At 46.7% G+C, this 141,327-nt stretch overlaps 10 protein-coding genes and 3 pseudogenes across 10 annotated transcripts; 9 read left to right on the top strand and 4 right to left on the bottom strand.

Annotated features, from left to right (window-relative positions):
• Window positions 1-3,131: 3,131 nt before the first annotated feature.
• Window positions 3,132-5,985, top strand: LOC136518162 (uncharacterized). The gene is made up of 2 exons (XM_066511828.1): window positions 3,132-3,837; window positions 5,058-5,985. The coding sequence occupies exons 1-2, from the start codon at window positions 3,368-3,370 to the stop codon at window positions 5,134-5,136; spliced, it is 549 nt and encodes a 182-aa protein (XP_066367925.1). The 5' UTR covers window positions 3,132-3,367; the 3' UTR covers window positions 5,137-5,985.
• Window positions 5,986-8,056: 2,071 nt separating this feature from the next.
• Window positions 8,057-10,480, top strand: LOC136515933 (cyclin-B1-5-like; annotated as a pseudogene).
• Window positions 10,481-11,525: 1,045 nt separating this feature from the next.
• On the bottom strand, window positions 11,526-13,039 carry LOC136519088 (UDP-glycosyltransferase 87A2-like). Its single transcript, XM_066512746.1, has 2 exons — window positions 12,490-13,039; window positions 11,526-12,409 (listed from the first exon to the last, which is right to left on the bottom strand). The coding sequence occupies exons 1-2, from the start codon at window positions 12,983-12,985 to the stop codon at window positions 11,526-11,528; spliced, it is 1,380 nt and encodes a 459-aa protein (XP_066368843.1). The 5' UTR covers window positions 12,986-13,039.
• A 14,311-nt stretch (window positions 13,040-27,350) lies between these two features.
• Window positions 27,351-29,489, top strand: LOC136518055 (WAT1-related protein At5g07050-like). The gene is made up of 5 exons (XM_066511709.1): window positions 27,351-27,635; window positions 27,775-27,837; window positions 27,971-28,087; window positions 28,193-28,628; window positions 28,722-29,489. Exons 1-5 carry the CDS (start codon window positions 27,442-27,444, stop codon window positions 29,118-29,120), a joined length of 1,209 nt encoding a protein of 402 aa, XP_066367806.1. The 5' UTR covers window positions 27,351-27,441; the 3' UTR covers window positions 29,121-29,489.
• A 7,326-nt stretch (window positions 29,490-36,815) lies between these two features.
• On the top strand, window positions 36,816-40,843 carry LOC136517800 (cyclin-B1-5-like). Its single transcript, XM_066511446.1, has 9 exons — window positions 36,816-38,033; window positions 38,466-38,577; window positions 38,669-38,753; window positions 38,859-39,113; window positions 39,221-39,346; window positions 39,436-39,684; window positions 39,757-39,918; window positions 40,022-40,200; window positions 40,304-40,843. Exons 1-9 carry the CDS (start codon window positions 37,976-37,978, stop codon window positions 40,440-40,442), a joined length of 1,365 nt encoding a protein of 454 aa, XP_066367543.1. The 5' UTR covers window positions 36,816-37,975; the 3' UTR covers window positions 40,443-40,843.
• Window positions 40,844-41,889: 1,046 nt separating this feature from the next.
• LOC136519085 (UDP-glycosyltransferase 87A2-like) lies at window positions 41,890-43,403 on the bottom strand. Its single transcript, XM_066512743.1, has 2 exons — window positions 42,854-43,403; window positions 41,890-42,773 (listed from the first exon to the last, which is right to left on the bottom strand). Exons 1-2 carry the CDS (start codon window positions 43,347-43,349, stop codon window positions 41,890-41,892), a joined length of 1,380 nt encoding a protein of 459 aa, XP_066368840.1. The 5' UTR covers window positions 43,350-43,403.
• Window positions 43,404-57,716: 14,313 nt separating this feature from the next.
• Window positions 57,717-59,855, top strand: LOC136518096 (WAT1-related protein At5g07050-like). Its single transcript, XM_066511754.1, has 5 exons — window positions 57,717-58,001; window positions 58,141-58,203; window positions 58,337-58,453; window positions 58,559-58,994; window positions 59,088-59,855. Exons 1-5 carry the CDS (start codon window positions 57,808-57,810, stop codon window positions 59,484-59,486), a joined length of 1,209 nt encoding a protein of 402 aa, XP_066367851.1. The 5' UTR covers window positions 57,717-57,807; the 3' UTR covers window positions 59,487-59,855.
• Window positions 59,856-85,972: 26,117 nt separating this feature from the next.
• Window positions 85,973-90,691, top strand: LOC136516417 (cytochrome P450 98A1). The gene is made up of 3 exons (XM_066509804.1): window positions 85,973-86,531; window positions 88,838-89,232; window positions 89,815-90,691. Exons 1-3 carry the CDS (start codon window positions 86,036-86,038, stop codon window positions 90,460-90,462), a joined length of 1,539 nt encoding a protein of 512 aa, XP_066365901.1. The 5' UTR covers window positions 85,973-86,035; the 3' UTR covers window positions 90,463-90,691.
• An 8,959-nt stretch (window positions 90,692-99,650) lies between these two features.
• Window positions 99,651-104,991, top strand: LOC136515064 (uncharacterized; annotated as a pseudogene).
• Window positions 104,992-105,127: 136 nt separating this feature from the next.
• On the bottom strand, window positions 105,128-105,965 carry LOC136515063 (cysteine proteinase inhibitor-like). The gene is made up of 3 exons (XM_066508748.1): window positions 105,819-105,965; window positions 105,519-105,717; window positions 105,128-105,375 (listed from the first exon to the last, which is right to left on the bottom strand). The coding sequence occupies exons 1-2, from the start codon at window positions 105,948-105,950 to the stop codon at window positions 105,520-105,522; spliced, it is 330 nt and encodes a 109-aa protein (XP_066364845.1). The 5' UTR covers window positions 105,951-105,965; the 3' UTR covers window positions 105,128-105,375; window position 105,519.
• A 1,787-nt stretch (window positions 105,966-107,752) lies between these two features.
• On the bottom strand, window positions 107,753-109,063 carry LOC136515934 (cysteine proteinase inhibitor 7-like; annotated as a pseudogene).
• A 10,950-nt stretch (window positions 109,064-120,013) lies between these two features.
• Window positions 120,014-122,090, top strand: LOC136517386 (probable sugar phosphate/phosphate translocator At2g25520). Its single transcript, XM_066510938.1, has 2 exons — window positions 120,014-121,380; window positions 121,763-122,090. The coding sequence occupies exon 1, from the start codon at window positions 120,274-120,276 to the stop codon at window positions 121,345-121,347; it is 1,074 nt and encodes a 357-aa protein (XP_066367035.1). The 5' UTR covers window positions 120,014-120,273; the 3' UTR covers window positions 121,348-121,380; window positions 121,763-122,090.
• Window positions 122,091-128,386: 6,296 nt separating this feature from the next.
• Window positions 128,387-131,606, top strand: LOC136515935 (uncharacterized). The gene is made up of 7 exons (XM_066509384.1): window positions 128,387-128,902; window positions 128,989-129,590; window positions 129,670-129,721; window positions 129,779-130,114; window positions 130,208-130,552; window positions 130,634-131,051; window positions 131,275-131,606. The coding sequence occupies exons 1-7, from the start codon at window positions 128,387-128,389 to the stop codon at window positions 131,604-131,606; spliced, it is 2,601 nt and encodes an 866-aa protein (XP_066365481.1).
• The last annotated feature ends 9,721 nt before the right edge of the window (window positions 131,607-141,327 follow it).

Here is a 141,327-nt window from a genome sequence, read left to right on the forward strand (position 1 = left end):
CTAATTTTGATGAAAAAGAACCTGCTTCATTATTATTATTATTATTATTATTATTATTATTATTATTATTATTATTATTATTATTATTATTATTATTATTATTATTATATTATTATTATTATTATTATTATTATTATTATTATTATTATTATATTATTATTATTATTATTATTATTATCATGAGCATCATCATCATCATCATCATTATTATTATTATTAGTGTTTTGCCAAACATCCTGCTTCGCTTAGTTGCCAGCAAAGTATACATCCATGGGCGGATCTATATAGAGAATTGTGGGTGCGCCTGCATCCATAGAAAAAACGAAAAAACAGTGATAATGTTCAATTTTTCACTATATTCGTGATAAAAAAAGTTTACTCGTCCACAAGGCAGGCGCACCCCCTCAAATTAGCTCTAGCTCCGCCCTTGTGTACATCACCGCCACGTTGGACAATATAGGCTGCAGGGACTTGATCCGTGAGGTCGTGATCTAGTCCAACTAATGGCCTTAATTAGCCTTTGACATATACTCCATTCGTTCTAAATTATAAGTTGTTTTAACTTTTTTGGTACATCTATTTTACTATTCATCTAGATAAATGATATGTCTAGATACATAGCAAAATAGATGAACCAAAAAAGTCGAAGCGAATTATAATTTTGAACGGAGGAAGTAGCGTCTACGTATATAATGTGTTTCGTAGTAAGAAAAATGTGTTTGATTCAAGTGTTCACAAAAGAATAAGGACGTTGCTAATACATAATGATGATGAGTTGCCTAAAAATCATGCAAGTTAACACCGACGATGATACTGCCTGAACTCTATTCGATGGTTCACGTCACTCTCCTAACTCCCAAGGCCCTCCAATTACTAGGCCCTGTTTTTTTTCTTTGAACACCGCCAAGAGCACTGGTATATCATATAAGACTCGTATTAGACACCATATATATTGACTGCACGCTGAAGTACATATAAGATTGCCCAAGAAGTCTCGGAACATGTCTACCGGGCACACACACGCACACACACTACTCATCACACACCCGCCTAGTTCCCTCAGCGAAAAAAATCCCTGGTGAGGCACGCGAGGTTCGTCCGAGCCAGGGATCCAACCCACAAGCGGCCGCTGCAACAACTAGGAAGCAGACCAACCAAGCTATTGCTTGTCCTCCAAATCTACATGTTAACCCTAAGTTTTATGTGCAACCGAGATATAGGATGTGTAAATAAATAAAGACCTTTTATGTTTCTTGATTTGAAGTTTCAGAAGTCTCATGACCTCTGCATATGAAAAACTAGGTTGAAATAATGGGACAAGATGTGTTCTACCTTAGCCAAGATTTCCACAATTAATTCTCGACTCGCTCCCTGGCTCCCAAAGAACGACCGATGTTTGCGTTTTTCTGGAGTCTAGCTAAGTGGTGTTGGGTGGCTTCTTGGAGCCTGGCTTCGACCTCTAAACAGGCAACCAAATAGCCCGAAGGCGGCTCCCTGAAACCTGGCTAGAGGTTAGCCACCCAACCAAATAGACCCTATCTGATTATGTTCTTTCCTTCAATGTACTCCCATCTAGAAAGGATTTACTTTTTTTGTTTGTCGAGAAGTAAAATATTTTTAAATTGTTATGATACTGAAAAGGTATCGTTAAATTAAACATGAAATATATTTTTATAGCATTTTCATCTAGAGTCGTAAATATTAAGAACATTTTGTTTTAAAATTAGTGAAAAGAAAGAAAGTTTGATCAATCATTGTAATTCAGAATTGCATTCTTTAGAATGAGGTAATAATTACGTCTAGAACCGTCTATGTAATAGGAGTACCTTTTTTTGAGGGAACGTCTATGTAATACCTGCATGTGAGTTTGGTATTTTTTTTATTAAAAAAAAGCAACGTCATTCCTGCAATCCTGCCGAACGACGAAGCTGAAAGCCTATTTTAATGCCGTAGTCCCCGTCAACATTTGCAATCTATTGTTAGGCCACACCCGAGTAAAGCAATGCTAAAGAGCCCATCTAGAAATTTTTTTTCAGTGGGTAGGACTTGTGAAAGTTTATCATTTTCTCATATGAATAGACTACTGGAGTGCGATAATTTCTCTCTTCATATATTAAAATTTATTATATCCGTGGGAGGATTGGATGCTGACATGGCCAACTTGCCTGGGCCAGGCAGCGTCCTCGGGCGTTGGATTTTCTGAGCCGGGGTGGATCGGTGCCTGCCTGGGCGTCAGCTCCCAGGCCAGTACACGAACCAAACAGCCCTGCAGCGGGGTGGCATCCGTCCTGTACGGTGTCACTAACAACTGTCCTCTAAAAACTAACAGTGATCACCAAGCTTTCTCAGCCTCTTATTTTTCTCCAACAAAAACAACAACGAGAACAAGTGAGGCTAAAAACAGCGGAGCGAAGCGTGCTTAACTAACTACCTAGTAGTTCATGATAGTCGTAGTCCGTATATGATTTGGGGCCTTGTGCTGTGGTGCGAACGCACCTCTGGAACGCCGGCCCTGGACCACACCCACGTAAAATCAACGATTAAAGAGCTCATCTAGATTTTTTCAGTGGCAATACTATTAAACGGAATGTGAATGTGAATGTGAATGTGAACAGTAAGGGCAGGGCCAACGGGGGCCAGCAGCAGTAAAAAATCAAGCCAAAACTTCAATTTTTATTCTTGTCCATAATTCCCAGAACACCACGTTCTTGTTTGTCCTATGGTCCAACAAAACGTGTGATGGGGCTTTCATTTTTCTGCCTCCAATGCGTGTCTCGGAGATGGCTTGAGCTTTACGTGGGATCAAGCATACGCTGCTCCCCTGACACCCTGCGGAGCCACTGTTTGAGCTGAATCAGCTGCTTGCTGCGAACGTGGAAGCCGAGGCTAACAGCCACGTGTAGCGTTGGGTGGCCTAAGCCACAGAATGACAGATACTGTACTACAAAAGATGCATCAGTAACCGTAAGCACAAAGTGATGGTACAGCGCATCGATCAGATTATCAGCACACAGCAAACCTTCCCAAAAGCAAAAAGAAGCTTCTGAAACTGAAAAGGGAGACCGGGCAAGGGCTGCGGCTGCGTATCATCACAGACACAGCCCAGTTGCCACTCCGACGTCCGTGTCTTTTCTTTGCTTAACCCGGCGCATCAAAGGAGGCGAACCCGCCCGCCCACACGTCTTCTTCCTCTATCTACAAAAGCGACGGCGGCACACCATCAGCCTCCGGTCGAGGACGGGACCTATCCCAAAACCTCACGAGCAAGCGCGCGCGGCCACGAATAGTCGAATACCATACGCGCTGCTCGCTCCCTGCCGTCGCCGCGCAACCGAGGTGGAGAAAGAGGGAGACAGAGAAGCGATCCATGAAGGAGGCACTCGCGCTCGCGGGCGGCGGAAGGCGGCTGTCCGCGCGGGAGGAGGAGATGCTGGCCCTCCTCGCGGGCTTCCCCGACGGAGGCGGCAGCGGCTCCGACCGCGAGCTCTCCTTCTCCGACCTCGTGGAGGCCGGCGCCAGGCCGCCGAGCGCGGACGCGGACCTCGGCGCCCCGTCGGCGCCGCGGGACGATCGCCCGACCGCGGCCGCGGCGGCAGCTGCGGCGTCGAAGCAGCAGCGGCAGCAGGCGGCGCGGCTGAGGGCGCGGCGGAGCGGCGGCAGTCGGGGGAGCTGCGGCGGAGGCGGCGACGGCGTGCTGCTCAACTTCTACGTGCCGGGGCTTCTCACCAGGAGCATGACCACGCCAAGGCCCAGCCGCGGGCCGCCGTCGCCCGGGACCGTTCAGGGCGCGCCGGCGAAGCCTGTTCGTACCACCGCCGCCGCCGGAAAAGCCAGCAGGTCAGTGCCGAATCGACGATCACGCGCGGTTACAGTTGTTTTTGTTGCCATGAAAGCCTTAAATTTCCATGGTTAATTAATCACTGTTGCATTTCGTGCTTCTCTGTATTAGCACAGCTAATCATGCATACATGTGAATTCAATTAAAAAATATCAACATCTGTAATTGTTAATGCTGAAAAATATTTTTCCGGTTATATTGTAAGAGAAAAATATTATTCTGACTAAAAAAAAAAGCTCAATAGGCCGGCTTCTTAGTCAGCCGAACGGCTCATAAGAAGGCTGTTTGTGACTGCAACTGACACTGGCAGTTGACTAGTTGCAGGCTTAGATGACAAAGGGTTACTGAGATCTTGTTTAGTTCCACCTCAACTTTTAAAAAGTTGCTACAGTACCTATCACATCGAATGTTTGCGGCTTGTGCATGGAGCATTAAATGTAGACGAAAAGAAAAACTAATTACACAGTTTGGTGGGAAATTGCGAGACGAACGTTTTGAGCCTAATTAGTCCATGTTTGAACACTATTTGTCAAATAAAAACGAATGTGCTACAGTAGCCCTAAAATCCAAATTCCTACAACTAAACAAGGCCTGATATGCTATGATGAAAAAAAATTGCTGGTACTGATATGATGGATCGTTTGAAACGCATGGATCCGATAGCTATTTTGAAAATTTTCCACACAGGACAGTACAATTATTACGTTATAGGAATCAGGCCCTAATCCAGCAGTACTACTGCAACTGCATGAGATCATTAGATGTCCTCGTTAGTCACTGCACCCCTTTGCGACGCTTTTCGTTTGGTCATCACGAGTGCTTGGTCTGTATCCGAAACACTCTTTTTTCAACCACACGCCGCTGAAAGTTATAATCGATGGATGCATTTTTTTTCCTGGGACCGGTATCTTTTGGACCAAACGGTTTTTCCATCCTTTTGACCTGTCTTAAGCTTTGTGGAGTCAACAATGGAACAACTTATGACCATGAAAGCAGAAAAAACAAAACAAGGATCATATAATCTGACCGAAGTACACAGGATCAGTCTGCCTTTACCCTTCAGAAGCTTCTTCCTTGACAGAGTACACCTTTTCAGAAACAGTTTGCTAAAAACAGTTTTTCACACTTTCAGATTACTGCTCCTGCTCTACTGTTTCAGTCTTCAGATTCGTTTGTGATATCTGTACGAAGCTAACAAAACCGACATCCAATCTTTCAGGACACAGACGGCGCTGGGCATCGGTTGCTGGCCGGCGCTGTGGGGACGCGGCCGCCGGACGGCCAAGGCCTGCAGCTGAAGGCTGAAGCTGAGAGACGATCATCGTCAGACGAGACACCAGCGCCACCAACCGGAGTACGGAGTAGCTAGCTTCTTTCATGACTCATGAGCGTTCGTTCTTGATCTGCAACTAACCTCAGACCCTGCTCCTTGCACCTCTGTAAACAAAGCCGTCGCTTTCTGGTGTGACACAGCGAGCGATCTCTCTCGCAGCTCTTGACGTCTGAACCGTCGTAGCCTCGCCTTGAGCCCGGCGGGCCTCACGTTTCAGCTGCCGCCTCATTGCACGAGTTCAGAGAAAGCAAACTGAACAGAACCCCAGAACCTGAATCTGAACGAGTGGCCAGTGGCCAGTGGGTAGGACTAGCGAACGGGTGCCGTGCCGTGCACCTGCTGCTGCTGGCAAATCAAAGGCATCGGAAAAAACAAGTCTTTGCTCTTGTGACTCGTGCCTGTCAGTCGCCTTCCTGTTACTGTAACTGTACTGTGTGTTTTCCGAACTGCGGAGTGTGTTGGAGACGCCTCATCGCCTGACGCATGACGCATCTGCTCGGGGTCGGAGCTGACTAGCTGAGCGTGGCCGATCGAGCATCATGATCGCGACCATCGCTGTACCGTGGCGTAGTACGCTGCTGGCTTCTAGCCCGGTAGCCCCAGAGATGTGGCCGGTTTCCGGGGAGAGGCGAGTCCGTTTCTGGCGACCTGAAATCGGCAGTCTCATCAGAGAGATTGCCGTGTCCCGTACTCCTACTCCCGTGGGTTCTTGAGTCTTGACTCTCCGAGTGTCAAGACTATGCTCGTCTTTTCCTCTTCCCCTTCAATTATTCCCAAACTTTAGAGATTCACAAGCATATACATGTTCTTTTCTCAGAGGAAGGGGGCAAATGTCCAATTTCGCCAGTACGAGGCTCCTCCACTGATAGCCAGTAACACACTCCGCAAGGCTCGTCACTCCATAGAGTGATCTTGATCGATTGCTAACATTTGGTAGATTTGTTTGTTCAAATAGGAGCGAAGCCAGCATAATGGCCCGTTCGGCTTACCCCATATTCGACTTGTTTTTCAGCCGGAACAGTGTTTTTCTTTCACAACAATTCAGTCAGAACAGTATTTTTCAGCCAGTTTCAGCCCAGATTCAGCAAGCCGGAACAGTGTCGCTAGGGTCATCAACCTTATCGACTAGACTCTGCACCGTAGTGCTACAACTAGTAACAATGATTTTACAGCCAGTAACGTAACACTAGAGTCTGCACCGACCCCAACAAAAGGGCCTGGCTCCGCCCCTGTGTTCAGGTAGTTAGGCTGAACATAAGAAGTTTCGTGTTGATGGCCTATTCAATACGAAGAAAATAGAAGTCTTAGTGTCAGACTCACAACATATTAATCACTTAGCATTTTAATCAATGTATAGTATGCAAACCATCTCTTTTTTTATATAAATAGCAGTCTTATATTTAATTCGCGCATCCTTTTTTTCTCTCTCTATGTTTCTCCCCTTTTAGAATTCTTTTTTTTGAACCTTCCTTAGAATTAAACGTTGTTCTCACACGAAGATACGAACACGGAATGGGAGGGCCTATCACTTTAGCTTAAAGTTTCTATGTAATACTAGGTGACTTACACACTGTGTTTCGTTCAATTAAGGGAATCATGATCACTAGATATTGTATGCTCGTAAGACTCTGGAGGCATGATAAAAGTGTTTAGTTAATGGTTGATGTAAGACTTTCTACATGAAATAGGAACACAAAAAAAACCTTGGTATAAGGCAGGTTCCGTGGCGAATGGCGACCTTAAAAGACGAGCAACGCCAAGTACCGCGATACGCTATATTACCCAATTACCACCATTTTCCTACTGCAAAAGGCCGTTTTTTCCATCCTTTTTTTTTTTAAAAAAAGGCCCCGTGGTGGTGGGTTGTCCATCCTGTCATTTCCCATTTTTTCACGGTACGGGCGAGTGATTTTTTTATAGGATATACAGGACTGAATTACCTTTCGTTTCAAAAAAGGAGTGAATTTTTTTTTTTTTTTTAAAAAGAGGAGAAAGTGAAGTACGTATCACGGTTTGAAAAAATTGAAAATGGTCAGAAACACGAGTCGCCGGTGGTTTTTGGTAGGCCGCATCGGCGAATTCTTAACGGCAACCCAAAGCTTAGAACCTCAACGGCTAGTTCCCCAGAAACCCTCCAGGCCCGTTCGATCCCGCCCGTCTAGACGCTGCGGCCTTCCTCACCGCTCGCCGTCTCGCGACTCCCGACCTTTGGAGCCGCCCTTGATCCGAATAAAGCCCCGCAGCCCCACCGCCGTCTTCTTCCTTCCTCAGCCAACCCCCAAAGGCACAGGCCTCCCCCCTCCCTCCCTTTCCGATCCACAGAACCCGTAGACGAGAGCAATAAGGAGGAGGAGGAGGCGTTCGAGCTTCTCCTTGCCTCGCGTCTTTCAAGCGGTCGCCATTTTCTTGGCGTCGGCGTTCTTGGGAGGCGACTCAGCAATGGCGACGAGAAACCACCGCGCTGTCGCCGCTGCCGCTCCACAGCCGGCAAACCGAGGTGAGCGGTCCGGAAATATTGGGCCTTTCGCTGCACTTAGTTCCAGTTCTTGATCTGTTGTTCGCCTGCTGTTTGGATCCTCCACCAAGAACGGATTTTCTTTTCATATATGTGCTGCCAGGGGGCGTCTGATTCCCATTCACGTGTCAGATTTGATTTCAATGTATCCCGGCTTCTTGATCTTTTCTAGCTTCGTTATTAGATTCGTGCATCAAAATTTGATCGCGATGTAGTCCTGCTTGTTTGATTCGATTTTTTCAATCGATCTGCTCCTGAATTTCTCACGTGAAGCCAAAGTTTCAGTTTCAACAGTCCAATCTTTGTTACTATTTCTTTACGATTTCGGGGGAGTTTTGCTTCGATTTCACACGAATTTCACTCCGTGCCAATGCTGATGGAATTGCCGTTCCTCTTCGGCGATGATGGTCAGGGTGCCGCGAGGATCGCGGGGAAACAGAAAGACGCGGCCGCCGCCGGCAGACCTAACCCGACACGCCCAGCGCTCGGTGACATTGGCAACGTCGCCCCCGATGTCCTCGACGGGTAAGACACTAGAGAACGTCGCGGCCTTCTGTATCCGTTCTCTTTCTTTCATATTGTTGTCCTCTGAAACTTGCTTGCCTCGCCGTTACAGGGGGATCAAGCTGCCGGAGGGGATCCATCGCCCCATCACCAGGAGCTTCGGCGCCCAGCTCTTGAAGGCCGCTTTGGCGAACAAGGTAAGCGGATGAGCCACCAGTACTGCATTTGATTTGATTCGGCAGATTCTTGCATCCGAAGCATCTGATTTGGTCTGATTCCAATTGGTGGTTGTGGTTTCTGCAGAACGCCGTAGCTCCTGCTCAGCCTGTAGCAGCGCGCGTCGTTACGAAACCAGCTAGGAAAGTGCCCGCGAAGAACACCCCTCGTCCTGAGCAAGCTCCCAAGGAGAACCGGAAGCCATCGGAGGGTGGCGCCAAAGACCCCGAGGGGAACAGGAAGCTATCGGAGGCTGCCGCCGGCAGCAGCCGCTTTGTGCAGAAGGATGGGAGGAAGAAGCACGTGTACACGCTTTCAACCGTCCTTTCTGCGCGTTCTAAGGTTCAGCACTTGTTCTGCTCTTGCATCCAACAATAATTCTGCTCTTGCATCGATGCTGATCGGTTCAGCATTGCATAAACCTGTTGCTTTGTTCTCGTCGATGTCAGGCTGCCTGTGGCCTTACCGAGAAGCCAAAGCCGCTCATTGAGGATATTGACAAGTTCAATGGCGACAACCAGCTTGCTTTGGTGGACTACGTTGAGGACATCTACACATTCTACAAGACCGCTCAGGTAACTGCGGGTTCATCTTTAGCAAGTCTGTTCTCAAGCAAGCTTGTTGAATCTGTCTTCACCATACACACCATGTTTCGTGTTTTGCAGCATGAGAGCCGTCCCACTTGACTACATGGGCAATCAGCCGGAGCTCAGCTCCAAAATGCGCGCCACCCTCACGGACTGGCTCATCGAGTCTCACCAAAGATTCCACCTCATGCCAGAAACGCTCTACCTCACAATATACATTGTAGACCGGTACCTGTCGCTGCAGCCCGTGCCGAGGAGGGAGCTCCAGCTCGTTGGCATGGCAGCGATGCTGATCGCCTGCAAATACGAGGAGATCTGGGCACCGGAGGTAAGGCCAAAGCTCCATTCGTATCTTGCCGTTTATTCTGGATGCTCGAAACCTGAAAATTTTCTGTCGCAGGTAAATGACTTCATCGAAATAGCAGATTGCGCATTCAGCCGGCCCCAGATTCTTGTCGCGGAGAAGTCTATTCTGAACAGCATGCAGTGGAACCTTACTGTCCCCACTCCGTACCACTTCCTGCTGCGATTCGCCAAGGCTGCCGGTAGTGCTGATGAACAGGTAAAGAAAGAGCTGCTCCGGTTGCCCTCTGTTGCATCACATCATGTGTGTTCTGTTCCTGTTTTGTGCGGAACTGCTGACACTTCTGCTCGTACGGGTGCAGCTTCAGCATATGATTTATTTCTTCGGAGAGCTCGCGCTGATGGACTACGGTATGGTGACGACATATCCTTCGACGGTTGCTGCTTGCGCTGTGTATGCTGCTCGCCTCACGTTGAGGAAGAGTCCTCTCTGGACAGAAACCTTGAAGCATCACACTGGCCTCCACGAGCGGCAGCTTATGTAAGTGCTCTCCTCCTCCCCTGCTGCACTCCATGAATCCTTAAGATTTTGAAACTTGATTGTTTGTGGTGCTCATAAAGTTCTTTTGTACATTGATCATCAGGGAAGGCGCAAGGATGTTGCTCAGGTCCCATGCTGCTGCTCCTGATGCGAACCTGAAGACCGTCTACGAGAAGTACGGCGCGGAGCGGTTTGGGCGTGTTGCTCTGCACCCACCGGCTGCTCTTTGCGACCTTGTCTAGAATTTTTACTAGGTCACAGACAATGGAAGGGGGATTTGCTTGAGTTTGCTTTGGATGATAAAAGTTTGAGAGTTATTTTTTTCATCTCATACTCTATTCTCAGGAGTATATTATAGGGCCTGTTTGGTCATTACTATTCATAATTATATGAATAATCACATTGAAAATTTCTGATTGATTTCACAGAATGCTTTGTTAGTTTGTGATTCTGAACTCTGGTTGATCTGAACAAGCTGCTGTCAACTGGATGAAGCAGCATGTTTATTGTTGCCGCCTAACTGAAAATTCTGCCAGGATCACACTAACTCTGGGTATTTTATCTCAAGATTTTTCACAGTTTTGTAAATGACTCCTGAAACACTTCGTGATTGAGCACACTTGTTTGAAAGAGCAAGGAAGCAGCAGCGATTATTCAAAGATCCCAGTGAGTCAGCGATTTTTGATTAAATTCACAAAATGCTTTGTTAATTTGTGATTAACTGACATTTCACGAAGTGAATTTAAAAATGCTACTTCTGAGGTCTTCAAATCTTCTGAACAAGGGTAGATCTGAACAATTAAAAGAGCTGCTGTCAACTGCATGAAGGAGCATGTTTATTGTTGCACCTAACTGAAGATTCTGCTAACAATCAGAGATCACACTGACTCCCTCCTGGAATTTTGTCTCCTTCAAAAAAATTTCACAGTTATGTAAGACAGTCAGAATTACAGATTGAAATGATTCCTGAAACATTTCCACACTTGTTTGAAAGAGCGATGAAGCAGCAAATGTTCAATGATCCCAGCGACTCACTGAGAAACCAATTATACACTTCACAAAATGCTTGGTTAATTTGTGAAGGACTGAAAATTTCTTTCTTCCAATGGTTTTACGAAGTGAATTTTAAAAATTCTACTTGTCAACTGGATGAAGCAGCATGTTTATTGTTGCCTAACTGAAGATTCTTCTAACATTCAGAGATCACATTTTGTCTTCTTAAAGTTTTTTCACAGTTTTGTCTGTCAGAATTACAGATTTAAATGACTCCTCGTGATTGAGTGAAGCACACTAGTTGGAAAGAGCAATGAAGCAGCAATTATTCAAAGATCCTAGTGACTCACTGAGAACCAATTATACAACACTTTAACTTTGGAAATTTCTGATTGATTTCATAAAATGCTTTATTAATTCGTGATTGACTGAACATTTCTTTCTTTCGAATGATTTCACGAAATGAATTTTAAAAATGCTACTTGTGAGGTTTTCAAATCTTTGAACTTTGATCTGAACAATTAAAAGAGCTGCTGTCAACTGGATGCAGCAGCATGTTTATTGTTGCCGAACAGAAGATTCTGCTAACATTGATCGATCACACAGACTCCCCTCCGAGAATCGATCACAATACACAGCAGTCAGCACCTGCAGCTTTCTACGGCTGAAGTGACTCCGTTTGACACTCGGAGATCTCAATGTGAAACGAAGTTGACAAAAGACGTGACATCTTTCCACGAGGTTCCACCCTCTTCAGACGCAGCCCGAGCCGCGTCCTTCAACAGCGCCGCTCGCTTCCTCATGTCCTCGACCTCGGCCGTGTCAGGACGCATCAGCCTCTCCACGGCCGCGGCGATCTCCTCTCTACCGACGACGCCGTCGGCGCGGGCCATGTCCCTGAGGCCGACCCCAGTCTTCCACACCTCGGCGACGAGCCGGCTGTTGGTCGGCTGGTCGAACGCGATGGGCAGGGTGAGCATGGGCACGCCGGCGTACACCGCCTCGAGCGTCGAGTTCATGCCGCAGTGGGTGAAGAACCCCCCGACCGAAGGGTGACACAGCACCCTCAGCTGGTCCGTCCACGGCACGATGCGGCCAGCGTCGGTATCGCGGATCAGGCCTCGCGCGCGGGAGCACGCGTCGGCGTCGCGGAGCACCCACAGGAACCTGGCCTTGCTCTCGGCCAGGCCAGCGGCGATCTCGTCGAACTGGGTGGCGGACACCGAGAGGAAGCTGCCGAGCGAGATGTACAGCACCGAGCCCGCCGGCTGTGCGTCCAGCCACGCCATGTAGCCGTCAGCGTCTGGATTTGTCTTGTGCTCTTGCAGTGCCATGAAGGGGATGCAGGGGCCGACCGTGTACACTGGGCATGGAAGGTTTTGCCTCAGCGCGTCCATGGCGTCGCTCTCGAGCTCTTGGAAGCTGGTGAAGATGACACATTGCGCTTTCTTTACAGAGGAGTGGGCTTCAAGGATTTTGTCCAGCAGTATCGCATTGGTGTGTGTGGGTGCAAGATCAGCGAACCTGATTGATTTCGTGCCGGGAATGTAGTTTTCAATCAAACAAGGATCAGCAACATCTGCATAATAGCACGAGATCAATTTGCAGAAATGTTGACGTGCCAAAGAAGAGCAATGTTAGTACGACAGCTGCTAGTACCCGGAGACGCGCCGCCGCCGGCCGCCGCAGGTGGCAGCAGGTGGAAGTTGTACTGCACGGCGAACATGGTGGCGCTAATCGGGCACATGATGCACACAGGCACGCCCCTCCGCGCGCCGACGCCCACGGTCCACGGCACGAACACGTCGGCCACGATGGCCGCTGGCGCTGGCGGCGCGAGCCTGTCCAGAAGCCGCTCGAACGGCGCCGCCATCTTGGTGTACACGGCCTCCAGGAAGCCGACCATGTCGTTGGCGCGGCCGTGCTCCGAGGGTATCACGTTTGGGATGGCCTCGAAGCGGAGGCGCGGGCCCAGGTCCGGCAGCGCCGCCGGGGCGCCGAGGAGGCCGAGCCACTCCTCGGTGACGACGACAGTGATGGTGACGCCGTCTCGAGCTGCCAGGAGGCGGCACAGGTTGAGCATCGCGTTGACGTGGCCACGGCCCGGGTACGGCACGGCCACGAGGTGGCACGGCGGCGCCGCCATGGAGCCCATTGTTCCAGCTGGGTACGCTTGCAAGTTGCAACACGTGCACCGCGCACGCACTCACGCGAGAAACCTTGGTCTTGTGAACTGTGACGACTGACGAGATCCGCCATTGGGGACGCAGTATTATAGCTGAGTCATGCTGTGGGGTTGGTGGTGCCTCGATATCCTCCGGGCTCTGGCGAATGGCGACGATGGACTGCACGCCATTTCTGACACCTTCTATTAGTTTTCAGAGACCTATGAAACCCAAAGGAGAGCGTTTTGGAGTAGCAAGGACCAAGGCTTTGCAATTGTGTCCAAGATTGGCGCAAGAAGAGAGATGGCCTGCCTGAAGAAGGCCATGGGCCAGCTCAATTTGGGCTCGTTGAGGCCTGATATCCTTGGAAAATAAGTCCATCTGACCTCTCTCTCAACTACTTTATGAGTTCGATTTGTCTCACTCAAATAAAAAACCAATTTTTTATGTGTTCGATTTGTCTCGCTCAAATAAAAACCAAAATTTTAGACTCTCTCAACTTTTATATCCGTCCAACTTAGCTCCCTAAGCGATTTAAAAACGGTTTTGGCTAAAGTGACGCCATGCCAGCTGTCCTACATGGAGCCACGTTAACAACGAGAGATAAATCAGACTTTTGTAGTTCATGATATCAATTAGACTATAAAAAATATCCAAAAAAAATTCTAGAATAAAAATATGCATTTAAAAATACTAAAATCTGATTTAATGTTAGAAAGTTCATAGAAAACGTGTTGTAACAAAAAAAAATATGAAACAAGTTTCATATATTTCCTAAAATCATGCTCCACCTTTTTTGTTTCTTGCTTAGAATTATTTTAACCTTGTATAGTCTCATAAGTTTTGAAATTTACCCAAATATGAAACAGAGGATGTAGACCATAGTGTGAACCACCACGCAACCCAACGTCCAAATTGCAAAATTCCTCGGTAGAAATGTCTTTCTTAACCAATGAGACATGCATGAGAAATTCCAAATAAAAAATATAATTTAAGCTCTGATTACACATTAAGAACATCTATCACGTGGTTTAATTTTGTATTAGCGTTGTCTTCTTCAGGGGATATCATGGGATGATGCATGCAAACTCATTGGACCATCAGTGGCAGCGGCCTATGACTTTCTCAGAACTGATGTTAATAGACGAGACAACTTCCTCATTTATCACTGTCATCGAAGGTGTGCGTACGCACCAGGAGCACATGATCGAGCAGCAAGGCAATTTAGATATGCTCGGGATACTACTCTTCATGTGTTTCCTAAAATCGTGGTCTAGATTGTGGTGTTTAGTTCAAAAATACATAGAGCATGATTTTATAGAAAATATGGAACCGGTTTCACCTTTTTTAGTTACATATTTTATAATCAAGTTAGATTTCAGTATTTAAAAATGCATATTTATTCCCAAAAAATATTTTGATAACTTTTTTGAAAAAAAATATATATTTCTATAATTTTTTATAGTCTAATCAACCTCCATGAACTGTCATGGAAGTCCAATTTACCGACTTATGTAGCGTCACATGATGGGTAACGTGATACCACGTTAGCCAAAGTCATATTCAAAATCGTTTAGGAAGGTAAATCAGATGGTTTTAAAAGTTAGAGGACTCTAAAACAATTTGATTTTCTAATTGAGGGAGGAAAATCGATCTCGCACAATAGTTGAAGGAGGTTAGATAATTTTTTTCCATTCTTGAACTGACGAGGCATTAAAAAAACACTAGCTACTCATCAGGGCTATTTCTTTTTTTTTTAAAAGGATGGCTATTTCTTTATTGGGCTGGGCCTAGGGCTATTCCTGATCCAAAATGGAGCGGTGTTGTGAGTTGTGACGGCGATGGCAAACAAAAAAAACATCGGCACGTCAATGGTCAAGTGGGAAAAAAACTAGCTATCTAGCTGACATGTGAACCCGCTTTGCAAACCATTGTGTAGTGGATCACTGTGGAAGTGGTGGTGGTTGCCTGGTTGGTGGCGGCTTATAAGTGGTAAATATCTCGTGTGGTTAAATATGTGGGTCACTTTAGGCCTCTTCGAAACGCAGGATTTTCATTAAAATTAAGAAAATAAATTATAAGAATCAGTTTAGTTTTTTAGAAAAAAACATAAGATTTAAAAAACTTTCCATGTTTTAAAAGGAGCCTGAATCTCTATCAAGGTGGTATGGCATTCGGGATGCCATTATCTTCTATGAATAGCAAATAGTAACTATTCCTTGAAATTCTTTCACTGGTGGTACAGAAATTGGCATAGGAAGCTGTGTCACCTTTGAGTTAGTTCTTCCAAAATGCTTTCAGCATAGGTAATTCAGTTTTGTTTGCGTTTGACAGTTTTGAAAAAAATGGCAATAGCCTTGCATCGGAGGGCGCAAAACAATCAGGAATAACCAGCCCTGAATTCAGCAGCTGAAGCAAGAACATAAGTTCGTGTAAGTAAGAAAGCATATATAGTTTGTTTTTGTTGTACCGATGACGCATCTCCAGCACGATTTATCACGCAAATGCACCGCAATGCACCGCTGGCACTTGTAAAAAGCAGCGTGCGTACGTACGTAACAGAAAAGTTGCCGTCTTGCCGAACTAGCTCGCCGTCGCCGTGTTGCGCATCATATCATTCTCCGCCACCTAAAATCCGAATCAGAGAGCCAGTCACCGGGCACTCCCCGTAGTGCGTGCCTATCTGCTGCAGCAACCGAACGCAGTGCAGCCGAGTTTTTTAATCAGTCACCCGCCGGCCGCGCTCGCGCTGGCGTCGTCACCGGCGAATCACCAGTGAAATCGAGCCCCCATTTGCTGGATCCCCGACTCGCGTGACGCACGCGAAATGCTCTCCGTCCTCCGACCCTCTTTTCTCGTGTAGCCTTTGCAATGGTTTACCTTCATAGGCATATAGAGCATAGCACGACTTGACTTGGAGAAGTTGTTGATACGTACTCCATATTGGAGGAGATCGGCAGAAAAAAGTTGAATGATCTGGGAACGGTCTATTGTGTTCATGGATGATGATCGAGCCAACTAGCCAAGATCATGTTTAGTTGTACCCCAAAATGCTAAATTTTTCAAGATTTTTCGTCACATCAAATCTTTAGACGCATGTATGAAGCATTAAATATAAATAAAAAATAAAACTAATTATACAGTTTAGACAAAATCCACGAGACGAATCTTTTAAACCTAATTAGACTATGATTGAACACTAATTACCAAATAACAACGAAAACGCTACAGTAACGTTTTGCCAAAAATTTTGGCATCCAAACCGGCCCCAAGTGTGTTTCACTTGGGAGCAAGCAAGATGCTGGCGTACGTGAGTGCGTGACTGGCGCAGATAGCAGAGCGGCCCTGGAAAATGTTTGCGATTCTGAACCGAAAGTCTTGTCTCTACACTTCAATTACACGGCCTTTGCAATAGTTTATCACCTTTCATACGGAGAGTTCAAGAAGAATAGTGCACAGTGTTATTCTTAATTTAGGTTCCTTTGCTGTTTCCCTTTTGTTGTGCTTTGCTGCGTTACTCTGAGCCATACGGATAATCTGCGCCCCTTTTGGCGAAACATATATAATAGCACAATTTCGCAAATTATGCCAAGCAGAAGTTGTTTTTGCCTTGATGTTATTTTTTTTTTGGTTATATCAGGACCTAAAGACACGTATAAATGTGGGATTTTGTTTCCATAGAGATCATCCCAACTCATCCTCTACTTAAAAGAAGTATAGGATTCCGAGTTGCTGGTGTATAAGGATCAAAATGGTCCAACCACGAGGGGATAAATTGGACTATAAAAAACTAAATCAACTTTAACCTAACACAACTCTATTTCATCACCTTTTATATAACTAGCCCTAGAAGATTTTTTTTTAATTTTAACCCTTTTTTGAATATAATTTTAAATCTAACACTGACGATTTTTTTAAACTAACACTTTTGGCCGCGCCTATTGCCCTGGCGCGGCCAAATGCCTGTGCCACGTCATACATGCTGGCGCGGCAGAGGGCTGATGTGGCGGCGACCAGAAGCGCTGACCTCTGACGGGGCAGGGCTCTGCCGCACCACCGATCTTGGCGCGGCACTGCCGCGCCCTGATCCATGGCGCGGCAGAGCCGAATATAGCTCCCGCCGCGGCCTTCCTCCTCCCATGCCCGAGCAGCCGCAGCAGTGCAGCGCCTAGCCTCCGCAAAGCAGGCCACGCCCGCCTCCGCCCGCGCCAGGCCGCCGCCGAGCACGCCGGCCGCCGCGCCCCGCCTCCGCCTGCGCCAGGCCGGCAGCCGCGCCCGCGTGCTCCCGCGCCAGCCAGCGAGCCAGCCGCGTCCGCCCTCTCCAGGCAGCCCATCGCTGAGCACGGCACGGACGCCGCGCCCGCACGTCGGCGCGCCACCCCCTCGGGCCACAGCACGGCACGGCCGCTGCAGCGAGGTACTCCCCTAATATAGTCATTATAGTTAATAAAGTTAGTTAAATTATTAAAGTATAGTTAGTATAGCGAGTATAGTTATTAAACTATAGATATTACGTACGATGATTTCGACGACTTGATGAAGTTTCTGGAAATGGTCTTGCAGATGGATTGTTGTGTTAGAGTTTTATATGGAGGAAGTGTTAGGAGAGAAGATGGTATGTTTGAGGATATGAAAGAAGAATTGGAATGGTTTGATGAACCTCCTAGCTTCAATGACCTTTGTGTCCGTTTGAATATAAAGTTTGACGGTGATTTCACACTAAATGAGAGGTTTGATACTGGGAAGACTATGGCACACTATGTCCTTATGTCATTGCGCGACCCTGCTCACTGGTCCCGCTACAATAGGGTTCTCCAAGGTTCCAATGTGCCCATGGCTGAGGTGGTGGTGGACAATGGGTACAGGATGCAGGGTGTTCATGACGGTCCGTCCATTGTTGGTTTTGGAGGCAATGACCAAGAATTAGGGGTCGAAGGAGAAGCAACTCAGGATAACATGGATTTGGACGGTCAGTTGACGCAGGAGCATTTTCATTCAACTGCAGTTGGTTGTATAAGCAATGACTTCGATGTGAATGAGTTTGAACGGGAAGAGGAGGAGCAGGAGGAGGAGGACAGGATCGGTGATGTAGTCAGCAGTGATTCAAACGATTATGATGAGGACCAAGGAGGTACAGATGCTATGCCAACATCACCTGATGCCATGACAGTACCTGTTCATACTACGCCATTATCAGTACCAACTGAGGTTTTGCGTGGTGCCTAGGCTCAGGGTAGACTAGTCACAGATTTGGCTGCAGATGATACCCCATATGATTCATGGGCCAGAATTAGCGAAGCGCAGCAGTATGTTCTACCACCACCTTACACAGCGATTGAGCTTGAGCAACTAAGGTCGAAGAACGTACCTTTCAGGGGCGTTCCGAACTATAGGGATGTTAGCATGACGGACATGGCAGTTTGTGACACCGGTCTCCAGATGTATAGGAATTCATTGTACAACCATGAGAAAGAAATCCTTAGGAAGGGGATGATATTCAACACAATATCAGAGATGAAACTCTTCCTTCAGGACTATGCTGTGTACCACCATAGGCCGTACACCATGACTCATTCGGACCAGGAGTTGAAGTACCACATGATATGCAAAAACGGTTGTCTGTGGAGGTTAAATGCACAAAGGAGATAGAGTGATGGCAAGTGGAGGATAACTAAAGTTGTTGAACCCCACACTTGCCTAGACAATAGGGGGAAGGAAAATCATCAGCAGCTCACTGCATGTTACCTTACCCGTCGTATATTGGGGCTCGTTGATGACAATAACGACATCTCGGTGTCTTCTTTACAACAATCCATATTCGGATTTGTTCAATATGATGTGACGTACGAAAATGCTTGGTGTGCTAAGCAAATTGCTCTGCCCATTAGATGGGGTACTTGAGAGGAAGCGTACAACAGGGTGCCCCGCATCTTATGTGCAATGCATTACTACAACCCTGGTTTGAAATGGTTTGTGGACACCGGAGGGATGTTTTTTCAGGACCTATTGAGGCATGTCCTGTATCGTGTGTTCTGGTCGTTCGCGCAAACAGAATATACATTCCAGTTTTGTCGGCCAGTCGTACTTATTAATGGCACTTTTCTGACAGGAAAGTATAGGGGCACCTTGATGATGGCTGCTGCTGTTGATCCTGAGGATCAGATAGTACCCGTCGCATTTGCTTTGGCAGAGGGAGAGAACAATGAATCATGGCCATGGTTCATGCGGCTTCTTCGTGTGCAAGTGCTTGGCCCAACTCACACTATATGTTTGATCTCTGACCGTCACGTAGGGCTTCTTAATGCTGCAGCTGAGCATATAGATGGGTTCCTGCCTCCAGTACATAGATGGTGCATGAGACACTTTGCCGCTAATTTCTGGCAGCGTCAACGAAAGCAGGAGGTATGTGACAAGGTAAAGGCTCTATGTTGTGTACGTACAGAGCATCAGTTCAAGGAGACAAAGAGAGAACTAGACAAGATGGTAAATGCAGCGGGAAAGGCCTGGTTAGAGGTGCAGATGGAATAGAAGGCTCAGTGGGCATTAGCATATGACGAGGGGGGTTTCAGGTATGGTATCATGACCGCTAACTCCTCGGAGTCCTTCAACCGTGTATTCACCGGAGTACGATCGTTGCCTGTGTCTGGAATTGTTGAGTTCTCCTTTCATAAGTGCAACGAATATTTTGTGAAGAGGTGGGGACTTGCACAGAGGAATATAGCTGAGCAGGGGTGTTTTGGAAAGGCCAGAGCTGAACATTTGAAGGAGGCCGAGGAATTAGCCAAGCAGCACACCGCTGAGCCGTATGGACCCCACCGTCATATCTTTAGTGTACGGGGCAAGGGTGGCACAAGCTTGGGTGGCGAACATTATGGTGGACGAAACTACCGAGTTGATCTTGAACAGGTAGAGTGCAGTTGCAACATCTCTCAGATCATGCATGCCCCTTTCTCTCATATGATCACGGCCTACAGGGTTCGTGGGTACAACTATGAGGATCTGCCATATATATCACCCTTGTATCTCCGTTCGAACACCATTAGTATTTGGGAGATGAGCTTCAAGCCATACCTTGACCCGACACAGTGGCCACCTTATAATAGTTATGACTACGTGCCGCATCCGGATCTAATGAAGGTAGGGAAGGGTAGGAGGAAGAAGAGGTGACTCAAGGGGGACATGAACGCTATGAGAGGGTACGGCAAAGATATGTACGGCGGGGGAGACTTCAACGAGACTCATGGTAGGAATCTTTGCTCTGTCTGTAAATAATCTGGTCACAAGGCTAGCCGGCATAGAGTACAAGGGCAGCAGGTGATTTTATATTGTGTTTGTATTGCATAACAAGTACTTCAAATTTGGAAATGGCTACGTAATATTAATCTGAATATTGTTAATTTGAATACTCTAACCCTTTGTTTATCAAATTGTAACAGGATGGCCTGTCCCACGCCACACCAGCTGTACCACCTTCTTGAGGTGGAGTACGACGACCACCTTCTTCCATCGGACGACGAGGTTTCCAAGAGGCGTTCGAGGGATTCTTACATTTCTGGGACTTAGTTCATTACATCGAACTTTTGTCGAATGAATATTGTCGCCAAAAACTTGCAGACTCATAAACCATTGAACATGTTGTGTGCGAACTTGTTGTCCATTTATTTGCTTCATGTTCGTTTCAACTTGCGCACGGTCGCGGCCGAACCAGTGGGCTATGGCGCTCTGTTTGAGATAATTTCGATCGATTACGTTCGTTTTACAAACCGAGTACATAATACATGGGTACAATAAATCTGAGTACATGATACATGGGTACAATAAATCCAAGTACATGATACATGACGGCGTAATAAAAAACCCTCAGTCAGAAATATACTGAGTAAGCAACTCGTCGTCCGAGTACCAATCCTCAACCACAACTCTGTTGTTGTGGCTAGGCTCACCTGCATCGCCCTGATCTGCCTTTCGCCTGTAGTAAGCGGCCTCTGCTTCATCTACGACCTCTGCGGCCTGAGTGAAGAACACGTCGTTATCCTCCTCCGCCTGCAAGCCCGCCTCTGCTAGAGCGATGAGCTCGCTCAGTCTGCCAGTGTCGTCATCAGCCTCGTCTGCCTGCAAGCTTGCCTCTGCTAGAGTGATGAGCTCGCTCAGTCTACCAGTGTCATCTTCAGCCTCCTCTGCCTACAAGCCTGCCTCTGCTAGAGCGATGAGCTCGCTGAGTCTGCCAGTGTCGTCCTCATCCTTGTCCCCCTCATTAGACAACATAATCGGTGATTGAACGGTGCGACCAGTTCACTTTCTATGCTCATCTAACTTCTTTTTCTTGTACCTTGCACGAGCCACCTCTACAGCATGTTCCTTGCTGCATCCAATCTCTTCATGTATAAAATGCAATCTGTTAGCAACATGACTGTATTACATTTAAAATCAGACAACGAAAAAAAAGATTCCAAGCACTCACTGGCACATAATGCAGCAACATGCTCGTTCAAGACCTGCATCTGTACTCTTGTCTCCTCCCTCTCCACCTTCCTTGTCCTCTCCTCCTCTAACGTCATCTGTCTCTCCAATCCCCATTTGTTAAGCCCAACATCGATCAGGTTACAAATACCGCGTTGTTTAGCAAACTCACGCATCTTGTCTTTGTGATGTTTAACGAAAAGGTTGACGTAGTCAGGTCCATATCCCCTCTTTCATGCAATTACTTGCTTCCCCTTCAGTTCATCCAAGAACTTAGCTTGACCATCATAACATTCCCACCTGCATTTTCTAGTGCTCTGTTCAAACGAAAAATTATATCATATATATCTTAGCAAAAGAAACAAATTACGATTTCATGGTAACTACAAAATTAAAACAACCTCATCGTAGTCAACCATATGGTCGCAATAATGACCTATTCCAAGCTCCGAAGGAACTAAACCGTAGTTGGATTTAACACCGCATTCGCACTTGACTGGCGGTGCTTTGTAAATTAACCTTTCTTTCTTCTTTTGCTTTGCTTTTGGAGGTTCTTCGGGCCATTTGTTCTTAGGACCATACAACCACTCCTTGAAATGACACTTCGCCATTTGATACACCTAAATAAGGTGACATTAGTACATGACACATATAGCTCAACATTTCAACAAATACAATTTGCACCTACTTCATGCTTGTTTGGACGCACAAACTCCAACGTATTGTTAGGGTTTATCATGGCTCAGTCTCCGCAATGGCACAGAGGAGGTTCCTCGAGTCGTCTGACTGCGGCTAAGTGCTTCTCCTTACCCGTCATTGGAGGGGGGTTAGGGGGAGGTGGAACCCACGCTGGAAGTGCTCTCGTGGATTTCGCCCTCTCCACCAATCGTCGAAAAGGAGGTACCTAGGGTCAAACTTGTCTGCACCGTCGATCCACTGAAAGAAAAGGCATCTCTCATGGGCCTACATAACAAAATTCAAACAAAATATTAGTAACCTAGTAATACAAATGAAGAAAAAAACATATGAAAATAATTACTTACATTAAAATGACTGCATGTGTAGAAGCAACGAGCCGCTGTGTCCGGATGTCTCGATTAAAACACGTCGACCGGACGCCCACAGTCACAATTAGGGACAGAAAGTTTAGGAGGAACGGGGGCATCTTTTCTAGAAGCGTTAGGGTACAATTCTCTAGGACGACCCCATTTTCGCCATAACTGCTCCCGAAACATGTCTTCCATCTAATACAATGGTTTAAATTAAATATCAATAAAAACTACGAAGATTATGTAAAATATAATCATTTGCAATGCAACTAACATAATATAACCGACAATTATAGCAACAAAAAAATACATGATAAATATACTTCTAACTAAATAATTAACCTTAACATTGACAAAATCAAACTAATATCTTCCTTCATACATAATCTTTCTCCTAACCTTAACTCCCATTCATAATATCCTATCCACCATGGTGCCACAAACGAAAATAAAATGTGCATCATTACCTTAAACAAGGACGAGGAGGAAGGGAGGCGATCGAGGAATGGAAGGGAGGGGAGGGAGGCGGCAATGGAGGGCCAGGCAGAGGGCGGGCTACTGGCGTTCGTGGCGCGGCGGCCTGGCGCGGGCGGAGGCGGGCGTGGTGGTGGCCAGGCGCTGCGCTGCTGAAAGCTCTAGTTTGGTTTTAGTTAATTGATGAAACCCTAAGTGTTAACCTAGTTTATCAAGATGATTATGAGATAGGTAGCACTACTCCAAGTGATGAAGCAATAGCGAAGATCATGACAATGGTGTTGGCACATCTACAAAGGAGGTGGTGTTTGCAGGGTTGAGATGGGTTTGGGTCCCTCTCTTTCGGGAAAATGGAATGCCTATTTTCTATTGCGCCGGATGCAAATTCTTGTGGTTGGCACATTGGAGCAAGGGTGAAGAAGTTAGAAGTGAAAACGAGTTGATCGTGAAGATGCTGGCGTCGGTCAACTGACCGGACGCTGGGTCTGAAAGCACCGGACCCTGGCAGCGTGCGTCCGGTCAAACTGACGGGTCTGCACAGTACTGAGGGTATTGCACCGGACACTGGTCTGTGTCCTGTCAAGGTGGACCGGACGCATCCGGTCGAAGAAATACGCCTCGAGGAGCTTACTGGAAACGACCGGACGCTGAGGCTTCTACGTCTGGTCAGTTTTGCCGGAGCGTCCGGTCAGCTTCGTAGCCGTTGAAATCTGACGAACAGCGTTTGAAGCCGATGACACGTGGCGCACATCGCACGACTGGACGTTGAGGTCCAGCGTCCGGTCAATATTTCGTGTTCAGTGCAGTGAAGGGGTACAATGGCTCTATTTCGTGGGGGCTTCTATTTAAGCCCCATGGCCGGCTCAAGCTCACTGTCTTGCATATTTTCATTGACATAGCAACCTTGTGAGCTTAGCCAAAGCACTCCCACTCATCTCTATCATTGATTCATCATCTTTGTGAGATTGAGAGAGAATCCAAGTGCATTGCTTGAGTGATTGCATCTAGAGGCACTTGGTAGTCGCGTTGCGCTGTGGATTTTGCTTGTTACTCTTGGTGGTTGCCACCACCTAGATGGCTCGGTGCAGCGGTGGAGGATCGGCACGAGTTGGTGGTTGTTCGTGGCCGCCTTCGGTGATTGTGAGGGGAGTTGTACCTTCCCCGACGGAGTGCCGAAAGGTAACTCTAGTAAATTACTCGTGTCATTGAGTTACCTCACTTGTGGGTCGGTTCTTGCGGTGTCCTATCGTGTGGACGAGGTTTGTGAAACACCTCTTAGCCGCTGAACCACCAAGTGTTGGTCGACACAACGGGGACTAGCGTGTTAGCAAGCACGTGAACCTCGGGAGAAAAATCGGTTGTCTCTTGTCATTTGCATTCTCCCGGTGATTGGCTTAATCTTCATCTTGGGATTGGTTCACCCCCTACACGTCGGTATAATCACCCTACTCACTTATTTACATTCTTGCAAACTAGTTGATACAAGCTCTTTAGTATAATTAGAATTGAGAGCTTGCTTTATTATTTACATTCATCTAGTTGAGCTCTTTAGAGTAGCAAGATTGAGAGCTCTTAGTGAGTAATTACATAGCAAGTTTGTGTGCCTAAGTAATCATTACAACTAGAATTGTTGGATAGGTGGCTTGCAACCCTTGTAGAGCTAGAGCAAGTTTGCATTACGCTATTTGTCATACTAATCAAATTGCTCTAGTTGATTTGTAGATTTTTTTAAATAGGCTATTCACCCCCCTCTAGCCATATTAGGACCTTTCAGCTGCGCTGCTGCGGCTGCTTGGGCACGGGAGGAGGAAGGCCGTGGCGGGAGCTATATTCGGCTCTGCCACGCCATGGATCAGGGCGCGGCAGAGCCCTGCCCCATCAGAGGTCAGCGCTCTTGGTCGCCGCCACGTCAGCCCTCTGTCGCGCCATCATGCATGGCGCGGCACAGGCATTTGGCCGCGCCAAGGCAATAGGCGCGGCCAAAAGTGTTAGTTTTAAAAAAAAATCGTCAGTGTTATATTTAAAATTATATTAAAAAAGGTTAAAATTAAAAAAAAAATCCCCTAGAACTAAACATATAACACTAAAGAGAGTCCTTAAGACCGCCACACTAGTCATAACAAGATCACACTAGCTAGCAACATGTCTTTAGGTGGGGAATTGAAAACCTGGCTACTAAAGATCACACTAAGACAAAACAAATCATAGTTGTCACCAAATACTTCAAGCACACAATAAGATCAATAAAATGTAAATGCGAGAAGTACAATGGACAAGAGACAACAAGATTTTTTCCCCCCATGGTTTCAGATAGTTGCCACAACCCTTTAGCCCATGTTGGAGCACCCCTAAGGATTAAGCTCGGTTCAATCATCAATGCTCAAGTTGTACTAGGACTCTAGGAGTACCTGGTCTTCACTCCAGATTGGCGGGTTTCAAACCAATCGCATAAATAGAAAACAGATGAAGCTTGCAAAAAAAAAACTTGATTTTAAAAAAATACTATTTGAACTCTAATCCAATTCAACTTCTTTGAGTTCCTTAACAAATTTTCATCCTTTCAAGGCCACCCATAAGCTACCTAGGTAGATCTTCACATGTGTGCATCTCTTTAACACTCTAGCCTCAAAACTAGGTCAATATACTCATCTCTACCTCTCTTAATAGTACGACAAAAAAAACAAAGATCTATTCTACTTCTAAGTGCATATCAACACCAAGTCGCAATTAGAATCTATAGATTCTGTAGCCTCCATGAATATCTTTTGCATCCATGCATGGAATCCAAAATCTAATACCAAGAGTATCGTGTGGCCATGACTGCGACTAACAACATGAGTAATTCCTACAAAATATGCGTTGATCACAAAGCATTGTGTTCATTAATCATTGAAAGCAAAAGTGGGGCTTCAAAGCATTGAGCTAGACTCTGTTGATGGAAGCAATGACAAGGACCTAGTCAATGATGTTTCATTTGATATCACGGATGGAGATGAGAAGGTGCCAGAGTTGGAGCTCGGTGAGTCCCTTGTACAGGAAACCTCTAGTCCTAGCGAGGCCAAGACCCAACAAGGGGAGGGGCTTAGGGGGTGAATTGGGTATGTAAAATCTTTTCTTGATCTACACTAGAAAACAATAAACTAATCTAACGTGATGTCCACCTTATATTTTTCTAGTGTGCTCTACCTATCCAAACCCGCAAAGAGTTTGCAACCTAGACCTAATCATAAGAAGTAGCCTATACTAATTTAGAAAAAGTAAGTGCCACACAAACAAGCACAAATGCATAAGCTTAAATGCAGTAAGTAGAAATCAATTCAAGAGATGAAAATTCATGGAGATGAGGATGTATCCCATGATAAAAGGTTGCCAAAACAAAACCCTTTTTCCACATTGTAGCTCCACGAAGATAAGCTTATGGTCACCGAGCTCCCCCCGCTAACGGTGTTGAGCTTGCAACAAAGATTTCAGAAAAATTGTCATTTTTCATTTGAATTTGTATTAGATGAGTTTGAAACTAAGCTCATTTATGGATGCACTATGCGTCTGCATCATTTTAATCTTTTTTGTGACCAAAATACGCATCCTGAACAAGTTTTTATGTTTGCATCAAAAGATGAGTTCACACTACTTATTTTCCCCATCAAATACCACTCTATAAACAATGATCCGCGCATAGTCATCGTACCGTCAATTTTTTTTTTAAATGATCGAACTTTCCAATGGACTCATCATTCTATAAGTAAACGATTGAATGGGATTCGCTTGCGCGACTAAATCAAGTGCGAGTCCCCTTCTCTTTCTCACTAAATTAACTAATTCATTTCCTTTTGACTTTCTAGATATTTTTTATTTGATTTGGCATTATTCAACAAGAAAAAAAATCAAAAATTCTTTTTTTTTGGTTAAAATTGTCATCAGAAAAACACACTACACTGCAGATACCCACCGAAGATGGCCAGGCGATTCTGCGTCAGTTTTGCTCCAGGGAGTCGGTAGGTGGCAGGTTTGCCACTGCCATCATCACGTTCTGATTCCATTCCATCGCTCTGATGCTCCACGCAGAAACCCATTAGCAGCTTTATAGCATGGGCACATAACTGAACCCATGCCTTCGGCTAAAAACCCGGCCCTGCCGGAATTCTACTCACCCGGGCACGCCTACGTTTTCGGAATATACGGCTACAAGAATCCAGCAAAGCACTGCCCGGGCGGGCCCCACCTTACTCACATGTCACTCAGAGACGACACCATGTCACCATTCACCCGAAAACACCCTTCCTCGTTCCTCCGATCGACCCAGCAGTCACCCTATAAATCCAGCCATCACCTCTGCCCCGTCTCAGCTCCAAGAAGTCACCTGATCTCTGAGCTCTATACCATACCATCACCTGCCATTGCCATCCTCCTGTGAGGGAGCCCGGACTCTGTTGAGAAGCGAGAAGACTACTTTTAGGATCGCCATGGCGGGGTGCGGCGGGTTCGTGGAGAAGGCGAAGCCCTACATCGCCATGATCTCGCTGCAGTTCGGCTACGCCGGGATGAACGTGCTCACCAAGTTGTCACTGAACCAGGGCATGAGCCACTACGTGCTCGTCGTCTACCGCCACGCCTTCGCCACGCTCTCCATCGCCCCCTTCGCCCTCGTCCTCGAGAGGTACCCGCCTACCTACCGGGCCCTTCACTTCAGTTTCAGTCCGGCTATTAGCGTCTGATCGTAGCTGATCAGCATTTCCGATTATCTGGCGAGTTAGCACACTGATCACGATGCGACTATGGAAAATTAATGGCTGCAGGAAGGTGAGGCCCAAGATGACGTGGCCAATCTTCTGGCAAATCTTCATCCTTGCCATGCTCGGGTTAGTACTATGCTCTGCTGCTCGTTGATGCATGCATCTCGTGGGCTGACAAGAATAACCTGAGAGATAGTGATGGCATATATGTGTATATTCGAGTGAGAATGACAGTTTTCACTTGTTGTCGTTTCTGCAGGCCGGTGATCGACCAGAACTTCTACTACGCTGGGCTCAAGTTCACCGGCCCCACGTTCGCCTGCGCGATGAGCAACATCCTGCCGGCCATGACCTTCGTCCTGGCCGTGATCTTCAGGTGCACTTGCACTTTCCAGACGAACTAAACAACGTTAACTGCTGCAACCAACAAACCATCTGATACTGAACGGTGTTTGATCGTACGTGACGACGGCGCGTGCAGGATGGAGAAGCTGCAGATGAAGAAGGTGAGGTGCCAGGCCAAGGTCCTCGGGACGGTGGTGACCGTGGCCGGCGCGATGCTGATGACGCTGTACAAGGGCCCGCTGATGCAGCTGGCGTGGACCAGCAGGCACGCGTCGTCGCCCGCCGTCCACGGAGGCGGCGCCGAGGCCCCCGCCGCTGCCGCCGCGGCGGAGATCAGCGCCAGGGACTGGTTCCTCGGCTCGGTGTTCGTCATCGTCGCCACCCTCGCCTGGGCCTCCCTCTTCGTCCTGCAGACGCACACCATCAAGCAGTACTCGGCGCAGCTGTCGCTCACCACGCTCGTCTGCTTCATCGGCACGCTGCAGGCCATCGTTGTCACCTTCGTCATGGAGCGCCGCACCTCCGTCTGGACCATCGGATTCGACATGAACCTGCTCGCCGCCGCCTACGCCGTAAGGACGACGATCCAACGAGCTGATTAGCCATGATGCTGCTGACGACCTCTCCTTGCTGACGACGAGCTGTTGTATGTTCCGTTCCTGCAGGGCATCGTGAATTCGAGCATCGCGTACTACGTGCAGGGCCTGGTGATCCAGAAGACCGGGCCGGTGTTCGCGTCGGCGTTCAGCCCGCTCATGATGATCATCGTCGCCGTCATGGGTTCCTTCATCCTCTCCGAGAAGATCTACCTCGGGGGCGTCCTCGGCGCCGTGGTCATCGTGGCCGGGCTTTACTCCGTCCTCTGGGGCAAGCACAAGGAGACGCAGGAGAAGGAGGCCGACGCCAAGACGGCGCTGCCGATGGCAGTACAGGCATCCTCCATGCAAGACGGAGCAGCGATCGTCGTTGGAGATGACGCGGCGGGGTGCAACATCGGGAACAATGGCGTGAGGTCATCCTCCGGTGTACGTGGAGCTGCTGCTGCTGCTGCTAGTGCGGTTTGATCGGCCTCATCAGACTCCCAATAATTTGCCTCCGGTGGATGGCGGTGTCGTCGTCATCTGATCGAGCGCTGAACTCTCAAGTCTCAACTGTTCGTCTAGCTACGACGAGCAGACTATACTTACTAGGGAAAATGGTAGCAGCTAGCTGTTTGGAAATTGGAATGGAGATTTTGGCACGAACTTTGGGAAGAAAGAATTCTGCAGTTCAATCGCTACAAAACAGCTTCAGCCGGCGGACTAGACTGCATGCGTTCCAAACACGCCGGTTTCATCACCCAAGGCGCACGCAAAACCGAACCCAACAACTGAAACTGAAACTGAAAGCGTGGCAGTTTTGCTTTTGTTATCATCTTTGATTTCTGGGCCTCGTTTAGATGCTGAAAAAATTTTAACCCTATGAATAGTACCACTTTCGTCTTATTTGATAAATATTGTCCAATCGTGGACCAACTAGGCTCAAAAGATTCATCTCGTGATTTCCAACTAAACTGTGTAATTAGTTATTTTTTTACCTACATTTAATACTCCATGCAAACGACTAAAAATTGATGTGATGGAGAGAGAGTGAAAAAACTTGGAATTTTGGTGGCATCTAAACAAGGCGCTGAATTGTACTGGCTAGTATTTCTACCTATCTTAGCATCCCAAGTTGTAATCGCTTATTCGCTTGTATGATAAATGAGCGCGGTTGTGTGTATCACACTATCAAGTTGTAAAATACTCGAATAACTTTTCCCCAGGTGTTTCACTGGTCCAAACTTTTGTCGCTTCTGAAAAGCTTGCATACATCAGTTGGTGCCTTGGTGGAATCCTTGTTGCAACCAATTGGATACATGGGGAATGGCATGGTGTGGCGAGCTCGAGTGCTGCGCTTTACAAGTACAAAAAAAAAAAAACATCCTAGGTATATACTCTCTCCGTCTAAATTATAAGTCATTTTGACTTTTCTAGGTATATTATTTTTGTCATGTATCTATACAAAATATATATATATATATATATATATATATATATATATATATATACACACACACTTAGAAAAGTCAAAATAACTTATAATTTGGAACGGACGTAGTACAAAGTTTCTCTCGTGAGAACCAAACTATTACTTCCTCTCAACTAGCATTATTACCGTGTATATAGTTCAGATGCATGAACGGCGTAACCCTGAATTTTTTTAACCGCTTGGTGGACATAGATACATACTCCACTAAGTATTAGAAATGTCATTTTGTTGCCTTCTGTATATACCAGCATTTAGACGGATAATTTTGCAGATTGCAAAGCTTAAGCAATAAATAGGAAATGATTAGAGTCATGTCACAAATGAGTTTTGCACATTCCTGAAACCCAATATGCTCAGAACATCAACAAAAATCTTTATAAGAATACAGACTTATGTATAGCACATTCCTGAAACCCAATATGTCAATAGATATAGGATGAAATAAACGACATAACATTTATTTGTTTGGAACTAGACTGATAAACATGAACAATGTTTCTTTAAAAAAATAGTTCGTTGTAGCATTAAGTGATCGATCAACCAGTTTAAGTTCATCACCAATCCCAAAGACGGGTGAGTTTGGACAAATAAATTTGTAAGAGAGCATAGAAGCTTATTATTTTTTCTTATCTTAGCAACTAAAAATGGTAAAAAGAAAAATCAACATATAGTCTTCGCCTCTGCTATGCCAGTTTTCATTACCTTTAGAATACGAACTTTTCATGGAATTATCCGTTGGCTACTTCTCTAACAACACGCATCTATCAGATCTTTATTGGTTACATGATGTATCATCAGAAATCCACTTAGCTTTCTGGTGGGGATATCCTGATCCATATGAGAATTTTAGACGACTAAGGCCTCGTTCGGTTATCTTAGAATGCGCCTAGCACTCCCACAATCTTGAATTACCTTGAGTGCTAAAGATTTTCATGAGGGCCAAAACAAGACTGCAAAGTAAAGTGTAGTTTCCTTGGCTGCAGACATAGATCTCCAAGAAAATGCATATTCTTGAGTGTTAAACCAAACCACAAAAGTAGTTCCATGTTTCCTTGAGTGTTATTACAAACGTAATTGCTCATTTCGTTGGGTGTTACTCGAAACCGCCAAGGTAATTCGTATTTCCTTTAGTGCTATTTGAAACCGTCTAGGTAATTCATATTTTCTTGAGTGTAATTTGAAACCCCCAAGAAAATTCTCGGAGCTTTAAAATTCAAAACTTTTGAATTTTCGAAATGACCTCGGATGGAGATATGACCTAAACCAAAGTTATAGTGTTTAAAGAGATCTAAAACTTTTTAGTTCGAATTTTTTACATTTGAAATCATTTAGAATCTCAAATATCCATTACAGGATTCAACAAAATGAGTACAATAAGAAAAAATAATTCAGTTAGTCATAAGTTGCTTTTGAGGTGTAGTGGTAAGTGTTTTTCAGGCACGGCTTTCATTGATTTATGTTTTTTGCTATTGCTCTTTATTTCCTTGGAGATTGCTGGCTCTCAAGGAAACTTTTTTTTTCTCGATCGGGTATTATACCCGTTTTCATTAAGAGGAAAGTTTTAGCCTTTACACAAGCGACCAAAAACGGTGGAGAGACACCATCGTTAAGGCCCCTAGAAGTCCTGTCTACTGGATTAAACGGTTTGTATTACAATGGAACTGTATTTTGCGACCAAACAGCACTGAAGGGCAGCAGCGTTTTGAACCCGCCTGGATCCAGTTGTCCGCTTGGGCAACGACCACTCTGAAGACGTCATGTACGCTTCTCATCGTTGCCCTCAAGGAAACTAATTTCTTTTAATTTCTTTGACGGTTAGGAATATTTTGTTGAAGGTTGCTGGCCCTCTGGAAAACTAATTTACTTGACGATCATAACATTTTCTTGTCCCTTTGGCAAATTAAGTATGGTCCTAGTTTTCTTGGTGGCTAGCCTAAAAAAAAATCATCCTTGAGTGCCAAAACCGTCAAAGAAACTAATTTCCCTTGTCTTTTATCCTTGACAGAGGTTGTTTGATGGTTTGTGGCCAAGTATCATTTTTTGGCGGTTTAAGCCCTGTCCTTGGTGGTTTTGGGCACTCAAGGTAATTTAGGATTGTGGTAGGAATAATTCTAGCTAGTAATCTTTCCAGGAGATGGTTCCTGCATAACCGAACGAGGCCTAATAATACGTTGCACTGCAATTTCTAGGAAAAACCAGTCATTACTCATGTTCGCGTTTAAACTTTCAAGTGGAGTAACAAAATACGCAACTACTCCATGATGCATGAGAAGGAGGAGATCATCAGCAAGTTGATCACCAGGACGATCTTGTGGAGGAGAGAATGAGAGATCAGAAGCGCTAGGCCTATCTAGCTGATAAATTATCACGGCCTGCTGCGGCTGATAAATGAACAAAACCCAATCAGGAATGGAGTCGCATGGAAAAGATATCCACTTGTCCACTCATCATTGCCATTGCTGGATGCTGAATCAAGAGGAAACCTGCGGCTGCTAGATTCGTGCGGCGTGCGCGAGCATTTCTCCGCATAAACCGTCCAAGTGCAGATCCCACATCCGTCGTCTGCCGATCTTCTTTTCGTTCGTTCGCAGGGCTCAACTTCCTTTACACGTCGAATCCACTCTCACACGATCGACACTTGCAGCAACTTTGCAACAGTGCTTTACATTGGCACCCTAACCACCAGTACGTCTCTCCAGTTACTATCTGCAACAACAACCAGCAGCAGATGGAGGGGTCCCTGATCGTGATCGAATCGATCGATCGAGCTCAAACCTGATGGGAGGTCTACGTGTGAAGAACAAGAACGTCTTTAGTCGCTTTCGTATCTGCCAGCGGCCAGCCAGGCCAAGGCACAGCATGCACACAAATAATGAACTCCATTACCGAGCAATTGTGTCCTGAAAAAGAAGAGTTTTCGGCCAGGGCACCATTGCTCGACGTCAACGCCAGTCGCCGACGTACGGCGGCAAGTTGCTGCTTATTCAGGTCTCCCTACTCATACAGCACTGATGGCCTGGTAAGGCTGTCTCCAACAGGAGGTTCATTGGAGAATCCAAACCTAAAATTGGTCTCCAACATAATACTTAGAGCCTCCAACAGAATACATATATGGAAGACCCATTTTGGGTACCAGGAGAGGCATAACCGAAGTCTGAGTATCCTCTCTCCTGAAGACCTATTTGTAGAAAGGGTTGTTTTTTTGAGTCTTGTTGTTAGAGAAGACCAAAAATATGTATTGAACCCTTTGTCTGTAGCGCTGTCCAAAGACCGAATATATTGTATTTTTGGGTCGCAGCTGTTAGAGACAGTTTAAGGTGGTCAGTTCGTCACTACCTCTACCTGCACGCCTTTTTGCCTAAAGTAAGATGAGTTCGTGGGATGGGAATGAGATGCCGGCACAACAAGGCGCCAGATTGATTCGCCCCTGAATGCTTTGGCATATGAGTGAGTGACAGAGATGCAGTTTGGCAATGGCATTGACGTCTTGGAATCGCGATGAAGCAATGGGAAAAAGGCTAAGATAGGGCATGGTAGGGAGCTAGGCTGGCCAATTGTGGTGAGGGATCGTGGAGATGACCGAGATGGAGCTTGGTGATTCTAGTAGTGTCATGCATGCAACCTTCGAAAAGGGTTGGTGTCTCGGTGATGTCATACTGGGGCTTGGGTTGGGCAAAGATGAAGATGAAGTGTTGATTTGGGAACTAAGCTGTTGCTCTTACAGTCACTGTTGGCTTCCTGCATGGTTGCCTCCACACACGTCTAACTCCCAGGTTCTTAATTATCGGTCCGCCATGTGTGCGGCTACTCAGTTCCATCTGTTGATCAATGATTCGACTCAAAGAGTACGAGTCTGCGTCGTTCAGGAAACTTGAGAGAATTTTGTTTTTTGCACATCACCGAAACTCAAAAAATCGGGTTTGGTTCAGCCTGTGAAAGAGATGGTCAGGGAAGTAGCTTTTTATCAGAACCACACCTAGCTAGTTTTGCGCGCTAGTGTATTATTCTATTTTTGTGCAATTTCTATTGTACTTTTCTCACCCTTGACTCCCTATCTCCTTGTCTAAACTCTATACACGTTATATCTTCCTTTATTAGTTGGTTAATAATGTAACGACCTTGATCTATATATAGGCAAGCTTGCTTCATATTGTACAGTCATTTATGTGTCCTTTATTTATGACTCTATCAGCATCCTTTTCATTGTCATATGAGCACCACATATTATGTCTTCTTAGTTGCGTAGTAGTTGATGTTATCAGGTCTTTTCTTTGGTACCTTTTTCTATATGTTTATTTTTTAACCTCTCGACTTGAACTATATTTTTTCTATGATATTTAATACAGAAAGATAATTTGAATTACAATTTTGAATCTCCTTTTAATCCAAGACAAATATTCAAGCACTTATAACTAACATAAAGAAGCTGTTTTTATAGTACCATGGGTAGAAATAGATACAAGGGTATTTCTAGGTTAGTTTTGCGTATTGGTAATGTTGGTTAGTTATAAGTATGTAGATGTTTTTTTAATTATATTTTCTCTAATCAAGACGGTAATTTTTGGGCCTTGAGAATTAACGTGGAGACTTTTAAAATTTATTGACCACATACTAGGATATAATAAGCAAGGTTAGAGCAGCTCCAAGAGACTCTTTATATTCTTTCTAATTTATAGGAACAGAGATTTTGGTGAAAAAATATCATCCAACAGCCTCTTTAATTAAATGTCCCAACATAGACATCCTCTATTCCGGATTTCTCTCTAGCTAAAGATAGAGAGCAAGGATGGCTCTCTATAATGTGCACAAGATATAGAAAAGTTATTGGAGAGTACAAAATTATAGAAAATGATTTTTACTCAAATGCCTCTCCAAATAATAATTCAGAGAGCAAATTTTAGAATGACTCTTTGGAGATGCTCTTACAATCAACTAATACTTCAATTTATATAGCCACCAATAAGGGACTTTGGTCTAGCTTGCAATTATTCTACTACTTCCCCTTGTCATAAATGTAAACCTGTCTAAAATTGTTTTAAGACATATATCTAACTTTGATTACACATGGTTGATTAAGTTTCTGTATTGGGGCTCACACAAAACCCCCTTCAACTAACAAGAATGGTTCAAAGGCTAATATTCCCATGCCATAATATAAAGGACACAAATTCCTTCTTACGGATTACCTTGAGATTTTTCAAATGTTTGTGGGAGACATAGATTGTATATGAGCTATAGTTCTCGATAACATTGGTACTCATACAAAGTGAGTGCTCACGATTGGCTATCTATAATACATGAGAATAGATAGCAAATTGTGACCACTAACTATGTCAATGTTTTATCACCGGCAATCCGTCACAGGGTCCCCGAGACGGTGATTTGTTCGGATGGGTATCGGCGTTTACAGGAACTCGATGGTAAACGCAGGGAGACAATGATTTATACTGGTTCGGCACGCCGGGAAGTCACGGCGCCCTACGTCCAGTCTGGTGTGGATAGTATATTGCACCCTGCGCTATTTGTTGTGTTGCGAGGTATGTTGTGGTTGTGAGTTCTGTCGGTTATGTGTCTTGATCTAGGGACCCCTGCCCTCCTTTATATAGTCTAGGAGAGGCGGGAGTCCTAGTCGGTTACAAAGTAGAGATCCTAGTAGGATTATGTGTAACTAGTCCTAGTAGGATTACATGTAGGGAATCCTAGTTGGACTAGGTCTTCTTCTCTCTTCTCCGTGGGAAACCCCATGGGTCCCGCATCGACAAGCCCCCGAGCATTTCATGGATGAGCTTCAGAAGCCTTCTGTTCTTCTTGGTCTTCGTTGAGTTGTTGTAAATCCATTCCAGGTTCTTCTGAAGTGAAACCTTGAGATGGTCTTCTTTGTCTTTTCTTGGCTGATGTGCACTTTTGGACAAAAGTGCACTCAGTGAGTGTAGCCCCTGAGCCTCTTGCTTATTGGGACAAGAAGCCAGAGGGTCCCTTTAGTCTTCTTGGTTGCTCTGAGTTCTTTTTTGGTTTTTCGTAAAAATTGCACTCACTGAGTGTAGCCCCCGAGCCTCTTGCTTTTGCTTGCAAAAGTTGGAGGGTCCAGATTCTTGTCTTCAAAAATTTTGGGGTTATGTATCCCGCAGCCCTCGAGCCTTCTTCGAGTACTTTTCTTTAGAATAGAATCGGATGAAGGGTCTTGATGTGTATCTTTGTTGTAGTCTTGAGTACTTGTATTATTGGTCTTTCATCCTCGAATTCGAGCCCCCGGGCGTAGTTGAAGCGAATGTCGAGCCCCCGAGCTTAGTGTTTGACTAAGCTGTGATGCTCTTCCGAGTTATTTTTATTCATCCAGGTCGTTTCTAGACTTCTCTGGTTCTTGATGTACCTCTTCCAGGTTGTTTGCACTTCGTCTAGGTTCTTTCTGAACTTGTATGTACCTTATCCGGGTTGTTTTCTGATCAATCCGGGTTCTTTCTGAATTTCTCTTGGTACTTGCAGCACCTCTTTGGGGTTGTTTTCTGATTGATCTAGGTTCTTTCTAAGCGTTTGTCTGGTTTGTCGCTAGGGTCATCAACCTTATCGACTAGACTCTGCACCGTAGTGCTACAACTAGTAACAATGATTTTACAGCCAGTAACGAGTAACACTAGAGTCTGCACCGACCCCAACAAAAGGGCCTGGCTCCGCCCCTGTGTTCAGGTAGTTTAGGCTGAACATAAGAAGTTTCGTGTTGATGGCCTATTCAATACGAAGAAAATAGAAGTCTTAGTGTCAGACTCACAAGCATATTAATCACTTAGCAATTTTAATCAATGTATAGTATGCAAACCATCTCTTTTTTTTATATTAAAATAGCATTCTTATATTTGATTCGCGCATCCTATTTTTTTCTCTCTATGTTTCTCCCCTTTTAGAATTCTTTTTTTTGGAACCTCTCCTTTTAGAATTCAAACGTTGTTCTCACACGAAGCCTACGAACACTGGAATGGATGGCTAGCACTTTTAGCTAAAGTTTTATGTAAATATAGGTGAATTACACATGTTTCGTTAAATTAAGGGATCATGATCACTAGATATTTATGCTCGTAGACTCTGGAGGCATGATAAAATGTGTTAATGGTTGATGTAAGACTTTCTACATGAAAATAGGAACAAAAAAAAAACCTGGTATAAGGCAGGTTCCGTGGCGAAGGCGACATAAAAGACGAGCAACGCCAATACCGCGATACGCTATACCAATTACCACCATTTTCCTACTGCAAAAGGCCGTTTTCCATCACTTTTTTTTAAAAAAAGCCCCGTGGTGGTGGGCTTGTCCATCCTGTCATTTCCCATTTTTACCGGTACGGGAGTGATTTTTTTATAGGATATACAGGACTGAATTACCTTTCGTTTCAAAAAAAAAGGAGTGATTTTTTTTTATTTTTTAAAAAGGGAGTGAAGTCCGTATCACGGTTGAACTGGTCAGAAACACGAGTCGCCGGTGGTGGTAGCCGCATCGGCGAATTCTTAACGGCAACCCAAAGCTTAGAACCTCAACGGCTAGTTCCCCAGAAACCCTCCAGGCCCGTCGATCCCGCCCGTCTAGACGCTGCGGCCTTCCTCACCGCTCGCCGTCTCGCGACTCCCGACCTTTGGAGCCGCCCTTGATCCGAATAAAGCCGCAGCCCCACCGCCGTCTTCTTCCTTCCTCAGCCAACCCCCAAAGGCACAGGCCTCCCCCCTCCCTCCCTTTCCGATCCACAGAACCCGTAGACGAGAGCAATAAGGAGGAGGAGGAGGCGTTCGAGCTTCTCCTTGCCTCGCGTCTTTCAAGCGGTCGCCCATTTCTTGGCGTCGGCGTTCTTGGGGAGGCGACTCAGCAATGGCGACGAGAAACCACCGCGCTGTCGCCGCTGCCGCTCCACAGCCGGCAAACCGAGGTGAGCGGTCGGAAATATTGGGCCTTTCGCTGCACTTAGTTCCAGTTCTTGATCTGTTGTTCGCCTGCTTGTTTGGATCCTCCACCAAGAACGGATTTTCTTTTCATACTATGTGCTGCCAGGGGGCGTCTGATTCCCATTCACGTGTCAAGATTTGATTTCAATGTATCCCGGCTTCTTGATCTTTTCTAGCTTCGTTATTAGATTCGTGCATCAAAATTTGATCGCGATGTAGTCCTGCTTGTTTGATTCGATTTTTTCAATCGATCTGCTCCTGAATTTCTCACGTGAAGCAAAGTTTCAGTTTCAAACAGTCCAATCTTTGTTACTATTTCTTTACGATTTCGGGGGAGTTTTGCTTCGATTTCACACGAATTTCACTCCGTGCAAATGCTGATGGAATTGCCGTTCCTCTTCGGCGATGATGGTCAGGTGCCGCGAGGATCGCGGGGAAACAGAAAGACGCGGCCGCCGCCGGCAGACCTAACCCGACACGCCCAGCGCTCGGTGACATTGGCAACGTCGCCCCCGATGTCCTCGACGGGTAAGACACTAGAGAACGTCGCGGCCTTCTGTATCCGTTCTCTTTCTTTCATATTGTTGTCCTCTGAAACTTGCTTGCCTCGCCGTTACAGGGGGATCAAGCTGCCGGAGGGGATCCATCGCCCCATCACCAGGAGCTTCGGCGCCCAGCTCTTGAAGGCCGCTTTGGCGAACAAGGTAAGCGGATGAGCCACCAGTACTGCATTTGATTTGATTCGGCAGATTCTTGCATCCGAAGCATCTGATTTGGTCTGATTCCAATTGGTGGTTGTGGTTCTGCAGAACGCCGTAGCTCCTGCTCAGCCTGTAGCAGCGCGCGTCGTTACGAAACCAGCTAGGAAAGTGCCCGCGAAGAACACCCCTCGTCCTGAGCAAGCTCCCAAGGAGAACCGGAAGCCATCGGAGGGTGGCGCCAAAGACCCCGAGGGGAACAGGAAGCTATCGGAGGCTGCCGCCGGCAGCAGCCGCTTTGTGCAGAAGGATGGGAGGAAGAAGCACGTGTACACGCTTTCAACCGTCCTTTCTGCGCGTTCTAAGGTTCAGCACTTGTTCTGCTCTTGCATCCAACAACAATTCTGCTCTTGCATCGATGCTGATCGGTTCAGCATTGCATAAACCTGTTGCTTTGTTCTCGTCGATGTCAGGCTGCCTGTGGCCTTACCGAGAAGCCAAAGCCGCTCATTGAGGATATTGACAAGTTCAATGGCGACAACCAGCTTGCTTTGGTGGACTACGTTGAGGACATCTACACATTCTACAAGACCGCTCAGGTAACTGCGGGTTCATCTTTAGCAAGTCTGTTCTCAAGCAAGCTTGTTGAATCTGTCTTCACCATACACACCATGTTCGTGTTTTGCAGCATGAGAGCCGTCCCATTGACTACATGGGCAATCAGCCGGAGCTCAGCTCCAAAATGCGCGCCACCCTCACGGACTGGCTCATCGAGTCTCACCAAAGATTCCACCTCATGCCAGAAACGCTCTACCTCACAATATACATTGTAGACCGGTACCTGTCGCTGCAGCCCGTGCCGAGGAGGGAGCTCCAGCTCGTTGGCATGGCAGCGATGCTGATCGCCTGCAAATACGAGGAGATCTGGGCACCGGAGGTAAGGCCAAAGCTCCATTCGTATCTTGCCGTTTATTCTGGATGCTCGAAACCTGAAAATTTTCTGTCGCAGGTAAATGACTTCATCGAAATAGCAGATTGCGCATTCAGCCGGCCCCAGATTCTTGTCGCGGAGAAGTCTATTCTGAACAGCATGCAGTGGAACCTTACTGTCCCCACTCCGTACCACTTCCTGCTGCGATTCGCCAAGGCTGCCGGTAGTGCTGATGAACAGGTAAAGAAAGAGCTGCTCCGGTTGCCCTCTGTTGCATCACATCATGTGTGTTCTGTTCCTGTTTTGTGCGGAACTGCTGACACTTCTGCTCGTACGGGTGCAGCTTCAGCATATGATTTATTTCTTCGGAGAGCTCGCGCTGATGGACTACGGTATGGTGACGACATATCCTTCGACGGTTGCTGCTTGCGCTGTGTATGCTGCTCGCCTCACGTTGAGGAAGAGTCCTCTCTGGACAGAAACCTTGAAGCATCACACTGGCCTCCACGAGCGGCAGCTTATGTAAGTGCTCTCCTCCTCCCCTGCTGCACTCCATGAATCCTTAAGATTTTGAAACTTGATTGTTTGTGGTGCTCATAAAGTTCTTTTGTACATTGATCATCAGGGAAGGCGCAAGGATGTTGCTCAGGTCCCATGCTGCTGCTCCTGATGCGAACCTGAAGACCGTCTACGAGAAGTACGGCGCGGAGCGGTTTGGGCGTGTTGCTCTGCACCCACCGGCTGCTCTTTGCGACCTTGTCTAGAATTTTTACTAGGTCACAGACAATGGAAGGGGGATTTGCTTGAGTTTGCTTTGGATGATAAAAGTTTGAGAGTTATTTTTTTCATCTCATACTCTATTCTCAGGAGTATATTATAGGGCCTGTTTGGTCATTACTATTCATAATTATATGAATAATCACATTGAAAATTTCTGATTGATTTCACAGAATGCTTTGTTAGTTTGTGATTCTGAACTCTGGTTGATCTGAACAAGCTGCTGTCAACTGGATGAAGCAGCATGTTTATTGTTGCCGCCTAACTGAAAATTCTGCCAGGATCACACTAACTCTGGGTATTTTATCTCAAGATTTTTCACAGTTTTGTAAATGACTCCTGAAACACTTCGTGATTGAGCACACTTGTTTGAAAGAGCAAGGAAGCAGCAGCGATTATTCAAAGATCCCAGTGAGTCAGCGATTTTTGATTAAATTCACAAAATGCTTTGTTAATTTGTGATTAACTGACATTTCACGAAGTGAATTTAAAAATGCTACTTCTGAGGTCTTCAAATCTTCTGAACAAGGGTAGATCTGAACAATTAAAAGAGCTGCTGTCAACTGCATGAAGGAGCATGTTTATTGTTGCACCTAACTGAAGATTCTGCTAACAATCAGAGATCACACTGACTCCCTCCTGGAATTTTGTCTCCTTCAAAAAAATTTCACAGTTATGTAAGACAGTCAGAATTACAGATTGAAATGATTCCTGAAACATTTCCACACTTGTTTGAAAGAGCGATGAAGCAGCAAATGTTCAATGATCCCAGCGACTCACTGAGAAACCAATTATACACTTCACAAAATGCTTGGTTAATTTGTGAAGGACTGAAAATTTCTTTCTTCCCAATGGTTTTACGAAGTGAATTTTAAAAATTCTACTTGTCAACTGGATGAAGCAGCATGTTTATTGTTGCCTAACTGAAGATTCTTCTAACATTCAGAGATCACATTTTGTCTTCTTAAAGTTTTTTCACAGTTTTGTCTGTCAGAATTACAGATTTAAATGACTCCTCGTGATTGAGTGAAGCACACTAGTTGGAAAGAGCAATGAAGCAGCAATTATTCAAAGATCCTAGTGACTCACTGAGAACCAATTATACAACACTTTAACTTTGGAAATTTCTGATTGATTTCATAAAATGCTTTATTAATTCGTGATTGACTGAACATTTCTTTCTTTCGAATGATTTCACGAAATGAATTTTAAAAATGCTACTTGTGAGGTTTTCAAATCTTTGAACTTTGATCTGAACAATTAAAAGAGCTGCTGTCAACTGGATGCAGCAGCATGTTTATTGTTGCCGAACAGAAGATTCTGCTAACATTGATCGATCACACAGACTCCCCTCCGAGAATCGATCACAATACACAGCAGTCAGCACCTGCAGCTTTCTACGGCTGAAGTGACTCCGTTTGACACTCGGAGATCTCAATGTGAAACGAAGTTGACAAAAGACGTGACATCTTTCCACGAGGTTCCACCCTCTTCAGACGCAGCCCGAGCCGCGTCCTTCAACAGCGCCGCTCGCTTCCTCATGTCCTCGACCTCGGCCGTGTCAGGACGCATCAGCCTCTCCACGGCCGCGGCGATCTCCTCTCTACCGACGACGCCGTCGGCGCGGGCCATGTCCCTGAGGCCGACCCCAGTCTTCCACACCTCGGCGACGAGCCGGCTGTTGGTCGGCTGGTCGAACGCGATGGGCAGGGTGAGCATGGGCACGCCGGCGTACACCGCCTCGAGCGTCGAGTTCATGCCGCAGTGGGTGAAGAACCCCCCGACCGAAGGGTGACACAGCACCCTCAGCTGGTCCGTCCACGGCACGATGCGGCCAGCGTCGGTATCGCGGATCAGGCCTCGCGCGCGGGAGCACGCGTCGGCGTCGCGGAGCACCCACAGGAACCTGGCCTTGCTCTCGGCCAGGCCAGCGGCGATCTCGTCGAACTGGGTGGCGGACACCGAGAGGAAGCTGCCGAGCGAGATGTACAGCACCGAGCCCGCCGGCTGTGCGTCCAGCCACGCCATGTAGCCGTCAGCGTCTGGATTTGTCTTGTGCTCTTGCAGTGCCATGAAGGGGATGCAGGGGCCGACCGTGTACACTGGGCATGGAAGGTTTTGCCTCAGCGCGTCCATGGCGTCGCTCTCGAGCTCTTGGAAGCTGGTGAAGATGACACATTGCGCTTTCTTTACAGAGGAGTGGGCTTCAAGGATTTTGTCCAGCAGTATCGCATTGGTGTGTGTGGGTGCAAGATCAGCGAACCTGATTGATTTCGTGCCGGGAATGTAGTTTTCAATCAAACAAGGATCAGCAACATCTGCATAATAGCACGAGATCAATTTGCAGAAATGTTGACGTGCCAAAGAAGAGCAATGTTAGTACGACAGCTGCTAGTACCCGGAGACGCGCCGCCGCCGGCCGCCGCAGGTGGCAGCAGGTGGAAGTTGTACTGCACGGCGAACATGGTGGCGCTAATCGGGCACATGATGCACACAGGCACGCCCCTCCGCGCGCCGACGCCCACGGTCCACGGCACGAACACGTCGGCCACGATGGCCGCTGGCGCTGGCGGCGCGAGCCTGTCCAGAAGCCGCTCGAACGGCGCCGCCATCTTGGTGTACACGGCCTCCAGGAAGCCGACCATGTCGTTGGCGCGGCCGTGCTCCGAGGGTATCACGTTTGGGATGGCCTCGAAGCGGAGGCGCGGGCCCAGGTCCGGCAGCGCCGCCGGGGCGCCGAGGAGGCCGAGCCACTCCTCGGTGACGACGACAGTGATGGTGACGCCGTCTCGAGCTGCCAGGAGGCGGCACAGGTTGAGCATCGCGTTGACGTGGCCACGGCCCGGGTACGGCACGGCCACGAGGTGGCACGGCGGCGCCGCCATGGAGCCCATTGTTCCAGCTGGGTACGCTTGCAAGTTGCAACACGTGCACCGCGCACGCACTCACGCGAGAAACCTTGGTCTTGTGAACTGTGACGACTGACGAGATCCGCCATTGGGGACGCAGTATTATAGCTGAGTCATGCTGTGGGGTTGGTGGTGCCTCGATATCCTCCGGGCTCTGGCGAATGGCGACGATGGACTGCACGCCATTTCTGACACCTTCTATTAGTTTTCAGAGACCTATGAAACCCAAAGGAGAGCGTTTTGGAGTAGCAAGGACCAAGGCTTTGCAATTGTGTCCAAGATTGGCGCAAGAAGAGAGATGGCCTGCCTGAAGAAGGCCATGGGCCAGCTCAATTTGGGCTCGTTGAGGCCTGATATCCTTGGAAAATAAGTCCATCTGACCTCTCTCTCAACTACTTTATGAGTTCGATTTGTCTCACTCAAATAAAAAACCAATTTTTTATGTGTTCGATTTGTCTCGCTCAAATAAAAACCAAAATTTTAGACTCTCTCAACTTTTATATCCGTCCAACTTAGCTCCCTAAGCGATTTAAAAACGGTTTTGGCTAAAGTGACGCCATGCCAGCTGTCCTACATGGAGCCACGTTAACAACGAGAGATAAATCAGACTTTTGTAGTTCATGATATCAATTAGACTATAAAAAATATCCAAAAAAAATTCTAGAATAAAAATATGCATTTAAAAATACTAAAATCTGATTTAATGTTAGAAAGTTCATAGAAAACGTGTTGTAACAAAAAAAAATATGAAACAAGTTTCATATATTTCCTAAAATCATGCTCCACCTTTTTTGTTTCTTGCTTAGAATTATTTTAACCTTGTATAGTCTCATAAGTTTTGAAATTTACCCAAATATGAAACAGAGGATGTAGACCATAGTGTGAACCACCACGCAACCCAACGTCCAAATTGCAAAATTCCTCGGTAGAAATGTCTTTCTTAACCAATGAGACATGCATGAGAAATTCCAAATAAAAAATATAATTTAAGCTCTGATTACACATTAAGAACATCTATCACGTGGTTTAATTTTGTATTAGCGTTGTCTTCTTCAGGGGATATCATGGGATGATGCATGCAAACTCATTGGACCATCAGTGGCAGCGGCCTATGACTTTCTCAGAACTGATGTTAATAGACGAGACAACTTCCTCATTTATCACTGTCATCGAAGGTGTGCGTACGCACCAGGAGCACATGATCGAGCAGCAAGGCAATTTAGATATGCTCGGGATACTACTCTTCATGTGTTTCCTAAAATCGTGGTCTAGATTGTGGTGTTTAGTTCAAAAATACATAGAGCATGATTTTATAGAAAATATGGAACCGGTTTCACCTTTTTTAGTTACATATTTTATAATCAAGTTAGATTTCAGTATTTAAAAATGCATATTTATTCCCAAAAAATATTTTGATAACTTTTTTGAAAAAAAATATATATTTCTATAATTTTTTATAGTCTAATCAACCTCCATGAACTGTCATGGAAGTCCAATTTACCGACTTATGTAGCGTCACATGATGGGTAACGTGATACCACGTTAGCCAAAGTCATATTCAAAATCGTTTAGGAAGGTAAATCAGATGGTTTTAAAAGTTAGAGGACTCTAAAACAATTTGATTTTCTAATTGAGGGAGGAAAATCGATCTCGCACAATAGTTGAAGGAGGTTAGATAATTTTTTTCCATTCTTGAACTGACGAGGCATTAAAAAAACACTAGCTACTCATCAGGGCTATTTCTTTTTTTTTTAAAAGGATGGCTATTTCTTTATTGGGCTGGGCCTAGGGCTATTCCTGATCCAAAATGGAGCGGTGTTGTGAGTTGTGACGGCGATGGCAAACAAAAAAAACATCGGCACGTCAATGGTCAAGTGGGAAAAAAACTAGCTATCTAGCTGACATGTGAACCCGCTTTGCAAACCATTGTGTAGTGGATCACTGTGGAAGTGGTGGTGGTTGCCTGGTTGGTGGCGGCTTATAAGTGGTAAATATCTCGTGTGGTTAAATATGTGGGTCACTTTAGGCCTCTTCGAAACGCAGGATTTTCATTAAAATTAAGAAAATAAATTATAAGAATCAGTTTAGTTTTTTAGAAAAAAAACATAAGATTTAAAAAAACTTTCCATGTTTTAAAAGGAGCCTGAATCTCTATCAAGGTGGTATGGCATTCGGGATGCCATTATCTTCTATGAATAGCAAATAGTAACTATTCCTTGAAATTCTTTCACTGGTGGTACAGAAATTGGCATAGGAAGCTGTGTCACCTTTGAGTTAGTTCTTCCAAAATGCTTTCAGCATAGGTAATTCAGTTTTGTTTGCGTTTGACAGTTTTGAAAAAAATGGCAATAGCCTTGCATCGGAGGGCGCAAAACAATCAGGAATAACCAGCCCTGAATTCAGCAGCTGAAGCAAGAACATAAGTTCGTGTAAGTAAGAAAGCATATATAGTTTGTTTTTGTTGTACCGATGACGCATCTCCAGCACGATTTATCACGCAAATGCACCGCAATGCACCGCTGGCACTTGTAAAAAGCAGCGTGCGTACGTACGTAACAGAAAAGTTGCCGTCTTGCCGAACTAGCTCGCCGTCGCCGTGTTGCGCATCATATCATTCTCCGCCACCTAAAATCCGAATCAGAGAGCCAGTCACCGGGCACTCCCCGTAGTGCGTGCCTATCTGCTGCAGCAACCGAACGCAGTGCAGCCGAGTTTTTTAATCAGTCACCCGCCGGCCGCGCTCGCGCTGGCGTCGTCACCGGCGAATCACCAGTGAAATCGAGCCCCCATTTGCTGGATCCCCGACTCGCGTGACGCACGCGAAATGCTCTCCGTCCTCCGACCCTCTTTTCTCGTGTAGCCTTTGCAATGGTTTACCTTCATAGGCATATAGAGCATAGCACGACTTGACTTGGAGAAGTTGTTGATACGTACTCCATATTGGAGGAGATCGGCAGAAAAAAGTTGAATGATCTGGGAACGGTCTATTGTGTTCATGGATGATGATCGAGCCAACTAGCCAAGATCATGTTTAGTTGTACCCCAAAATGCTAAATTTTTCAAGATTTTTCGTCACATCAAATCTTTAGACGCATGTATGAAGCATTAAATATAAATAAAAAATAAAACTAATTATACAGTTTAGACAAAATCCACGAGACGAATCTTTTAAACCTAATTAGACTATGATTGAACACTAATTACCAAATAACAACGAAAACGCTACAGTAACGTTTTGCCAAAAATTTTGGCATCCAAACCGGCCCCAAGTGTGTTTCACTTGGGAGCAAGCAAGATGCTGGCGTACGTGAGTGCGTGACTGGCGCAGATAGCAGAGCGGCCCTGGAAAATGTTTGCGATTCTGAACCGAAAGTCTTGTCTCTACACTTCAATTACACGGCCTTTGCAATAGTTTATCACCTTTCATACGGAGAGTTCAAGAAGAATAGTGCACAGTGTTATTCTTAATTTAGGTTCCTTTGCTGTTTCCCTTTTGTTGTGCTTTGCTGCGTTACTCTGAGCCATACGGATAATCTGCGCCCCTTTTGGCGAAACATATATAATAGCACAATTTCGCAAATTATGCCAAGCAGAAGTTGTTTTTGCCTTGATGTTATTTTTTTTTTTGGTTATATCAGGACCTAAAGACACGTATAAATGTGGGATTTTGTTTCCATAGAGATCATCCCAACTCATCCTCTACTTAAAAGAAGTATAGGATTCCGAGTTGCTGGTGTATAAGGATCAAAATGGTCCAACCACGAGGGGATAAATTGGACTATAAAAAACTAAATCAACTTTAACCTAACACAACTCTATTTCATCACCTTTTATATAACTAGCCCTAGAAGATTTTTTTTTAATTTTAACCCTTTTTTGAATATAATTTTAAATCTAACACTGACGATTTTTTTAAACTAACACTTTTGGCCGCGCCTATTGCCCTGGCGCGGCCAAATGCCTGTGCCACGTCATACATGCTGGCGCGGCAGAGGGCTGATGTGGCGGCGACCAGAAGCGCTGACCTCTGACGGGGCAGGGCTCTGCCGCACCACCGATCTTGGCGCGGCACTGCCGCGCCCTGATCCATGGCGCGGCAGAGCCGAATATAGCTCCCGCCGCGGCCTTCCTCCTCCCATGCCCGAGCAGCCGCAGCAGTGCAGCGCCTAGCCTCCGCAAAGCAGGCCACGCCCGCCTCCGCCCGCGCCAGGCCGCCGCCGAGCACGCCGGCCGCCGCGCCCGCCTCCGCCTGCGCCAGGCCGGCAGCCGCGCCCGCGTGCTCCCGCGCCAGCCAGCGAGCCAGCCGCGTCCGCCCTCTCCAGGCAGCCCATCGCTGAGCACGGCACGGACGCCGCGCCCGCACGTCGGCGCGCCACCCCCTCGGGCCACAGCACGGCACGGCCGCTGCAGCGAGGTACTCCCCTAATATAGTCATTATAGTTAATAAAGTTAGTTAAATTATTAAAGTATAGTTAGTATAGCGAGTATAGTTATTAAACTATAGATATTACGTACGATGATTTCGACGACTTGATGAAGTTTCTGGAAATGGTCTTGCAGATGGATTGTTGTGTTAGAGTTTTATATGGAGGAAGTGTTAGGAGAGAAGATGGTATGTTTGAGGATATGAAAGAAGAATTGGAATGGTTTGATGAACCTCCTAGCTTCAATGACCTTTGTGTCCGTTTGAATATAAAGTTTGACGGTGATTTCACACTAAATGAGAGGTTTGATACTGGGAAGACTATGGCACACTATGTCCTTATGTCATTGCGCGACCCTGCTCACTGGTCCCGCTACAATAGGGTTCTCCAAGGTTCCAATGTGCCCATGGCTGAGGTGGTGGTGGACAATGGGTACAGGATGCAGGGTGTTCATGACGGTCCGTCCATTGTTGGTTTTGGAGGCAATGACCAAGAATTAGGGGTCGAAGGAGAAGCAACTCAGGATAACATGGATTTGGACGGTCAGTTGACGCAGGAGCATTTTCATTCAACTGCAGTTGGTTGTATAAGCAATGACTTCGATGTGAATGAGTTTGAACGGGAAGAGGAGGAGCAGGAGGAGGAGGACAGGATCGGTGATGTAGTCAGCAGTGATTCAAACGATTATGATGAGGACCAAGGAGGTACAGATGCTATGCCAACATCACCTGATGCCATGACAGTACCTGTTCATACTACGCCATTATCAGTACCAACTGAGGTTTTGCGTGGTGCCTAGGCTCAGGGTAGACTAGTCACAGATTTGGCTGCAGATGATACCCCATATGATTCATGGGCCAGAATTAGCGAAGCGCAGCAGTATGTTCTACCACCACCTTACACAGCGATTGAGCTTGAGCAACTAAGGTCGAAGAACGTACCTTTCAGGGGCGTTCCGAACTATAGGGATGTTAGCATGACGGACATGGCAGTTTGTGACACCGGTCTCCAGATGTATAGGAATTCATTGTACAACCATGAGAAAGAAATCCTTAGGAAGGGGATGATATTCAACACAATATCAGAGATGAAACTCTTCCTTCAGGACTATGCTGTGTACCACCATAGGCCGTACACCATGACTCATTCGGACCAGGAGTTGAAGTACCACATGATATGCAAAAACGGTTGTCTGTGGAGGTTAAATGCACAAAGGAGATAGAGTGATGGCAAGTGGAGGATAACTAAAGTTGTTGAACCCCACACTTGCCTAGACAATAGGGGGAAGGAAAATCATCAGCAGCTCACTGCATGTTACCTTACCCGTCGTATATTGGGGCTCGTTGATGACAATAACGACATCTCGGTGTCTTCTTTACAACAATCCATATTCGGATTTGTTCAATATGATGTGACGTACGAAAATGCTTGGTGTGCTAAGCAAATTGCTCTGCCCATTAGATGGGGTACTTGAGAGGAAGCGTACAACAGGGTGCCCCGCATCTTATGTGCAATGCATTACTACAACCCTGGTTTGAAATGGTTTGTGGACACCGGAGGGATGTTTTTTCAGGACCTATTGAGGCATGTCCTGTATCGTGTGTTCTGGTCGTTCGCGCAAACAGAATATACATTCCAGTTTTGTCGGCCAGTCGTACTTATTAATGGCACTTTTCTGACAGGAAAGTATAGGGGCACCTTGATGATGGCTGCTGCTGTTGATCCTGAGGATCAGATAGTACCCGTCGCATTTGCTTTGGCAGAGGGAGAGAACAATGAATCATGGCCATGGTTCATGCGGCTTCTTCGTGTGCAAGTGCTTGGCCCAACTCACACTATATGTTTGATCTCTGACCGTCACGTAGGGCTTCTTAATGCTGCAGCTGAGCATATAGATGGGTTCCTGCCTCCAGTACATAGATGGTGCATGAGACACTTTGCCGCTAATTTCTGGCAGCGTCAACGAAAGCAGGAGGTATGTGACAAGGTAAAGGCTCTATGTTGTGTACGTACAGAGCATCAGTTCAAGGAGACAAAGAGAGAACTAGACAAGATGGTAAATGCAGCGGGAAAGGCCTGGTTAGAGGTGCAGATGGAATAGAAGGCTCAGTGGGCATTAGCATATGACGAGGGGGGTTTCAGGTATGGTATCATGACCGCTAACTCCTCGGAGTCCTTCAACCGTGTATTCACCGGAGTACGATCGTTGCCTGTGTCTGGAATTGTTGAGTTCTCCTTTCATAAGTGCAACGAATATTTTGTGAAGAGGTGGGGACTTGCACAGAGGAATATAGCTGAGCAGGGGTGTTTTGGAAAGGCCAGAGCTGAACATTTGAAGGAGGCCGAGGAATTAGCCAAGCAGCACACCGCTGAGCCGTATGGACCCCACCGTCATATCTTTAGTGTACGGGGCAAGGGTGGCACAAGCTTGGGTGGCGAACATTATGGTGGACGAAACTACCGAGTTGATCTTGAACAGGTAGAGTGCAGTTGCAACATCTCTCAGATCATGCATGCCCCTTTCTCTCATATGATCACGGCCTACAGGGTTCGTGGGTACAACTATGAGGATCTGCCATATATATCACCCTTGTATCTCCGTTCGAACACCATTAGTATTTGGGAGATGAGCTTCAAGCCATACCTTGACCCGACACAGTGGCCACCTTATAATAGTTATGACTACGTGCCGCATCCGGATCTAATGAAGGTAGGGAAGGGTAGGAGGAAGAAGAGGTGACTCAAGGGGGACATGAACGCTATGAGAGGGTACGGCAAAGATATGTACGGCGGGGGAGACTTCAACGAGACTCATGGTAGGAATCTTTGCTCTGTCTGTAAATAATCTGGTCACAAGGCTAGCCGGCATAGAGTACAAGGGCAGCAGGTGATTTTATATTGTGTTTGTATTGCATAACAAGTACTTCAAATTTGGAAATGGCTACGTAATATTAATCTGAATATTGTTAATTTGAATACTCTAACCCTTTGTTTATCAAATTGTAACAGGATGGCCTGTCCCACGCCACACCAGCTGTACCACCTTCTTGAGGTGGAGTACGACGACCACCTTCTTCCATCGGACGACGAGGTTTCCAAGAGGCGTTCGAGGGATTCTTACATTTCTGGGACTTAGTTCATTACATCGAACTTTTGTCGAATGAATATTGTCGCCAAAAACTTGCAGACTCATAAACCATTGAACATGTTGTGTGCGAACTTGTTGTCCATTTATTTGCTTCATGTTCGTTTCAACTTGCGCACGGTCGCGGCCGAACCAGTGGGCTATGGCGCTCTGTTTGAGATAATTTCGATCGATTACGTTCGTTTTACAAACCGAGTACATAATACATGGGTACAATAAATCTGAGTACATGATACATGGGTACAATAAATCCAAGTACATGATACATGACGGCGTAATAAAAAACCCTCAGTCAGAAATATACTGAGTAAGCAACTCGTCGTCCGAGTACCAATCCTCAACCACAACTCTGTTGTTGTGGCTAGGCTCACCTGCATCGCCCTGATCTGCCTTTCGCCTGTAGTAAGCGGCCTCTGCTTCATCTACGACCTCTGCGGCCTGAGTGAAGAACACGTCGTTATCCTCCTCCGCCTGCAAGCCCGCCTCTGCTAGAGCGATGAGCTCGCTCAGTCTGCCAGTGTCGTCATCAGCCTCGTCTGCCTGCAAGCTTGCCTCTGCTAGAGTGATGAGCTCGCTCAGTCTACCAGTGTCATCTTCAGCCTCCTCTGCCTACAAGCCTGCCTCTGCTAGAGCGATGAGCTCGCTGAGTCTGCCAGTGTCGTCCTCATCCTTGTCCCCCTCATTAGACAACATAATCGGTGATTGAACGGTGCGACCAGTTCACTTTCTATGCTCATCTAACTTCTTTTTCTTGTACCTTGCACGAGCCACCTCTACAGCATGTTCCTTGCTGCATCCAATCTCTTCATGTATAAAATGCAATCTGTTAGCAACATGACTGTATTACATTTAAAATCAGACAACGAAAAAAAAGATTCCAAGCACTCACTGGCACATAATGCAGCAACATGCTCGTTCAAGACCTGCATCTGTACTCTTGTCTCCTCCCTCTCCACCTTCCTTGTCCTCTCCTCCTCTAACGTCATCTGTCTCTCCAATCCCCATTTGTTAAGCCCAACATCGATCAGGTTACAAATACCGCGTTGTTTAGCAAACTCACGCATCTTGTCTTTGTGATGTTTAACGAAAAGGTTGACGTAGTCAGGTCCATATCCCCTCTTTCATGCAATTACTTGCTTCCCCTTCAGTTCATCCAAGAACTTAGCTTGACCATCATAACATTCCCACCTGCATTTTCTAGTGCTCTGTTCAAACGAAAAATTATATCATATATATCTTAGCAAAAGAAACAAATTACGATTTCATGGTAACTACAAAATTAAAACAACCTCATCGTAGTCAACCATATGGTCGCAATAATGACCTATTCCAAGCTCCGAAGGAACTAAACCGTAGTTGGATTTAACACCGCATTCGCACTTGACTGGCGGTGCTTTGTAAATTAACCTTTCTTTCTTCTTTTGCTTTGCTTTTGGAGGTTCTTCGGGCCATTTGTTCTTAGGACCATACAACCACTCCTTGAAATGACACTTCGCCATTTGATACACCTAAATAAGGTGACATTAGTACATGACACATATAGCTCAACATTTCAACAAATACAATTTGCACCTACTTCATGCTTGTTTGGACGCACAAACTCCAACGTATTGTTAGGGTTTATCATGGCTCAGTCTCCGCAATGGCACAGAGGAGGTTCCTCGAGTCGTCTGACTGCGGCTAAGTGCTTCTCCTTACCCGTCATTGGAGGGGGGTTAGGGGGAGGTGGAACCCACGCTGGAAGTGCTCTCGTGGATTTCGCCCTCTCCACCAATCGTCGAAAAGGAGGTACCTAGGGTCAAACTTGTCTGCACCGTCGATCCACTGAAAGAAAAGGCATCTCTCATGGGCCTACATAACAAAATTCAAACAAAATATTAGTAACCTAGTAATACAAATGAAGAAAAAAACATATGAAAATAATTACTTACATTAAAATGACTGCATGTGTAGAAGCAACGAGCCGCTGTGTCCGGATGTCTCGATTAAAACACGTCGACCGGACGCCCACAGTCACAATTAGGGACAGAAAGTTTAGGAGGAACGGGGGCATCTTTTCTAGAAGCGTTAGGGTACAATTCTCTAGGACGACCCCATTTTCGCCATAACTGCTCCCGAAACATGTCTTCCATCTAATACAATGGTTTAAATTAAATATCAATAAAAACTACGAAGATTATGTAAAATATAATCATTTGCAATGCAACTAACATAATATAACCGACAATTATAGCAACAAAAAAATACATGATAAATATACTTCTAACTAAATAATTAACCTTAACATTGACAAAATCAAACTAATATCTTCCTTCATACATAATCTTTCTCCTAACCTTAACTCCCATTCATAATATCCTATCCACCATGGTGCCACAAACGAAAATAAAATGTGCATCATTACCTTAAACAAGGACGAGGAGGAAGGGAGGCGATCGAGGAATGGAAGGGAGGGGAGGGAGGCGGCAATGGAGGGCCAGGCAGAGGGCGGGCTACTGGCGTTCGTGGCGCGGCGGCCTGGCGCGGGCGGAGGCGGGCGTGGTGGTGGCCAGGCGCTGCGCTGCTGAAAGCTCTAGTTTGGTTTTAGTTAATTGATGAAACCCTAAGTGTTAACCTAGTTTATCAAGATGATTATGAGATAGGTAGCACTACTCCAAGTGATGAAGCAATAGCGAAGATCATGACAATGGTGTTGGCACATCTACAAAGGAGGTGGTGTTTGCAGGGTTGAGATGGGTTTGGGTCCCTCTCTTTCGGGAAAATGGAATGCCTATTTTCTATTGCGCCGGATGCAAATTCTTGTGGTTGGCACATTGGAGCAAGGGTGAAGAAGTTAGAAGTGAAAACGAGTTGATCGTGAAGATGCTGGCGTCGGTCAACTGACCGGACGCTGGGTCTGAAAGCACCGGACCCTGGCAGCGTGCGTCCGGTCAAACTGACGGGTCTGCACAGTACTGAGGGTATTGCACCGGACACTGGTCTGTGTCCTGTCAAGGTGGACCGGACGCATCCGGTCGAAGAAATACGCCTCGAGGAGCTTACTGGAAACGACCGGACGCTGAGGCTTCTACGTCTGGTCAGTTTTGCCGGAGCGTCCGGTCAGCTTCGTAGCCGTTGAAATCTGACGAACAGCGTTTGAAGCCGATGACACGTGGCGCACATCGCACGACTGGACGTTGAGGTCCAGCGTCCGGTCAATATTTCGTGTTCAGTGCAGTGAAGGGGTACAATGGCTCTATTTCGTGGGGGCTTCTATTTAAGCCCCATGGCCGGCTCAAGCTCACTGTCTTGCATATTTTCATTGACATAGCAACCTTGTGAGCTTAGCCAAAGCACTCCCACTCATCTCTATCATTGATTCATCATCTTTGTGAGATTGAGAGAGAATCCAAGTGCATTGCTTGAGTGATTGCATCTAGAGGCACTTGGTAGTCGCGTTGCGCTGTGGATTTTGCTTGTTACTCTTGGTGGTTGCCACCACCTAGATGGCTCGGTGCAGCGGTGGAGGATCGGCACGAGTTGGTGGTTGTTCGTGGCCGCCTTCGGTGATTGTGAGGGGAGTTGTACCTTCCCCGACGGAGTGCCGAAAGGTAACTCTAGTAAATTACTCGTGTCATTGAGTTACCTCACTTGTGGGTCGGTTCTTGCGGTGTCCTATCGTGTGGACGAGGTTTGTGAAACACCTCTTAGCCGCTGAACCACCAAGTGTTGGTCGACACAACGGGGACTAGCGTGTTAGCAAGCACGTGAACCTCGGGAGAAAAATCGGTTGTCTCTTGTCATTTGCATTCTCCCGGTGATTGGCTTAATCTTCATCTTGGGATTGGTTCACCCCCTACACGTCGGTATAATCACCCTACTCACTTATTTACATTCTTGCAAACTAGTTGATACAAGCTCTTTAGTATAATTAGAATTGAGAGCTTGCTTTATTATTTACATTCATCTAGTTGAGCTCTTTAGAGTAGCAAGATTGAGAGCTCTTAGTGAGTAATTACATAGCAAGTTTGTGTGCCTAAGTAATCATTACAACTAGAATTGTTGGATAGGTGGCTTGCAACCCTTGTAGAGCTAGAGCAAGTTTGCATTACGCTATTTGTCATACTAATCAAATTGCTCTAGTTGATTTGTAGATTTTTTTAAATAGGCTATTCACCCCCCTCTAGCCATATTAGGACCTTTCAGCTGCGCTGCTGCGGCTGCTTGGGCACGGGAGGAGGAAGGCCGTGGCGGGAGCTATATTCGGCTCTGCCACGCCATGGATCAGGGCGCGGCAGAGCCCTGCCCCATCAGAGGTCAGCGCTCTTGGTCGCCGCCACGTCAGCCCTCTGTCGCGCCATCATGCATGGCGCGGCACAGGCATTTGGCCGCGCCAAGGCAATAGGCGCGGCCAAAAGTGTTAGTTTTAAAAAAAAATCGTCAGTGTTATATTTAAAATTATATTAAAAAAGGTTAAAATTAAAAAAAAATCCCCTAGAACTAAACATATAACACTAAAGAGAGTCCTTAAGACCGCCACACTAGTCATAACAAGATCACACTAGCTAGCAACATGTCTTTAGGTGGGGAATTGAAAACCTGGCTACTAAAGATCACACTAAGACAAAACAAATCATAGTTGTCACCAAATACTTCAAGCACACAATAAGATCAATAAAATGTAAATGCGAGAAGTACAATGGACAAGAGACAACAAGATTTTTTCCCCCCATGGTTTCAGATAGTTGCCACAACCCTTTAGCCCATGTTGGAGCACCCCTAAGGATTAAGCTCGGTTCAATCATCAATGCTCAAGTTGTACTAGGACTCTAGGAGTACCTGGTCTTCACTCCAGATTGGCGGGTTTCAAACCAATCGCATAAATAGAAAACAGATGAAGCTTGCAAAAAAAAAACTTGATTTTAAAAAAATACTATTTGAACTCTAATCCAATTCAACTTCTTTGAGTTCCTTAACAAATTTTCATCCTTTCAAGGCCACCCATAAGCTACCTAGGTAGATCTTCACATGTGTGCATCTCTTTAACACTCTAGCCTCAAAACTAGGTCAATATACTCATCTCTACCTCTCTTAATAGTACGACAAAAAAAACAAAGATCTATTCTACTTCTAAGTGCATATCAACACCAAGTCGCAATTAGAATCTATAGATTCTGTAGCCTCCATGAATATCTTTTGCATCCATGCATGGAATCCAAAATCTAATACCAAGAGTATCGTGTGGCCATGACTGCGACTAACAACATGAGTAATTCCTACAAAATATGCGTTGATCACAAAGCATTGTGTTCATTAATCATTGAAAGCAAAAGTGGGGCTTCAAAGCATTGAGCTAGACTCTGTTGATGGAAGCAATGACAAGGACCTAGTCAATGATGTTTCATTTGATATCACGGATGGAGATGAGAAGGTGCCAGAGTTGGAGCTCGGTGAGTCCCTTGTACAGGAAACCTCTAGTCCTAGCGAGGCCAAGACCCAACAAGGGGAGGGGCTTAGGGGGTGAATTGGGTATGTAAAATCTTTTCTTGATCTACACTAGAAAACAATAAACTAATCTAACGTGATGTCCACCTTATATTTTTCTAGTGTGCTCTACCTATCCAAACCCGCAAAGAGTTTGCAACCTAGACCTAATCATAAGAAGTAGCCTATACTAATTTAGAAAAAGTAAGTGCCACACAAACAAGCACAAATGCATAAGCTTAAATGCAGTAAGTAGAAATCAATTCAAGAGATGAAAATTCATGGAGATGAGGATGTATCCCATGATAAAAGGTTGCCAAAACAAAACCCTTTTTCCACATTGTAGCTCCACGAAGATAAGCTTATGGTCACCGAGCTCCCCCCGCTAACGGTGTTGAGCTTGCAACAAAGATTTCAGAAAAATTGTCATTTTTCATTTGAATTTGTATTAGATGAGTTTGAAACTAAGCTCATTTATGGATGCACTATGCGTCTGCATCATTTTAATCTTTTTTGTGACCAAAATACGCATCCTGAACAAGTTTTTATGTTTGCATCAAAAGATGAGTTCACACTACTTATTTTCCCCATCAAATACCACTCTATAAACAATGATCCGCGCATAGTCATCGTACCGTCAATTTTTTTTTTTAAATGATCGAACTTTCCAATGGACTCATCATTCTATAAGTAAACGATTGAATGGGATTCGCTTGCGCGACTAAATCAAGTGCGAGTCCCCTTCTCTTTCTCACTAAATTAACTAATTCATTTCCTTTTGACTTTCTAGATATTTTTTATTTGATTTGGCATTATTCAACAAGAAAAAAAATCAAAAATTCTTTTTTTTTGGTTAAAATTGTCATCAGAAAAACACACTACACTGCAGATACCCACCGAAGATGGCCAGGCGATTCTGCGTCAGTTTTGCTCCAGGGAGTCGGTAGGTGGCAGGTTTGCCACTGCCATCATCACGTTCTGATTCCATTCCATCGCTCTGATGCTCCACGCAGAAACCCATTAGCAGCTTTATAGCATGGGCACATAACTGAACCCATGCCTTCGGCTAAAAACCCGGCCCTGCCGGAATTCTACTCACCCGGGCACGCCTACGTTTTCGGAATATACGGCTACAAGAATCCAGCAAAGCACTGCCCGGGCGGGCCCCACCTTACTCACATGTCACTCAGAGACGACACCATGTCACCATTCACCCGAAAACACCCTTCCTCGTTCCTCCGATCGACCCAGCAGTCACCCTATAAATCCAGCCATCACCTCTGCCCCGTCTCAGCTCCAAGAAGTCACCTGATCTCTGAGCTCTATACCATACCATCACCTGCCATTGCCATCCTCCTGTGAGGGAGCCCGGACTCTGTTGAGAAGCGAGAAGACTACTTTTAGGATCGCCATGGCGGGGTGCGGCGGGTTCGTGGAGAAGGCGAAGCCCTACATCGCCATGATCTCGCTGCAGTTCGGCTACGCCGGGATGAACGTGCTCACCAAGTTGTCACTGAACCAGGGCATGAGCCACTACGTGCTCGTCGTCTACCGCCACGCCTTCGCCACGCTCTCCATCGCCCCCTTCGCCCTCGTCCTCGAGAGGTACCCGCCTACCTACCGGGCCCTTCACTTCAGTTTCAGTCCGGCTATTAGCGTCTGATCGTAGCTGATCAGCATTTCCGATTATCTGGCGAGTTAGCACACTGATCACGATGCGACTATGGAAAATTAATGGCTGCAGGAAGGTGAGGCCCAAGATGACGTGGCCAATCTTCTGGCAAATCTTCATCCTTGCCATGCTCGGGTTAGTACTATGCTCTGCTGCTCGTTGATGCATGCATCTCGTGGGCTGACAAGAATAACCTGAGAGATAGTGATGGCATATATGTGTATATTCGAGTGAGAATGACAGTTTTCACTTGTTGTCGTTTCTGCAGGCCGGTGATCGACCAGAACTTCTACTACGCTGGGCTCAAGTTCACCGGCCCCACGTTCGCCTGCGCGATGAGCAACATCCTGCCGGCCATGACCTTCGTCCTGGCCGTGATCTTCAGGTGCACTTGCACTTTCCAGACGAACTAAACAACGTTAACTGCTGCAACCAACAAACCATCTGATACTGAACGGTGTTTGATCGTACGTGACGACGGCGCGTGCAGGATGGAGAAGCTGCAGATGAAGAAGGTGAGGTGCCAGGCCAAGGTCCTCGGGACGGTGGTGACCGTGGCCGGCGCGATGCTGATGACGCTGTACAAGGGCCCGCTGATGCAGCTGGCGTGGACCAGCAGGCACGCGTCGTCGCCCGCCGTCCACGGAGGCGGCGCCGAGGCCCCCGCCGCTGCCGCCGCGGCGGAGATCAGCGCCAGGGACTGGTTCCTCGGCTCGGTGTTCGTCATCGTCGCCACCCTCGCCTGGGCCTCCCTCTTCGTCCTGCAGACGCACACCATCAAGCAGTACTCGGCGCAGCTGTCGCTCACCACGCTCGTCTGCTTCATCGGCACGCTGCAGGCCATCGTTGTCACCTTCGTCATGGAGCGCCGCACCTCCGTCTGGACCATCGGATTCGACATGAACCTGCTCGCCGCCGCCTACGCCGTAAGGACGACGATCCAACGAGCTGATTAGCCATGATGCTGCTGACGACCTCTCCTTGCTGACGACGAGCTGTTGTATGTTCCGTTCCTGCAGGGCATCGTGAATTCGAGCATCGCGTACTACGTGCAGGGCCTGGTGATCCAGAAGACCGGGCCGGTGTTCGCGTCGGCGTTCAGCCCGCTCATGATGATCATCGTCGCCGTCATGGGTTCCTTCATCCTCTCCGAGAAGATCTACCTCGGGGGCGTCCTCGGCGCCGTGGTCATCGTGGCCGGGCTTTACTCCGTCCTCTGGGGCAAGCACAAGGAGACGCAGGAGAAGGAGGCCGACGCCAAGACGGCGCTGCCGATGGCAGTACAGGCATCCTCCATGCAAGACGGAGCAGCGATCGTCGTTGGAGATGACGCGGCGGGGTGCAACATCGGGAACAATGGCGTGAGGTCATCCTCCGGTGTACGTGGAGCTGCTGCTGCTGCTGCTAGTGCGGTTTGATCGGCCTCATCAGACTCCCAATAATTTGCCTCCGGTGGATGGCGGTGTCGTCGTCATCTGATCGAGCGCTGAACTCTCAAGTCTCAACTGTTCGTCTAGCTACGACGAGCAGACTATACTTACTAGGGAAAATGGTAGCAGCTAGCTGTTTGGAAATTGGAATGGAGATTTTGGCACGAACTTTGGGAAGAAAGAATTCTGCAGTTCAATCGCTACAAAACAGCTTCAGCCGGCGGACTAGACTGCATGCGTTCCAAACACGCCGGTTTCATCACCCAAGGCGCACGCAAAACCGAACCCAACAACTGAAACTGAAACTGAAAGCGTGGCAGTTTTGCTTTTGTTATCATCTTTGATTTCTGGGCCTCGTTTAGATGCTGAAAAAATTTTAACCCTATGAATAGTACCACTTTCGTCTTATTTGATAAATATTGTCCAATCGTGGACCAACTAGGCTCAAAAGATTCATCTCGTGATTTCCAACTAAACTGTGTAATTAGTTATTTTTTTACCTACATTTAATACTCCATGCAAACGACTAAAAATTGATGTGATGGAGAGAGAGTGAAAAAACTTGGAATTTTGGTGGCATCTAAACAAGGCGCTGAATTGTACTGGCTAGTATTTCTACCTATCTTAGCATCCCAAGTTGTAATCGCTTATTCGCTTGTATGATAAATGAGCGCGGTTGTGTGTATCACACTATCAAGTTGTAAAATACTCGAATAACTTTTCCCCAGGTGTTTCACTGGTCCAAACTTTTGTCGCTTCTGAAAAGCTTGCATACATCAGTTGGTGCCTTGGTGGAATCCTTGTTGCAACCAATTGGATACATGGGGAATGGCATGGTGTGGCGAGCTCGAGTGCTGCGCTTTACAAGTACAAAAAAAAAAAAACATCCTAGGTATATACTCTCTCCGTCTAAATTATAAGTCATTTTGACTTTTCTAGGTATATTATTTTTGTCATGTATCTATACAAAATATATATATATATATATATATATATATATATATATATATATACACACACACTTAGAAAAGTCAAAATAACTTATAATTTGGAACGGACGTAGTACAAAGTTTCTCTCGTGAGAACCAAACTATTACTTCCTCTCAACTAGCATTATTACCGTGTATATAGTTCAGATGCATGAACGGCGTAACCCTGAATTTTTTTAACCGCTTGGTGGACATAGATACATACTCCACTAAGTATTAGAAATGTCATTTTGTTGCCTTCTGTATATACCAGCATTTAGACGGATAATTTTGCAGATTGCAAAGCTTAAGCAATAAATAGGAAATGATTAGAGTCATGTCACAAATGAGTTTTGCACATTCCTGAAACCCAATATGCTCAGAACATCAACAAAAATCTTTATAAGAATACAGACTTATGTATAGCACATTCCTGAAACCCAATATGTCAATAGATATAGGATGAAATAAACGACATAACATTTATTTGTTTGGAACTAGACTGATAAACATGAACAATGTTTCTTTAAAAAAATAGTTCGTTGTAGCATTAAGTGATCGATCAACCAGTTTAAGTTCATCACCAATCCCAAAGACGGGTGAGTTTGGACAAATAAATTTGTAAGAGAGCATAGAAGCTTATTATTTTTTCTTATCTTAGCAACTAAAAATGGTAAAAAGAAAAATCAACATATAGTCTTCGCCTCTGCTATGCCAGTTTTCATTACCTTTAGAATACGAACTTTTCATGGAATTATCCGTTGGCTACTTCTCTAACAACACGCATCTATCAGATCTTTATTGGTTACATGATGTATCATCAGAAATCCACTTAGCTTTCTGGTGGGGATATCCTGATCCATATGAGAATTTTAGACGACTAAGGCCTCGTTCGGTTATCTTAGAATGCGCCTAGCACTCCCACAATCTTGAATTACCTTGAGTGCTAAAGATTTTCATGAGGGCCAAAACAAGACTGCAAAGTAAAGTGTAGTTTCCTTGGCTGCAGACATAGATCTCCAAGAAAATGCATATTCTTGAGTGTTAAACCAAACCACAAAAGTAGTTCCATGTTTCCTTGAGTGTTATTACAAACGTAATTGCTCATTTCGTTGGGTGTTACTCGAAACCGCCAAGGTAATTCGTATTTCCTTTAGTGCTATTTGAAACCGTCTAGGTAATTCATATTTTCTTGAGTGTAATTTGAAACCCCCAAGAAAATTCTCGGAGCTTTAAAATTCAAAACTTTTGAATTTTCGAAATGACCTCGGATGGAGATATGACCTAAACCAAAGTTATAGTGTTTAAAGAGATCTAAAACTTTTTAGTTCGAATTTTTTACATTTGAAATCATTTAGAATCTCAAATATCCATTACAGGATTCAACAAAATGAGTACAATAAGAAAAAATAATTCAGTTAGTCATAAGTTGCTTTTGAGGTGTAGTGGTAAGTGTTTTTCAGGCACGGCTTTCATTGATTTATGTTTTTTGCTATTGCTCTTTATTTCCTTGGAGATTGCTGGCTCTCAAGGAAACTTTTTTTTTCTCGATCGGGTATTATACCCGTTTTCATTAAGAGGAAAGTTTTAGCCTTTACACAAGCGACCAAAAACGGTGGAGAGACACCATCGTTAAGGCCCCTAGAAGTCCTGTCTACTGGATTAAACGGTTTGTATTACAATGGAACTGTATTTTGCGACCAAACAGCACTGAAGGGCAGCAGCGTTTTGAACCCGCCTGGATCCAGTTGTCCGCTTGGGCAACGACCACTCTGAAGACGTCATGTACGCTTCTCATCGTTGCCCTCAAGGAAACTAATTTCTTTTAATTTCTTTGACGGTTAGGAATATTTTGTTGAAGGTTGCTGGCCCTCTGGAAAACTAATTTACTTGACGATCATAACATTTTCTTGTCCCTTTGGCAAATTAAGTATGGTCCTAGTTTTCTTGGTGGCTAGCCTAAAAAAAATCATCCTTGAGTGCCAAAACCGTCAAAGAAACTAATTTCCCTTGTCTTTTATCCTTGACAGAGGTTGTTTGATGGTTTGTGGCCAAGTATCATTTTTTGGCGGTTTAAGCCCTGTCCTTGGTGGTTTTGGGCACTCAAGGTAATTTAGGATTGTGGTAGGAATAATTCTAGCTAGTAATCTTTCCAGGAGATGGTTCCTGCATAACCGAACGAGGCCTAATAATACGTTGCACTGCAATTTCTAGGAAAAACCAGTCATTACTCATGTTCGCGTTTAAACTTTCAAGTGGAGTAACAAAATACGCAACTACTCCATGATGCATGAGAAGGAGGAGATCATCAGCAAGTTGATCACCAGGACGATCTTGTGGAGGAGAGAATGAGAGATCAGAAGCGCTAGGCCTATCTAGCTGATAAATTATCACGGCCTGCTGCGGCTGATAAATGAACAAAACCCAATCAGGAATGGAGTCGCATGGAAAAGATATCCACTTGTCCACTCATCATTGCCATTGCTGGATGCTGAATCAAGAGGAAACCTGCGGCTGCTAGATTCGTGCGGCGTGCGCGAGCATTTCTCCGCATAAACCGTCCAAGTGCAGATCCCACATCCGTCGTCTGCCGATCTTCTTTTCGTTCGTTCGCAGGGCTCAACTTCCTTTACACGTCGAATCCACTCTCACACGATCGACACTTGCAGCAACTTTGCAACAGTGCTTTACATTGGCACCCTAACCACCAGTACGTCTCTCCAGTTACTATCTGCAACAACAACCAGCAGCAGATGGAGGGGTCCCTGATCGTGATCGAATCGATCGATCGAGCTCAAACCTGATGGGAGGTCTACGTGTGAAGAACAAGAACGTCTTTAGTCGCTTTCGTATCTGCCAGCGGCCAGCCAGGCCAAGGCACAGCATGCACACAAATAATGAACTCCATTACCGAGCAATTGTGTCCTGAAAAAGAAGAGTTTTCGGCCAGGGCACCATTGCTCGACGTCAACGCCAGTCGCCGACGTACGGCGGCAAGTTGCTGCTTATTCAGGTCTCCCTACTCATACAGCACTGATGGCCTGGTAAGGCTGTCTCCAACAGGAGGTTCATTGGAGAATCCAAACCTAAAATTGGTCTCCAACATAATACTTAGAGCCTCCAACAGAATACATATATGGAAGACCCATTTTGGGTACCAGGAGAGGCATAACCGAAGTCTGAGTATCCTCTCTCCTGAAGACCTATTTGTAGAAAGGGTTGTTTTTTTGAGTCTTGTTGTTAGAGAAGACCAAAAATATGTATTGAACCCTTTGTCTGTAGCGCTGTCCAAAGACCGAATATATTGTATTTTTGGGTCGCAGCTGTTAGAGACAGTTTAAGGTGGTCAGTTCGTCACTACCTCTACCTGCACGCCTTTTTGCCTAAAGTAAGATGAGTTCGTGGGATGGGAATGAGATGCCGGCACAACAAGGCGCCAGATTGATTCGCCCCTGAATGCTTTGGCATATGAGTGAGTGACAGAGATGCAGTTTGGCAATGGCATTGACGTCTTGGAATCGCGATGAAGCAATGGGAAAAAGGCTAAGATAGGGCATGGTAGGGAGCTAGGCTGGCCAATTGTGGTGAGGGATCGTGGAGATGACCGAGATGGAGCTTGGTGATTCTAGTAGTGTCATGCATGCAACCTTCGAAAAGGGTTGGTGTCTCGGTGATGTCATACTGGGGCTTGGGTTGGGCAAAGATGAAGATGAAGTGTTGATTTGGGAACTAAGCTGTTGCTCTTACAGTCACTGTTGGCTTCCTGCATGGTTGCCTCCACACACGTCTAACTCCCAGGTTCTTAATTATCGGTCCGCCATGTGTGCGGCTACTCAGTTCCATCTGTTGATCAATGATTCGACTCAAAGAGTACGAGTCTGCGTCGTTCAGGAAACTTGAGAGAATTTTGTTTTTGCACATCACCGAAACTCAAAAAATCGGGTTTGGTTCAGCCTGTGAAAGAGATGGTCAGGGAGTAGCTTTTTATCAGAACCACACCTAGCTAGTTTTGCGCGCTAGTGTATTATTCTATTTTTGTGCAATTTCTATTGTACTTTTCTCACCCTTGACTCCCTATCTCCTTGTCTAAACTCTATACACGTTATATCTTCCTTTATTAGTTGGTTAATAATGTAACGACCTTGATCTATATATAGGCAAGCTTGCTTCATATTGTACAGTCATTTATGTGTCCTTTATTTATGACTCTATCAGCATCCTTTTTCATTGTCATATGAGCACCACATATTATGTCTTCTTAGTTGCGTAGTAGTTGATGTTATCAGGTCTTTTCTTTGGTACCTTTTTCTATATGTTTATTTTTTAACCTCTCGACTTGAACTATATTTTTTCTATGATATTTAATACAGAAAGATAATTTGAATTACAATTTTGAATCTCCTTTTAATCCAAGACAAATATTCAAGCACTTATAACTAACATAAAGAAGCTGTTTTTATAGTACCATGGGTAGAAATAGATACAAGGGTATTTCTAGGTTAGTTTTGCGTATTGGTAATGTTGGTTAGTTATAAGTATGTAGATGTTTTTTAATTATATTTTCTCTAATCAAGACGGTAATTTTTGGGCCTTGAGAATTAACGTGGAGACTTTTAAAATTTATTGACCACATACTAGGATATAATAAGCAAGGTTAGAGCAGCTCCAAGAGACTCTTTATATTCTTTCTAATTTATAGGAACAGAGATTTTGGTGAAAAAATATCATCCAACAGCCTCTTTAATTAAATGTCCCAACATAGACATCCTCTATTCCGGATTTCTCTCTAGCTAAAGATAGAGAGCAAGGATGGCTCTCTATAATGTGCACAAGATATAGAAAAGTTATTGGAGAGTACAAAATTATAGAAAATGATTTTTACTCAAATGCCTCTCCAAATAATAATTCAGAGAGCAAATTTTAGAATGACTCTTTGGAGATGCTCTTACAATCAACTAATACTTCAATTTATATAGCCACCAATAAGGGACTTTGGTCTAGCTTGCAATTATTCTACTACTTCCCCTTGTCATAAATGTAAACCTGTCTAAAATTGTTTTAAGACATATATCTAACTTTGATTACACATGGTTGATTAAGTTTCTGTATTGGGGCTCACACAAAACCCCCTTCAACTAACAAGAATGGTTCAAAGGCTAATATTCCCATGCCATAATATAAAGGACACAAATTCCTTCTTACGGATACCTTGAGATTTTTCAAATGTTTGTGGGAGACATAGATTGTATATGAGCTATAGTTCTCGATAACATTGGTACTCATACAAAGTGAGTGCTCACGATTGGCTATCTATAATACATGAGAATAGATAGCAAATTGTGACCACTAACTATGTCAATGTTTTATCACCGGCAATCCGTCACAGGGTCCCCGAGACGGTGATTTGTTCGGATGGGTATCGGCGTTTACAGGAACTCGATGGTAAACGCAGGGAGACAATGATTTATACTGGTTCGGCACGCCGGGAAGTCACGGCGCCCTACGTCCAGTCTGGTGTGGATAGTATATTGCACCCTGCGCTATTTGTTGTGTTGCGAGGTATGTTGTGGTTGTGAGTTCTGTCGGTTATGTGTCTTGATCTAGGGACCCCTGCCCTCCTTTATATAGTCTAGGAGAGGCGGGAGTCCTAGTCGGTTACAAAGTAGAGATCCTAGTAGGATTATGTGTAACTAGTCCTAGTAGGATTACATGTAGGGAATCCTAGTTGGACTAGGTCTTCTTCTCTCTTCTCCGTGGGAAACCCCATGGGTCCCGCATCGACAAGCCCCCGAGCATTTCATGGATGAGCTTCAGAAGCCTTCTTGTTCTTCTTGGTCTTCGTTGAGTTGTTGTAAATCCATTCCAGGTTCTTCTGAAGTGAAACCTTGAGATGGTCTTCTTTGTCTTTTCTTTGGCTGATGTGCACTTTTGGACAAAAGTGCACTCAGTGAGTGTAGCCCCTGAGCCTCTTGCTTATTGGGACAAGAAGCCAGAGGGTCCCTTTAGTCTTCTTGGTTGCTCTGAGTTCTTTTTTGGTTTTTCGTAAAAATTGCACTCACTGAGTGTAGCCCCCGAGCCTCTTGCTTTTGCTTGCAAAAGTTGGAGGGTCCAGATTCTTGTCTTCAAAAAATTTTGGGGTTATGTATCCCGCAGCCCTCGAGCCTTCTTCGAGTACTTTTCTTTAGAATAGAAATCGGATGAAGGGTCTTGATGTGTTATCTTTGTTGTAGTCTTGAGTACTTGTATTATTGGTCTTTCATCCTCGAATTCGAGCCCCCGGGCGTAGTTGAAGCGAATGTCGAGCCCCCGAGCTTAGTGTTTGACTAAGCTGTGATGCTCTTCCGAGTTATTTTTATTCATCCAGGTCGTTTCTAGACTTCTCTGGTTCTTGATGTACCTCTTCCAGGTTGTTTGCACTTCGTCTAGGTTCTTTCTGAACTTGTATGTACCTTATCCGGGTTGTTTTCTGATCAATCCGGGTTCTTTCTGAATTTCTCTTGGTACTTGCAGCACCTCTTTGGGGTTGTTTTCTGATTGATCTAGGTTCTTTCTAAGCGTTTGTCTTGGTTCTTGCCACACCTTGTCGGGGTTCTTTTTTGATCAAACCAGGTTGTTTCTAGGCTAGCTCTCAGGAGCGTGTTTTTCCTGATCTCATGGTACAGATGTAGCTCCCCTTATCCGGGTTGTTTTCTGATCAATTCGGGTTCTTTCTGAATTTGTCTTGGTACTTGCAGCACCTCTTCGGGGTTGTTTTTCTGATCGATCCGGGTTCTTTCTGAATTTGTCTTGGTACTTGCAGCACCTCTTCGGGGTTGTTTTCTGATTGATCCGGGTTCTTTCTAAGCGCTTGTCTTGGTTCTTGCCACACCTTGTTGGGGTTCTTTTTTATCAAACCAGATTGTTTCTGGACTAGCTCTCAGGAGCGTGTTTTTCCTGATCTCATGGTACAGATGTAGCTCCCCTGCATGTTAAACATAAAAATATGTTGTAAATGACATTCCGGATATGAAGTCGGGAGCATGTCCCATATTTGAATAATTAATCAGGGGCAGGCACTGGCATCATAAAATGCATATAAACTTTTTTCGCGTCTTGCTCTTGCTAGGCCATGCAAATTCCTCAGGTAGTGTCCTGTTACGTTTAAGCACTTGAATCTCGCGTATGGTTCAGAGGTTCTTTGATGTGACCATCCATATGGTTCAGAGGTTCTTTGACGTGACCATCTGTATGGTTCAGAGGTTCATTGACGTGACCATCCATTCGAGAAAACAAGCTTCACGGATTAAGGCATGTTCTACCTAAGGACTTTAGCTACCGTTAAGAGAAGACTTAGAGCACTATGTTTGCTCACATGATGATTTTACTTAGAGCACTATGTTTGCTCGCATGATGATTGTAGAGCACTATGTTTGCTCGCATGATGATTTTTTGTGTCTTCCCTTGCTAGGTCAGTTAATTTCCTGGGTAGTGGCCTATTACGTTTAAGCACTTGAATCTCGCGTATGGTTCAGAGGTTCTTTGACTTGACCATCCATATGGTTCAGAGGTTCTTTGACGTGACCATCCGTATGGTTCAGAGGTTCATTGAGGTGACCATCCATTCGAGAAAACAAGCTTCATGAATTAAGGCTTACTATCCGAGGAAATTAACAACTGTTAAGGGAAGATGATATGGCCATAGAGGCATACGAATAATATCCGGAATGTAAAAAATTAAAGCGTCACTTAGCTTGGTTCATGGTAGAGTTGTTGACCACCGCAGCCGGGTAGTCGATCGGTGCGCCGTTCTGCCTAGTAGCTGGTCACCGTAGTTGGATACCGTATCTGAGTTATTTGCGGAGGTCGTGTGTTCCTTTTGCTTAAATTGTTTCCGAGTACTCAGACTCCTTGGCCGAGTAGTCGGTCTTGGCTTGCTTGCTATCTGGCTTGGACGACTTGTTTCTTGATTCGGCTTGCTTCCGTGTTGTGGTAGCAATCGGTCAGATGCTTGGTACTTGGCTGCTCGCGACTTGACAGCTTGCTTATTGACGTAGTTGATTCAAGTACAAGATGATTCTCTCGTACGACCATATGTTGCATAGTGATGGATCCAGACGTGATACATGCATGCATGGGCACTCGCATGTCTCTTGTATCTTGTATGTATATGTGTATATATGCCTCAATATTTAATTGGCTTGCATGCTCGTCTCTGATTAATGGTGTGGACTTCTTTCTTGCGTCATCAACATGTCATGGAGCTGTAGAGCATGAATAATTTGCTTGCTTTTTTGCTGGCTGGATCTGAATTGTAGTCGGCTTGCTTGCTTCCTCATCCTTGTTGTGCTCCTCCATTTGGTTGGACTGGTGAAAATTTTTGTGTACTTGTCGTATCAGAGTAGAATTAGTATCCGAATTCGAGTAGACATCACCATGACTTCTTGCCATAGTTGATGCTGACCGATCCTTCTTTGGCTTTGAGATGTATTGGACTCAGATGAATTGCAGTGCTGATTGACTTGTTCTAGGGAAAGCTCCGACTTGCATGTTGCTTGATTGCTTGTAGTCTTCAGTGGCAGTGCTTGTTGACTGGCTGCTGGAGTTGGGATCCCGTGCGGATGTTATCGTCCATGTCAACGAGAGTTGTAGCGAGTTGTCGACGAAAATCGTAGTGAGTTGTTGACGAGGTCGACGAGAACTACGACAAATCTTGATCTTAAGGTCCACCGAGCTCTCGAACGCAAAGCGCCAAGATCCCCTACCTGGCGCGCCAGCTGTCGATGTTTTACCACCGGCAACCCGTCACGGGGTCCCCGGGATGGTGATTTGTTCGGATGGGTATCAATGTTTGCAGGAACTCGATGGTAAACGCAGGGAGACAATGATTTATACTGGTTCGGCATGCCGGAAAGTCACGGCGCCCTACGTCCAGTCTGGTGTGGATAGTATATTGCACCCTGCGCTATTTGTTGTGTTGCGAGGTATGTTGTGGTTGTGAGTTCTGTCGGTTATGTGTCTTGATCTAGGGACCCCTGCCCTCCTTTATATAGTCTAGGAGAGGCGGGAGTCCTAGTCGGTTACAAAGTAGAGATCCTAGTAGGATTATGTGTAACTAGTCCTAGTAGGATTACATGTAGGGAATCCTAGTTGGACTAGGTCTTCTTCTCTCTTCTCCGTGGGAAACCCCATGGGTCCCGCATTGACAAACTATTATGTGAGTGGTCACGATTTGCTATCATATACAACATTGTTAAAAGATGCCCCTACATTCACTGAGAGTATGTATTATTGGATTTTATGATGATCTAACGGTATAGAATAAACAGTACAATAGGACCTAGAAATTACGATTAATGAAAAAAGAACATGTACTGATGTATCATTGGATTATGATGATCTAACAGTCTAGAATAAACAAAGACACAACATTAAATAGAATAATGTACTAGACAACTTTGGTAAGAAAAGAATTGTAAATCTAATTGTTTGGTAGGAACAACGCATGGGGTTCATTGGCGGACAAATTGTACGGTAGGGATGTGTAAGGCTCACCACAGTGATCGTAAGTATGTAATAAGGTTAATGTACACCCTTAGTTCTAAAGACAATAAGTCATCCAAGGGTGATGATGTAGGGCGGATAATAAATTTTTGGGTGATAGGTACTTTCAATTCTTTCACTTTTTTATAGTATAGATAGATATAGATTTTATTTTCCTCCATAAAATGATATATTTTTTCGTTTTCTTTTTATTTTCTCCTTTTCATTTTCTTTTCTTTTACTTCTCCTTTTCCATTTATTTCCATTTTACTTTGCATTATTTTTAAATCCATTTTGTTCATCGCTTTAACTTTGTTACTTTTCTTTTACTTCATGGTGTATTATTGTTTTGATAGTAGATATTTTGGGGGTGTTTATATACGACTCATGTATTATGTATGGCATGTTCCATGGTTCCTATAATATTTATGAGATGTTGGATGGTGTCCTTTTTTATTATTATCATATTACTCATGAGACGTTTCATGGTGTACATCTCATCGTTTTCATTATATTCATGAGTCAATGGAGTTTCCATATTGTATTTAATATTCATTAGACGTTTTCATGTTATACTTTGATTGTTCTAATATCATTCAAAAGATTTTTTTTTGGTGCATAGTTTATAATTTATTTTGTTATCAATTTTATTTTCTATTCAATTGTTGTTATTTATTTTCATATATTTTGTATTTTTATATCTATTTCATGGCACTTTTCTTATATCCATGATCTATTTGACCTATTAATATATTAAGACCGTTCACATGGTTTTTATGAGGCATGTTCTGAATTATCATTATATTATCTTTATGTTCTTCATGATATATTTTATGGTATATTCTGGATTTTTTCTCTCAAAGTATTCATGTTCGCATTTTGCAATGTTCATTGTAGTATCTGTGAGATATTCAATGGTGTATTATTTTATTGCCTACACAGTACACATAAGATGTTTTGTGGTGTCTCTTAGGTTGTTCGTGTAGTATTTATAGGTTATTCAACGTGATATTTCAATAGTTCTCATAGCATATATGAATGTTCTCTTTTTACACGAATATTACAGGATAACATTCATGTAAACCTTGAATTTATTGTCCTAACATTCTAGAATATTGTCCTCCCAAATTTTATTTATCTAACTATAGTTGAGTGGAGTTTTGTTTTGAAACATTTCTCATAAGAAATACAATGGTGGAATCGGAATATGATTTAGATACTCAGTTTGTAAAGTATGGATTATTTATCAGTTTCAAAGTATTATCGCATTCTGTGATGCAAGTAATTCTGTTTCATCTGTCATGTATGCTTCTCCTTGGCTAATGTTTACTCGGCCACAAAACTATATATATATAGTCTTGAGCTCCCTTTTCCAGCCATCGTCGCGTTGAGGATTTTTTTTAATTTTTTATTTTTAATCAATATTTTAATGCTAATCTCAAAAAAAGTATTTGCAAAAGTGACCCTTTTGGTCGCGCCAGCGCGGCTGACGTGACAGTACCACTCTGTCGCGTCACATGCGTTGGCGCGACAATCTCAGCCAAGGTGGCGCTCGTCGTTGACTGATGCTGGCGTGGCGTAGCGTGGGTCCCGCCCTATCACGCCAGCGACTCTGACGTGACAGCGCTGTCGTGCCAGGCGGTCGAGTTAGGTTTTGGCTAGCCTGACCCATTTCTTTTCTCTCTCTCTCTCTCTCTCGCTCGCTCACCCACGTCCGCCCCTGATGCCGCTGAAAGCCCTAGTTTGATTTTGGATAATTAATGAAACCTAGGACTAACCTTTGATCTAAGTATGTGAATTAGACAAGGTGGTCCAATCCAAGTGATTGAGCAAGATGAGGTCCATGGAGTTGGAGATGGACATGAGATAATGATGATCAAGCTCAACTTGAAAAAGAAGAAAGAGAAAACAAAAACTGAGAAGATTAAGGTAAAGGTATAAGATAGGTTTTTGTTTTGCACTCAAGACACCATAGAGGGTGTGAGTGACTTAGGATCGATAGTCGTACTATAAAGAGGAGAAATCTTTGGCTAAACGGTTTATCGAGTGTCACTAGGTGACATGATTCTTGCATAAACCTAGTGTGTTAACCTTGACCCTTGTAAAATGCTTTGAAAAATGCTAATACACGTGCACATAAGTTTTACACTTTGTGGTTAGCAATTTTGAAGCAAGGGTGAAGCGGTCATGAACTTAGAAAAAGAAAAGGAGGAGTTGCACAGTGACCGAGATGCTGCCTATGTCCTAACTGGACACTGGCTGGTCGAGTCCGGTCAATTTTAAACCATGGCGCAAAGTTGGCCAAGAGTGACGAGGCGTGATTAGACGCTAGGCTGGTTCGACTGGTGTGTCCGATCATAAGTTGAGAGGCAGCGGCTTCACGCGATCGGACGCGCAGGGTGCGCGTCAGGTAATGGATGACGTACGCTGACATCGGCTTTGCGGGTGCACGCAGAGAAGAGGAGCGAGGATCGGACGCTGGGGCATGTTAGGTCGACGTTGACTTGACGCGTCCGATCAATAGAAAACGCCTCGGGGAGCTTACTGGAAACGACCGGATCTTGAGTGGCATCGAGTCTGGTCATAACTTAACTGATCGTGTGCTCGGGATTCAACCATTGAGATCGAGCAGCTCTGGTTCAAATGGGGACACGTGGATGGCCATAGGCGACCAGACGCAGGGGCGCGTCCGATCAGTCCGTCCGGTCAGCCCGAGAGTGCCCAATGGCTCTTTGAGTCTTAGGGCTCTATAAATAGGAAGGTACCGGCTTAGGGCTTACACTCTTAGCACTTTGACATTCCTAACATCCTTGTGAGTCTAAGCAAACACCTCCCACTCATCTCTATCATTGATTCATCATTATAGTGAGATTGGAGTGATTCCAAGTGCATTTGTTTGAGTGATTGCATCTAATGGCACTTGAGGATCATTGTGGCTGAGGATTTCTTGTTACTCTTGGTAGTTGCTACCACCTAGATGGCTTGGAGCAGTAGAGGAGCTTCGGCATGTGTTGGTGATTATTCATGACCGACTCCAGTGATTGTGAGAGGTCTTGTACCTTCTCTGACGGAGAGCTGAAAGGTAACTCTAGTGGACTACTCATGTCATTGAGTTACCTCACTTTTGGGTAGGTTCTTGTGGTGTCCAATTGTGTGGACGAGGTTCGTGCAACACCTCTTAGCCACCGAACCACCAAGTGTTGGTCAACACAACGGAGACTAGCGTGCCGGCAAGCACATGAACCTCGAGAGAAAAATTGGTTGTCTCTTGTCCTTTGGTATCCTCCCGGTGATGGAACTGGCATTGATATTGTGATTGGTTCAGTCCTCTATGCGGCAGTATAATCATCCTAGTCACTCATTTATATTCCTGCAAACTAGTTGTAGCAAGCTCTTTAGTGCGGCTAGAATTGGGAACTTGCCTTGTAGCTTAAGTTCATCTAGTGGAGCTCTTTAGTGTAGCAAGTGTGAGAGCTCTTAGTGAGTAGTTACTTAGCCAATTGTGTGCCTAGTGATTATAGCAATAAGAATTGTTGGATAGGTGGCTTGCAACCCTTGTAGAGCTAGAGCAAGTTTGCATTTCCCTATTTGTCATACTCATCAAATTGTTCTAGTGATCTTGTAGATTTTTAAATAAGCTATTCACCCCCCCCCCTCTAGCCATATTAGGACCTTTCAACCACATGCCACCACCGCCACCGTTCCACCCTAGACCCTCCCACTTCGTGCACCCTCTGTCTCCCTCTCCCTCTCCATCTCCCTCCATTCCTAAGTCACTTAGGGAAGAAGAGGGTGTGGCCTAGGCGCCTTCGCCACTAGGACACCTCCACCGGCACCTTCGGCTATCCTCGTCATCTCTGGTCATCGTAGGGGAGTTAAGCGGCTATTGCTGTTACTCCCTCTCTCTCTTCATGTCGCTGGCGTACGGCGCTAGGAGAGGCGGGTGACTCGGCCGCTGCCTGGTGGTCTACCAGCTACGACGGCGCCGATGGTGGCTTCCCTCAACACTGGCCCTCACCTCCGTGGTCCATGGAGTCACATAAACAGCTAGGTTGATCTTTCCCCCCTCGATTTCTTGATTTCTTGCCTCATTAGTTCCATGACTAGGGTTAGGAAATTAGGGATGGTGTGAATGTTTTTATCATTGCTTCTTGGTATTTGATGCGTAGATTAGGTTTAGGATATACTCTACTCATGGATTCTACATAAACTATGTGTTACATGGACATAGGTAGTTGATGCATGGTGGATTTAGATTGGTATGTTTGTTGGCTTTGGTGACATCATTGTAAAGTTTGAGTTATTGTAGTGTATTAGTGAATGGATATGATTTATTTCCAAAATGTGTAGTTCATGTGTTGTTGATGTGTTGGTTCATATTTTGTAGATGGATCGATTAGTGCGAATGTTTAATGGTGGCAAAGTGAAAGGAAACAGGGAGTTCCAAAGCATGCATGAACATGTTGAGTTCTTTAGTGGACCTCCTACCTTTGATGCTTTGGTTAGCAAGTGCCAGGATAAATTTGGGTGGCCACTAAGTTTCAGAGGCAGATTTGACTATGGGAAGGAATGAGCACATTATGTGTTGATGTGTTTGTCATATGAGGATGAATAGAAGAACTACATAGAGGTTGTCAAGAGTAGCAGTGTTAGGTGCTTGAAAGTTATTGTGGAGAAGGGGTCTAGCTGAATTGTGGTGGCTATGGATAATAATGTGGATGTGGAGCATGTTGAGAACCTTACCCAAGACAAAGAGTTGTAGGCTATTGTCGTTAGAGAAGTTGATAGGTCATGTGAGCCCGATGCCTTGAATGATGATTTTGATGAAGAAACGTTTGATGGGGACAATGGCAACGAAGATGGAACACATGATATGGATGACATATCATAAGGATCGGAGGATGATAAGATGTTGCCTCCACGGACGAAGGTGACTTTACTTCGAGGCCAAGTACTTCGGATGATGTGTTAGAGGATGAGTACAGGTCTGAGCCTAGTAGCGAGGATGAAAGTGATTGTTGTGAGGGAGGGTTTTTGGATGCAATAGGAGTCCCAGTTGATGGGTCATTGAGAATGGAGTATAATGACATCGAATTGAGGCAATTAAAGGTTGTTCATGTGGAGGTACCCTCGGTACCAAATTTCATGGACATTAGTATGGTTGACCATGCAATATGTGACATCGGTTTGTCGTTGTTGGCCGATGAGGTACCAGATACTGAGGAGGTGGAGATTAAGAAGGGAATGATATTTGATATGTTGGAGCATCTCAAGTATTTCCTGATGGATTATGCCATTCGGTTTCATAGGCCGTATTATGTGAGCCACTTCGATAAGAACAAGAGGTACAGGTCCTTTGCAAGAATGGATGTTAATGGGCTCTATGGGCTCAGAGGCAGAGAAATGAAAAGTGGAAGATTCGCAATGTGAGGCAACCTCACACGTGTCAATCTTCGAAGCCGAAGGGTGTGCACGCACAAAACACAGCATGTTACCTTGGTCATTGTCTTGTTGACATGGTTAGGGTTGATAGTGACACATCTATTTCAAGCATGATTGAGACAATATTTGGGTTCATTGGTTATAGAGTGAAGTACTCAAAGGCATGGTGGGCAAAGCAGCATGCTATAGAGTTGCTATGGGGAGATTGGAAAGAGGTGTACAACCAAGTTCCTAGGATTCTAAGTGCCATGAAACACTACAATCCAGGCCTTAGGTGGTATCCTTATGTGGGCCACATTGTCACAGACGTGGATGGCATTCCGAAGCATGTTCTGCAGAGAGGTTTTTGGTGTTTTGCTTAGCCCATGGAGGCCTTCAAGCATTGTCATCCCTTAGTACTTGTTGATGGTACATTCCTGATAGGAAAGTACATGGGTGTATTGATGATTGTCGTTGGAGTGGACCTAGACAATCAACTTGTCCCTTTAGCATTCGCTTTGGCTGAGGGTGAGAACGACGACAGTTAGTGTTGGTTCATGAAGCTTGTGAGACAGAATGTGCTCTATTCATCTCAGAACATATGCATGATCTTAGATCGGCATCATGGTCTGCTGATAGGTATGAAAGAGCATGTAGATGGATGCCCACTTCTTGAGCATCGGTGTTGCATGAGGCACTTTGCTTCCAACATATGGAGGAGGCAGAAGAAAAAGGAGGTAGTGCAGAAGTTGAAGTCACTATGTGGGTGTCGAGCCAAGGAAAAGTTTGAAGAGATGCTTGTAGAGTTATAGAAGGTCCTTAATGCTAGGGCAAAGAGTTGGCTTGAGGATCAGTCAGATGCCTCAAAGGGACAAGTGGGCTCTTGCATTTGATGCCGGAGGTCTTCGGTACGGCGTGATGACTACCAATTGTTTAGAATCATTCAACAAGGTGTTCAAGGGTATCCGTGCAGTCCCCATGTCAGGTATTGTGGAGTACTTGTTTAGGAAGTGCAATGAATACTTTGTCAATCAATGGAACATAGCAAATGCGTCCAAATAGAAATGGGGTAGAGCCAGTACGAAACACTTGGATCTCTCAGAGACGATAGCTTCCAACCAAGTGGGGGAGGCCTTTGGGCCATCGAGGTTAGTGTACAATATCAGGTCAGCCAAAGGAACGAACCCAAGGGCAAGAAGTATGGTGGTAGGAATTATAGGGTGGACCTTGAGAAAGTGGAATACTCTTGTAACATTCCACAACTCCTCCATGTCCCTTGCTCGCATGTCATTACAGCTTGTAGATGTAGGGGTCTAGACCACAAAAGTGAAAAGTTCATGTCTCCTTTTTACCTCATGTCAAACACTCTCAAAGTGTGGGAGTCGAGCTTCGAGCCTTACCTAGATCCGACACAATTACCCAACTACTACGAGTTGGATTATGTTCCTGATTCGGACCTCCTGAAGACAAAGAAGGGTAGAAGGAAGAACAAGTGGCTCTAAGGAGTTATGGATGCATCGAATGCGTATGGTGAAGATATGTATGGTTTTGGCGACTTCGATGAGGCATCGGGACAGGTCTGTTGCTCCAAATGCCACAAAACTAGTCATACCGCTGCCACACATAAGAAGTGTAAGAAGTCAAAGAAATTAGAAACACGGAATGGGAGTCATAGTGGTTCGAAGGCTAGAAAGGTACATACATAGATTAAAATTGGTGTTGCTTATATATTTCATGCATTTGTTCGTTGTTTTTGTACCATCTAGCATGTTTTATTTACTTTTTCCATATTCTAACGTTGTCTCATCGTTTTCACAATTGCAGCATGGCGCACCCGTAGTTCCCCTTCTTGAGACCTACTATGACAAGGACCACCGAGCGCACTTGATGGTCGACAATGGTGATGTAAGTGATTTGCACATAATATGTCCTTTTCATGTATAATGTCTTTAACCCCGCTATCGATTCTAACATTGTTTTTTAGGCCTTGGTCCCACTGCGTCCTCGAACTCACCGACCGCTCGAGTGGGACGAGAGCTACACCCAGTACCTCTCAAGAGCAGGAGCCAATTTTCTAGGCATGGCTAGAGCTATCAATGTTGGCCTCCCAGACATGGATGGTCCCCTCCTCACTGCCTTCATCGACAGGTGGCGTCCGGAGACCCGTAGCTTCCACCTACCCTTTAGGGAAATGTCCATGCTCATGCAAGATGTTGGCTACATTTTGGGCCTTCGCTTGGATGGTTCAGCAATGACAAGCATGGTAGAGCCACTGAACTAGAAGGATATGGTGGAGCAGTTTACTGGCCATCGGCCACCCGACCCTGAAGAAGGGAAGAAGGAGAAGAAGACGTCGGGTGTCAGCTCAGCCTAGTTGTGGTAACACTTAAACAGGTGCCCTCCCCATGCACCGAATGACATCATTGAGAGGCACACTCATGTCTGGCTATGGCACATGGTGGCACAGTTCCTATTTCCAGACACTTCTAGGAACACTATCTCGTGGATGGTCCTACCCCAGCTACGTGAGCCATGGGAAAACATTGCCCAATATAGTTGGGGTCTACCACTCTTACTTGGTTGTATCCGCAGCTATGTGAGGGATGTAGGAGGGCCAACCCCAATTCTATCATAGGTGGTTGCACATACTTGCTTTAGATTTGGATTTGGGAGCGCATTCCTATCGGACGAGTGCATAGAGGCAGAGTTGTGGTAAGTACCTTACATTTAATTGCTATATGTGTTTCATTTACTGCATGCACTATGTGAAATGCTTAGAATTGTTTTGTTTTTTAGGCTTGGACGCATGGTGACTATTGTCCCCCCTATGCTATCTTTGGAAGGAAATAAGTCAGTTCAGGGTCAGCCGCAATGGCGCTACGTTCAATACTCCAATGATTTGGATGTTTTAACTCTGAATCAAGTTTGTTCTACCACCGAGGCTTCCACTCATTTTCTTCATAAAGTATCAACAAGGCCATGGATTAATAACACAAGTTACAGGTTAAATGGGATCCATATGACAAGCGAGACGTACGGGAGTTGAACATGGCCCCATATGTTGAGGTTGAGAAGGTGCTGTGGCGATCCAATGTAGCGATGATCTTCTACTATGTGGTCGAGCACCACTTGCCCCAAAGAGTGATGAAGCAGTTTGGTAGGAATCAAAATTTCCCTCTACAACACGAGTCGACAATCCGTCAGTTGCATGAGTAAGCTAGACTTTGCATGTATCATGACTCACCATTGCATGCATCATACAAGGCCTCAAAATGTAACATGTGTCGTCCTTGCAGGATTTTGAGGAGGAAAAGGTTCAGCGACTGGCTTAAGAAGCATCAAAAGTACATGCAAGAGTGGGAAGCTAGAGAGAGGGTGGAACTGGATAATGGGGCTCACTGTGTGACCAGCGAGTACCATACGTACCTGGCATGGCTTCACAGGTCCACAAGAATTAGTGTGCATCCACTATTGTCTAGCATTCCAATAGATGAAGAAGGGAGCAACGACAACGACCCCTATGATGTCATGACAAGGATGAGCGTGTAGCCAGAGAGCGCCACTTGAGAACTACATGGTAAGCATTTCATTTCAACTATGCCTTGATGCAGCTTCACTTGAAAAGTACGTGGTAATGATGATTATGAATGTACTCTAGGCAAATTAGCTAGCTCACCTTTCCAATGAGGCTAGAGTTTACCTTGGATGTGCGGAGGGATCAAGAATTCATACCTTGAAGAATTTGCCAAGGTAATACCCCTATGCCTATGTATTTCAACTATACCTAGAACGATATGTAACCACTTCTCATTTCACATGACCATGGTTGCAGAAGGTGTTGATATCCTATCGACGGATGGCTCGCAAGTTGAGTTGCATGCAAGCTAAAGATGTACAAGTGCCAGCTCCCGCATCCCAAGGATGACAAACCTGTACAAGCCAAAGGGCAGTGATTGACAGAGCGAAGAGCTCCCATGCAAGATGTAGGGATGACAAAGACGACGACAATGGAGATGATGATGACATCAATGATCCAACATATGACCAAGACAAGCTCATGGGTTCTCGACTTGCTGATGCTCCTCAGGGTACACAAACTCAGGTGCGTGTGTCATTACCAAGTAGTACATGAGGCTGTTATAAGAGTGTGGATTCAACAGTTCAACTATGCCCTTGAAATAAACTTGGTCATGTGCTTGTTTATTTGCTAGCAGTATGTTAAGCTGCTAGAAGTATGTTAAGCAGTAGAAATGGTAATCCACTTGGTCATAAAGTGCTTATTGTGTAATCTTACACTAACCCATGAGTGTTCATGATAGTGGATGGCCAACATCATTGATATTTTGTGAAAATGACCGCCACTTTACTATTTCCTCATGTTACTTGTTTGACATCTATGTTGTATATGTTTTGTGTAGAGTTCATCCCAACACCCGTGATGAGGTCAAGGACAAAACGTGCGAGGACGTGCCCATGATCGCTCTGATGTTGGCACTCCTAATCTCCAACCGACACATACAGTCCGCCTACATCGTCCTCGAGAGCCCTTCATGCCTAACTAATCCATCTCAAGCATATTTGTGAACTATGTCCTTTTGTTGCCTATGTTTGTCATGGAACAACTATGTCGACTATGTGCTCATTTGGACTTTGTTGATGACTTGTGAACTATGTGGACTTTGTCGATGGCTTGTGAACTATGTGGACTTTGTGAACTATTATCGTGTATGAACTATGTGGACTTGATGTTATATGCTATGTTGATCATTTGTCAACTTGTCACCCATGTTGGGCATCTATGAACTGTTATATGCTATGTATATGTCTCAATTGTACTTATGTGTTAAGAAGTGCGGAAGAAATGGAAAAAAAATGTTTCCAGGCCTATCGCGCCAGCAAGGGTGGCGCGACAGCCATCACGAAACATTATGCAAATGGCTATGGCGCCAGCCAAAGTGGTGTGACAAGCCTGTCTTGCCGAAGTCGATGGCGCGACAAGCCTATTGCACCACCAAGGCCGGCGTGACAAGGACTCACCGGGCTAGGCCAGACCTTTCTAGTTTCGATGGCTGGCAGCATAGGTGGCGCGACAGAGCCATGCTAATCGGGCTAGCGTGACACTATCGCACCATCCAGCCATCGAAATCAGAGAGGTCTATGCTGGCCTAGTGAGTCCTTGTCGCGTCGGCATGGGTGGTGCGACAAGCTTGTCGCGCCATTGACTTTGGTGCGACGGGCTTCTCATGCCACTTTGGCTGGCGTGACAGTCCTGAAAATCTATTAGCTTCAGCCATTACCGCCATTGTCTAGCTTTCATGAATTTTTTCGAAACATACGTCCTTAAAATTGAATTTTCTTCATGTTTTTCTTCCAAACACAAAATTTCTTGGCCATTTCCTCCAAGTGATGCTGTTTTTGTGAAACCATTTCCTAAGTCCACCATTTCATAACTTATTGACAATGAATTTTCTTCATGGTTTTTTCTAAATACAAAATTTCTTGGCCATTTCCTCCAAGTGACGCTATTTTTGTGAAACCATTTCCTAAGTCCACCATTTCATAACTTATTAACATTGTATTTTCTTCATGGTTTCAAAACATTGTTCGCATTACACACCATAATGAGTCATACCATAACGAGTTCAAAGCATTACACACGATAAGGAGTTCGAAGCATTATTCAAAGGTCATCATCGTCATCATCACTTACATAAGTGTTTCATCTAGCATATACAAACACTACTACTAACACTAGTCTTCCATCTACCATGAACAAGTACTACCAAATGGCAACCCCATGCCATTTTGCAAAATATGTACGGATCTTGTTGCCTTTGCCCAAAAGAAGTAGCGCTATCATACCAGTCCTCTATCTACCATATACAAGACCTACGTAATGCCAAAACTATTGACATTTGCAAAATATGTACTACACCTTGTAGGCATCAGTTGAGAGGAAACACTACTCATCGTCCTCATCATCGTCATCGTCATTGTCATGGTCATCATCATCGTCATCGTCCTCCTCCATGGGTGCGGGGATATGGCCGTCGTTCGGTGCATCATTGGGGACTACAAGAAGGAAACAATGTCTCATTACCAACAATTGTAAGAAGATGCACAAGTCGAAATAAATTTTGAAATCAATTACTCACGTAAGCGACGGATATGCCTGTGGAAAAAGGCCATTTCCCTTGCATCTTTAAAGTCGTAGGCCTCCTTGTTTTGTCGCCATAAGCTCATCAACTCGTCCTCGCTATTGTAATAATTTAGGGGTCGACCGGTCACTCGAGGAAAGTCCTCTAAAATCCTGTTATGGGTCTTCCATGATGGCATCTCTACCCCATACCTCATCCCCACCTCCATCTACTTCTCCTCCCGCATCCAATGCTTTCTGTCTTTTTCAAGAGGCGAATGTATCTTCAGCCTCTCCACTAACTCTCCACAACCAGTGAAGTCCTCCCAATCGCATGTCCTCCCCACCTAAGCAAGCACAAAGCAATGAGCAAATAAACCGGTGGCCTATGTTCATGTAGTAACTTCATCGATTCAGTCAACTCACCCATAACTCAGATGGCCCTCCATAAGCATTGCCACAGTAGTATCCGTATCCTAGCTTAGACGGAACAACTCCTTCACGAGCCTTGATGCCACACTTGCACTTATGGTCCGGCATCTTTGTGCATGGTCATGGCTTAATGCCTGCTTGAAACTCCGCAAATTCATACTCAGAAGGCCAGTGCGATTTGGGTCCATAGTTGTACTCCTCAAAGTCACAAGATGGGAACCCTCTCTGCAAAAACACATGTTCCAAGTGTAACATTGTATGTGCAAAGCGCATACAAGCTTAGAGATAGATTGCTTTCATGAGAACTCACATAATATGGCAATCCACAGCGATAGAAGGTAGTGAATGCTCCACGTTGGCTATGAGTAGTTAGTCGCGTCGACACTCCACAATGGCATCTAGGAGGATTGGCTAGACGGCGCGAAGTAGCGTCAACCTTATCCGCCTCTGTCATTTTCGGAGGGTTCGGTGGCGGCAGAACCCAACGAACAAATTCTGAATATGGAACACTCTTCCAGGGGTCATAAGGAAACAACATAATCAACGGATCGAACATTTCATCGCCATTGATCCACTGATAGAAGGTGCATCCCTCTAGGTAGACATCAAGTGTCGGGGGACGTCGCTTAAGTTGGCAACAATAGAAAGCACACCTAGCTGACGCGGGATGCCTTGACTGCTTCACAAATGCAAGTAACCCACAGTAACACAACGGTGTTGGCTCTGCTGGTAGAAAAGGACCGATAGCACCATGGTCATTTGGATGGTGCACGAATTGGTTGTTATTTGGAACCGCCATTAAACCTATTACAAAGTAGTTCAAGAAAGCAAAGATATGAACCAATACTATTACATATTTTCATAAAAGTTCAACAAGTACAACATGAATCATAATATATTAGACGTGATTAGCCAAAGCAACTTTCATTCAACCAAATGAAAGCCAGTATTGCACACAGCAGTGTAAACCAGAGCAGTATATAAACATCAACTAAACAGAAAAAAACAGAGGCGAGGGATTCATACCTCATGCACGAGAGCATTCAAACCTGAAATGCAAATGCAAACTTGATCAAAGGCAAATAGAGGATGAGAGGAGGAGATGAGAGAGAACACAGCAGCATGAGCTCGCCTCGAGCTCGCCAGAATGAAGGGGTAGAGAAGAGAGGGAGGGAAAATGAGGTGAGCCACGGCCTTTATATGGACCTGGCACTACAGCGCTGTCGCGCCAGAGTCGCTGGCACAACAGGGGGGGCCCATGCTCCGCCACGCCAGCTACGGTTAACATCGGGTGCCACCGTGGCTGGGCTTGTCGCGCCAGCGCATGTGGCGCGATAGCGTGGTACTGTCGCGCCAGCCACGCTGGCGCGACCAAAAGGGTCATTTTTACAAATACTTTTTTTTAAATTAGTATTAAAATATTTATTTGAAAAGGATTAAAAAAAATCCTCGCGTTGACGCAAGTGCCAAAGGGCAAAACGCCGAAAGGGACGTTTTTCAGACCGGCTCCCTCAAATTGAGGGGAAATCTCTCACGCTCCGGCTTCACATACTAGTGGGCCGTGGATCCGACCAGGATACAGAATTAGGCCCATAATTCTCAGGAATGAGCTGCTAGGACATAGGCCCGTTGGAGAGGCCACAGAACAGTGCCAAGCACCACCGCTGGGCCGGGCCAAATTGTAGCAGAACAGAACCACCCCTCTTGGACTTGGGCCTCTACTCGAATCGCAAACTCTGTAATACGACTCTGCCCTTGTTGACTTCGATCGTCCGTCCTTGAATCCAAGCAATCGTGTCGTGTCGTGCACGTGGGCGAGCGGGGTTCATTTCTTTGTTTCCAGGGTCTTGTTTAGATGCAAAAAATTTTGCAAAATGAGTACGGTAGCGTTTTCGTTGTTATTTGGTAAATAGTGTCTAATTATAGTTTAATTAGGCTTAAAAGATTCGTCTCGTGGATTTCGTCTAAACTGTGTAATTAGTTTTATTTTTTATTTATATTTAATGCTTCATGCATGCGTCCAAAGATTCGATGTGACGAAGAATATGAAAAATTTTACAAAATTTTTTGCAAGCTAAACTGGACCAGGTGAACGCGAAAAAGACTTCGAGCTGGCTTCACTAATCAGGACCAAACAGTCCAGACTGCAACCGAAACCGTCCCACAGGAATCAGGCCCACAGGAACCCAACGACCATGTTTCTCCCTCTCACCAAACATTGATGAAGTGAAGCTCCACTCAAAAAAAATTTTTTGATGAAGCAGCCACCAGCAGACAATGAAGCAGCGAAGAATGCCCATGTAGATATTTCACACACAGGGCAGGGTGGAGAATAAGATTGGTTCAAGACTTCAAGTTAAAAAAAAAATCTATATAAAAAATAGGACTAGTATTCTCTTGGGGTCATTGCTACTTGGGACGCGTTTAGTTCCCAAAAATTTTTAGGTTTGGCTACTATAGCACTTTCGTTTGTATTTGGTAATTAATATCTAATTATGGACTAATTAGGTTCGAAAGTTTCGTCTCGCGATTTCTCATCTAACTGTGCAATTAGTTTTTTTTCGTCTACATTAAATACTCCATGCATATGCTGCAAGATTCGATGTGACGATTTAGGATAAAATTTTTTGGGAACTAAACATGCCCTTATATTTCTTCAAAACACAGGACAACTAGCTATAGCCTAACTCGGCAACATTGACCCGAGGTAGTAACAACTTTTATCTACGTTTGATTTCTATCTGAGGATAAAAAACAAGCAAGTCTTATCTGCCCTCCCTGCATCCCACGAGTTTCCATCGTTTTGAATGCCGAATGGGGCTTGAGTTGGATCGCATTCTAGTCATGTGCTCTTGTGTACAAGGGATCGGTCAACAATGGGTGTGATCGGTTGCTTTGACGAGAGGGAGCTGGGATGAAGAGCCGGTCCAGGATGGTGAGATACATACTTAAACCGTGCACTCAGTTGTGTTTGGTTGTCTTTGTTATTGGTCCAGTATGAAATGACATCTTATTTGGTTGCATGCATAGATGTGAGTTTTGAGTGTATGACATATGGGTCTCTGTGCCATGTCTGAATCAAGCCATCCTACATGGAGAGAGAAGTAGAAATTGAGAAGACGAAGTCGTGCGGGATGAAGGAGAAAAGATGAATGAAAGGATACATGCGAAAGGTGCGAAGAGAACAACCAAACACATCGCATGAATAAGATCAGACAACTAAACGGTACGGGAACGGCTCGATTCGGACAACCAATCAGCCCCAATATGATCCATTCCAAAGTTGTCAACAAGCCTTTAAATCAGCAGGAGCACCTGGTATCCTCCATCATCCTCCTCCAGGGGTTGGTGAACTCTGCCCCTCAAAAATTTGGGCAAAAACGACTCCATCCTCCTCCTCCAGGGGTTGGTGAACTCTGCCCCTCAAAAATTTGGGCAAAAACGACAGCAAGTGCTTGTGCTTTGATTCCCGCAGAGCACACAACTAAGCTCAAACCAGTCATCGTTAACTTTTTTTTTTTTGACAGAAAGAGGCATAGGCATCTTATTCCTGAATTATATTAAGGTAAAAATATATTTTTATATCCCGGCATGATGTTATGGTTTAGTATCTTAAATTCGATTAATTATAGATAAAAAAGTATTAATATTTATGATACCAAATAAATATCATTAGCTTAACTATGAAATGTATTTTTATAATAAATTATTTTTATAGCCATAAATATGAATAGTATTCACTGAAATTTTGGTCAAACACGAACTAATTTTGACGCACGAAAGCCATAGTTTCATTTTTTGTGGAAGGAGCTGGTACTCAATTTTTATACCTAAATTGTTTATATTATTTAAAAAGGAAAAACAGTGAGCTGAAAGAAAGTGGAAAGACGAGGAAAGGGGCAAGTCAGCGGGTCCCACTCACCTACCGCCAACCGCCCCCAATCTCCCTCTCCCTCTCCCTCCCCACTCTTCCCTTCCCGTTCCCGCCGTATAAATTCGGCGAACACCGCACCACCATTTCCCACCAAACCCCGGCGCCCGCCGAGCAGCCAAGCCCAGCCATGGACGCCTCCCTCCTCCTCTCCGTCGCGCTCGCGGCGGTGCTGATCCCGCTCTCGCTCGCGCTCCTCAACCGGCTCCGCCTCGGCCGCCTGCCGCCGGGCCCGCGGCCGTGGCCCGTCCTGGGCAACCTGCGCCAGATCAAGCCGATCCGGTGCCGCTGCTTCCAGGAGTGGGCGGAGCGGTATGGGCCCGTCATCTCCGTCTGGTTCGGGTCCGGCCTCACCGTCGTCGTCTCCACCTCGGAGCTCGCCAAGGAGGTGCTCAAGGAGAATGACCAGCAGCTCGCGGACCGGCCGCGGAACCGCTCCACCCAGCGGTTCAGCCGCAACGGGCAGGACCTGATCTGGGCCGACTACGGCCCGCACTACATCAAGGTGCGCAAGCTCTGCAACCTCGAGCTCTTCACGCCCAAGAGGCTCGAGGCGCTGCGCCCCATCCGGGAGGACGAGGTCACCGCCATGGTCGAGTCCGTCCACCGCGCCGCCACTGCCCCGGGTGAGTAAGCTTAGATCTTATTACTGCTCCTCTCTCGATCCCGGACAATGTTAGGTAGCGCAATTTGTACAAAGTTGGGGGGTGTTTGGTAAAAAGATGGAGGATTCTTTGGTGCGAAGATTCGTCGGTTGGGCGACCCCACCCGATTTTGCCATGGTGTCGCTGTGTGGTGGATTGGTGAACAGCTGCTGTCTCGTGTTGACTTTAGCTTTAGACGGTGCTGGGATTAACTGTGTCTAGTTGCTTTCTGGGCCGCTTGGTGGCAAGCTTGCGCCTATCTTTGAGCAAAATGCCAAACCTCGGTCGGTAGTTTCGTAGGTTTTGTGACAATTTTGTCATAAGACCGAAGGGGAAATGTCAAACACAGTAACAACCTATCACAATCCAGTGAAGTAAACGAATAGAAATGCCTCGTGCTGTGAAGGTGGCCACATCGTAAGCACGTTGTTAGTGAGGTACTATATCGCTCATATTTGCTAAATTAGTCTGCACAACGGCATCAGCAGCCAGCAGTACTCATAAGTTTCAGTGGAGAGTTTCATGACGTTGTTTCCAAGACTGCCATGTCATATGAAATGAAATGAAACTTGGATGAAACACCCACTCTCAATGGAGAGTTTCATTCTATGGTTTCATTGTCATTTAATTTCATGACTCATAGAGTTAGTAATCGTGGCAAGAGAGTTTCATTTAGATGAAACTCATTTCTTCTCTCTCTTCTTAAATACGCTGTCATGTCATAAAAAATGCCTATGTGGCAATCTATTTAATGTAAATGAAACTCACATGAAACTCCCATTGAGACTGGCCTAAGTGATAACTGTTCAGCTGCATTGAGCTGACAAACCTTGGGGTCTAGGGCCTGTTTGGAACGCAGGAATTTCCAAAAACAGGGAAAAATTCCCGCGTTCCAAACAGGGCCTTATTTTATTAGCCATACTTTATGTCAACCAGATCACGAAGTTAAACAATTAGGTTGGGATTTCCATGAGCTTTAGTATTCATGGCAACATGGAGCTGTTCTTGATCTAGGTGTCGTGTAAGTGTTTGGTTGCATTTCAGCTAATTTGGTTTCCACATTATGCTCTGTTAAAGAACTTTTCATACAACTAATAGTCAGAGATTAGAAACACATTGTAGCTGTAATGCTGGTAAACAGTCTATCATGTAACTGTGAGAATGGCATGCAAATTTAGCGTCTTATTAATTGTATGACAACCATTCTTTGTGGTAATGAGCCCAACTTATTGGTGTGCCAAGCATTCTCTGTTGGCATTATACCAGCTTGACCAAAAACCTACAACCTTAATTTGATTTGTCATCGGCTGTATCCCATATAAATCATATTAGGGATCAACACATGGGAGAGTATAAATGTGTTGACAACTTGCAAATGTACAAAATTCAGGTGTGCATTAATTGCAGAATTTAAGTAGTTCCCTTGTGCAATCTGAGAGCACTTTTTATGACCTGGATGTGGGAGCAGCTTGCCTTGTGGCATTTTGCAAAAATGTTGCCTGGATTTGTCTGAGATTCTGAAGTCCAAACTATGTTAATATCAATGGAACTCTAAACGAAGGAAACTTGCTGACCAGATTGTTAATAGGTTCAAATGTGACTTTGAGCTCCGTCAAAATGCGGACTGTTTTTTTTTTTTTGGACTTGAATGCAGACTAGCTTTTTTTTGGACTTGAATGCGGACTAGCTTTTAATCCTTAAGCAGACTTCAATACAATATTTTGATTATTGAACAACCAATATATATTGTTGTTTCAGAGCAATCAGTGAGTGGATCTAAACTGATTGCTGCAGCATTAACCAAAAAGGGGGAGTTCAGGTAGCAAATTGCATGGGAACCATGTTTCAGGCCATGGTATTATTCCGAATGGATGATCGACACTAGTGTTAGGTTTTCTTTTCTGGTATTCACGAGAAAATATTAATAGTCATATTCTCCTTCCTTGAAATGTTAGTTGCAAAGGAAACCACTCGCTGATATTTGACTTTATTTAGCACAATATTGATTGTTCCAGTGGCTATTGATGTAATTCATTAGGCACCCACTATCTTATTCTCCTTCCTGTTTTGTAACATTAGTTGCAAAACAAATCACCCACGATAGCATTTTTATATTGTTTAGCAAACATTCATGTTCCATTAACGCATTTCATGGAGCTGTCTACAGAAAAGGAATTACGACATATTTCTATGGATGACGTTAGTGAGACAGTCAGCTACCAAATCAGTCAAGCACTTCATCATAGTATATAGTTTTAAACTATTACTTAATCTTATGTTGTATTCAGGTAATGAAGGAAAGCCAATGGTAGTGCGGAACCACCTTTCTATGGTGGCCTTCAACAACATAACAAGGCTGGCATTTGGGAAACGATTCATGAATGCAAACGGTGACATTGACGAACAAGGGCGTGAGTTTAAGACTATTGTGAACAATGGGATCAAGATTGGTGCATCTCTCTCTGTTGCTGAGTTTATTTGGTATTTGAGATGGTTGTGTCCACTTAATGAGGAGCTTTACAAAACTCACAATGAGAGAAGGGACCACCTGACAATGAAGATCATTGATGAGCACGCTAAGTCTCTCAAGGAGAGTGGTGCCAAGCAGCACTTTGTGGATGCACTCTTCACCCTCAAAGAACAGTATGACCTTAGTGAAGACACAGTTATTGGACTTCTATGGGTATGTTTGATCGCTTTTCTCACAGATTACTCATTTGTAGCTGGATGTTCTTTTTACTAGACAGGATCCCAATGCACACCTCATTTTTTCTATAATGCACACATGCTGCATACCCTTGAATATGGTGATTTATTTTATAAAGGTTACTGGATAAAGGTATAGTGGTGATTGGGGTCGGGTTTCTCTACTGTAATAGGCGCGTATGTTTACCTAGTTTCTTGGTAGTGGTGGGGTGTGTGTTTCGTAAGGGTTCTTGTCGCTTTTTCTTCTTAATATGATGATACGCAGCTCCCCTGCTTGTTCAATAAAAAAAAGTTTGTATTTGGGTCAGAGCGAGACATCACTGTCTTAAGGTAGGTGCAAGGTGGTGGGATTTGGAAACTGTCTATGTTTACTTTGTAGTTGGAAATAGTTGCACTTCATGTTCATTTTACCTACTACCAAACACTAGGAATGTGCAAAGGTTAGGCCAGTTAGCTGCTATGCCACTAGGTGACTGCCATTTGATTTGTAAAACAATCAGTCCTGGTAATTCTCGTTGGTGCTGTGAGTACTAATCTTCCTTGATTTGTTCATGTTCAGGACATGATCACTGCTGGAATGGACACAACCGTCATCTCCGTCGAGTGGGCAATGGCAGAGCTGGTTAGGAACCCCAGGGTGCAGAAGAAGCTGCAAGAGGAGCTCGACCGTGTGGTTGGCCGTGACCGCGTCATGTTAGAGACCGACTTCCAGAACCTCCCCTACCTACAGGCCGTTGTCAAGGAGTCGCTCCGGCTGCACCCGCCGACGCCACTCATGCTCCCCCACAAGGCCAGCACGAATGTCAAGATCGGTGGCTACGACATCCCCAAGGGCGCCAACGTGATGGTGAACGTGTGGGCGGTGGCGCGCGATCCCAAGGTCTGGAGCAACCCGCTGGAGTACAGGCCGGAGCGCTTCCTGGAAGAGAACATCGACATCAAGGGCAGCGACTTCAAGGTGCTGCCGTTCGGTGCCGGCCGGCGTGTATGCCCTGGTGCGCAGCTCGGCATCAACCTCGTGGCCTCCATGATCGGGCACCTTCTGCACCACTTCGAGTGGTCCCTGCCTGAAGGCACCAGACCGGAGGACGTTAACATGATGGAGTCCCCCGGGCTCGTCACGTTCATGGGCACACCGCTGCGAGCTGTCGCCAAGCCGCGCCTGGAGGAGGAGGAGCTGTACAATAGGGTCCCCGTTGAGATGTGAGGTGCCTGCTGCCGCTTTGAATTCACTGCTGGATTTGGGCTTTTCTCGCTGCTGCTGCTTTCAGCTAAAGCTGTTGGACAGAGTTGTTCGCGTTGTAAAATGTGAGGTGCTAGATGCATTTCGAATCTCATAAAATTGCCGCATACAGTTCGTCATAGTCTTACACAATGTGTCTTTGTAATTTGTATAACAGTATAACACGGTAGAACAATTCCACTTTGAACTGAAATTTGGACTGCGTTTATATACATACACTGTGGTCAGAGCTTATAAATGAAGCAAAAGGCCCAATAACAAAATTCTGCATTGTGGGCCTTATTTGGGAGACCATAAAATCCGGTAAAGCCTTATTATGCCAGGATATGATTTTTCTTCTCGAACCTCAAAACTAGATATTTTATCTCTTTTTTTTTAAGACGAAAGAAGAATTATATTATATAATAGCTGGGTACATCAATACGTTACGAGCACTTTGGAATACAATATATATATATATTTTGATTTTTATCTAAACTGTACCCACGTTGTGAATAGCTCCAAATCTCAAAACCAAATATATATGACGCTTCGTATGGATGACCGCACAGGTAAACACTCGGCAAAAGACCTGAGAACATATGTCCAACGAACGACGACCAACATTCCTACAGGCGGAGTTGAGAAACTTCTTTCTTTTGTCTTCCTTTTTCTTTCTACCACTGAAGAATGCGGAAGACTGATCTAAAAATTATTCTCCCTAGTCCTTCATCGTGGCCAGATCTAACCACGACAGAATGAAGAAGAGACCGGAGAAAATTATTCCATGACGGCGACATCATCTCCGCCTTGATGTCGTCGTCTGAAAAGAAAGGTCTCTATATCGCCATGCCAGTGAAGTTGCTAACGCTATAGTTGTTGCCCTCATCTTCAACATAGCCGCCATGGAGAAAACGATTCCACCCTTCTCCTTCGCTATCGTCGGAGAGGAGAAGATAAATCTCAAATACCAAAAAATTTGACATGGAGAGACCCTAATCTAAGGACTCGATCTACTAGAAAACTTATTAAAAACAATGGATCCCTCCTCCCTCCGGCATCCGGCGAGATGTCGGAGGAGGGAGGAGGACCAACGGTGGTGGAAGGCGGGTGCGGCGGCTGCGCTACTTAGGGCACGCGAGTCGCGTGAGGACGAGCCAACACCAACTAGATATTTTATCTCCTCCTTCCCTAATTTGGAGTGGTTTTAAAGATGGTTTTGTCTTTTTTAGTTAAAAAATGGGTAAATACTTGATAAGGTTTTTAAACGATAGAAATGTCTCTAAGATTTAAAATTCTAAAGGAAAAAATCTAGAGATACAAAAATTTCAAAAAAAATTAGAGCTCATCAAAACATCTTTAGAAACTTAAAAGAATAGGTTTAGCTCTATAAAACCAGAAAATATCCAACAAAAATCTAGAAAATTAGCAAAACATTTTATACAATGTATAAACATGTTTAAAACTTTTCACATCGAGAATATGAGATGTGATCGGCATGAATGCAATATATATTAATGTTGAATGCATTCTTGCCATATATTTGTGCTAGTTGTTTATTATGTTTTTATTGCAAAAAAGATTTCAAAACATGTTTACAAATCACTTAGAATATTTTTATATTTTTCTAGATAATTTTGGATATTTTTCCACTTTTCTAAATCTAAACCTAATTTTTAAAGCGTCTAGAGATATTTTTATGGGCTCTAAATATTTTATTTGAATTTGTCATTTTTTGGTCTACCCCTATGATTTTAAAAGAATAGAAATATTTTATGTGGTTGAAAACCTTATTTGTTTTTAAAGGTCTGCTTGTAAATAGGAATTTCATAGGAATCAATTCAATTTCATTGAAAAACATAGGAACAAAGATTTTTTTCGCGTTCCAAACATGCCCTAATAAACAAAAAAAGGATAAAACCACATTCAAACCCCCTCCAAACAAAGGTAGGGAGGTAATTTGAACCGTTTTGCGAGTTCAAGTGGTAAGATGTATAGTTTTAGAGTTCGAGGAGGACAATCAAACTACATGTAGTTCAAGGAGCTAGAATGGACTTTTTCCTATATTGAACATGGATTTGTATACTACGATACGTAGATCTAAGATGGTAAGCAATATGCTACTAATTTGAAATGGTTATTGTACTTGTAATGAGACCATGTTTGGGCTGAAAATAAATTTCAACAAAAGTGGAGCCATTATGGTTAATTCTGACAGAAATGTTTAGTTGTGAATTGAAAGTGTCCCATCAAATAATTAGGTTTTTGTTTCTAAATGTAGACTACTTATTATGGATTGGTTTCCCTAGATGAAAATATTCTTAATAAATTTGATAGCTAATAAGGAAGCCCCCTAACCATTAGGTGAGGGTGAGGACGTGAGGGTGAGGGACTGAGGGTGGGGGCTAGGGTATGGGGGAAACTATCTTATTAAACTCTAGCTTTTATAAAAGGGGGAATTTCTTGTATGCCATTAAAAAAGATCGCAATGCCCTGTGTGTCCCTACAAAAGTTCTGCGGTCTTCAGCGCCACTGTTCTAACTTTTTTGTGCCATCCATGCCACTGCTGTCAGTTTGAGCTCTAACGCCGTTAAACTGCAAGTGTGAAAAATCAAAAATACCCTTAACTCTAAATATCTCATTATTTTTTTAGCATCTTAACGACTTCAAATGAAAAAAAACTCAAAACTAGAAAGTTGTAGATCTCGTCGAGATCTATAATTTTTATATAAAAATTATCTTTATTTAATTCCACAAAAAAGATATGATTTTTTAAGATATATTAATCATATCAAATCATAATTTTTTGTGGAATTAAATGAAGATATTTTTTATATAAAAATTATAGATCTCGACGAGATCTACAACTTTTTAGTTTTGAGTTTTTTTTCATTTGAAGTCGTTAAGATGCTCAAAAAAAATTAATGACATATTTAGACTTAAGGGTATTTTTAACTTTTCACACCTGCAGTTTGACGGCGCTAGAGCCCAAACTGACGGTAGTGGCATGGAGGGCACAAAAAAGTTAGAGCAGTGGCACTGAAAGACCGTTGAACTTTTTCAGAGGCACATATGGTATTGCGATCTTTTTTAATCACATAGGGAATTCCCCCCTTTATAATATATCCACTTATCTTCTACAACTAAAAAGAACAAAAGTAATACTATTTTTTGTGCGACTTTTTTTGGGATCGCTCCTCTCTTCCGGTCGTGCGATACCCTACGCGATAGAAAAAGAAACTGTCATCCATACGATCGCTGCCTGCCTTGAAGGAAACAAACCGATCACCTGAGGCCATATGCATAGAAGGAAAACAATAATCATGCATGCAGGTTATACATGGTGAGACTAGTGAACCTTCTGTAATTTCCTAAACAAATATTTCCACCATTAGTATATAGGTTCATTCCCCTGTGTTTCTTCGTGCTCCTATTAGCATATAATATGAAAGTATTGTTGTATTCATCATGACTTCCAGTTAACTACTCCTATTAGCATATACTTCCTCTGCCCTAAAATATAAGTCGTTATGGAATACGTGCAGATCAAACTTTCTCAACTTTGACTAGGTTTGTAAAAAATATGTACAATATTTATATCTTCAAATAAGTTTATTATGAAAATATATTCAATGGTCTATGTAATGATACTAATTATGTATTATAAATATTAATATTCTACAACTAAAAAAATAAAAGTAAGACTTTTTGTGCGACTTTTTTTGGGGTCGCTCCTCCCTTCCGGTCGTGCGATACCTTGCACGATAGAAAAAGAAACTGTCATCCCTACGATCGCCGCCTGCTTTGAAGAAAACAAATCGATCGCCTGAGGCCATATGCATGGAAGGGAAATAATAATCATGCATGCAGGTTATACATTGTGAGACTGGTGAATCTTCTTTAATTTCCTAAACGAATATTTCCACCATTAATATATAGGTCCATTCTTCTGTGTTTCTTCGTGCTCCCATTTGCATATAATATGAAAGTATTGTTGTGTTCATCACGACTTCCAGTTGACTACTTCCATTAGCCTATAGTTCCTCTGTCCCAAAATTTAAGTCGTTATAGGATATGTGCAGGTCAAACTTTCTCAACTTTGAATAGGTTTGTAAAAAATACATGCAACATTTATATCTCCAAATAAGTTTATTATGAAAATATATTCAATGGTCTATGTAATGATACTAATTATGTATTCTAAATATTAATATTCTTTTATATATAACTGGTTGAAGCTAAAAAAAAAAGTTAACTTCTCGGGAAGCGAGAATGAATTCTATTTTGGGACAGAGAGGGTATATGAAAGCAGTATTGAAAATATTTTAACAATCAAGTTCGTCTCTGTCTGATTGGTAAGCTTAGACATAATAATGGCATCAAAATTTTTGACTCTCATGTACACCCTCATAGATCAGTGCAAAGCATCCCAATCCTACAGCATACACAAATGGTAACCTTAAAGTTATGATATTTTCAAAGGGTGGACAATAAAGACCATCTTAGACGTTCTGGCATTAGAGTATATATGTGCAGACACATAGGTATGGTGATGCAAATGAGAAGCCAGCAGGAGTCGAGAGTTAGGGGATGTTTGGATCCCAGAACTAAACTTTAGTCTCTGACACATTGAATTTTTAGATATCAATTAGAAGGACTAAACATGAACTAATTATAAAACTAATTACATAAGTTGTGGCTAATTCGCTTGCCAGCGCCGCGTACAGGATGATATGGAGATGTGGTGGAACTTATTCGTGAATTTGTTGGCGCACGAAAGAAATCGATATCGGAAATCTCTTCCTGCCGGTATAAAAATGATCTTAGCCATATCACGGAAAGATCTACACAGTAGAGTTTGTGAGCCTGCGACGCCACGCTCTCTGTGACTGTGTAAATTTCACGAACTTAGTTTTTCGGATTAAATGTCACTTTAATGTCGGTCATATACTTTTACAGTATTGTTATCTTATCGTGCGATCCGTGTGCTTTTAGTACAAAAGTTTAGTTATCCCGTAGCAACACACGGACACGAACCTATTTACATATATACTCGAACCTGTGTGTACATGATTATATAGAGATGCAACAGAAATTATTCATGGATTTATTGGCACATGAAAGAAATGGATATCGTAGAATTCTTTCTGCCGATATAAAATATTATCTTAGCCGTATCACAAAAAAAGTCTATACAGTAGAGTTTGTGAGTTTACGACGTCGCGCTCTCCGTGACTGTGTTAATTTCATGAACTTTGCTTTTTGAATTAAATGTCACTTTGACGTCGATATTTAATTTAACAGTATTGTTATCTTATCGTACGATCCGTATGTTTTTAGTATAAAAGATTTAGTTGTCCCGTAGCAACGCACAGGCACGCTACCTGGTACGAAGTCTGAAGTAACGAGCTTCCCACAATGGTGAATTTAGAATTTTGAGGTTGGATATTTCAAGCTAGGTCTTGATCCTCATCAATGCAGCCTGCAATGTCACTTGCCAGATTTCTACAAAGACTAGTTACCTGCAACTTGCCCTTGCATCAAGTCGATGTAGCTCTTCCCGTTCGGTTTGAGGTAGCTGCGCTACGTAACTGACTGGTGTTGCTGCTAGGGTTTCAATTGGGAGGGAGAGGGAGAAGTGATTGGGGAATTGCTTATTTGGGTGGTCATGAGACATAATTGGTGGTACAATATTATCAATGGAAGACAATATAACCAAAGTTATTACATAGTGGATGGTGTATATCTAGAGTGGGCTTTTTTGTAAATTCAATACACAAACCATAATCTGATAAGTATAAATTATTTGCACAACATCAAGAAGGATAAGGAAGGATGTTGAATGTGCATTTGGGATTTCGTAGTCTCGTTTTTGTATTTTGCATCGACCAGCACGTCTATATGAACAAGGAGATCTTGAGAATGTAGTGAAAGCTTGTATCATCCTTCACAATATGATATATAATCGACGATGAGAAAGACAGAGAGTCCCGAGTCCTATTGGTCTAAATGAGGAAGCTCGAGATGGCAAAAGTACTAGCAAGAAATGCACACATTCATGATCATGCTGCTTATAAGCAACTACATTTAGACTTGATTATTGAGCATATTTGGCATAAGTTTGGGAACTTAAATTAATTAGGTAATAATCAATTATATGATAAACTAATGCCAATGCTTTCACTGTGACCTATACCCATCTATACTATATATTGAGAGTACCATTATATAGAAATGTTCCATTATTATTTATTTGGAAACTCACTATTCGTTGTTTCTCTGTGCAGCTGATGCCGTTCAGACTCTCTAAGATTTTTTTTATTGGACAGGAGATGATGTTGTTCCTGAAATTGATGCCCATCAAGATGATGGAATGATGATATGACCTTTACATTTTGCTATGCATTCGCATATCTTAGCTACCTAATTTGATATTTTTTTATTATATTGTGTATGAATTTGAGTTGTTAATTTTGTTATCAAGTATGCTACCATTTGAGTATAAACTATTTTGTACTTGAGTTAATATTTTACTATCACGGCATTGGTGCTGAATTCTTAACGTACGAACTACTATGTACTTGCGTATGAAAGTTGAGATGTATATTTGAGAAGAGATGTCACACAAGAGCTACTTTTTACTGGCCATACTTTGATCAACTCCCATTTTGGTGCACGCATAAGGTTAATTATTGTTTTTCTACATAAAAACTACTATGAAAACCATGGGCTAGGAAGGTTAGTTTCTATTGATATTTATTGCTCTCTCACTCTCACACCTCTAGAACTGTTTATGGAAATCATGGGTTGAGATTAGCCTAATAATGTCGTAAATGGAAGCCAGGCCAAGGTCCTTTTTATATAATAGTACTAGTTATATGTGTCAGCTATTAGTTACTGCTCTAATCCAAATTATAAGTCGTTTTGGTTTCTCTATGCATATATCTTTTACTACGTATTTAGATATATGTTATGTATAGATATGTAAATTTTACTATATATTCTGAAAAGTTAAAATGACTTATAATTTAGAAATACATAAAACTAGCTGATTGAATAATTCAATCTAGCCTATTTGGATAAGTAAAGGTTTTATCAACAACTTCCTATGCGACATGTCTTTTGTTGACAAGGAACACAACTAGTCAATAAAGAATAACGTCAAGGGCGTGGCTTGCGTGGTAGAAGATTGAGGCAAAGAGACTAAGATATACAAAGATATTCCATCAGTTCTAAAAAAGAATAATTCTTACTATTAAAGAGTCAAATAATTTAAATTTTAGTCAAATTTATAAAAAAACAGTAACCATTATGGTATAGATGTTTTGTTTGCATCCACCTATCTAACTATTAAATGTGTTAGCGGGGAAAAAAAACTAGCTAATAGCAAATTGTTAGCTGGGTGGTAGGTAAGCCATTAGTTAACTTATTAGTTAGATCTAAATAATGACCTTAGCCAATTTTTAGTAGCTAATTTGTTTTAAAGAAAAGAACAATTCTCGTTTTAAAGAATCATTAAAGTTGGTCAAATCTATAAAAAAAATACTAGCATTTGTAGTACTGAGGCTCTCTTTGCATCCATCCAACTAACTATTAAATTTGTTAGCTGGAAAAAACTAGTAATAGCTAATTGATACCTGCGTGGTAGGTGAGACATTAGTTGGGGATCCAGACATGCAGCTTGTTCGCTTGTTGGTTTCAGCCAGCCCAAACCAGCCAGTCAACAGTATTTTTCTCTCACAACAAACCAGCACCAGCCAGCTCAAACCAGCCCAGAAACCAACCAGCGAACAGGCTGATGACCTCATCTGATTTTTAGCAGCTAATTGTTAGCTACATGGGATCCAAACAAGTCTTGAATAAGTATTATTAGATTAATCATGTATTATACTCTCATGGCAAGATCTTGTTTGGATCCATAGAGCCAATAGTTAGTTTCTTGGAATCCAATACATAAAGCTAATTGTTCGTCGAATATCCGATTAACAACTATCTCACTGGTTGGACCAAACCAGCTAACAGGTAGCTAGCCAATATTAACTACGAGTTGGCCCTATTCGTTTCTCTTATAATCCATCTTTTTCAGCCGGAACAGTGTTTTTCTCTCACAACAAATCAGTCGAAACAGTGTTCAGCTTGTTTTTTCAGCGAAGCGAACGGAGCCATTACCTAGCTACTAACTATTAACAGCTAATGGATCCAAACAAGGGCTAAATCCAATAGAGATATAAAGGTGCTGCTTCATCCAAACAAAGCCAATACTAGCATTTCCCAATTTTAAATATGCATATAGATACACGCTGTGATTAGATACATAGTAAAAATATTTATACCTAAATATGCCAAAATGACTTATAAATTACTATGTTCATTCTAAATTATAAGTTATTTTGATTTTTTTAAAATCATGTACCTTGATACATGCTATGTTTAGATACATAGCAAAACAAATACATCTAGAATAGCTAAGATGACTTATAATTCGAAATGGAGAAAGTAGAACATAGGGAGTACATTTTTTTGTAAATCAAGTTGAGCTTAAAAGTTTGATTTTAGTTTTAAGTCTAGAATTGTATTATTGCATTCCTTTGACATCAAATCAAATAAAGCAAGCGATGAAACGGGAATATCCGTGCCACCGTTCAACTTTAGAGGCTCGTAGGTTCGAGGGCGGTGCGTCGTTCTCGTTTTAGGCAATGTTTTCGTTGGCGTTCCCTAATTTCCTTTTCATCTTTATATCCTGTGCTACTAAAAAAAAGCAATAAACGAACATGCTGTTTCTGATGGAAGAGAAGAAAAGGATAGACGATGGAGTTACTTGACATGACGTGGGATCGCGTCGAGGCCTTATCTCACAGTCACAGGTCACAAGGCAGACTCCAAGCGGGGTTGGTTGCACCCAAATTTGGGAGGACTCTAGGCGTGTCCGGGCCGCTCGGTGAGCCGTCGGATTCCCCACCACCAGACCAGACGGACGGCGGACACGGGAGGCCAACAGCGCCACGGCTCTGCCCGCCCGCCCAGCCCCCGCTCTGGCAAGCAGGCCCCGCTCCCCCTCCGTGGATAGAACGAACGAACGAGAGGCTGTGCTGAACGCGCGGAAGGTCCACGGACGTGGGGCCCGCCCCTCCCCTCCCGTCCCGCGTTCTACTACCCGCGCGCTGTGGTGAGGTCACCGTGGGCGAGAACCAGCTCCGTGGACCCGGTCTGCTGTACATAGGCCGAGCAGACCCCACTTCGCGTGCTGTTTCAGTGCGGTGTTAGGCTATGCACCGGGTCCACGGTCCAGATCCCGCGGGACGGAGAGCGGAGGAGGCTTTGGCCCGATTCGCGCGGCCCGGCCCCGGATCGAACGATTTGGGGAAAAGGTGTTGTGTTTCACAAAAGAGGCAAACACTAAAGCCGGTAACGGAAACCCTAATCCCCCAATCCCTCCCGAATTGCTATTTAATGTTCCTGTTCTTCCCCTCCGATCCGATGTCCTCCCCTGTAGCTGCGCTCCCCGCGGCGATCGAACCCCGGGTCGCGGCACTCGCCGCCGTTGAGGAGGAGGTTTCCGGCGCTGGTTCCAGCGCCTTGTCGTCGGCGCCATGAGGAAGAAGCTGGACGCGCGCTTACCCGCTGTAAGATTCAATCTCAGATCCTATGATTGGTTTGAATTCCTGTATCCTGGTTCCTGTGCGTATTTGTGCGCGGATGATAGATACGTGTGACTGTTATGCATGTGGCTGTTTGAATTTCTGATGGTGGAGTTTGCTTGCGATTTCTTTCTTTCTTTTTTGTTCTTCCTCATGAAAGGTTTCCCTATGATTCCACTGAATTGGTATGCTCTAAGCTTATGGTATGCATGGTTGTGTTTCACATAAACTTTTTGTGGTTCGTTCAGTACATACATCAGGATATTTCAGGACTTTGGTTGGTTGTTGATTTTGTGAATTCGCGGTAGATCTAAGCAGTCGATCTGTACAGGGTCCTGGAATGTTTAGGTCTTGTTACCTACGACCAGCATTTCTGTGATGGGTTTTTGGCGTAGATCAGGTTTCCTCAGGGGTCTTGTTTGAGTAGATTTAATTCTGAGAATTACATGCTTAACTACCAGGTCATAATTCTATGATCTGTTATAATTTAAGGAATGATGAAGAGCAAAATTTTTGGTGTCCAGATGCATTGAGAAGTTTTCAAATAATATTCTTTTTGGATGTTCCCGTTGTTAGTTTAACCATTATCGATTGTCTGCAAGCCCTTATAATTCTAGACCTATGGTGGTTGATAGTGTGGTTACTGGATTATCAGCTTAGTTTTGTGATGGCGGTTGATAGTGTGGTTACTGGATTATCAGCTTAGTTTTGTGAGAATGCCGGTGGTTTTGTGATACCATGTGATCCCAAGCATGATATAATCATCTGGTGTAATTTCTATTCAAAGGAAATCGTGTACTCATCAGTTATTTTGCAATGGTATTTTATCGGTGTGGTATGCATTTGTAGATTTAAATATTTAGGCGGCAAAAGTCAGTTTCACATGGAATCCCATATGTGGTGCATAGTCATTTGGGATGCAATCTTCACTATCATTTGCTCTGAAATTATGTTTCTACATATGCTAGGATTGATGTTTGTCACCTCATGTAGCAAAGCAAGTAGACAAAATTAATTACATACCACTTTCATTTTTTACTCAAGTTGTGGAATGGAAAGGCGGTTGATGTTTAGTATGGGATAATCATAATTACGAACATTGCTTCAAGTAATTTCTTGACTATACCCTTGTGTTGATCTAATGTCGACTTGTTGTGTTTTAACATACAGCCTCGGATTAAGAAGATCATGCAAGCAGATGAAGATGTGGGCAAGATTGCTTTAGCTGTACCTGTTCTAGTGTGTAAGTCAATCTACTATTTTTTTTGTTACCATTTACCTAGATAGCTGTTTGGCATCCTACTATATCAATTTTAGCCATATAGTTCTTTCACTAATCAGTAATCACTGCAGAATGAATCTTTTTTCCCGCCATGTTATGATTCTGTTATCCAAGAATTGATTAGGATTTAATTTAGGAGACCAAAAGGATAAAATCACATGCAACTAAACTATATTTTCATGTAAAGCGTGTACTTCCCATGCTTGTCGATGTATTACTTTATCAGAAATAGAATGTTTTAATTGGTTCTCTGGTTTTGATATTGGTGCCAAAATATTGTTATGTAATGTCAGGCGTTCTCTTTGGAAAACTTAGGTACTTATAAGTATTACCATAAGCAAAATGTGATAGCTCTCTATTGTTTCTGGAATTGTTTTGACGAAGTATGATGCAGTATAATATAGTTATCGCAATCTTCATCAATCATTACAACGTATTATTTAGAGAAAGTTAAGTAATGTAGTAGCAAGATTAAATTGGTCCATAATTCCATTTGGCAGTGGATGTAGAAAATTAAACAGGACTACTGTTTTAAATAGTGTGGATTATTTATCAGTTGCAAAATGCAGAGTATGCTTTAAATCATATGTTGATATCTGTACTCTAATTTCCGCTTTGTCTTCCGCTGGTGATACATGCACTTTTCTTTATTTCAATTGAATTGCCTTCCAGCGTTTGAGATGATATGTCTGCATACTGTGCAAAGTAACTCCAAATTTGTCTTGCCATTTTTGAACATCAATATAATTTCTTTTAGCATTGCCCACATTTTGTTCAAATTATCTAACATCCATGTCTTGAATGTCCTTGATTTGTAGCAAAAGCATTGGAGCTATTTCTGCAAGATTTATGTGATAGGACATATGAAGGGCGGGCCTGGTGCAAGCGGTAGAGTCTTACCGCCTGTGACCGGAAGGTCCCGGGTTCGAGTCGCAGTCTCCTCGCATTGCACAGGCGAGGGTAAGGCTTGCCACTGACATCCTTCCCCAGACCCCGCACAGAGCGGGAGCTCTCTGCACTGGGTACGCCCTTTTATGTGATAGGACATATGATATTACAATTCGAAAGGGGGTCAAGACTGTGGGTTCTTCCCATTTGTAAGTATACTTGACCCATCGGGTATATTTTTTCGTTTGATCAATGTAAGAGGTTGGAGCAAGTTATAGAAAATATATGAGTGCATAGCCCTACTTGATTATCATAAAAAAGAAGCTTAGTAGTATTTATCTGCTTTACATTTTAGTCTTTCCTTTGTTGCACATTGATTTTACATGTCGCATGTAGGCTATTCTACAAGCAAGCAATAAACTTCAGTATATATTGGTATTGGCAAGGAAGGCCTTGCTTTGGCTTGGCAGGAGCATAGGTTCTGTATAGGCATTCCTTTTCAGGCTAAACTGTTCTGAGTTATATTATCTGGTGATCCTGTGTACTAACTGCTGTTTAGGGTCCACATTAGTTGTGTTCGAATCCTGTAAATTCTTTCTTTGCTGATATTTATAATGATCCTAGTCTTGTGAGAAAGAAAAATTAAGTGTGTGTTGCATGGCCTGTTGAGTGATTGGAAAAAAAAATGTAGACAGGTGCTGGCGAGGCATGGGGGTGGGGTATAGGTTGTGTTATGTCATTGTATGGAGAGAAAATGAACTTATTTTCTGGATTGTAGTATCATTTTTTGCATGTTTTTAATTCATCATTTCTTTAACTTATTAAGTTTTTTTGCTTAATGTGTTCAGGAAGCAGTGCATACAAACGTACAACGTCTATGACTTCTTGACTGAAGTAGTCAGCAAAGTTCCAGACATTGGTCCTTCTGATGTTATTGCTGATGACAAGCTTGGCAAAAGGAGGTAATTTATCTATCTTGTAGTTAACAAGGTTCTTACATGTCCCAATCATCTTCTACAAAGTGTTAATAGATGTCGAATTGTCATCAGGAAAGCTGAAGAAGATGGAAGTGAGGAGGAATTAAAGAGGACAAGAAACGTAAGTCACTATTATCCATAAGACCATAATAACTCTTTGTGGATGTTGTATATTTCACAGCTCTCATACATCTTTCAGAAAATTTGGCGAAATAACCAATTTTACCCCTCAAATTTTACTCGAGGCTCAATTTTGTCCCTGAACTTTTGGATTGGCCATTTCAATTCTATAACTTTCTCTTTTGGGGGCTCAAACCTGTCCTTGCTCCCATATGGCATGCCACATTACATGCCTTGTCACTCATGGACATTAGTTGCTGTTTCATCACACATGAAATGTCTCTTTTGTTCTTGTTATGCTCAATTACTAAGGGAATGGATGCAACAATATCCCAGTCCAATTGACTATGAGCATCCTTAACTATTTTTTACCCTTTTTGTTTCTTTACTGATATGTTACTTCACTGTCTCCTTCAATGCCCTTTCTTTCCTTGTTGGATTATGGTTAATCGTACTCTCACTTATCACATAATATATCTGTAGACAACCTTTTATAGCTGCCAAGGTAGCGGATTAGTCATTGGTTGGAGATTACATCATACATTCCTTTGGTAATGTAGCAAAACAAGTGTAAAAGAGACTTCTCTTCCGCGATTGCTCAACAAAGGATGACCAACACTGGCTAGGCATGCCATGTTGGAGTAAGGATATATTGGAGCCAAAAAAGAGAGCTTAGTGACTAGATTGGTCGGTTTGAAAGTCCCAAGGATGGACAAAGTGGTCTATTTTTTCGACTAATATTAATCTAAAGTATCTGCCAGAACTTAATTTCCTGCTGTTATGTGTCTTCCATGTTTCACTTCATATTATCAAATATGATAATCCCATTTTCTATTGAACCTTAGACTTTCTGAGTTCATTTTGCTGAATGAGTTGCTTTTGTGCAGGAGGCAGAAAGCTATACAAGCAATGGCAGAGGCCGTGGGAGAGGCCGCCGTGGACGTGGAGCTTGGCGGGAGGTTTTCACAACTCATGAACAATTCGCGGAGAACCAATCTAGCAAGCTTGCCAGCCTATAACTTGGAGGTAGCAGATGAGGTCCCGAATGCAACTGAAGCAAAAGCGGCTACTACACCAGTGAGCAATGCCAGGGCTTCCTTAGGGAACATTGACTTGAATTTGGATCCAACTGATGAAGAGGATGAGGTTACAGTGCCACCCCAAGCCCAGCTGCCAGCTCCAGCAACTAGTTCCGTCGCAGCCACTGCAGGACCTGGACCATCTGTTCCACGGTCAAAGGAAGGAGCAAAACTCAAGGACTTTCTTGGTGCTTGGGAACTGCCTGACATGAACAAGATGGAGATGGACCCTATCCAGTTTGCTTTGTCAACAGACCATAGATTGGAGGAGGATGAGGATTATGACAATGAAGACTAAGCCCCGCCTTTATAGCTTCAGAGTTGGTAAGTAGGAATAGCAAGACAACTGTAGGTTCAACTTAACTCTGTAGCAGTTTTCATGTATCATTTGTATCATAGCCGCCGAAGCTGCTGATGTAGCTTACAATGTTCCAGAGGTTAAGGTCGCTCGACTAGTTGACTGTAATGTTCTAAAGTTAGATTCCCTCAACAGCTAGTGCTTCTGCAGATAGTACCAGTTGTACATTCCAGTTGCTCTCCAGTTTAATGTTAAAGTACCAGTTGCACATTCCAGTTGCTCTCCAGTTTAATGTTAATTATTATGCTTTTGCTTCCTTGGATAGTTGAGAAATCTCTTGGTTGATGTATGATGTGTGGCAACATATAAAAAGCAAGAAGGCTTTCAGATTTCTTAGTACAGCTCATTCCATTACAGGAGTCAATATATCATATAGGATACAATACATGTGGTAAGATGCTGGTTTATTCATCATAAATATTATACTTTTCCAGTGGGATGTATTTCATGTCCGACAGCTAAATTCTTTCATTGTTGTGATCCAGCCTCCAGCGAAAAGCTTGTGAGCCTTGAGGGGAAAACACATCATGGCACTAGAAGATGATACCTTTACTACCTGAAATATGGTTATCCAAGCACAAGGAGAACTTTAAACAGTGATCGCAGCTTGCTAATACCAGGTTCTACAGAACGAACCATTTTAGTCTTTATTCCCTTCTACGCATTTCTTGTGCTAGTCCCTGTAGAAAGATCCTGTACCTCAGGCGGCCGCGGCGTCCCCGACCGGCTGGAAGCTCTGCAGCTGCTTGAAGTTCTCCCACACCTTCTCCCACACCTTGGCCTCGTACAGCTTCTTGCCGCCGCCGGCCTCCTTCACCTGGACGGTGAAGTGGTGCATGGTCCCGGCCACCACCTGGTGCCTCACCTTCACCAGCCTCTCGAACTCCAGCATCGCGTTCTGCACGTGTGTTATACATACATGTGATAGATATACATCGTCAGTGACGGCTCCGATCTCCGATCTCAACTTAAAAAAGGTGCAAAGGAAACGTGTCTTACGGTCTTGCTGTTGTGCTCGGCGACGGCGAAGCGCGCGAGCTCGATGGCCTCGAGGTCGTTCTCGTGGCCCGCCGGCGCGTCCCGGACGTCGCCCACCATCCCCACGCGCCGCTCGTTGTGTGCCTCGGCCATCGCTGACGCGGTCCGGTGACGGTGAGCGGATGTGCGGCGGGAGGGAGAGGAAGCATACGTCTGGAGTGGACAAGGGGGCAGGATTTATAGCGAGAGGGAACAAACTAAAAGCAATGGCGTGTGTGTTTGCGCTGGTCGCCGTTTGCCGGACGATGCGAATACGGTGATGGGGACGCGGGCGGGGCGAAGGATGCCGCGGTACCGGTACTGCGTCGTTGACGGCGACGCGACTCTGATCCGATGCTTTGCGAGGAAGCAAAGCGGTGCGGCGAAGGAATGCTGTGGAGCCGTCGGTATGCTTTGGCTCCGTGGACGGCCGGGTCCCGTCACCTGTTTTGAGTTTTTTTTACGCGGAGTGAAATGATTCTCTGCCTAGAGCTTATTGGGGAAGAAATTGTGCGATCGAATCGAATATATCGTTTCAGTTCACACCAAGGTATGGCCGGTGAGAAGGGAGTGTTAAAAGGGTCTTCTACCAGAGTTAGTGGAGGGAGGTCTCACACATTTACAGTGAGCAGACGACGCAATTCTGGTCCTGGACTACTCAGAGCAAGAGATTATGAACACATGAATTTTTTGTTGTTTTGTTATGAAGAGATATCTGGAACGACGATAAACACTCAAAGAGTATTGTGTTTACCGTAGGTCTCAATGACAGGGAAAGTCAGAATATAGCTGATGCTTTCAATTGCACACGGCAAATGACAGAAGATTAACTAAGGCTGAATTGAGTAAGCGGGGGAAATAGAGAGAAGACTAGTGACCTGGAAATGTGGACACTTGTTATATGGGGGGGTGGAGATCTATCTTGATTATTAACACAAGCCTCAATAGCATTCCTGTGTATACGGGTGAGAACCCGCTCGCGAAAAAAAGCATTCCTGTGTATACTATGGGTTTCTATTGGCTACACGAAGGAACTCACCAGAGATTTGACTTGCTAGAGGGGAAATGCTTTCGGTAAGGAGTGGGAAATAAAAAGAAATAACATATGATCAAATGGGAGACATACCCTGGGTTCAACTAGATGGGAAAAGCATTACAACAATGAAAAATTACCAAGCCATGCAAAGAAAGGTTTCTTTCTTGTGGAGAGACGTTCTGAAATCACATACAATGAATTAATGCAAGTGAACCTACAAAATAGAAAAACTTGTCTATTTTGGAAGGACAGCTGGAAATCTAAGCCACTATCAAGTACACTACCTGAATTTTTCTCCTTTGCAAAGAACAAGTCAATTTTAGTAGCCAAAGCAATTGAACAAGGCCAGCTCACAACTCTCTTTCATCTGCCTCTATCTGAAGTGGCCTATGGGCAGTTGCAAAATCTTTCGGGTGAGTTGATCTCCCTAAACCTATCTGAAACATGGATATTTGGAGGCTTTCCGCAAACTCAAGTCTATACTCTTCGACAAAAGTTTACAGGAAAATCATGGAAATCACTCCGGTACACAGTTTGCAAATGGATGTGGCTCTTTTTGTCGGTCAAAGCACAAAGTTTTATTTTGGCTTCTTCCAAAAGACAAGAAATATCCCGTGAACTCGCTTTTATTCTAAAATAGCCCCTTGGCATGTTAAAATTCTACCAAAAACTCAACACATAGCCTAGTATAAATAGCAAATAAAACCATGTCGTAGATGTCCCTTGTAATATGAAATATTGCTTGTTCAATAATATTCATTTTACACCATGAATTTGCTTGCTCTCCAAATATTGCATTTTGTAATGGGGATAGGTGCACGGGTACGGGGATGGGAGCAGGGGCGGATCCAGGGGGTGGGCTGCAACCCCCCTCGTGAGCATGATTTTCTAGAGAGAATCACGGTTACTTAGTCTTAAATCATAATTAATTTATAGCTCTAGCACTAAATCTTCATTGTTGAGTCCCTTTGCCCCCATCCTAGATCCGCCCCTAAATGGGAGGAAAAGCTCCCCCGCTCGGGGGCGGGGACAAATTTTTTATCCCTGCAGGGATGGGGTTGGGGAGCTATCCCCCTACCGGGAATTCCTTGTTGACATCCCTAGTGGTGGTTAGTCCAGTGTAGGATAGCGTCGGCACACGACATAAGTGGCAACGACGCCACGACGACAACAACAACTAGCAGTGCCCTGCAGCGACTTGCCTTGCATATGGCAATGGCTTGCTCGCTATGGAACATTACGTTTAACGGTGACGCAAGCAGTGGCGATGGTCGCTGGCAATTTGCACAACTGTTCATCTCGAATAAGTACTGTAGTACAAACTTTATCATAAGTTTCAGGCAATTTGGCGTTTGTCGCTGGCAATTACCGGAGCAGACGCAAACTGAACCCACGCTCATTGCTGATACATTCCTAGCTACTAGCTAAACGGAATGAGGTCCTGTGCAGATCTTCGTTTTACCTTAGGCGGCATCCGCGACCGGCTCGAATGCGTGGAGCCCCTTAAAGTTCTCCCATGGCCTAAGCCACACCTTCGCCTCATACAGCTTGTTGGCGCCGCCGTCGACCTCCCTCACCTCGACGGTGAAGTAGTACATGCGTCCGGCCACCAGCTGCGTCCTCACCTTCACGAGCCTCACAAACTCCAGCGCCGCGTTCTGCACGCACGCAACACGCGCGTCAGATACGTACGTGCAACAGCACGACGATCACAATTCACAAGGCAAGGACGTCAATCATGTAGGCAAACAGAGGCATTCGCGATCGGGTCGATGTCCGGGGAGGGGAGAGGATCGATATGGGCGCGTCTCGCCGTACTGTACCGTCTTTTTGTGCTCGGCGACGGCGAACCGCGCGAGCTCGATGGCGTCGGGGTACTTCTCGCGCCCTGGCGCGTCAACGATGCCGCCAAAGTTGGGGGGAGGACCTCCGAACCCGTGGCGAAGCGAGATCGTGAGCATCTCTCTCGCGAGCCGAGGCGGGGCCGCCGGGGCGGGGCTCGGCGCGGGGATCCGGCGGCTTCTGGCCTGTCGTCCCTGACGCGGTCGGGTAGGCGGAGGAGAAGCGGGACCGAAGAGCGGCGAGACAAGACGGGGGAGACGGAGACGTCCTGGGGGCGGCGGCGGCGCCGCCGAGCGCCGACCTCGGGACCCCGCGAAGTAGGGACTTTCGCATTTCTCTCGAGTGGAGGCGGCAAAGGAACGAGGGATTACGAGCACTAGTGCTTTGCTCGACTCTTGGAGTATCGGGAATACATGGGCCGTACGTCTTGTGCCGCAAGACGCTGGACAGAGATCCATGGGCAGCAGGCTTCGACCCAAAACAAACGGTGTGTGCACATTATGGTCCGCGGAGCAACACATTGCTAGGTGTAAGACGTAAGGCCCACAGTGTCCCCCACGCGATGCTGGCGTTGTCCAGTGCATAAGAGCAACTAAAGCAGCCCTCCTACTTAGAGTCCCATAGCTAAATATGAAGGGCTTAGATAAAAAAAAAAAGTGCTCCAGCAGGGCCTCTACTCAAGCCCCCAATTTAAAGTGAGCACCCAAAATCATCCTCCAGACCCTATTCCTGTGGGAGAATGGGAGCTCTGTCCATGACCCCATCCTATTGTTGCCTTCTCCGTTGCTTCCCCACGCTCGTACGGAACAAGGCCGAACTCCGTCTCCCTCGACACTTCGCCTCCGTCTTCCTCCCCTACGATGTCCCAACCCTTCTCCTTCTTCGAGCTGGCGCGGCTGCCCTGCTCCCTCCCATTCTCACCGGCCGACTCCCCCTCCCTCCCTCGTCGTGCGCTGCATCGGGCCCCTCACCGCCAAATCACGAACGGGAGGCCAACGGTGGCGGCCCCGCAATGCGGCGGCGCGGAGGTGGCCCCGCAACACGACGGCGAAGTCGTCTAGCGACGGAAGTCACCGGTACATCGCGATAGCCTCGAGCACGAGTGTTGCGACGGCCTCGAGTGTCATGGCGGAGGCCGGACATGAGCTTCCGCAGGGGTGTCGAGCTTGGGCCCTGAAGAGCCTAGCCCGCCTCCCTCTCCCGCTGATGGGAGCGACATCATGTGCTCCCTCCGTGCTCGCGCGACCAGATTTGGGAGGAAGAAGAAAGACACACTGACGAGTGGGTCCCATCTGTCATCCTCTGCCATAATAGATTTAGGGACTCAGATTTGGGTGCTACTGCTGGAGTTGAAGTAAAAAAATCGGGCCAACAAAAGTAGGAGGAGCACCCAAATTAAAAGTAGGGGCTTTGATTTGAGTATTCCTGCTGGAGTTGCTCTAATTAACGGGTCATTCTTATTTAAAATCAGAGATAATATTGTTCAACTTTTTCATCACATTGTTGTCGAAAAATATACATTACACATTCGCCTTTGCAAGAGATTAAAACAGCCTAGTTAACAAACTAATGTAGCATTAAACTAATATTTTTTTTACTATTGTTAATTGAAATAAATGAGTTTATAAAAAATAATGAGCACAAATTAATATTCCACTCATTGTTGTTGATACATGTAAACTTAATCCCTCATACTATATAAAAAATAATATGAATGTCCAAAATAAAAAAAAAACTAATCACAAACCCTAGTTCTAGATCTAGATGCAAACTAATCTCACTAAAATTATTAAATGACCACTAAAATGAAGACATGGCCGCTAAATTATGATAGAATCTTGTTCCCCTACCTAATTATCCTATCACATTCAAAGATTTTATATAAATGCACCCATTAATGCCTCAACCGCCATGAAAGAGAGAGAAAATGGAAACCCCAATTTCCCACTAATCTACCACTAAAACTTCAAAAAAAAAGGTTTGAATTAGCATCTACTTACCTTTTAAAGCCTCCTTCACCAAAGGATTCAAAATCAGAACCTTCCTCCCTTAGATTTGCAATTTTTGAGAGTTAGCCCAAGCCCCCCCCCCCTCCTTCCTCCTCGAGTAGAAATCCTGAGGAGGAAGAAGGGGGCTGCTACTTATACACTGCTCGATTGTAGAGGCGGCTACTGATTGAGTCACCACTACAAATGCTTCTTCAGAGGCGGATTCATTCAGGGGCCACGACAGAAGTGGCTCAATCAGGAGCTGCCTCTGCCAAAAAAAACCGTTGCTAAAAATTAGTTTTGTAGTAGTGTGGGTGGCTGCAGACAAGGTTGGCGAACGGTGCCTGCGGGGTCCCAGGTGGCAGGCGCGCCGTGCAGCCGATGTGACTTCTTTCGTTAGTGTAGCATCTATTTCCGGCCTCTTTCTGCAGCGGTAATGTTGTCGTTGCTCACTGCAACACAAATGTGCAAGCGACGGATTGGTTTCCTCAGTGTTCATGGGTGGAGCGGGTTGACCGCCATAGGTGAGGTTGTGCATGGAGGCTGGCAATGACGGTCATGTTGGGCTCATGCGAGGTGGTGTTCATGATGCAATTGTGAGCCCAATGGATGTTGATGTTGTATTAGCCAAACTAAGAGCGTAGGTGTGTCAGTGGAGGCACGAGGCAGCCTTTTTGTAGTGTAGAGATGGTGGACTAGAGGGGGTAAATAGTCCTTTCTAAAATTAATTACACCAGCTAACCGAAACAAATGTGGAATTAATACTAACGGTCTAGCCAAAACTACACCTCGCTATCTAAGTTCTCTAGCACCTTACAAATATACTACTTAAGCAACTAAGGTGCCGGGCTAGTTAGAGCTCACTTAACCAATTCTAAAAGCAATGTCACTTAAACCTATGCAACTAGTACTTTAAGCATGGAGGAGCTCCTACACAACTAGTATGTAAAAGCATAAAGCCTAAGCTCACTAGCAATACTCAATAACAAGGCAGCTAATGCCAAATTAGAGAGTTCAAACTACTTAGCTACACAAACTAAGCAATATAACTAACAAGGTTACTAAAATCAAATTAGCTATGCAAGGAAGCTACTTCTATGCTACACAAGTAAGAATGTAACTAGCAAGCTACACTAGCTAACTAATTACAAGAACAACTACACAAGCACAATGTATATGAAAGTAAATACAAGCTTGTGTGACGGGAATGCAAACCAATGGGATGACAAGGTTGACACGATGATTTTTATCCCGAGGTTCACGTGATTGCCAACATGCTAGTCCCCGATGAGGCAAGCTCCATGGTTGCCGCCGGTCATCTTGCTAGTGGTGACCCGCAAGTCACACTCTCCCATGTGGAGTGCTTACCACAAGTTGTAGCACTTGACATAGCCAGATCATTTGTCACCCTTCGCATCTCGCTCAACTAGAGTTACTCTTTATGGCTCCCGCAGGATGAGCACAACACTCCTCACAAACTTCTCCGGAGCACCATACAAGCTTCTTCGCATGCTTCGACAGAGATCACGCCACCAAGCCGTCTAGGAGGTGGCAACCTCTAAGAGTAACAAGCACCACCGGCTTACAACATGAATACCTAGTGCCACTCGATGCAATCTCGCAATGCAACACACTAGAAATCGCTCACTCAATCGGATAATCACTATCAAGCATATATGAGTTAGAGGGCTCTCAAGCACAACTACACAAGCCACCAAGGCTCAGGGGTGCTCAGCTACCAGCCCAAGGCTGACCAAGGTCACTACTTATAGCCCCAAGGGCTAAAAGAGCCGTTACACAAAAATAGGCTTTAGGGAGGTCCGGACCTAGGCTCCGGACCCATGGTCCGGACCATCATGCTCAGATATATTAAATGGGTACTCATGCATGACTATTGCCAAGTAAAACTTTCTCAAGCTAGCCTCTTCATCATACCTATATGGTACCACAACAGTCATGTCTTTCCCCCCATCTTTTTCCACTTTGAGCTGTTGCTGGCCCTTCACTATACTATGTGCCACCCTCAGATGGGTCCAAAATCCAGTTGTTCCGTAGTTGCTCTCACATCTGCCCTTGTGATTGCATTTGGGCCAATTGCAATAAGCCCACATCTGAACATATGTCTTGCCATTATCCTCAACGACCACTCTCTTCTTGGTAAAGTACTGCCATACATTGCATGTGCACCTCTTGTGCCTCTTTCCACAAGGTACATCTCCCTCTTGCACAGGCTCATCGCCGTCAACGCTGATTGCACTTGCAGTACTTGTTCCAGCAGCAACAAAACCTCTATCACTTGCACCAGTAGCACCTATGTCACTTGCAACAGCAGCACCTAGATCACTCGCACCAGCAACACGTATGTCACTTGCAACAGTAGCACCACTGCCACCAGCACCTTCTAGGCCAGCACCACCTGAACCACTGCCACCAGCACCACCTGAACTTGAACCACTGCCACCAGCAGCAGCACTGCCACCTTGACTTGGACTAGATGCAGGAGTTGCACTTGCAGATGATACAGACAAACATATACCAAGATCTTTACCACAATTACCAGGGCTTTCACTTGACCTCTTAGATCCTACCAAGACAAGAATAGAACACAACAATATGAATCTAAGACACCAGTATGAATCAAAATGACCAAAGTAATTGGACCTTACTCAACAATAGCATTTGTTGGTTGCAATTGCAATATGAATCTAAAACATTCATTTGGGAATCAAAATGACAGTAGCAATTGGACCTTACTCAATTACTTTTACTCATGCATCTGTTAGTTTGATAGTTTCATCTAACACACAAGCAATAAAACAGAAGGGGACAATATTCATCTATTAGTTTCATCCCTAACAACAAGCAATCCCATGTAGTGATTCACACATCTAACATCTTTGCCAATAAATGAAACATACACTAATTCACACATCTTTACCTGCCGTTGGAAAAGGCGTGAGGGTGCTGCTGTTCATCGGTGGGGGTGGCTCTAGGAAGAGGCGGCGCTTGGAGGCGGATGAGGCAGATGCAGAACCAGAAGCTTGCTCACTTGGTGGTGGCTTCATCTTGGCGTCCGGGCTGCCTCCCTAGCCCCCCAAGTCGTGGATCTGTTGTCGCCTCGTTGGACGGCGGCGGCCACCGGCCAGGCAAGGCACCAGGAGGGACCGAGGGAGGCCAGTCCGCCAGGCGCCAGGAGCCCAGGAGAGGAGAGGCGCTTGAGAGTTGAGAGAGACTGAGAGTCTGAGAGGGAGAGCCGGAGAGGAGGGAATGCGGTGCGGGCGAGTTGCAGCGGGCGGCGGCGTGCGGCGTGCGGGTGAGTTGAGAGAGAGTGAGAGACTGCCGAAGCCAAAGATTGGGGATTCGGGGTTGGCCCCGCGGCTGCTTAGGGTTTGCGGTGTGCGGGCAAGTTGAAAGACTGGACGACGGACGTGGCCGCGCGGCGTGGGGTTTGGGCGGGCCGGCGGGGTGGGTTGGGCCGTTTGCATGGGAGGCCTTAAAAACGGGAATTCCCGTAGGATTTTTCCTGAACAAATACGGGATCCGCTAATTCGGTCGGGAAATCACTCTAACCGATTTCGATCCTGGATTCGCCGTGTATTTTCCCGGATTTCTTCCCGAATCCTTTTTTCCCGAGAATATGATATCCAGTCGGGAATTCCGGTATTCGGTGTCGGTCGGTGCGGGAATTTCCCGTTCCCGCTTTCATCCTTAACCACACCCAGATTATGAAGTAAGCTCGCTGCTTGACACAGTGCCTATATATACTTCAGGGTTCAAAATTGCAGCAAAAAATTCAGATTTCTCAAATTTCATACATTTCGGTCCTGAACGAAAGAAACTTCGGGGCCCCTAAAAGCACAACTGTTCATCGCAAAGTACTGTAGTACAAAACTTTATTATAAGTTTCAGACAATTTGGCGTTTCTCGCTGGCAATCACTGGAGCACCATATTTGGTTTGTTCGGCTTTTTTTTAGCTAAAATTGTGTTTTTCTTTCACAACAATTCAACTAAAAAGTATTTTCCGGTCAAAATTCTATCAGCCGAATGGAGCCGCAAACTGAATCCGGTGATGATATATTCTTACTGGCTAAAACGGAACGAGATCCTGTGCAGACCTTCGTTTTACCTCAGTCAGCATTCGCGACCGGCTCGAATGCCTGAAGCCCCTTAAACTTCTGCCAAGCCACACCTTCGCCTCATACAGCTTGTTGGCGCCGCCGTCGACCTTCCTCGCCTCGATGGTCAAGTAGTTCATGGTTCCGGCCACCAGCTGCATCCTCACCTTCACGAGGCTCACGAACTCCAGCGCCGCGTTCTGCACGCAAGCAACCCACGTGTCAGATACGTACGTTGCGTGCCACAATTCACAATGCAAGGGCGTCAATATCACGTAGGCAATGCAAATAGAGGGATTCGCGGCAATTGGATCACTGTCCGGAGAGGGGCCTGAGATGGCATCGTCTCTCTGTAGACTGTAGTGTACCGTACCGTCTTGCTGTTGTGTTCGGTGACGGCGAACCGCGCGAGGACGATGGCGTCGGGGTTCTTCTCGCGGCCTGGCGCGTCATGGACGCTGCCAAACATGGGGAGGGAGGACCTCCGAACCCGTGGCCGCCGTGATGCGCATCTCTCTCGCGAGTGGAGGCGGGGCCGGGGCGGGTCTCGGCGCGGGGATCCGGCGGCGTCTGGTCCGTCGTCCCTGCCGCGGTCGCGTAGGCGGAGGAGAAGCGGGACCAAAGAGCGCCTCCCAATAAAAAAAAAAGAAGAAAGAAAGAAAGAAAAAACAACAGCAACAACAACTGGCACCGAAGAGCGGCGAGACAAGACGGGGGGAGAGGCAGGCGTCCCCTGGCGGCGCCGCCAAGCGCCGACCTCTGGACTCCAGGAAGAAGCGACATCCGCATTTCTCTCGAGCGGATGCGGAGGCGGCGACGGAACGAGATTGCGAGAACGATTGCGTCGCTCGACTCTCTCTCTCTCTCTTGAGTATCGCAAGACGCTGGGCAGAGAGATCCATCGGCAGGGCCAGGCAGGCCTCGACCCAACCCAAACGGTGGGTGCACGCTATAGCCCGCCGCGAGGAACATAGATGCAAGACGTAACCCGCCCACAGTGTGTCCCCTTGTGATGGCAGCCTTGTGCAGTGCAGCCCAGGAAGCAACACAGCATTCTGTTCGCGGGCCTACACAATGGGCTTTCAGATCTGGTCTGATTTTTTTTTCTATACGTCTTTGTTTTTACGACTTTCTATCCGCGAGCCTGAAATTGCGTACCTGCATCAACTCCAAGTAGTCAGCTTGACTTCTCATATGATTGTGTCGCGACGTTCCACGCTAATATGTTGAACGGTCGAAGCAAAAGAATGCCAAGAATTCCCCTAAACTTACTGGGCGATGAACTGATGATGGGTGCCAGACAGCCAGCTGAAACGAACACTCCCGGCATGTTAGGTTTTCTGCTCTAAACTTTAGTCACTTTAGGTACTAAACTGCTAAGAGACTAAAGTAGCTTAGTCAAATAAGGTGTTAAAATAGGCTAAAGTGTCTAATGGACAGAGACTACCTCTCATTATTACTGGTCACCTATCTTGATTTGTGCATTTATTAGGTGTAGTTTGATTTTTTTTAAAACTGCTTTAATAGTCTTTAAAATTTAGTCATTGATTTTAACAGCTACGCCTAAATTTTAGTCGTAGAAACCAAACAGTCGATCGAGCGCGAATTAGCGGCACTAGAAAACAAAACCAGCTAGGTCTGCAAAGAACGCGGTGGCGACGTGGTCGTCCACGTCCACCGCCACCTACCCTCTGAAGTCTCGAGCATTCAAGCAACCACTACTACTTCCGGCCCGGCGTGCAGCGGACGCCGTAGCCATCGGGGAGCAACGACGACAGCGACGGCAAGCCGTCACGTTCCCTCCCCCTGACCGGGCCACGCCACCGAACCGCACTCATTTCCCACGCGGGACGGCCTGGCAAGTGGCACATCTCCCCAGCACGGTAGGTTCGCGAGTTGATCGTTTGACTCGTTGTACGCGCGACCGACGCGACACGGTCGTTTCGGCTACTTTTTGCGAAGCCGCAGAACACCGACGAGGACGCCGCGGGCCCGCGGCCGGCGTTGCCCCGCCCCCTCCCCCACCCCCAAGGTGCGCTGCACCGCGGTGCCAGTGGACAGCGGCGACTGGGGTTAATCAGCCGCGCGGTGGCCGCCGCCGGCGACGTGACTGCGATATGTGCGGTGGGAAGTGGCCGAGTGGGGAAGGGGAGGTCGTACTTCGCCGTGGGTCTGTAGCCTATTCCTTGTAGGTGAGCAGCCGGGCGTTGGCGGGTCGATCTCCACCCAGAATATCCGGCGGCGTGCGACGCGAGTTTATTCCTGGCCTTTCTTCCGCCGCGGAACGTGTCAAAGGCGTCGCGTTCTTTTCCGTTCCCCGGCTAATATGGTCCCGCGGGAGCGTGACGGCTTCACGGAAGGAATCCAGGCCGCTGATGATGCTCATCGTTTGGTGTCGTCGCGTGCGTGCGTCTCTTTGAGGGAAAAAAATTGGTACACAAGAACACAGTTTCGTACGTATGTGCGCCGTATCCGGATAGCAGTTTGTAGCCGACCAGAGTGACGGAGTGTCTGTGCATTCCTGACACGGAGTTTCTACAGGCAACGAAAAGGTCTGTACCCCTGAAGCTTGACACTCTTGTACATTCAGGTGAGCCTTTTATTGTGTAGTAACACCTTTTCATTTCGTTTCTGAGGCTTATAAGTCAACTGATGTTGTTTTGTTGGGAGAGAAAAACGTTATATTATGATTGATAAACATAGCTAACACGATGTGTAAGTACGACTAATTAGGTTTTTCCCCTACAATTATTGATACGATTGGTTGCTGTCACTGTCTCAGAGAAGTCGTCTGATGCATCCAAGCCAGCGCAATTCGGCAGGCGAGGCAATCATATTCGACCTAATCACAGAGGAAATTCAGTTAAAAAATCAGAGAGAGTTGCACTGGAATAAGGGCGCGTTTAGTTCCGAAAATTTTTAGATTTTGGCTACTGTAATACTTTCGTTTGTATTTGGCAAAAATTGTCCAATTATGGACTATTTAGGCTTAAAAGATTCGTCTCGCCGATTACAGACAAACTGTGCAATTAGTTATTTTTTTTTACCTACATTTAATGCTCTATGCATGTGCCGCAAGATTTGATGTAACGGGGAATCTTGAAAATTTTTGGTTTTTGGGTGTGAACTAAACGGGGCAATTAAAGCAAAAGATCACGGGACTGGCCGTTGCTGTGACTCTGTCGTCTGTGAGGACACGCTGCCGGTCAGAGCTTGTCACTGTACAACCACGGATCAGCAACCTTTTTCTTTTTTTTTTTTTACTATCGTTTTCCTTCTGCCTCACCGAGTGTCCGGGCTTGCAGTCCAGACCAAGTCTAACAATCTAACCTGTGCGCACACGACATGGTGGCCCGTTCGTTTTGAGGAATTTAAAGGAATTTGGATGAATTTGGATAAATCGAGAGTAATTTGTGAGAGAAAAACACTGTTCCGGATGAAAAAAAAAGAAGCGGATTAAGCCGAGTTTAAAGGTACATGAACGGTCAAGAAGACGGTGGCGCATGTGTAATCCATTGGAGACTTTGCCCTTATACTATCACCGGCAATGGAGTCATACAGTTTTGGTGAAATGGTACTATAGTATTTTCGTTGTTATTTAGCAATTAGTGTCCAATCATAGTCTAATTAGGCTTAAAAGATCCGTCTCGTAAATTTCGTCTAAACTGTGTAATTAGTTTTATTTTTTATTTATATTTAATGCTTTATGCATACGTCCAAAGATTCGATATGACGAAGAATCTTGAAAATTTTTACAAAATGAAGTGGAACTAAACGGTACCCTGGTTGATAGGGACGATGGCTATAGCATTTCATTCTACTAGTACCAGTGTTGCAACGAAATACACATTTTACACATAAAAAATGATTTGTAGCTAAAAGATTTATATAATGGAGCATCATCTGTTTTAATATGTACTGAAATTAGATTGTCATTGTTGAACGCACAAATATCACCGTTTTAACTCGTATAAGCAAGGATCAAAATTTCAAATCCTAAACGATACAGGTCCTGTTCGCTTGGCTTATAAGCCGTATTTTTTCAGCTAACGAACAATATTTTTCTCTCACAACAAATCAGCCAATAATACTTTCAGCCATGGCTTATCAGTCAAGTGAACAGGGCAACAAGGAGACACAAAACATTGTGAGAGACAAAAGAATATGGGAAAAATCTCTTCAAGATGTATAGTATAAATACAGATAGAGATAGCTGTTGTGGCTGTTTGGAGAGGCTTGAGGCAGCTACAGCTGCAGAAATTGTTTATACCAAAGTGACCTATACAGATATAGATAACTAATAATTATTTTACTTTAACTATTGTAGCTGTTTGGGGAGGCTGCAACAGCTACAGCTGCAGTAGCTATCTATACATACATGAGACAGAAGAAAATCTGCAGCAAAAGGTAGCACTTCACCTATTTCCGTCACAGTTTTATGCTACCTGGACATATTACGAAAAAGAAGGGGATTTGGACACCCGTATCAGCAGGACACCAGGTCTTGTTGTCACCTCTGGAAATCCTGAGATGATCCACCGATCTATGCAAAATGTTTATTTGTCTTGGAAGATGAAATTCATGTAAAATGTAAGCATGCATCAAGTATTTAAGTCTCTTTGGCCCATGGCAACATACCAAGGATGTTTTTATTAAATCCTAAAGAAAATGGAAACATAGCAAATTTCTTTTTGGAGAAATGGTTCTAAATGCTCTCCTTGCTAATTATTAGTTTCACGAAATTAGTGAGCTGGATTTTGGCGGAAATAGCTTGAGCGCTCAAGGACGTTAGATATATCTAAACACATACTCTCCGTTTTCAAATTATAAAATGTTTAGTTTTCTTTTAAATACATAGTTTTTTATATGCATCTCGTAGACATAATATATATATCTACGTGGCGAAGGAAGTTTTTTTTTCTTTACAAAACCGAGACCGGCAGATTTTCTAGTTGATCATCAATCAATTATATGGAGCAGTGGAGCACTGCCCACAGTGCTCACGCGGTACGATGTCAACCGATCCACCTTATCAATTTTTCGGAAAACAAACGAAAGACAAGTCAAAGGCCCTCATTAAAATTTCAACGTAAACTAAGCCCTAAATCGCTCTTTTACCTATATTTTAAAATCAAAAGAAATTGATATATCCCCACCAAACATGCTTTCGAGTTGCGAACACGAGACGATTGTCCACGTGGCCACCGCACCCAGTCCACGCTCCTCCCCACCTAAACCCGCGACCAATCCCGACCTCTTCACCAAATCCTCAGATCCGCCCCCTCCTCCGCCTCCACCTCCACCTCCACCCCTGCGCCGCGCTTTCACGGCCCTCCCCACCTCCGGATCCAGATCCGCCGCCACCAACGCCTGCTCCTCCCCCTCCTCCTGCTGCTGCACCACCACCACCACCACCCCCGAAGACCAGCAGCAGGGGTAGCGCGGCGGCGGCGGCATGGGGCGGGACGGCGGTGGCGGCGTCGCCGGCGGCATGTCTGACTCGGTGCTCCGGAAGGTGCTCCTCTCCTACTTCTACGTCGCGGTGTGGATCTTCCTCTCCTTCTCCGTCATCGTCTACAACAAGTACATCCTCGACCCCAAGATGTACAACTGGCCCTTCCCCATCTCGCTCACCATGGTGCACATGGGTTTCTGCTCGTCCCTCGCCGTCGCGCTCGTCCGCGTCCTCCGCGTCGTCGACCTCCCGACCTCGCCCTCCATGACGCCGCAGCTCTACACCTCCTCCGTCGTCCCCATCGGCGCGCTCTACGCGATGTCGCTCTGGTTCTCCAACTCCGCCTACATCTACCTGTCCGTGTCGTTCATCCAGATGCTCAAGGCGCTCATGCCCGTCGCCGTCTACTCCATCGGCGTCCTCTTCAAGAAGGAGACCTTCAGGTCTTCCTCCATGCTCAACATGCTCTCCATCTCCTTCGGCGTCGCCATCGCCGCCTACGGCGAGGCGCGCTTCGACGTGCGCGGCGTCGCCCTGCAGCTCGCTGCCGTCGCCTTCGAGGCCACGCGGCTCGTGCTCATCCAGATCCTGCTCACATCCAAGGGCATCTCGCTCAACCCTATCACCTCGCTCTACTATGTCGCGCCGTGCTGCTTCTGCTTCCTCGTCGTGCCCTGGGCCTTCGTCGAGCTGCCCAGGCTGCGCGCCATCGGCACCTTCCAACCGGATTTCTTCATCTTTGGGACGAACTCACTCTGCGCCTTTGCGCTCAACCTTGCCGTCTTCTTGCTAGTCGGCAAGACCTCGGCGCTGACCATGAACGTCGCGGGAGTAGTCAAGGACTGGCTGTTGATTGCCTTCTCGTGGTCCGTGATCCGGGACACCGTCACCCCGATCAACCTGTTTGGCTACGGGATCGCGTTTTTAGGGGTGGGCTACTACAATCATGTCAAGCTGCAGGCGCTCAAGGCTAAGGAGGCGCAGAAGAAAGCTGCCCAGGCTGATGAGGAGGCTGGGTCGCTCTTGCAGGAGCGCGACGGGCACGGTGATCGCAAGAGCGACAATCAGGCTTAGAGTGCCAGATCTGATCCTGGCTTCCCCATATTGGTGGGTTCTTGATCCATTCATGCTATTGCTACCGTTGTCACTTACATGTGAGAGAAGTGCCTGTTCTTAGCTTGCATTGTGGTAGAAGAGTTCATCTTGAGAAAGATGTTATGTTCACATTTAACGGATGATAATTGTGGTATCTTTTTGTTGCAATCAAGCATCAATCTTGCATTGTGGACCATGGGCTACTAACACATCTATTTTGTCTACACTAATGAAATAGGATTCTACAAAATTGTTGTTAGAATATGTTACCGCTAGCCTGGAACTGAAATATACCTTTTGAACAAAACAAGGATATTTGGAACTAATAAAACTAGTAATTTTGTTGTTCTACTAGGTCATTTTCATGTTCTAATTTTGCTGGAATATTGTACAGGGGATCTGATGCAAGGTGCAAAGACTGGAGTTTGGTCTACGGTTGCTTTCAAGGAGGTGTATGCCGGTTTCTTGCACCTCTTTAACTTTGTGTCTGAAGAGCAAATCAGAATATTTATGGGTTAGGAAATATGCACCTGCTTGCTGGAGAGCTTTGCCCTGTTATTTATTTAGACACTTTTGTTCTACAGATAGGCAGCCTTGCCTTACTACCTCTCATGTCCATTGCCTAAATTTATTTGTTCTCCTAGTAGATTAGGGACTAAAGATGTACTGTTGCAGATTGTTAATTTGGTGGTTATTTTCGATATATAATGAGCTTTCTGTAATCTACGAGTTGAGTTGAGTCTTTCTGTTGCGAAGTTTTTTGTTTATTCATGTTCTGGTCTGCGTGTGTATGGATTAATTTTACTGCTGATAATTATTGTTAGGATGTCTTTTTCAGATGTTAGTTGAGATGTATATAGTCTATACATCTCTTTGCCATGCAGATGGTTACATTGGTAGGAAAGTCTTACATATCTATTTTCACATGCTTGTTACAGTACTAAGCTTTCGGCTATAAAACAAATTAAGAATCTACATGCCAACAGCTGGCAACAGGTCTCAACAATTTGCTGCAGCTTGATATTCATATTCAGACTCATGTCATGGGGTTGGGGATCATAGCTCATTAATTTTGCTTGCTTCTTCATAGAACTAGGTTGAGCTACATAGATCATTAATTTCGCTTGCTTGTTGAGATCAAGCATTATATGACACTTCAATTTGCATCTTGGTCCACTGCTGATTGAACTAGGTTGGTTGATGGTAGGTGAGCATGATATGGCTCAGCTGACTTATTCCCGGTCCTGCATCTCCCGGCTGCTGTGTGGTACTCCTTCCTGCAATTGCGATGGTTCCAACAGCTTAAGCTTTCAATCCAAGCTGAATTAGGTGCAGAGTGGTAGGGTCTCCTTTGTAGTTTAGAATCACAGTTGCTTGAAATCCAGCGACATCGAGGTTGGGGAAAATGTGATCTCGTAGTACTTGCATATTTTAAATTTGCTTGTTGGGACTGCATTAGTTCTTGGTGTTGTGTGCCTGCAAAAATGACGCCATTGAACATTGGGGTTGCAACATCTGCCTGAAACAGGATTGGCCTTTTTGAACGGTGCACTTGGTGAGGTTCTACCTGTGCTTCAGAATTACCTGGACCAGATACTTTTTGAATTACGTTCAAATGACTGAAATTTGTGGACTTGGGCCCTTGTTTGTTGCTTTCAGACTTCAGAGCCCAGAAAGATTTCTTAGGACCGACCAAATTGGAAATTGAACTCAGCGTATGGTGGGGCGCCTTTAGTGTCCAGCAGGTCCTAAGCCCTAATAAAGGAGGAGAGTCGTGTTAGACGCGGTAAGCCAATGTAAAAACTTAGCCACTTTAATAGAGATGAAACCCAAAAGAATCCCGTTGGAGCACAGAGATGAAACCCAAAAGAATCCCGTTGGAGCATAATCCTCTTAGTGATGCGTCATGCTGGAACCCAGGTATGGTGTTAAATGAGTAAGGACCGGGTCGTCACTTTCGTGACACGATGTGTCGCGATCTGGACATGGTGTCAAGTGAGCAAGGATCAGGTCATCGCATTCTCAGTGGCGTGCCACATCGGTGCCCGGGTGTGGTGCAAAATAAGCAAGGGTCTTCACACCTATCTCGGCGGGTGCGAAGGGTAAGGAAGCTAGTCAAGCCAACTAGGATCCGTTTAGGTAGCTAGAATGTAGGACCCCTTACAGGTAAGTTAAGAGAGTTAGTGGGCACAGCGGTTAGGAGGCGTGTAAATATCTTATGCGTCCAAGAGACTAAATGGAAGGGGCAGAAGGCGAATGACGTGGACAATACCGGCTTCAAGCTCTGGTACACAGGGACAACTTCAAATAAAAATGGAGGAGTTTTGATTGATAAGAGCCTCAAGGATGGTGTGGTGGAAGTGAGAAGGCAAGGGAATAGGATCATCTTAGTTAAACTTGTCATTAGTGATATGATCTTAAACGTAATTAGTGCTTATGCAACCCAAGTAGGCCATGATGAGAGTGCTAAGCGGCTTTTCTAGTAAGACATAGATCGCTTGATTAGAGCTGTCCCTAGTAGCGAGAAGCTCTTTATATGAGGTGATCTTAATGGCCATGTAGGTACATCAAGTGCAGGTTTCGAGGCAATTTATGGGGTTTCGGATATGGTAGTAGGAATCAGGAGAGAGAGGAAGTCTTAGACTTCGCCATAGCTTTTGATCTGATGATAGCTAACACTTTCTTTCGTAAGAAACAATCCCATTTGGTGACTTTTAGTAGCGGCCAACACTCTAGTTAAATCGACTTTGTCCTTACAAAAAGGAGGGATAAACGAACATGCGTGGACTATAAGGTGATACTTAGAGAATGTGTGGTCGCTCAACACAAGCAGGTGGTAGCTGACTTCCGCTTTCTGGTGTAAGCTCGTGGGAACAAACAAGTTAGGATTTGCTAGAACGAAGTGGTGAAAATTAGAAGGAGAGGCATCAAATGTCTTCAAGGAAAATATCATTGAAGAGGACCCTTGGAATGATGAAGGCGATGTTGAAAGGATCAAGATGCCCAAGAGGAGGGGTGAATTGGGCTAATTCTAAATTTTCTTGCAATAATTAAATCCTACGGTTAGCCCAATTAACCCCTTGTGCCTAGAAAAGTGTTTCTATTAATCTAACGCACAACGGACTTTCAACCTATGTTCTTGTCGGCATTTCGGACCGGGGGGTCCTTAACCAACGAGTGAATTTGTGCTGCGTACCCCTAATTCCCGATAGTGATGCAAAGAGACAAGGTTTATACTGGTTCAGGCAATCGACGCCCTACGTCCAGTCTGAGAGATCGATCTTATATTCCTTGCACCGGAGTGCTCGTAGTAGAGGGTTACAAGCTAGGTGAGAGAGGGAGCTAGCCCTAGGTCTCGGCGGGGGTGGTGCGAGCTGCTTGAGGCGTTGTTCTCAAGCAGCGTAGAAGTGTGTGGTTCTATTGGTGAGTTCCCCTTTCTGCTCGTTGTTCTTCCGTCCTTAGAAATGGCCCCGGTCCCTCCCTTTTATACTCTAAGGGAGAACCAGGAACGTACATATGTTGCTACATAGCGTTCTATGAATGGGGATGGCGTGTCCGAGCCCTGTAGCCGGCCACTGTTGTGGTATGGTCAATGGAGTGGCTCCGTCCTTGTCGTGCAGAAGTGACGCGCCGATCATACTTGATCTTGTGCGTCGTGGGGCTCTAGTACAGCTTGAGGCCAAACATGACGGGTGACGTGCCGGTCATCGTGCGATGACGTCGTAGGGAGCCGAGGCTCAACAGATGCCGAGGCCGAGCCATCGTGGGGGGCTCGGCGGACATGGATCCTCAGGCTGCCGAGCCCCTGAAGCAAACTGCCGAGGCTTTGGAGAGAATTATTGGTCCTGGGTACTGATTCCGAGGCCACAGTATCCCGGGCGTGGCTCTCCACGCCGCGTTGTTCTCGGAGCAGGAGTTGGCAGCACAGTGCGGCATGGGCGTCAACCATGTGCATAGCGGTGGGCACAGTGGCGGGTAACCCCTGCCCAGTCCTGCCTCCCGTCCCATTGGCCATTCCGCTGTACTGTGCCGAGCATGCGGCCGATGTCAGTGTCAGCAGTTGGCTGAGTTAATGCGACACGACGTTTTGTCAGAGGGACAGGTGAAGGAAGAGGCAGCGGAGTGTTGCCGAGCCCGTCTCGCGTGAGGCGGAGGGTCGGCGACCCGGCCGAGGCCTGCGACGAGAGGGGGTCGGCCGAGGCCTTCGGTAGGGGATTGCCCGAGGCCAGTGGTGAGGGGGCCTCGAGCGATACGGAGAATTGGCCGAGGCCTTTGGTGAGAGGTCGCCCGAGGCCAGCGATGAGGGGGCCTCGGGCGAGTCGGAGAGTCGGCCGAGGCCAGCGGTTGTTAGCTGGTTTTGATCTTTACGAAGTCTAAGCAGTCATTTTTTGGTTCTTGCTTAGGGTACCCCTTCTCACGGTATCCGACAGTAGCCCCTGAGCCTTGGGGGGAGTGGAGGCACTCCCCCTGAGGTTCTGACGAGAATTGGCTCTTGATAGTTCCTGTCGGGATGGTGTTTCGTACTCAAGGTTTCGGTGGGTGCGCGCGAGCGCACCCGCCGGGTGTAGCCCCCGAGGCCCTGGAGGAGTGATTTCACTTCTTCAGGGGCTTTTTTTCTCTTTCGAGTGAGGGGTTTTCATTGTGTTTGCCGAGCCCGTGGATGCGAGTTCGGATCGCTGGGCCTCGACGATGCTGCGGGAAGAGCCCCTTAGCCTCTGCCTGGAGCGAGAGGGCCGTCAGGGGTTCCCTCGGCTTTTTGTATGACCCTCGCGCTTCCTTTTCGCTCGGAAGGAGGGGTGGAAGATGTCATGCTACCCTCGGTGGGCGCGAGCGCTGGCATTTTCGGTGAGCTGTTATCGGGTAAGTCCGAGTGGAGGCCCATACCCCGTTCGCTGGGGGTCGGCTAGCGGTCCGGAGACGCGCTCCAAGAGTACCGGAGGGTTTCTCTAGTGGGTGCCGAGGCCGTTCGCTAGGCCTCGGTGGCTCGGTGCCTCCCTACGGTGGGATCCCATTCGGAGACCTCCCTGCCGGTCTCGGACACGACACAGGGCGTCCCAAGCGTTTCGCTTGCTTGGGCCTCGGCCTCGTACAGGCTCGCCCGTAGTCGCCCCTGACTCTGTTGCCCTGGGGCGGCTGTCGAAACCCCTAAGGGCCCAGCCTTCGAACCCCTGGACCGTAACGGGCTTGGGTCGCTTGTCTTTATCTTGGGTGCGTGAAGAGCCCCCGAGCCTCCGCACGGAGCGAGAGGGCGATCAGGGGTCCTCCTGACTTTTTTGTCCGTCCCCCGCACGTCCTTTTCGCTCGGACGGGGGGTTGTTTGCCGAGCCCACTCATGTGCGAGCCTGAGCCGCTGGGTCTCGGCAAAGTTGCAGGAGGAGCCCCCGAGTCTCTCGCACGGAGCGAGAGAGCGGTCAGAGTTCCCCCTGGCTTTTGGTTCGCCCCTCGCGCGTGAGGGTCTGTCTGCCGAGCCCCCCTCGGGTGCGAGCCTAGGTCGCGGGGTCTCGGCGTCTTTGCAGAAGGAGCTCCCTAGCCTCTGCACGGAGCAAGAGGGCCGTCAGGAGTTCTTCTGGCTTTTTGAACGACCCTCGCGCTTCCTTTTCGCTCGGAAGGAGGGTTTGTTTTGCCGAGCCCCCTCGTGTGCGAGCCTAAGTCGCTGGGCCTCGGCAATGTTTTGCAGGAAGAGTCCCTTAGCCGCTGCGCGGAGCAAGAGGGCCGTCAAGGGTTCTCCTGAGTTTTTGTTCGACCCTCGCGCTTCCTTTTCGCTCGGAAGGAGGGATGGAATGTGGCACGCTACCCTCGGTGGGCGCGAGCGATGGCATTTCCGGTGAGCTGTTATCGGGTAAGTCCGAGTGGAGGCCCGTACCCCGTTCGCTGGGGGTCGGCTAGCGGTCCGGAGACGCGCTCCAAGAGTACCAGAGGGTTTCTCTAGTGGGTGCTGAGGCCATTCGCTGGGCCTCGGTGGCTCGGTGCCTCCCTACGGTGGGATCCCATTCAGAGACCTCCCTGCCGGTCTCGGACACGACACATGGCGTCCCAAGCATTTCGCTTGCTTGGGCCTCGGCCTCGTACAGGCTCGCCCGTAGTCGCCCCTGACTCTGTTGCCCTAGGGCGGCTGTTGAAACCCCTAAGGGCTCAGCCTTCGAACCCCTGGACCGTAGTGGGCTCGGTGCCCAGTTCCTTTGCCTGAAAGGAATCGGGTGGGGGTTATTTCTCTCCCTATGGCTAACAACGGCAGGCGTGTCTTTTGAGGCAGCTTTTTTAGGGAGGTGAAACGGCGCCTGCTGCTGCTAAGGTTGGACACGACGTGGTGTCAGCCGACGGGATGTAACCGTACGCGCAATTAATGAGGAGGGAGTGGGCGCGTGGGCGGTAAGACCGGATCTAGATAACCGCAGCAGATTTTTGGGGGAAACCTCCCCGATTTCGTCGCCCACGATTTGCTCTCTTCCCTGCATAAATACGAAACGAGCCTCACCCCTTCTCCCCTTACCTTGCCTGTATCTGCCTTTGCTGCCTTCTAGCTGTTGCTAAAGAAAAATAGAGAGCACCGGGAAGAAGGGAGAGAGGGGGGAGTGAGAGGCAGAAAGCGAGCCTTACCGCCGTAGTCGCGACCTCCACCGCGCGCATGGCCAACGTCGTGGTCCTCCCGGCGGACCCATGGGATCGGTCTGATGTGACCGTGGGAGTGCTGCAGTCGCTTGTCGATGACGGTCTCCTCCGCCCGATCACCGATCCCAACAGGCCGGAGTGGATGGCTCCGGGAGGTGAACCAGAGCCTCGCGACGGCTACGTCATGAGCTTCGTGTCCTTCCACGAGCGTGGTTTCGGCCTTCCGGCGGATCGGTTCATGCGGGCGCTCCTGCATTACTATGGCGTGGAGCTCCACAACTTCAACCCCAACTCCATTGCGTAGGCGGCCACCTTCGTCGCCATCTGCGAGGGGTATCTGGGAATCCCTTCCCATTGGGAGCTGTGGCTTCACCTGTTTCGGGCGACGCATACCACCAGGCCGACGGGTATGACGGGCACGAGGAAGGCGACGAGGACCGGCGGCTGCACTCTCCAAGTGCGTCAGGACCGGCTGCACCTCTACATCCCAGCCCAACTCACGTCGTCCAATCGTCGCTGGTACTCCAGCTGGTTCTACCTCCGCAACGACAACGGTGGGCTTCCTCCTTATACTGGTAGGGTAGTGGAGGTCCAGTCGGAGCACTGGCGGTATGGCGTCTCGAGCGAGGAGCAACACAGGCTGCGGCCACTGCTGAAGGTGCTGGAGAGGCTACGCGATCGTGGCCTTACGGCGGCAGTGGCGATGACGACCTTCCATCGCCGGAGGGTGCTACCGCTGATGGCGCGGCGGCGACGTTTGTTCGAGATGACGCCAGACGAGCCGATTGACGGCATTCGGATGTCCGCCGCGCCCCTCTCCGACGAGGAGGTTCTGCGCTGGGTGAACGAGGTGGTCGAGGGGCGGCAGAAGATCGGCGGCCTGTCCCCGTTCCTAATGCGCCCGACGCTGGGGTACCTTTCCCTGGTGAGTCGTGTGCGGCTGCAGCCTCCGAGGCCAACTCGTTTCTCTCCTTGGCCTGAGCCCTTATTCGTATTTGTCGTTTTTTGTAGGGGATGAGGGACATACGAGCCTCCCCACCGCCCGTCCCTGAAGATGCACAGCGGCGGGCGGTGAACCGGGCGTACGCGGAGGCCCAGAAGAAGAAGAAGGACGCTAAGACGGCAAAGCGTAAGAAGAAGATCGTTGAGCGCGACGCTCTAGAAAAGCGTCGCCAGAAGCAGAAGCTCGAGGGTCTCCCAGTGGAGGCGTCTCCGTCGACATCGGTGGAGGGTTCGAGCGGTGACGATGGTGGTGAGGTGGAGCGGGGTCCCCTCGACCGCCTCCCTGACGTCAGGGAGATGGTTCTTGGGGCGTCGGTGGGCGGTCCGGCGTCCCAAGGAGGAGGAGGAGACGGCGACTCGGGGCAGATGAGCGCTCGCCCTGCGGCCGAGGTTGATACGCCCGAGACGAGGGCGTTGGGAAAGCGCGCCGTCAGCCCGCTGGGCTCGACGGCAGAGGTGGAGCAGGCGGCTGCGGGGCCGGCTCCACCGGGGGTTGAGCGAGTGCCGGAGTCCGGCGAAGGTCGGCCGGCCTCGGCGGATACGGGGGCCGTGCCACCGCCGCCGTTGCAGAGGAGGGACGCGGTGAAGAAGCGGTTGAGCATCCGTTCGGGGTGAGTATTTCGCTAGTGAAGTCTTTTAACATCTCCTGTTTTTGTTTTGGTCGCGGGTCTGACCATGTTTTGCCCTCAGCCAGAAGCGTCAGGCGGAAGTGCCTGCCTTTGCGCCGCGCAAGACGCTCAAGGTGGGCACGGGTTCCATCGCCCCAGGGGCGGTGGAGGCATAGGAGTTGGTCGCCCAGGTAGGGGCTACCCAGGCGGCCGTGGGGCGAGAGGAGGAGGAGGAGCCTACACTCCACGAGGCCGTAGCACCTGCAGCTGTCGAGGCCACTGTGGGTGCGGCCGAGACCCCCTCGGCCGTGGAGGCCACCGAGGGCGAGGTCGAGGTCGAGGCCCCCTCGGTTGTCGAGGCCACCGAGGGCGGGGTCGAGGTCGAGGCCCCCTCGGTTGTCGAGGCCACCGAGGGCGAGGTCGAGGTCGAGGCCTCCACGGTTGCCAAGGCCCTCCGGACCTCAGGGGCCGAGGTGGTGGAGATCACGGCACCCGGGAACTTCGGGGCCGAAGTGGTGGAGGCCGGAGTGAGCACGGCGAGGGCGGCGGCCCTAGAGGTGGAGATAGAGGCGAGGCAAGCCTCAACCCTGCTGCCAATTCAGAGCGCACTTCCGGTATAGGGGAGCGCCCAGGAGGCGGAGGTCCGCCTGATCCCTGCCGACAATGCTTCCCGGGGGAAGGGGGTGGCCGATGCTGGGGCAGCCAGCGCCGTGGAACAGCCGGCTTTAGCTTCAGGTGAGGGAAGTGCGGCCCTCGTGCGAGTGCGGCCTGAGCCGTACGGGTGGGATCACCCGTGCGTCTGGTGGTGGAGCCGGGATGACCCCGAGGGGGAGCCCATCTTTGCACTTGAGGACGTGGCCAAGGGGGGTCGCTGGGACACCCTCGAGCAGTACCGCAGCCTGGCGGAACGGTCGCTGTGGACAGCGCTGTCCATCGTGGCCAATGACCTGCCCGGGGTCTCGCGGGTACGTATCCCCCTTTTCTCGTGTGACGTCGTCTTTCTCCAGGTTTATTCGTAGTGCTCAACTTGTGTGCTGCCTATCCAGGAGCTCGAGGCCCGGTCCTTCGGGAAGTCACTGTTCCTTCGGCGGGAGAGGGGCATCTGGGACGAGCTCTGTCGGCAGAGGGAGCTGCTCGCCCATGCCAACGAGCTTCTGTCGGCGCGGAGCGTGGAGGCGGAGGATCTCCGTCTTCGCTGTGACAACCGGGAGGCTGAGGCGGCCATGGCTCAGGGGCAGGTCGCCCCTTTGGCGGCACGGGTCAAGGAGCTGGAGGAGGAACTGACCCGTGTGGCCGATGAGCGAGACGCTTCCAACTCCCGGGCGGAAGAAGTGAGGGCCACCGCCGGGCAGCTGGGTGCGGAGCAGCGGGCGCACGAGCTGACGAAAGGTGCCTTGGCAGAGGCTACCAAGGTGGCCGAGGCTTCCCATGGCGAGGCCCTAAAATGGAGGGAAAAGGCCAAGGGTGAGTCCTGTTCCCTTTGTTTCGTTCGTCTTTTCATGCGTTCGACACCTGACTTCTTATCGCGATGCAGAACTGGAGAAGGAGGCTTCCAGGGCAGCCAAGGCCTCTCGTGTCGAGGTCCAGCGCTAGAAGGAGAAGGCCAAGGGTGAGTCCCGCTGGCCTCGCGCCCCTGTTTGGCTTGTTTTCTTTGACGCTTAATCCCATTCTACTTGTTTTGGCGCAGGGTTGGACGATGAGGTCTCACGGTTGACCGAGGCCTCCGTCGCGCTGCAGACAGTGCTCGATCGTGAGATCGAGGAGCACGAGGTGCTGCAGAGCGCCGCTCGTGCCGTCTGCGAGGCCCTGGAGATGGAGGGGGTTCAATCAGGCAGCTCCCTTAGGAGCCGCCTGACTGCGTTGATTGGCCAAGCGCGTCAGCGACTACGAGAGGCGCTACACACAGGCGTCAAATGCGCCCTAGCCGTCGTCTCTTCGCACTATGCCGGCGTCGACGTCAAAGGCGTCAGTGATGGCTATGTCCTGTCCGAGGTGCCGTCGAGGCCGAGGAGGAGCTGACGAGGCTGGAAGCGGCAGTCGAGGCCCCCGGCACGGCGTTGGCGAAGCTATTCGAAGAGGAGGTGGTCCCTCCTTCGCCGTCTGCCGACGCGGGAGACCCTGCGCCTTGACCTAGGCCGAGGGGGCCATGTAATAAGTTAGATTTATTACTTTATCGTGACGTTTGTGGCCGTCGAGGCCTTTGGGAGGTGCTTGTATATATATGTTTTTTCTAATCGTTTTATTGTATTTCCGAGCCTCTGTCCTCTGTCTCGCCTCCGAACATATCATCTGTAAAAACTCCCTTGGAGCCTAAGTTGTCCCTCGGGTAAAAGGTGGTGAGGGAGTTGCCGTAGCCCGGAGGCGTAGGTCGTTCTCATAGCTCGGCCGGCCTTTTAGCCTTGAGACATACTTTTGGTCCTTAGGTTCTTTACAAATGGTCTGTTAGAGCGCGCTAGAGAGAGTTTGGCATAGGATTTTAACCGAAAATCGATTAAGAAATGGTGTCCGGGACTTAGGGGGGTTCCCCCCCTTCTAGCCCCCGAGGGAGGCTCGGCCCTATGGAGGCATGGCCAAGTCTCCCTTGAAGCGTTATCGTAAAGCATTTTACCTTCTGTTCTGATTTCTAGACAAGTCCTTTGAAAAAACCCCCTCGGAGCCTAGGCTGCCTCTCGAGTGAAAGGTGGTGAGGGAGTTGCCGTAGCCCGGAGGCATAGGCTTATCTCTCGGCTCGGCCAGCCTTTTGCTCTTGAGGTGAACCTCCGGTCCTTAGGTTTTTTTGTAATCGACTTGTCCTAGTACAGGACAGGTTCCCCTTGATGGGGGTTTCTCGAAAAATTAGAACAACTAAAGACGCTTCTTTAATGTATTTCGAGAAACAAAATATACAATGCTTGAAAATTTAAGGGTAGAAGCGACGTAGCTGTTCTATGTTCCAAGCGTTGGTGAGGACTTCACCCTTCTCGTTGGCTAACTTGTAGGTCCCGGGCTTCAGCACTTGAGCGACGATGTACAGCCCTTCCCAGGGTGGGGTCAGCTTGTGGCGGCCCTCGTTGCTCTGCCTCAGTCTCAGCACCAGGTCGCCCACCTTCAGGTCTCGGCTTTGGACGCGCTGGGCTTGGTAGTGTCGTAGGGCTTGCTGGTACCTGGCTGAGTGTAGTAGCGCGACGTCTCGAGCTTCCTCCAGTTGGTCGAGGGCGTCTTCGCGGGCAGTGCGGTTGCTTTGCTCGTTGTACGCCTGTAGCCTCGGGGAACCATATTCTAAGTCAGTGGGGAGGATGGCCTCGGCTCCATAGACCAGGAAGAACGGTGTGAATCCCGTGGCTCGGCTCGGGGTGTTTCTTAGGCTCCAGACGACTGACGGGAGTTTGGCAAGCCATTTCTTGCCAAACTTCTTCAACCGGTTGAATATTCTTGGCTTAAGGCCTTGTAGGATCATGCCGTTGGCACACTCTACTTGGCCATTCGTCCTAGGGTGTCCTACGGCCGACTAGGCCACCCGGATGTGGTGGTCGTTGCAGAACGTCAGGAACTTGCGACCGGTGAATTGTGTCCCATTGTCAGTGATGATGGTGTTAGGAACCCCGAACCTGTGGATGATGTCAGTGAAGAATAGAACCACTTGCTCGGATTTGATTTGCGTGATCGGGCGAGCCTCGATCCACTTGGAGAACTTGTCGATGGCTACCAGCAGGTGGGTGTAGCCCCCGGGGGCCTTCTGTAGAGGCCCAACCATGTCCAGACCCCACACGGCGAATGGCCATGTGACGGGGATGGTTTGGAGGGCTTGGGCCAGGAGGTGCGTCTGCCGCGCATAGTACTGACATCCCTCGCAGGAGCGTACTAGCTTGGTGGCATTGGCAACCGCCATTGGCCAGTAGAAACCTTGGCGAAAGGCGTTTCCGACGAGTGTCCGAGGCGCCGCATGGTGCCCGCAGGCTCCCGCGTGCAAGTCCCAAAGCAGGGCCTGGCCTGCCTCGGTAGTGATGCATCGTTGGAGGATGCCTGACGGGCTTTGCCTGTACAACTCGCGGCCGCAAAGGACGTAAGTTTTGGCTCGTCGTGCAAGCCATTGGGCTTTGGTCCTGTCTGCAGGGAGCTCTCCTCGGATGAGGTAATCAAGGAGCGGGGCTCGCCAGTCCGTACCCTGGTCGGCCTCGGGAGGCTCTGCTTCAATTTCCATGACTTCAGGCTCGACTGCGGAGGTCTCGGCGGCAGAGGGGGCCTCGGGCCCTTCGACGGGCTTGACCGGTGAGCCATCTTCCGCCGCTAAGGTGCAGTCGATGGAAGGTTTGCGGAGGTCTCTGGCGAAGATGTTCGGGGGGACCAGGGCCCTCGCCGACGCCATCTTTGCCAGTTCGTTCGCGGCCTCATTGTACTTTCGTGCAACGTGGTTGAGTTCGAGACCATTGAACTTGTTCTCTAGGCGACGTACTATCGTGCAGTACGCCTTCATTTTGGGGTCATGGCAGCTTGACTCTTTCATCACCTGATCGACAACGAGCTGCGAATCACCCCGTACGTCGAGACGTCGCACTCCAAGTTCGATGGCGATTTGCAGGCCGTTGACGAGGGCCTCGTATTCGGCCACGTTGTTGGAGGTGGCGAAGTGAAGCCAGATCATGTAGCGCATGTGTACTCCGAGGGGCGAGACCAGGAGCAGGCCCATGCCAGCCCTAGTCTTCATCAGAGACCCATCGAAGTACATGGTCCAGCATTCTGATTAGATCTGAGCGGGTGGCAGCTGTGTGTCGGCCCACTCGGCTACAAAGTCAGCTAGGACCTGTGATTTGATCGCTTTCCGAGGCGCGAAAGACAAGGTCTCCCCCATGAGTTCGACAGCCCACTTGGCTATTCTACCCGAGGCCTCCCGGTTTTGGATTATCTCTCCCAGAGGAAAAGACGACACCATAGTCACCGGGTGGGACTCGAAGTAGTGACGCAGCTTGCGTCGAGCCAAGACTACGGCGTAAACCAGCTTCTGGATGTGGGGGTAACGCGTCTTAGTCTCGGAGAGCACTTCGCTGATGAAGTAGACAGGTCATTGGACGGGTAGAGCATGTCCCTTCTCCTACCTCTCGACTACTATGGCCACGCTGACCACTTGGGTCGTCGCGGTGACGTAGAGTAAGAGGTGCTTGCCCTCGGTGGGCGGAACCAGGACGGGGGGGGGGGGGGTTTGTGAGCAGTGCTTTGAGCCTGGCGAGGGCTTCCTCGGCCTCGGTGGTCCAAGAAAAGCGCTCGGACTTTCTCAAGAGGCGGTACAGGGGCAGGCCTTTTTCACCGAGGCGCGAGATGAAGCGGCTTAGGGCCACAAGGCATCCCATGACCCTCTGCACCCCTTTGAGGTCTCGGATCGGGCCCATGTTGGTCACGGCCGAGACCTTCTCCGGGTTGGCCTCGATACCACGTTCCGAGACTATGAACCCCAAGAGCATGCCTCGGGGAACCCCGAAGACACACTTCTCAGGGTTGAGCTTGATGCCCTTCTCTCTGAGACATGTGAAGGCAACCTCCAAGTCGTCGACGAGATCATCGGCCTTCCTGGACTTGACTACGATGTCATCCACATAGGCCTCGATGGTTCGCCCGATGTGTTCGCCAAAGACTTGGAGCATGCACCGCTGGTAAGTAGCCCCTGCGTTTCTGAGGCCAAACGGCATGGTTACGTAGCAGTACATGCCGAATGGAGTGATGAAAGAAGTCGCGAGCTGGTCGGACTCTTTCATCTTGATTTGGTGGTAACCGGAATACGCATCAAGGAAGGAGAGGGTTTTGCATCCTGCAGTGGAGTGGATGATTTGGTCAATTCGTGGTAGTGGGAATGGGACCTTCGGGCACGCTTTATTTAGACCAGTGTAGTCCACGCACATCCTCCACTTGCCACTTTTCTTCCTGACTAATACAGGGTTAGCCAACCACTCTGGATGGAATACTTCCTTGATGAACCCGGCTGCCATGAGCTTATGCACTTCTTCGCCGATGGCCCTGCGCTTCTCCTCGTCGAACCGGCGCAGGCGCTGCTTCGCCGGCCTGGAGCCCTCACGGATATCTAAGGCGTGCTCTGCGACCTCCCTTGGTATGCCCGGCATGTCCGAGGGACTCCACGTGAACATATCGACATTCGCACGGAGAAAGTCGATGAGCATGGCCTCCTATTTGCTATCGAGGGTGGCGCTGATCTTTAGTCCTCGGCCATTGGGGACGGTGGGATCGACAGGGATGAGCTTGACGGCCTCCGCGGGCTCGAAGGTCCCGACGCACTGCTTGGCGTCGAGAACCTCGCTACCAAGCTGGTCGAGATTGGCGATGAGGGTCTCAGCCTCCACGATGGCCTCGGCGTACTCAATGCACTCGACGTCACAGTCGTATGCATGTTCATACATGGACTTGACGGTGATGATGCCATTGGGGCCTGGCATCTTGAGCTTGAGGTAGGTGTAGTTGGGGACCGCCATGAACTTGGCGTAGCACGGGCGCCCCAAGATGGCGTGGTAAGCCCCCTTGAATCCAACCACCTCGAAGGTGAGGACCTCCTTGCGGTAGTTGGAGGGAGTGCCAAAGCAGACGGGTAAGTCGATGCGCCCGAGGGGTCGTGTGTGCTTTCCTGGCACGACGCCATGGAAGGGCGCGGAACCGCCTCGGAGCCGTGACTAGTCGAGCTCTAGGAGCTCCAGAGTGTTGACGTAGAGGATGTTGAGGCCGCTGCCTCCGTCCATGAGCACTTTGGTAAGCCGGGTGTTGCCGACGATCGGGTCGACGACAAGCGGGTACTGCCCGGGGTTTGGAACATAATCGGGGTGGTCATCCCGATCAAAGGTGATTGCCTCCTAAGACCAATCGAGGTACCGGGGGGTGGCCACCTTGACCAAGAAGACCTCCCGGCGTTCCCTCTTTCGCTGGCACGCCGTGAGGCATGCCGAGGGTCCGCCAAAGATCATGAAGGTATTGCGTACCTCGGGGAACCCATCATCTTTATCGTCGTCCCTCTCGCCGGCGCCCCTTCTCCTGGCGTCATCGTCGTCGGGGAGCCCAAGCCTGGCGTAGTAACGCCGGAGCATGGTGCACTCCTCGAGGGCATGCTTCACCGGACCTTCATGGTAAGGACAGGGCTTCTTAAGCATGTCGTCAAATAGCCCGGGGCTCCGGGGGCCTCGGGGATTCCTGCGATCTGCTGTGGCGACATGGCCAGCCTCGAGGACCTCCTACTTCCCTAGGCGACCCTTCTTCTTTCTCTTGGGGACGTGGGTGGGCGAGGCCTCAGGGGCCTCGTCCTTCTGCTTCCCCTTGGCGTCATTGTTGGGGAAGATGGCCCCAACCGCCTCTTCGCCCGAGGCGAAGTTGGTGGCGATGTCGAGGAGTGCGGCCGCTGTGGTTGGTATGTTCCGGCCCAATTCTCGGACCAGGTCTCGGCAGGAGGTGCCAGAGAGGAATGCTTGGACGATTTCCGAGTCACCGACGCGGGGCAACTCGGTGCATTTCTTGGAGAAGCACCGGATGAAATCTCGAAGAGATTCGTCCGGCTTCTGGCGGCAACCTTTGAGGTCCCAGGAGTTCCCGGGGCGCACGTAGGTGCCCTAGAAATTCCCGACGAAGACCCTCACCAAGTCGTGCCAGTCATGGATCTGTGCAGGGGGAAGGTGTTCGAGCCAGGCTCGCGCTGAGTCTGACAAGAACAAAGGGAGGTTGCGGATGATGAGCAGGTCATCGTCCGCACCACCTAGCTGACAAGCCAGGCGATAATCGGCTAGCCATAGCTCGGGGTTCGTCTCGCCGCTATACTTTGTGAGGTTGGCAGGTTGCCAAAACCGGGCTAGGAAGTGAGCGTTGCGGATGGCTCTACTAAAGACCCGAGGGCCAAGTGGCTCGGGAGAAGGACTGTGGTCCTCTTCGCTGTCGTAGCGGCTGCCTTGGTGTGGGTGGTAGCCTCGGGCAGCTCTATCGTCATGGCGCCGTTGCCTGCCAACTACTTCGTGGTCGCCTTGTGCCTCGCGTCGGTCTCCAGGTCGATCGCGCACCGAGGGGGCCCTGTTGGCCGTCGACGCGTGAGCGGGCTCAGAACGGACCGAGGCATCCTGGCCCCGGCGAGGTTGCGTCCTGGGTTGCTCCAAAGTGCCTCCACGCCGGTGGGAGGCGGAACTTTCGGCCTGCTGCACCGCAGCGGTCTCGAGGAGGTTACGGAGCTCTCCGCGGACCCATCGCCCCTCGGTGGTGGAGGGCTCGGGCATTGCTCGAACCAGCATCGCAGCCGCTGTGACATTTTGGCTAGCGCGATTAAAGATTGGGGGTGGCTCACCCCCCTCGTTGTCGTTGATGCGGTGATGGACGTCACGGGCCCTCCACCGGGCTCCTCCGCCCTCACCGTGCCCTTGCTGCTCCTGCTCAAGAGTGTCCCGGAGCTGTTGTAGAAGGAGTCGGTCTTGTTCAACCTTGGCTTGAAGCTCACGGAGCTGCTCCAGGTCTGGGCGTCGATGCTCCCCGCGGACGGGATTCTCGTTCCGTGCTGCCAGGGCTTCGAGACGCGGAGGTGTGGCATCGCCCGCCCTTGCCCGGGGCGGGGAATGGTTGCCTGTCCTCTCGTCCTCTTTGCCCGCCCTTGGCATCCCGAGCCCGATGTGGAAGCACTCACGAGACAGATCATAAGTCCCTTCGTCGTTCGAAGTAGCCGAAGCAGTAGTCGCTTGCAGTCATGAAGCGGCGCATGGCTTCGGGGTCACAAAGACTGGAGAAGTCTGCTCCGGCCCACGCCTCGTCTTCTTCCGAGGAGTCGGCGTGGGCGTGCGCCGATGTTGCGGGGGAGAAGTCGAGGGCGAAACATTGGTGGAGTCCTGAGGGCTCTGTGTGCTTGGAAGCGTAGGCGGAAGCGAAGGTGGCGGCGGCGTTTATCAACCCAAAGGGGTACGGGGATGGTGCCATTGCCGGGTGCCGCTCCACCGGGGCTGGCCCCTCAGGAGGTGGCGGGACAGAACTCGATGACGAGGCGTCGCCGTGCGTCACCGGAATCTTTTCCTTGCCCAAGCTCAGGTTGGATAAGTCCCCGACCAGGGACTCTGTACCAACAGCTGGGCAAGGGATACCGGCGGAGCGCGGCGCGTTGCCTCGAGCTTGCGTGGTGTCAGGGCGGTCCCGCTCGCATCGCGCCTGGCGAGTGCTACGGGAGCTGCGGCCTGGACGCTGCCTACGCCTGGGCTGCGGGTCTGTGGTAATGTCGTCGAGCAGTGGAGCTCGGGGTGTGAGGAGTACCATATCGTATCCACATCCTAGAGACATGAACTCTAGGCTCCCGAACCATACCACCGTGCCGAGACGCAACGGTCGTACGGGGTCTACCATCCGGAACTTGCTGGGACGATGAAGCTAACACGCAGCGAGCCCCTACCTGGCGCGCCAACTGTTGGCGTTTCAGACCGAGGGGTCCTTAACCAACGAGTGAATTTGTGCTGCGTGCACTTAATCCCCGATGGTGATGCAAAGAGACACAAGGTTTATACTAGTTCAGGCAATCGACGCCCTACGTCCAGTCTGAGAGATCGATCTTGTATTCCTTGCACCGGAGTGCTCGTAGTAGGGGGTTACAAGCTAGGTGAGAGAGGGAGTTAGCCCCAGGTCTCGGTGGGGGTGGTGCGAGCTGCTTGAGGCGTTGTTCTCAAGCAGCGTAGAAGTGTGTGGTTCTATTGGTGAGTTCCCCTTTCTGCTCGTTGTTCTTCTGTCCTTAGAAATGGCCCCGGTCCCTCCCTTTTATACTCTAAGGGAGAACCAGGAACGTACATATGTTGCTACATAGCGTTCTATGAATGGGGATGGCGTGTCCGAGCCCTGCAGCCGGCCACTGTTGTGGTATGGTCGATGGAGTGGCTCCGTCCTTGTCGTGCAGAAGTGACGCGCCGATCATACTTGATCTTGTGCGTCGTGGGGCTCCAGTACAGCTTGAGGCCGGACATGACGGGTGACGTGCCGGTCATCGTGCGATGACGTCGTAGGGAGCCGAGGCTCAGCAGATGCCGAGGCCAAGCCATCGTGGGGGGCTCGGCGGACATGGATCCTCAGGCTGTCGAGCCCCTGAAGCAAACTGCCGAGGCTTTGGAGGGAATTATTGGTCCTAGGTACTGATTCCGAGGCCACAGTATCCCAGACGTGGCTCCCCACGCCGCGTTGTTCTCGGAGCAGGAGTTGGCAGCACAGTGCGGCATGGGCGTCAACCATGTGCATAGCGGTGGGCACAGTGGCGGGTAACCCCTGCCCAGTCCTACCTCCCGTCCCGTCGGCCATTCCGCTGTACTGTGCTGAGCATGCGGCCGATGTCAGTGGCAGCAGTTGGCTGAGTTAATGCGACGCGATGTTTTGTCAGAGGGACAGGTGAAGGAAGAGGCAGCGGAGTGTTGCCGAGCCCGCCTCGCGTGAGGCGGAGGGTCAGCGACCCAGCCGAGGCCTGCGATGAGAGGGGGTCGGCCGAGGCCTTCGGTGGGGGATCGCCCGAGGCCAGTGGTGAGGGGGCCTCGAGCGATACGGAGAATTGGCCGAGGCCTTTGGTGAGAGGTCGCCCGAGGCCAGCGATGAGGGGGCCTCGGGCGAGTCGGAGAGTCGGCCGAGGCCAGCGGTTGTTAGCTGGTTTCGATCTTTACGAAGTCTAAGCAGTCGTTTTTTGGTTCTTGCTTAGGGTACCCCTTCTCACAGTATCCGACAGTAGCCCCGAGCCTTGGGGGGAGTGGAGGCACTCCCCCTGAGGCTCTGACGAGAATTGGCTCTTGATAGTTCCTGTCGGGATGGTGTTTCGTACTCAAGGTTTCGGTGGGTGCGCGCGAGCGCACCCGCCGGGTGTAGCCCCCGAGGCCCTGGAGGAGTGATTTCACTTCTGCAGGGGCTTTTTTCTCTTTCGAGTGAGGGGTTTTCATTGTGTTTGCCGAGCCCGTGGATGCGAGTTCGGATCGCTGGGCCTCGACGATGCTGCGGGAAGAGCCCCTTAGCCTCTGCCTGGAGCGAGAGGGCCGTCAGGGGTTCCCCCGGCTTTTTGTACGACCCTCGCGCTTTCTTTTCGCTCGGAAGGAGGGGTGGAAGATGCCATGCTACCCTCAGTGGGCGCGAGCGCTGGCATTTCCGGTGAGCTGTTATCGGGTAAGTCCGAGTGGAGGCCCGTACCCCGTTCGCTAGGGATCGGCTAGCGGTCCGGAGACGCGCTCCAAGAGTACCGGAGGGTTTCTCTAGTGGGTGCCGAGGCCGTTCGCTAGGCCTCGGTGGCTCGGTGCCTCCCTATGGTGGGATCCCATTCGGAGACCTCCCTGCCGGTCTCGGACACGACACAGGGCGTCCCAAGCGTTTCGCTTGCTTGGGCCTCGGCCTCGTACAGGCTCGCCCGTAGTCGTCCCTGACTCTGTTGCCCTGGGGCGGCTGTCGAAACCCCTAAGGGCCTAGCCTTCGAACCCCTGGACCGTAACGGGCTTGGGTCGCTTGTCTTTATCTTGGGTGCGGGAAGAGCCCCCGAGCCTCCGCACGGAGCGAGAGGGCGGTCAGGGGTCCTCCTGACTTTTTTGTCCGTCCCCCGCACGTCCTTTTCGCTTGGACGGGGGGTTGTTTGCCGAGCCCACTCGTGTGCGAGCCTGAGCCGCTGGGTCTCGGCAAAGTTGCAGGAGGAGCCCTCGAGTCTCTCGCACGGAGCGAGAGAGCGGTCAGAGGTCCCCCTGGCTTTTGGTTCGCCCCTCGCGCGTGAGGGTCTGTCTGCCGAGCCCCCCTCGGGTGCGAGCCTAGG

This window comes from Miscanthus floridulus, chromosome 17, assembly GCF_019320115.1.
Source record: "Miscanthus floridulus cultivar M001 chromosome 17, ASM1932011v1, whole genome shotgun sequence".
In the NCBI taxonomy this organism is placed as follows: Eukaryota; Viridiplantae; Streptophyta; class Magnoliopsida; order Poales; family Poaceae; genus Miscanthus; species Miscanthus floridulus.

Coding starts and splice junctions, on each gene's coding strand:
- LOC136518162 (XM_066511828.1), top strand. CDS start 3,368: ATGAAGGAGGCACTCGCGCTCGCGGGCGGCGGAAGGCGGCTGTCCGCG. Junction 3,838..5,057: donor GCCGCCGGAAAAGCCAGCAG/GTCAGTGCCGAA, acceptor CCAATCTTTCAG/GACACAGACGGCGCTGGGCA.
- LOC136519088 (XM_066512746.1), bottom strand. CDS start 12,985: ATGGGCTCCATGGCGGCGCCGCCGTGCCACCTCGTGGCCGTGCCGTAC. Junction 12,410..12,489: donor CGGCGGCGGCGCGTCTCCGG/GTACTAGCAGCT, acceptor GCTATTATGCAG/ATGTTGCTGATCCTTGTTTG.
- LOC136518055 (XM_066511709.1), top strand. CDS start 27,442: ATGGCGGGGTGCGGCGGGTTCGTGGAGAAGGCGAAGCCCTACATCGCC. Junction 27,636..27,774: donor TTCGCCCTCGTCCTCGAGAG/GTACCCGCCTAC, acceptor TAATGGCTGCAG/GAAGGTGAGGCCCAAGATGA. Junction 28,088..28,192: donor GTCCTGGCCGTGATCTTCAG/GTGCACTTGCAC, acceptor CGGCGCGTGCAG/GATGGAGAAGCTGCAGATGA.
- LOC136517800 (XM_066511446.1), top strand. CDS start 37,976: ATGGCGACGAGAAACCACCGCGCTGTCGCCGCTGCCGCTCCACAGCCG. Junction 39,347..39,435: donor CATTCTACAAGACCGCTCAG/GTAACTGCGGGT, acceptor CGTGTTTTGCAG/CATGAGAGCCGTCCCATTGA. Junction 40,201..40,303: donor CTCCACGAGCGGCAGCTTAT/GTAAGTGCTCTC, acceptor ATTGATCATCAG/GGAAGGCGCAAGGATGTTGC.
- LOC136519085 (XM_066512743.1), bottom strand. CDS start 43,349: ATGGGCTCCATGGCGGCGCCGCCGTGCCACCTCGTGGCCGTGCCGTAC. Junction 42,774..42,853: donor CGGCGGCGGCGCGTCTCCGG/GTACTAGCAGCT, acceptor GCTATTATGCAG/ATGTTGCTGATCCTTGTTTG.
- LOC136518096 (XM_066511754.1), top strand. CDS start 57,808: ATGGCGGGGTGCGGCGGGTTCGTGGAGAAGGCGAAGCCCTACATCGCC. Junction 58,002..58,140: donor TTCGCCCTCGTCCTCGAGAG/GTACCCGCCTAC, acceptor TAATGGCTGCAG/GAAGGTGAGGCCCAAGATGA. Junction 58,454..58,558: donor GTCCTGGCCGTGATCTTCAG/GTGCACTTGCAC, acceptor CGGCGCGTGCAG/GATGGAGAAGCTGCAGATGA.
- LOC136516417 (XM_066509804.1), top strand. CDS start 86,036: ATGGACGCCTCCCTCCTCCTCTCCGTCGCGCTCGCGGCGGTGCTGATC. Junction 86,532..88,837: donor CCGCGCCGCCACTGCCCCGG/GTGAGTAAGCTT, acceptor TGTTGTATTCAG/GTAATGAAGGAAAGCCAATG. Junction 89,233..89,814: donor CAGTTATTGGACTTCTATGG/GTATGTTTGATC, acceptor GTTCATGTTCAG/GACATGATCACTGCTGGAAT.
- LOC136515063 (XM_066508748.1), bottom strand. CDS start 105,950: ATGGCCGAGGCACACAACGAGCGGCGCGTGGGGATGGTGGGCGACGTC. Junction 105,718..105,818: donor CCGAGCACAACAGCAAGACC/GTAAGACACGTT, acceptor ACACACGTGCAG/AACGCGATGCTGGAGTTCGA.
- LOC136517386 (XM_066510938.1), top strand. CDS start 120,274: ATGGGGCGGGACGGCGGTGGCGGCGTCGCCGGCGGCATGTCTGACTCG.
- LOC136515935 (XM_066509384.1), top strand. CDS start 128,387: ATGACGGGCACGAGGAAGGCGACGAGGACCGGCGGCTGCACTCTCCAA. Junction 129,722..129,778: donor CGCCGCGCAAGACGCTCAAG/GTGGGCACGGGT, acceptor TTGGTCGCCCAG/GTAGGGGCTACCCAGGCGGC. Junction 130,115..130,207: donor CCGAAGTGGTGGAGGCCGGA/GTGAGCACGGCG, acceptor CTTCCGGTATAG/GGGAGCGCCCAGGAGGCGGA.